The sequence below is a fragment of the Dendrobates tinctorius genome, unplaced genomic scaffold (genome assembly GCF_039654945.1).
Source record: "Dendrobates tinctorius isolate UK_male_01 unplaced genomic scaffold, ASM3965494v1 ptg000022l, whole genome shotgun sequence".
NCBI lineage: Eukaryota > Metazoa > Chordata > Amphibia > Anura > Dendrobatidae > Dendrobates > Dendrobates tinctorius.
Genome location: NW_027361690.1, coordinates 61824013 through 61968191, shown reverse-complemented (window position 1 = coordinate 61968191; position 144179 = coordinate 61824013). Strand labels below are relative to the sequence as shown.

General features: G+C 45.4%; 2 protein-coding genes across 4 annotated transcripts in view; one reads left to right on the top strand and one right to left on the bottom strand.

The window, feature by feature from the left end:
• Positions 1–35473, top strand: part of AKAP13 (A-kinase anchoring protein 13) — a 250169-nt gene extending 214696 nt beyond the window's left edge. For all 3 annotated transcript variants that reach the window (XM_073568737.1, XM_073568735.1, XM_073568736.1), the window contains 20 exons: positions 697–758; positions 5986–6046; positions 7846–7984; positions 8626–8738; positions 10370–10516; positions 14694–14944; positions 16091–16216; positions 16818–16935; positions 19106–19357; positions 20094–20170; positions 20824–21005; positions 21084–21166; positions 25321–25506; positions 25779–25943; positions 26740–26810; positions 27710–27748; positions 27859–27909; positions 27998–28165; positions 29719–30019; positions 30253–35473. In XM_073568737.1, coding sequence (XP_073424838.1) covers positions 697–758; positions 5986–6046; positions 7846–7984; positions 8626–8738; positions 10370–10516; positions 14694–14944; positions 16091–16216; positions 16818–16935; positions 19106–19357; positions 20094–20170; positions 20824–21005; positions 21084–21166; positions 25321–25506; positions 25779–25943; positions 26740–26810; positions 27710–27748; positions 27859–27909; positions 27998–28165; positions 29719–30019; positions 30253–30302 — 2642 coding nt within the window. In that variant the 3' untranslated portion in view covers positions 30303–35473. The remainder of the gene's footprint in view (positions 1–696; positions 759–5985; positions 6047–7845; positions 7985–8625; positions 8739–10369; positions 10517–14693; positions 14945–16090; positions 16217–16817; positions 16936–19105; positions 19358–20093; positions 20171–20823; positions 21006–21083; positions 21167–25320; positions 25507–25778; positions 25944–26739; positions 26811–27709; positions 27749–27858; positions 27910–27997; positions 28166–29718; positions 30020–30252) is intronic.
• A 43382-nt stretch (positions 35474–78855) lies between these two features.
• KLHL25 (kelch like family member 25) lies at positions 78856–140174 on the bottom strand. The gene is made up of 2 exons (XM_073568734.1): positions 140042–140174; positions 78856–88353 (listed from the first exon to the last, which is right to left on the bottom strand). The coding sequence occupies exon 2, from the start codon at positions 88342–88344 to the stop codon at positions 86575–86577; it is 1770 nt and encodes a 589-aa protein (XP_073424835.1). The 5' UTR covers positions 88345–88353; positions 140042–140174; the 3' UTR covers positions 78856–86574.
• Positions 140175–144179: the final 4005 nt, after the last annotated feature.

The following is a 144179-nucleotide window of genomic DNA, read 5'->3' as shown; positions in this document are numbered from 1 at the left end:
TTCCTGCATCACTGCTTTATATTATTAGCACAAGTTTCCACGTTGTTCTAGAAATTGTCAATTTACCTTTGTGATGATGGAGGCTAATAATATCCTAAAGTGTGATAGTATAATCGAGGCTACATGTTCACCCCTGCAGGCTATACATGTGTATTGACCACTTGGACAAAAGAAAAAAATCAGACTCCTCAGTATATAAAGTGCAGAATCCTAATATTGCTTATTCCCATCATTAAATATTATGGTATATCACCAAGATCTGACTTCTATCCATGTAGAGAACAAAAGTGACAAGAACCCTTTGTCTCTTCTCCTGCCTAGCCTGCTCCTAGTCGCTCACAGGGAATGTGATGGTCTCCGTTTCCTATACAAATTTTTGCCTACAGCTATTCTTCCCGGACGCCTTATGCATGTGCAAGCTCAGTTCAGCAGTGCATGCATGTGATTTTTCAAGGGAAAGGGGAGTTAACAAATACCAGACACCTCAGTCTATATCGGTGGAGCGTTGGGAGGTCCCCATACGTATGAAAAGGGCAGTATGCGTTGAAATCTCCAACTTTGGCCATCATTGCTCTGCTGTGTATGGACTCCTTCATTATTGAAGTAGTTTATGCATGAACTGTGACGCCGTATATGTTATCTCGTCTTTGTAGGTTTATTGCAGACACTTATATACTGCCTATTTTCTATTTTCAGAATGTGGCTTGACTGTACATAGAGGCTGCAGAGATATTGTGGATTCCTGTACAAAGATCAAGGTAGGTTTTATTGTCTGTGTACAGTAGTTTTATTATGTCTGATCTGCTAGAATAAATGCCTAGACCTGAATGAGGGTAATCTAATACCAAGACCCTGATCAGACTGTTACTACCTGACTGATGGTATCAAGGCCCTGACCGGACTGTTACTACCGGAATGATGGTGTCAGCGCCCTGACCGGACTCTTACTATCTAAATGATGGTGTTACGGCTCTGATCAGACTATAAATACCTGAATAATGGTGTCAAGGCCCTGACCGGACTGCTACTGCCTGAATGATGGTGATTAGTGTTGATCAAATAGATTTGGATAAGAGCTTATCTGAATAGCTTTAGCTCTTACTGAATACCTGCATTGGGAACCCAGATAACTGGAGCGCTCCTGATGATCATCTGTTTTGCGCCGCAGCTGCATGTGTCGCGGCTGTGTGACAGTCACAACATGTGCATAGAGAGGCTGTTTGTTGGGCTCTCTATGCATGTGTTGTGACTGTCACACAGCCGCGACACGTGCAGCTGCGGCGCTGAACAGCTGATCATCAGGAGCGCTCCAGGTATCCGGGTTCCCGATGAAGCTATTTGGTAAGCATTTATCCAAAGCTATTCGATCAACTCTAATGGTCATCTGATACCAAAGCCCTGATCAGACTGTTACTGCCTGAATGATGATGATCTCATATCAAGGCCCAGATCAGACTATTACTGCCTGAATGATGATGATCTTGTACCAAGGCCCAGATCACACTGTAACTACCTGAAAGATGGTGTCACGGCTCTTATTAGACTGTTACTGCCTGAATGATGGTTTCAAAAATAATAATCTTTATGCAGTTTAATAGTTTCAAACACAGCAGTCATAAGTAACAACGTTAACAATACAAAAATTAAAGCAAAATAAGATGACCCTGCTCGTGAGAGCTTATAATCTACAATGAGGTGGGGGAGATGCAGAGTACAAGTGTGTATTTACAATGATGGTCCAGCCACTTACACCTAAAATGACTTTGATTAGGGAACGTGATAGACAGCTCTGAACAAATGCATTTTGAATTTTGAGGGACCGCCTAATACTGTGCAAGTTGTGGATAGTCCTAATTTCTTGGGGTAGAGCATTCCAGAGGATTGGCGCAGCATGGGAGAAGTCTTGAGTCGGGAGTGGGAGGTACGGATTAGTGCAGAGGTTAGTTGAAAGTCGTTTACAGAGCACAGAGATCGGCTAGCCGGATAGACAGAAATGACGGAGGAGATGTAAGGGGGAGCCGCACTGTGGAGAGCTTTGTGGGTGAGAACAAGTACTTTGAATTGGATCCTGTAGTGAATGGGCAGCTACTGTAATGACTGGCGAAGAGCAGACATGTCTGAGTACCGATTAGCCAGATGGATGACCCTGGCTGCTGTATTAAGGATGGACTGGAGAGGGGAAAGTCGAGTAAGGGGTAGGCCAATTAGTAGTGTTACAGTAGTCCAGATGGGAGTGGATAAAGGCGACTGAGGTTTTTTTATTTCACTGGTGAGAAAAGGGCGGATTCTAGAGATGTTCTTTAGGTGTAAGCGACAAGAGCAGGCACGAGATTGTATATGGGAGGTGATGGAGATATTGGTGTCAAACGTAACCCCAAGACAGCATGCCTGCTGCCGAAGTGTTATTATGGTGCCACCCACGGAGAGGGCAATGTCAGATTTAGGCCCTGATCACACTGTTACTACCTGAATGATGGTGATCTGATACCAAGGCCCTGATCAGACTTATCTACCTGAAAAGTGGTGTCAAGGCTCTGATCAGACTGTTACTAACTGAATGATGTTGATCTGATACAGTGGCATGCAAAGGTTTAGGCACCCCTGGTCAAAATTACTGTTATTGTGAACAGTTAAGCAAGTTGAAGATAAAATGATCTCTAAAAGGCCTAAAGTTAAAGATGACACATTTGTTTTGTATTTTAGGCTAAAAAGTAATACACATTGTAATTTTTTCACATTTTAAAAATTACAAAAAGAAAAATGGTCTGATGCTAAAGTTTGGGCACCTTAGGAGATTTGTGTGCTCAGATAACTTTGACCAAGGTTTCAGACCTTAATTAGCCTGTAAAGGATATGGATTGTTCACCCTCAATGTTAGGAAAGGCCAGCTGATGCAGATTCCACAGGTTTAGAAACACATAGCCTCCTCTAACCTTGTGGGAAAAAACAGCCACCATGGGTTCTTTTAAGCAGCTGCCTAGCACTCTGAAAATGAAAATTGTGGAGGCCCACAAAGCAGGAGAAGGCTATAAGAAGATAGCAAAGCGTTTTCAAGTTGTCCTTTCCTCAGTTCAATATGTAATTCAGAAATAGCAGTTTACAGGAACAGTGGAGGTCAAGATAAGGTCTGGAAGGCCAAGCAAAATTTCAGAGAGAGCTGCTTGTAGGATTGCTAGAAAGGCATATCAGAACCCCCACTTGACTGCAAAAGACCTTCAGAAAGATTTAGCAGATTCTGGAGTTGTGGTAATTGTTCTACTGTTCAGAGACACCTTATCAAATATGGCCTTCATGGAAGAGTCATCAGAAGAAAACCTCTCCTGCACCCTCACCATAAAATTTAGCATCAGAGGTATGCAAAAGAACATCTAAACAAGCCCAGTGCATTTTAGAAACATGTACAGTGGGGAAAAAAAGTATTTAGTCAGTCAGCAATAGTGCAAGTTCCACCACTTAAAAAGATGAGAGGCGTCTGTAATTTACATCATAGGTAGACCTCAACTATGGGAGACAAACTGAGAAAAAAAAATCCAGAAAATCACATTGTCTGTTTTTTTTTCATTTTATTTGCATATTATGGTGGAAAATAAGTATTTGGTCAGAAACAAGCAATCAAGATTTCTGGCTCTCACAGACCTGTAACTTCTACTTTAAGAGTCTCCTCTTTCCTCCACTCATTACCTGTAGTAATGGCACCTGTTTAAACTTGTTATCAGTATAAAAAGACACCTGTGCACACCCTCAAACAGTCTGACTCCAAACTCCACTATGGTGAAGACCAAAGAGCTGTCAAAGGACACCAGAAACAAAATTGTAGCCCTGCACCAGGCTGAGAAGACTGAATCTGCAATAGCCAACCAGCTTGGAGTGAAGAAATCAACTGTGGGAGCAATAATTAGAAAATGGAAGACATACAAGACCACTGATAATCTCTCTCGATCTGGTGCTCCACGCAAAATCCCACCCCGTGGGGTCAGAATGATCACAAGAACGGTGAGCAAAAATCCCAGAACCACGTGGGGGGACCTAGTGAATGAACTGCAGAGAGCTGGGACCAATGTAACAAGGCCTACCATAAGTAACACACTACGCCACCATGGACTCAGATCCTGCAGTGCCAGACGTGTCCCACTGCTTAAGCCTGTACATGTCTGGGCCCGTCTGAAGTTTGCTAGAGAGCATTTGGATGATCCAGAGGAGTTTTGGGAGAATGTCCTATGGTCTGATGAAACCAAACTGGAACTGTTTGGTAGAAACACAACTTGTCGTGTTTGGAGGAAAAAGAATACTGAGTTGCATCCATCAAACACCATACCTACTGTAAAGCATGGTGGTGGAAACATCATGCTTTGGGGCTGTTTCTCTGCAAAGGGGCCAGGACGACTGATCCGGGTACATGAAAGAATGAATAGGGCCATGTATCGTGAGATTTTGAGTGCAAACCTCCTTCCATCAGCAAGGGCATTGAAGATGAAACGTGGCTGGGTCTTTCAACATGACAATGATCCAAAGCACACCACCAGGGCAACGAAGGAGTGGCTTCGTAAGAAGCATTTCAAGGTCCTGGAGTGGCCTAGCCAGTCTCCAGATCTCAACCCTATAGAAAACTTTTGGAGGGAGTTGAAAGTCCGTGTTGCCAAGCGAAAAGCCAAAAACATCACTGCTCTAGAGGAGATCTGCATGGAGGAATGGGCCAACATACCAACAACAGTGTGTGGCAACCTTGTGAAGACTTACAGAAAACGTTTGACCTCTGTCATTGCCAACAAAGGATATATCACAAAGTATTGAGATGAAATTTTGTTTCTGACCAAATACTTATTTTCCACCATAATATGCAAATAAAATGAAAAAAAAACAGACAATGTAATTTTCTGGATTTTTTTTTCTCAGTTTGTCTCCCATAGTTTAGGTCTACCTATGATGTAAATTACAGACGCCTCTCATCTTTTTAAGTGGTGGAACTCGCACTATTGCTGACTGACTAAATACTTTTTTTCCCCACTGTATGTACAGAGAAAAAATTGCATAGAATTTCAGGAAAAGAACATCTCTCCAACCATTAAGCATGGGGATGGATCAATCATGCTTTGGAGTTGTGTTGCAGACAATGGCACAGGGAACATTTCACAGGTAGAGGGAAGAATGGAGTCAATGAAATTTCAACAAATTCTTGATGCAAACATAACACCATGTGTAAAAAAGCTGAATTTGAAAACAGGATGGCTTCTACAAATGGATAATGATCACACACATCAAAATCCACAATAGACTACCTCAAAAGGCGACAGCTAGAGGTTTTTCAATGGTCCTCACAATCCCCCAATTCGATCATCATTGAAAATCTGTGGCTAGTCCTCAAAATAGCAGTGCATGCAAAACGAACCAGGAATCTCACAGAAATGGAAGAATTTTCCAAGGAAGAATGGATGAAAATCCATCAAACAAGAATTGAAAGACTCTTGGCTGGCTACTAAAAGCGTTTACAAGCTGTGATATTTTAAAAGGGAGTGCTACTAGGTACTAACTATGCAGGGTGCCCAAACTTTTGCATTGGCCTATTTTCCTTATTGTAATTTTTAAAATGTAAAAAATGACAATATATAATTTTTTTGGCCTAAAATACAGAGAAAATGTGTCATCTTTAACTTTAGCCCTTTTAGAGATCATTCCATCTTCAACTTGCTTAACTGGTCACAATAACAGTAATTTTGACCAGGGGTGCCCAAACTTTTAAATGCCACTGTACCTATACCCTGATCAGACTGTAACTACCTGAATGATGGTGTCAAGGCCCTGATCAGACTGTTACTACCTGGTGTCTCCACTACATGATAACGAAAACCTATCCATTGTCTTCATAGCCACATATTAGTCCATGCTATTACTTAAACTGAAGAGTTGACTCCTTCTCCTGTGAATCGTGCAAAGGATTTATATGGCTGTCATAGTATTATTACTAACAGAAAATGTCTTTCCTTACAGGAAGAAAAGGTTTTACAATCACAGGGTGCAGTCACTCAGACCGTAGTCATGAGAAATAAAGGTGAGCAGTGTCTAAACATATACATATTATTGTATCTTATAAAGGATGTGATTAATTTTTGTTTGTTCATCTACGTATATGTTTTTTATTCAGAAAACTGCTATTCTGTGCCATGTGCTTAATATAAGCTAAGTGTAGTGGAAAATGTGAGTTTTGGTTGCTTAGGATCTAAAAAAAATAAAATAAAAAGTTTACCAAAAAACTGTGCCCTTTTTATCTGATTGTGTCTGGCATTGAGGATTAGAGCCATTCAGGTAAAGGAAACTGAGCTGTGGTACTAGATACAGTTCATAGACAAGAGTGGTGGGCCACAGTTATTAAGAAATTTACACAAGTTTTTGGTGTCAATTTAACTGCAAAAAGCTGCAATAGTGGTCATAAATTAAACGGAACCTGACAGTGATACATGTTGCCTGCTCCACGGGCAGCATTTATCAGACATTGCTGTATGATCTCAGCCAAGTATGTTTAATTCTAAAATCAAGATTTCAGAAAGCCGTATTTTAAAAGCCGCTGGGGACTGAGATGCACGGGAGAGTCATCGGGCAGGCGAGTGCTTCTCCGTTCCCTCTGCCGGTGACTGACAGGTCTCTTCCTGTGTATCTGTAAGGCTGGGTTCATATTTCGTTATGGCTCTGTGTTTATCGCATTCGTTACATAGCGGCACATCCTAAATTTGGCATGCGTTAGCGATGATGCGCTACTTTGTGACGCACCCTCGAACGCGATCTACAGCGTTCTAGGGTGCGTTAGGTCTAGCGCACAGTGAACGCACGCGTTCGCTGTGCATAGGCCTGTATGGCTAACGTATGGTAGCAAAATGCTACCATGCGTAAGCGCTAGGTGCACAAAGATGTAAAAATAACATCTGCGTTAGCACATCCGTTAAACGGATGCCCCTAACACAATGTGAACCTAGCCTAATGGGATAGACCTGACAATCCAGGGCAGTGGATGGGGAGAAGCTGCCGAGGATCCTCTGAGTCTTCCGTGCGGCTTGGTCACCCAACACATTTTACAGTATGGCATTCTCTGAAACTCCATGTTATTTTAGAGATAAACATATTTGGCAGAAATCATACAGTCAGTACAGTCAGATACATGCTGCCCGTGGATCGGAGAGCATTTATCAGATGTCATATTCCCTTGAGGAGCTTGTCTGAGCACAACATATTGATCTATTCATAGGATCGGAGGGGTTCTGATCACCGGTACCCCAAACATTGAGCTGTTATTTGCTCCAGCAACCTCTGGATGCAAAGCTTTGCTCCATTTACTGTGTAGCAGGCGCTGCCGAGTATTGCATGAGCCCAGACAACCCATTCATTTTGGACGGAGCATGGGCACCAAGTTTTATAAAGTTTTATTAAGCTGGACAATGGTGCAATTTTTTTGCATAAATCTTAATCTTTTAGGATGTGAACATTTGATTTTCTGACTTTAGGTCAGTGTAGGAATGCTCCATATTGGTGTGGATCTTTTATTATTGGCTTAAATAAACCTAATTTGCCCTAATATGCTTTTAACTTTCTAATTCCACTCCAGTTCTTTAAAAGTAAACATTACTAAATACATTGGTTGTATAAGATTGCTTCCTCTTTTGTCACTTTTATGCTTTTATTTCATGCTTTGAGCATCTAAGACCAGTCCAAATTTTCTTATTATCGGTTTTAAGAAAAGTTGTAAATATGTTGCGCATTCACTGCTCCTTTAAAAGTTATGCAATTTATGTCAAAAACTGGAGTGGCCTGATTAATAAATTTGAGTAATTGAATAATAAACATATTAATATTTTTTAGGCTCCCTATCAAAGGAGCGGCCTCGCTCAGCAATTGTGGCAGTAGATGAAAAGTCCTTGATGACGCTTGGCTTCAATGCCAGAAGACCGCAGACAACGTTATCTATATCCAAAAGTATCTCTACACAAAACATTTCAGGGTATAAGGTTTTTATTTTGCTGCTTAAATCCAGTCCAAGGAAAAAACAGAAAAAACTTCTAATCGTTATTCTGGCATCATTAGAGTAAAGGCCCCGTTACACTCTTCGATGTCCCAGCAATCTCACCAACGATCCGACGTGGATGGGATCACTGGGACATAGTTAGCTGATCGCTGGTGAGCTGACACATACACAGACTCACCAGCCATCAGGACCAGCAAGCAAGCTGGTATCCAGGGTAAACAGCGGGTATCTAAGAGCCGCACGGCTCTTAGATACCCGCTGTTTACGTTGGATACCAGCTCCCAGCGTTGCTGATCGTTGGTCTCTCGCTGTCACACGCAGCGATGCGTGCTGGCCAGCGGGAGACCAACGATCAAGAAATGGCCCAGAACGATCCTGCACAATCTGCGACACCCGGCGGGGGGGACCAGTCGCTGATGCATGCGCCACACAGCGATATGGCTGGTGAGATCGCTGATGCGTCACAAAATCAGCGATCTTGCTAGCGATCTCGCTGTGTGTGACGCGGCCTTAAATGTTTTAAAACCCTATTTCATAGCAGATATAAGGAACATTTCTGTATATATAAGAATCTATGAATGAAAACACTAAAACTCTTTGTAATCCTCCTTTTGCAGGCTGGGACGTGATGACAATCTTCTGGGCAGCTTCAGAACTTTGTCGCAATCGACTGACTCTTTGCACAAAGCCTGTAAGGTTAACGAGTCTACGGAATCTCTGAGCGATGAAGGTAATGGACTTGTATTGTAAATTAACAGTATAATCTGGTCTTAAATTTTAGTTATGTTTCTTTATTTTCCAACAAATTACAAGCATATGATTATAGGGTTACAAATTGTAAGCCTGCAGTTTTTACCTTCATTTTAACCTCCCGTTGTACATTTAAAGGGGTTATTCCCAAAGTAAAAATAGGATTTTATAACGTTCATTTGTGACAGCATAATTCATATTTTTAAGGCTGAGTGCACACGTACTTTTTGGCCCTGCGGATTTTTCCGCGCAGAATTGAAGAAATCCGCAAGTCAAATGACCTGCATTTTTCCTGCGGATTTCTTCCATTTTTAATGCGGTTTTTCTGCGGTTTTCCCCCTGCGGATTTGGAGACAGGGGAGGTGGAAAACCGCACAAAACAAGTGACATGCTGCGGATTTTGTACCGCAGGAAAACCGCGCGGAAAAATCTGCAGCGTCTGCACAGCGGGTTTTTTTTCCATTGCTTTAAATGCTACTGTACATCACAATGCGGATATGCAACGTTTCTGCGCTGTAAAATCCGCTGCGGATCCGCTGGATATCCGCATCGTGTGCACACAGCCTAAAGGTGCCTTTTTAGCACATACCAACCCCTAAAGCATACCCCTTCAGGCTTTTTTTTTACCATCCATTTGCCATTGGATCTGTCCTGCTGTAGTTCCACTGATCCTAGTCGATTATATACGGTGCAAACTCTCAACTAGCTTACTGCCAGCATAGTTCTCTGCACTGTATGGTCTTGTACAGCAGTCCGTCTGCTGATTTTATTTTCTGCCATTTACATTAATATAGCTGCTTATGTTTTTTTTACATAAATACTGTTTCCTGCACTTCTCCACAATGGAGCTTCTAATAACTAGGCTCAGAAGAACAGATCTGTTTTTGATGCCTTCAGCAGACAACTCGGTGATGTAAAACTGCAAATGCCGCTCGATTGAGAATGATCTTCTGCTATATGCATCAACAGAGTGGCATTTGCAGTTTTACATCTCTGAGCTCAGTCTGCTGAAGGTATCAAGCACAGCTCAATTTTGTTGAGCCCTAGTTATTACAAGTTCCTTGTGGAGGACTGCAGTACAACTGAGCCCTGCTGAAAACCAGCAAGCCGAGCAGTGATGTAAAAACACACAGGCAGCAGATGAAATCAGGATGGCAGAGTGTGTACAGGAGCTTAGAGTGCATAGAAAAATAGCATGAATTGTACACTTTAGCTCAAGGATGTTCCAGATATCTGTAGTGATGCATCTGAGTCACCATCTCAGAGTGGTGAGGCTAGTCATGGCGCACACGAGACTGAGGGATGGTTCTGCAACACTAATTAGAAGCAGGGGACTGCTGGGAAATATAATTTTAGCAGTGTAATAGGACCGCCAATTCAGCTATGTGAGTATAGATCACAAATAGGGCGATAAAGATGAAGCAAGACATAAAGGCACAAGAAACATTGCATTGTCTGTATGATAAATATCCATTTACTGTGCTTTGTGAACAATAATGTGATTGTGTAAATAACCCTTTAAATAGATGGCCAGCTTCTTTTTCCTTCTGCTATTGTGAATAATTTCCTTTGGAGTTATGACATAACAGTGGACAATACCTTTGCTCCTAGGTACTGACCTGTACGAGGGGCAGCTCTTAGGAGAGTTTGAGATAGATTCAAGGCAACTGGAGAAAGCCTCTTGGAGTGAAGCCGTGGACGGCGTGTTTCTTATGCAACAAATGAAAGAAGTTGTTAAGCGTCAGGATGTTATTTATGGTAAGGAGTAATAGATCTTGTTCCTTGTGTTCATGTACAGAACACAATTACTATATACAGTGGGGCAAAAAAGTATTTAGTCAGTCAGCAATAGTGCAAGTTCCACCACTTAAAAAGATGAGAGGCGTCTGTAATTTACATCATAGGTAGACCTCAACTATGGGAGACAAACTGAGAAAAAAAAATCCAGAAAATCACATTGTCTGTTTTTTTTTTCATTTTATTTGCATATTATGGTGGAAAATAAGTATTTGGTCAGAAACAAAATTTCATCTCAATACTTTGTGATATATCCTTTGTTGGCAATGACAGAGGCCAAACGTTTTCTGTAAGTCTTCACAAGGTTGCCACACACTGTTGTTGGTATGTTGGCCCATTCCTCCATGCAGATCTCCTCTAGAGCAGTGATGTTTTTGGCTTTTCGCTTGGCAACACGGACTTTCAACTCCCTCCAAAGGTTTTCTATAGGGTTGAGATCTGGAGACTGGCTAGGCCACTCCAGGACCTTGAAATGCTTCTTACGAAGCCACTCCTTCGTTGCCCTGGCGGTGTGCTTTGGATCATTGTCATGTTGAAAGACCCAGACACGTTTCATCTTCAATGCCCTTGCTGATGGAAGGAGGTTTGCACTCAAAATCTCACGATACATGGCCCCATTCATTCTTTCATGTACCCGGATCAGTCGTCCTGGCCCCTTTGCAGAGAAACAGCCCCAAAGCATGATGTTTCCACCACCATGCTTTACAGTAGGTATGGTGTTTGATGGATGCAACTCAGTATTCTTTTTCCTCCAAACACGACAAGTTGTGTTTCTACCAAACAGTTCCAGTTTGGTTTCATCAGACCATAGGACATTCTCCCAAAACTCCTCTGGATCATCCAAATGCTCTCTAGCAAACTTCAGACGGGCCCGGACATGTACAGGCTTAAGCAGTGGGACACGTCTGGCACTGCAGGATCTGAGTCCATGGTGGCGTAGTGTTTTACTTATGGTAGGCCTTGTTACATTGGTCCCAGCTCTCTGCAGTTCATTCACTAGGTCCCCCCGCATGGTTCTGTGATTTTTGCTCACCGTTCTTGTGATCATTCTGACCCCACGGGGTGGGATTTTGCGTGGAGCACCAGATCGAGGGAGATTATCAGTGGTCTTGTATGTCTTCCATTTTCTAATTATTGCTCCCACAGTTGATTTCTTCACTCCAAGCTGGTTGGCTATTGCAGATTCAGTCTTCCCAGCCTGGTGCAGGGCTACAATTTTGTTTCTGGTGTCCTTTGACAGCTCTTTGGTCTTTACCATAGTGGAGTTTGGAGTCAGACTGTTTGAGGGTGTGCACAGGTGTCTTTTTATACTGATAACAAGTTTAAACAGGTGCCATTACTACAGGTAATGAGTGGAGGAAAGAGGAGACTCTTAAAGAAGAAGTTACAGGTCTGTGAGAGCCAGAAATCTTGATTGCTTGTTTCTGACCAAATACTTATTTTCCACCATAATATGCAAATAAAATGAAAAAAAAACAGACAATGTGATTTTCTGGATTTTTTTTTCTCAGTTTGTCTCCCATAGTTGAGGTCTAACTATGATGTAAATTACAGACGCCTCTCATCTTTTTAAGTGGTGGAACTTGCACTATTGCTGACTGACTAAATACTTTTTTGCCCCACTGTACATGGTAGTAGATAATCTTGTACTTCCTTGTGGAACACACAACCTCTTGTTAACTTGTTAGAAAGTATAAAATCTACAAAACTGCATGTGTGACTTCAGCCTCAAGATTATCTTGTGTTACGTCAGAAGGGTTATTGAAATTCTATATAAAAACATTGTGGAGATCAGTATTTTTGGTTCTATCTATGGAACTTGGACAGATCTTGGAGAGGATTACAGCAAATACTTTAAATGGGTTTTCCCAGAACAGAGAAAAAATAAAATATAGTTATAATGAATTCCTAAATTCCTTAACAAGGGAGGTTATTACTTTATTATATTCATGATCTTGTTATAGTGACAAAAACATGTCCTAGAGTGTTAATAGTAAAGGTGTCTGTGCACATGTTGAGAGTAAGATGCAGCACTCCTGTAAGTCCAGGGTCACATTTGCGAGTGTGATGCGAGGAACTTGGGCGAGTCTCTTCCATCAGTAACCGGCACTGCCGCCGGCGGTCTGGACCGCAGTGTGCGGCTGCATGTATTTCTATGCAGCCACACACTCCGGTCCGAGTGCCGGCGGCAGTGCCGGGTATTGATGCGAGAGACTCGCGTGAGTTTCTCGCATCACACTCGCAAATGTGACCCTGGTCTAACCTAGAGACTACTTATCCCATGTACTGTCTAGCTATCTGTCACAGCAGCTGCTCAGTATTAAGAAAGACAGTGTGAGTAGCCTCTTTTTACCTCATCAACCGTTTTATATTCAGTATTTGATCAGGCAGGCAATGTAGGCAGCCTCTTCTTACCTCAGCATTCCTGGTATCTCCAGTAATAGATGAGACCGACATGGTGGACAACAGTGTGAGCAACCTCTTCTTCTTACCTCAGCATTCCTGGTATCTCTAGTATTAGATCACAATGACAGAGGGGACAACAGTGTAAGAAACCTTTTCTTCAGTATTCTTGGGATCTCCAGTGTTCGATCAGATCAATATAGTGGACAGCAGTATGAGCAGCCTCTTCTTACTTCAGTACCCCTGGTATCTCCACTATTAGATCAGATAGACAGGATTGAGAGCAGTGTTTAGGAGCTGCTTGTTACTCCAGCACCCTTGTATCTTCAGTATTAGATCAGAAAGACAAGGTGGACAGCAGTGTGAGCAGCCTCCTCCTTCTTCAGCACCCCTGGTATCTTCAGTATCAGATAGACGGGACTGACAGCAGTGTTAGAAGCCTCTTCTTACCTCAGCATACCTGCATATGCTCACAGGCTCCTGTCCAAACATTCTACAACGGGTTTTTATCCGTGTAATAACGAACATTTTAATGTATTGGGAATACCTCGCTGGACCAAACAATCATGTTTTGCTAATAAATGTATTTAGGAATTTATTGCTGCATTCTGCTAACTATCTTTATTGTAATTTCTATGACCTTAGTATCTTGGTATTCTAACAATGCTGTCTATATTTGAATTTTGGAAGTAGAAATTTTTATAGGCTGTAGTGATCTTTTGTCTTTGTAGCAGTCATGTAATGTCTTCAGTGGCTTTTTTTATGGAGACTGTACTCTAGAGAAGGGCGGACACCTGGATGTTCGGGTCCGGTGGGTTCGGCCGAACAGTTACAAAAAATTTGGCTGCCCGAACCCCATTTACTCGAATGGGGGTCCTGAACATCCTGTGTTTGCCACGCTGTTATGTGCATGACAGCGCGGCCAACACCACTTCTGTTCTGCTGTGAAATCATCCCCATCGGTCAGAGAGCTGCGGTTCCCACTCTTTCAAAAGACAGCATGATCTCTCAGCTGTGATTGAAGGTGTAAAGTTTACCTAAGGTCACTGGTGTCAGCTGATGGGACTACTACTCCCATCATCCAACACCTGCTGCCACTAATAACAGCGAGAGCAGGAGCGGCTGATGGGAAGTAATCTCACGGTGCTAGTGGGGATCTTCACCGAGATCACCGCAGTTCAACCCGGCTGGGAACACAGCCTCAGTGACCGGAGGTATCCTCGATGACGTCACTGCTAGTCACTGATGCTGCGCTCGCAGCAGCTCATTCCCCAGTGGTTCTCAGCCTGGACTTTCGCATCTTGGCACCATCCTGGTTAAAAACTGTTTATCCCCCAGTCATGCTCATGACAGCGCGACAACCACCCGGTGTTCGGACAGCCGAACCCGAACAGTAACACAGACTTCCTGGTGAAGTCTTTGTTCAGTGTTCCTGCCCCGAGCAGTAGGTGTTTGGTACGGACGCCGAACTTTACTGTTTGGTTTCACCTATCTCTACTGTACTCAAATTGTTACATACTGTAATGTCTATTTTAGCAGCATTATGTCAGTTATTTGTAAGCAGATTGGACATAATCTCTCCTAGGCTACAAAGCCCTCAAGATTGTATTATTTACCAAAAGTTTCCTTTTAAAAATCTAGTCTCTACAATGGCCTGTCTCTTCATATCATGTGTGTAAGCGGTGTGAATGAGAATTTCTTTACATGCCAGTAACAGTCTGATCTTTATTCACAGAGCTAATGCAGACTGAAATGCACCATTTCCTCAGACTGAAGATCATGAGTGACATCTACTGTCAGGGAATGTCGTCTGAGCTACAGTATGAGCAGCAAGTCATAGAGAAGATCTTTCCATGCATGGACGAGCTGCTGAATATCCACTCTCAGTTCTTCCAGCGAATGTTGGATAGGAAAAGGGAATCGATGGTTGGGAAAAGTGAGAAGAATTATGTCATCAGGAGGATAGGAGATATTTGTACACACCAGGTAACGAGTTCATGTTGTACTTTGTGCATGTTAAGGCCTCATTATCTCCTAACTGTATGGAAGCTTGTTATAGGTACGAGTGCTGTATAATGCTCTGTATTCCCTTGGGGATGTAATGAACACCGTGCTTTTATAAAGTGTTGTGTAGCCTTGTGTGTCTTTTTTGTTATAACCAGTAATAATAGATCTGCAACGACTAATGTAAAAGGCTTAATACTGGGCTGACTGGTAGCCATTGGTACTGCCTATAAATGTGAACCCAGGGCTTTACATCTTCCACAGCCAGGGACTGGTTAGAACCATCTACTGTAATAAATGTAAATTCTTAATTCTCCAAGAAAATGTGGGCACTTAATATGTGGTACCCATTGTATTAGTACCTGTCACTTTGGATATTACCCCGTCAAGGTTTTTCTGATAACGCCATTGCCTTTAAGTATGTATAAATCAGCAGTTAGTATTCATTTTATACTGGTTACTTATTGGAATTTACTATTGTTTGAATACTTTCACTGCCAGAAGTTTTGAGACTGGCTTTTCACAAACTCTGCTGCGTCAGTATTTTTAGATCTTTTAGTCAGATGTTTCTGTTGTTCCTGAAGTACAATTAGAAGCATGTCATGGGTTTTTAAACTTGTGACAAATACACCAAGTTTATGCAGAGACTCCATATTTACAGAGTTCATCCTTATGTTTTAAGACTTCCGCAATTTGCCCTGGCATGTGAATATCAGCCTCTGAGGTCAGGGCTAACGTTTTTGGTTGGGTGGGGGAAATAACCATTTAGCTACGAAAGCAGAGCCTAGACTGGGTCTGTACTGGTCCCCAAACTTCGAGTATAATTCAGAATGTTCTCATTTAAGTACAGTAGACAAATATTTTTAAAATGGTGAGAAATTCAAGCATAAAGTTTACTCAAAAGTTTTCGTACTCTCCATTTATATATGCAAATAATTTCCAAGAGGCGTATGCATGGTCTATAAGCCTCCTCACTTTGGCATGCCAGGCCTGGCATGTCACTCTCCACAAGGTGAAACGTTACCTCTTAGACTACATTTATTTTGTCATTTACGTTTATTTAATAGTGGAAGACCTAACATTTTTAATTTTTATTGTCATTCTATATTTTCTGCTGTCTCTCTTCAGTTTTCCGGAGAAAATGCAGAGCGCATGATTAAAACTTATGGTAAATTCTGTGGCCACCACAAAGAAGCGTTGGACTACTTTAAAGATCTACTGTCTAAAGACAAAAGGTTTCAGGCTTTTGTAAAGGTATAGAAAATATATTCTATTTTAATAGTTTAAAGTGAACAAATCTCCTTAGAATAAATCACTGCTTACCTACAGATTTGATGGTTATCTGCATGTAAATGGGAATTAAATCATGTTAGACAATGTAACTGCAAGAGCAGCCACAGGGAGAAAATGACATTATATTCTCCCTGCAGCTGCTAGCTTCCACTCTACGGGACAGTGGAGGGGATTGTGACAGTCACTGCACGTTGTACAGTGGGCATGCTTTAATCTCATGCCCTTGCACCCTAAGTGACAGCCTGCTTGGCAGTGTATGTCAGCAGAGCAGATTGTCACTAAAGGTTCAGAGGGAGAGGTTAAATCACACACTATATTTTGCGGTGACCATAACAGCTCCCTGAAGACTGGAAATGAGCGGCCGAAGGGAGAATATAACCTCATTTTCTCCCTGTAGCCGCACTTTCAGTTAACCAGCCTCATGTGATTGAAATGCTATTTACCTGCATATCACCATTGTCCCTATAGGTAAATGGTTATTCCAGGTGACAGGTTCCATTTAATATGCAGCTTGTGTTACCCAATATTCATAGGTCACGCTTCATGTTTGTGTCTGTTTCAGAAAAAAAGTAGCAGCCCCCTAGTGAGGCGAATGGGGATTCCAGAATGCCTGTTATTGGTTACACAGAGGATTACCAAGTATCCAATTATTTTGGAGAGAATACTTCATTATACAGATGGTAAGGTCGCCATGCATACATTTGATTGGACTGATATAATCACTACATGGTCATTTCACTGAGAAGTTCTGTTAGCCTTAAAAGGATTGTCCTCTTTTAGTTAATCTTCGTTCCTGGGTGCTGTTTGATATAAAAAGACACCGCTCTACACCCACTATCTCCAGCAATCCTCCGCTGCTGTTCCAGTGTTCTGGCATTGGCTGCAGCACTGACGCCATGTTGACAGCGCAGCAGTCAATCAGTGAGCTTCAGCGGCTCTGACCTTCCATCTACACTGGCAAAGCTGCTGAGCTCAGTGAGTGCTGTAGCCGATGTCATACACAGAGCAGCAAAGTCGTAATGGTGGACTCAAGAATAAGTATGGCACTTTTTTTTTTTTCTTTTTTTTTTAAATACCAAATAGAGCCCAGGAATGAAGATTAACTGAAAGGGAACAACCCCTTAAATCCATCACTCACTAACATCAGCATTTCTCGGACTTGAAATGCAAGCAGACTTTTATTTGTCACTGCTGGATGGCAAATATTCCAGTCTTTAAGCTTTAATTTTGCTGTCCTTTTTTTGTATATGGATTCTTTGCACTAACATATAGGTACTGCCTTTGGGCTGAGGCCACGATATACATTTACTATAATAGAGCTGTAGAAACATCCATTCGTAGTGTGCCCATATGGTTACAATCTAGGTGGGATTTTACAAGAATACAGTTAAAATGATGAGCCCATGTGCTCGTTACGCGAGATATTCGAATCTCCTTGGCCCCATATTTCGCAACTATTAGCCACAAAACTTGCTGGGACTGCCTGACAAACATTGACAAATCGTCGCATGTTTTGTGGCTAACAGCCTCAAAACATGCGATTGCAGGGCCTCGAACATGTCATTCAAGCACTCGCAATACTCGGTGTATACCTGAGCACCCTAGGCAAACTCAAAGTAACAAGCACTTGTGTTCATCACTACTGTTAGAGGCAAATTTTATTGATTAGACTCAACTCATACATTGTAAGTCTAGAAAACTAGTCCTCCCAGATATTATATTGCTTCTCCTACATAATGTCACGACTCGGATGTTGGGTGACCTGGGACCAGAGGCTCCTTCCCTGTCCCTAACGCTAAGAGGCACCCCTAGCTCGCTCTGTTCCCTGTGTTACTTCTGAAAGTGAAGATGCAGGGGACATATACCTTGCGTTATCTTCTCAATCCGCCCTCCATCTGTTCCCTGCCCTCACCCAGGGAAAAGGGGAGCAACTGTGCACCGCAGTACACCAACCAGACAAACAAGACAACACGAACAGGGGCAAAGTAAAAATACCAGGCATACAAATATTCACTCACATCTAACAGAGGAATGTATTGGGGAGTGGAGGATGGGGAAACCAAAGTAGAAGGAAAGGGAATTATCACAGTTTCTAACCCAAGTAACAGTCACTGATAAACCCACCAAATGCCTTCTTATATACCCACCAAACAACTATCCTCCCAGCCATGCAGCATAAGCTAACTCTGAAGGATGTGTGTCAGTCAATACCCAGATTATGTAGGAGATAGGAGTGGCTAACCGTGCTCATCTGAGAGCCAAGACTCCCAGAGCTCCCAATAATCAGACGCTGTGGTCTTCTGGCTCCTCTCTGCTGCGGTAACCCCGTGACACACACAGCTTAAAAATACAGCCCCTCTAGTTTTGCGCTCTAAGAAATATGTATTTTATTATGGCCCCTTCTTTATTAAGGTAATATGCATTATATCTTTGACAATAACTTAAAGAGTTTCCATTTATAATTTGTAAATACCAAATACCAATCAACATGCTTGTGTTAAGTTCCTTATTATTATCAATCCCTTTCCATCACTGCTCCTGGTCTTTATAGACCAGATGCAGCGATGATGTCACAACTACAGGGCACAAGACTGCTGCAGCCAATCATTTTATGTAAGCAGTTATTGATGGGAAACAAACTTATTTTATGAATTTGTGCATGACATAACATCATGACTGGAGGCTAGGATGCAGAGACCAGAGGTTAACGCCGGAAGGAGGCTTATCACATTAGCAGGGAAATCAATAATGAGTATTATTCATTTTATAGCATTGTACGTTTTTAGTAAACTATTCAAAGGGTCTAGACAACCTCCCAAATGTTTTTTTTTTCTGCCTGTGATATTTTAGAAAATGAGGTGGAACATCAGTCTGTCACCTGCGGCCTAAGCTTGGTAAAGGAAGTTCTAAATGAAGTGAATAATAAAGTAAAAAATTATGAGATGAAGAAGCGGCTCCATGAGATCTATAGTAAGACAGACAGCAAGTCTATACAACGGATGAAGAGCGGACAGATGTTTGCCAAGGAGGATCTTAAGAGAAGGAAGTTTGTTCGTGATGGTCCTGTGTTCCTGAGGTCGAACCAAACTAGTAGATCAAAAGGTAACATATTTTACAATGAATTGAGTAAAGTCACTATGTCTATTATAGACTGATATGTAATGATACATTGTATTATCTCTACATCTAGTTACAGGATTAGCAAGTCAATTCTCCTTGTAATTGTCAGACTGGTGAAATGCTAGAATTCCCGTGTGGTGCCTTGAAGGACTGTCCAGTTCAGAGGCCCAGCATTTATATACAGTAACATCTGTACAATTAAGTTGTGTGTTAGTCATTCTCGCCCACGAGCTGTGTTCTGCCAAGAACAACCAGTTCTCCCAGTCTCCACCCTGCTGCAGGAGCATTTTGTTTCCCCTGTTCCATCAGCACCAACTTTACAAGGCTTGGTAACCTGGTTTTCTTGGCTATGAATTGTCTCCTTCAGCGTAGACAGGGAGGGAGCTAAAACTCATAATTTCAGGCTATTTTTACTTTCCATGAACCATATTGCTGAAAACAATCATCCTTTCCAGTTAAATCACCAGTTGTAGGACATAGTACAGTACATTACTAGTCTCCTTGTTGCTGCAAATTGGAACATTTGTCTAATGCAGAATGTGTTAGGAAGAGCAATAAGCCAAGTGTGACTATAACACAGTAGAAGCTATTCATGGCTCCGTCCACAGGGGTAGGCAAAGCAGATGATGGCAGGACTGGCAATGCTGCAGGGGCAGGAAGGTTACAGTCGGTGTGTAGTATTTTACAGTAAACCTTTTTTTTGTGCCATGTTTCACAGAGGCTCTGGCTGTTCTGCTGTCTGATGTCTTAGTCTTCCTCCAAGAAAAGGACCAGAAATATGTCTTTGCATCACTGGTGAGGATCATTCCCATCAATGAAATCTATATACTGTGACAGCTTATTCTAGTTCCTCAGTTGTATTGTAGATACTTTAGTGGCAAAGAGATGTAGATTTGTCCTCCACTTGGATAATTATAGAGTTATTCACATCTTCATACATGGTTATTTGTGGATAGTGCTTACTACGATCTCCAGCTGATCTTGTGATATTAGCTCTTTTTTTTTTTTTTTTACATGTCGATACCTTGGAGACCCACCACTGCAGCTAGACAGGAGGAGAAGTGCAGTGCTTACAAGCTCTTTTGTTTTGAGCTTGTAAGCACTATTTTGAAGCTGGCCAGAATTGCTGGGGAGCATTGTTACCTCCTAATCCTGGCCAGCGTCACTGCAGTGCTTATAAGCTAGACAGCGTTGGTGGTCGGTCTCCAGTGAGCTGTAAACAAAAGAAAGAGTTAATATCTCAAGAACAGCTGTAAATTTTAATAAGCAATGAATTGTAAAAGTTGCAGTCTCCGACAATATCCACCTATGACGATGGGAATAACCCTTTTTAAGTATATTCAGATTTTGGCCCACATTTCTTAATTATTTTACACTTGGTCTGATAGACATTGCGCAGATTACAGGGTTGCATCTAAACTTGCACAACACTTTTTGTATGTCTTCAGGAGCAAAAATCAACAGTGATTTCTTTGAAGAATCTCATCGTGCGGGAGGTGGCGCATGATGAGAAGGGACTGTTTCTGATCAGCACAGTAGGAAAAGACCCTGAACTTGTAGAAGTACTTGCGAGTACAAAAGAAGAGCGGAATAGCTGGATTGGAACCATCAAGCAGACAATGCAGACCATGTAGGTTGCTAAATGTTACTACTGTAGAGAGCCCCACTCTGTATTACCAGTCAGTCACTATCGTGCTCTTAATCATAGGGAAAAAGACGAGGATGAAGGTGTTCAGAGTGAATCCGAGGAAGAAAAAAGAAACTGGGATGCTAAAGCCAAAGAATTAAAAGGTCAGTTTGTTTCATATTGTATCATTTTTTTCTGTGTGCTGGAAACTTTACATTACGTTTTATAACTTTCTCAGGCAAAATAGTATGAGCCTGTGGTGCTCACTATGGCTACGCTCTTCGTATTTGGTCACTACTGGAGATTTGGGCTTTGTGCATAGGACGTTTTACAGTAATGTAAAAACAACGTTTCTGTGCACACGTTCTGTCTCGTCACTTCTTGTAGCCTCGTCAGGGTTCAGAAACTGTGAAGAGGTTAAAAGAAGTGACATGTTCGTTCTTCAGGCAGCTTCATTGGGAAGCCACCTGTGTACTTAGTATGGAACAAAAAACACCAGCATTTTCCTAAAGCATTTGTCTTGGAAAACTCTCCGGTTCTACCAGTGTCCTAAAAACTCCATGTGCCCATAACCCCAGGGTAAGGCCAACAGAGTGCTGTTTCCCTGCAGAATCACTTGTTTGTAATTGGTCTCCTGATTTTCTGGGTGAAATAAATGGTACCGTGCAAAACCAAGTAATTGCTAGTAAATGTCAACAAACTGGCTGCTGTGTCCAGCCTTATTCTTGTGCAGATGCTAAGCTAATGCTGCAGTCAAACTGCTCCTTATTATGGTCCGCAGACAGGACGCGGTGATTGATGTCCACCTTTTTAATGCCTATAAAATACTCTTGGGTACACAAGCTGCTAGCAGTGACATGCAACAGGCAGATCAGTTGATGCAAAAGCAAGTACACAATACCTGAAATCTCTCCTGTAAAGTCACTCTGTAAGAGATGCCTAAAACAGTGTTTGCATGCCTCATCAGCAATACTACCGCCACATTTAACTTTCCGGTGAGGGGATGCATGCCTCATCAGCAATACTGCCCAGTATACTGCCACATTTAGCCATCCACTGGGGGATTCATGCCTCATCAGCAATACTGCCCGGTCTACTGCCACATTTAGCCATCCACTGGGGGATTCATGCCTCATCAGCAATACTGCCCGGTCTACTGCCACATTTAGCCATCCACTGGGGGATTCATGCCTCATCAGCAATACTGCCCAGTCTACCTTTACATTTAACCATCCACTGGGGGATGCATGCCTCATCAGCAATACTGCCCGGTCTACTGCCACATTTAACCATCCACTGGGGGATGCATGCCTCATCAGCAATACTGCCCAGTCTACCTTTACATTTAACCTTCCGTTGGGGGGATGCATGCCTCATCAGCAATACTGCCCAGTCTACTGCCACATTTAACCATCCACTGGGGGATTCATGCCTCATCAGCAATACTGCCCGGTCTACTGCCACATTTAGCCATCCACTGGGGGATGCATGCCTCATCAGCAATACTGCCCGGTCTACTGCCACATTTAACCATCCACTGGGGGATGCATGCCTCATCAGCAATACTGCCCAGTCTACCTTTACATTTAACCTTCCGTTGGGGGGATGCATGCCTCATCAGCAATACTGCCCAGTCTACTGCCACATTTAACCTTCCAGTGGGGGGATGCATGCCTCATCAGCAATACTGCCCAGTCTACCACCACATTTAACCATCCACTGGGGGATTCATGCCTCATCAGCAATACTGCCCGGTCTATTGCCACATTTAACCATCCACTGGGGGATGCATGCCTCATCAGTAATACTGCCCAGTCTACCTTTACATTTAACCTTCCGTTGGGGGGATGCATGCCTCATCAGCAATACTGCCCAGTCTACTGCCACATTTAGCCATCCACTGGGGGATTCATGCCTCATCAGCAATACTGCCCGGTCTACTGCCACATTTAACCATCCACTGGGGGATGCATGCCTCATCAGCAATACTGCCCAGTCTACTGCCACATTTAACCTTCCAGTAGGGGGATGCATGCCTCATCAGCTATACTGCCCGGTCTACTGCCACATTTAACCATCCACTGGGGGATTCATGCCTCATCAGCAATACTGCCCAGTCTACTGCCACATTTAACCATCCAGTGGGGGATGCATGCCTCATCAGCAATACTGCCCAGTCTACAACCACATTTAACCATCCACTGGGGGATGCATGCCTCATCAGCAATACTGCCCAGTCTACTGCCACATTTAGCCATCCACTGGGGGATTCATGCCTCATCAGCAATACTGCCCGGTCTACTGCCACATTTAACCATCCACTGGGGGATGCATGCCTCATCAGCAATACTGCCCAGTCTACTGCCACATTTAACCTTCCAGTAGGGGGATGCATGCCTCATCAGCTATACTGCCCGGTCTACTGCCACATTTAACCATCCACTGGGGGATTCATGCCTCATCAGCAATACTGCCCAGTCTACTGCCACATTTAACCATCCAGTGGGGGATGCATGCCTCATCAGCAATACTGCCCAGTCTACAACCACATTTAACCATCCACTGGGGGATGCATGCCTCATCAGCAATACTGCCCAGTCTACTGCCACATTTAACCTTCCAGTGGGGGGATGCATGCCTCATCAGCAATACTGCCCAGTCTACCACCACATTTAACCATCCACTGGGGGATTCATGCCTCATCAGCAATACTGCCCGGTCTACTGCCACATTTTCCATCCACTGGGGGATGCATGCCTCATCAGCAATACTGCCCAGTCTACCACCACATTTAACCTTCCAGTGGGGGATGCATGCCTCATCAGCAATACTGCCCGCTCTACTGCCACATTTAACCATCCACTGGGGGATTCGTGCCTCATCAGCAATACTGCCCAGTCTAACGCCACATTTAACCTTCCAGTGGGGGGATGCCTGCCTCATCAGCATTACTGCCCAGTCTACCGCCACATTTAACTTTCCGTTGAGGGATGCATGCCTCATCAGCAATACTGCCCAGTCTACTGCCACATTTAACCATCCAGTGGGGGATGCATGCCTCATCAGCAATACTGCCTAGTCTACTGCCACATTTAACCTTCCAGTGGGGGATGCATTCCTCATCAGCAATACAGCCCAGTCTACTGCCACATTTGGCCTTCTGGTGAGGGGATGCATGCCTCATCAGCAATACTGCCCAGTCTACTGCCTCATTTGGCCTTCCGGTGGGGGGATGCATGCCTCATCAGCAATACTGCCCAGTCTACCGCCACATTTAACCTTCCGGTGAGGGGATTCATGCCTCATCAGCAATACTGCCCAGACTACCGCCACATTTAACCTTCCGGTGAGGGGATTCATGCCTCATCAGCAATACTGCCCAGACTACCGCCACATTTAACCTTCCGGTGAGTGGATTCATGCCTCATCAGCAATACTGCCCAGTCTACCGCCACATTTAACCTTCCAGTGAGGGATGCATGCCTCATCAGCAATACTGCCCAGTCTACTGCCACATTTAACCTTCCAGTGAGGGATGCATGCCTCATCAGCAATACTGCCCAGTCTACTGCCACATTTAACCATCCAGTGGGGGATGCATGCCTCATCAGCAATACTGCCTAGTCTACTGCCACATTTAACCTTCCAGTGGGGGATGCATGCCTCAACAGCAATACTGCCAAGTCTACCGCCACATTTAACCAACCAGTGGGGGATGCATGCCTCATCAGCAATACTACCCTGTCTACCGCCACATTTAACCTTCCGGTGGGGGATGTATGCCTCATCAGCAATACTGCCCAGTATACTGCCACATTTAACCAACCAGTGGGGGATGCATTCCTCATCAGCAATACTGCCCAGTCTACTGCCACATTTGGCCTTCCGGTGGGGGGATGCATGCCTCATCAGCAATACTGCCCAGTCTTCCGCCACATTTAACCTTCCGATGGGGGATGTATGCCTCATCAGCAATACTGCCCAGTCTACCGCCACATTTAACCTTCCGGTGGGGGGACTTACTTGGGAATAACACTAGAGTTGGTACATATGGCAAAGTACAGGTCTTCAAAATTTTCCTATTTCACTAGATGCTTCTGTATGGTTATTCAAAAGAGTATTTTGGTACGTACAGCAAATTATTTCCATTTTCTGGGGAGGAGAAATTATTTTTCTGGATAAGTTGTTCCCCCTCATGTCCAGCAGAGGTCAGCAGTACGTGACTAAATAATGGCTGAGTGTAGCTCCAGGACCTGTCACTGCAGGTTGCGCTAATTCAGAAGTAGAGATTTGACTTTTCTTTTTCCTCCAATAACAGAGCAACTTCAGCAAAAAGACGATCAGATTATTGGTCTACTTGAAGAAAAAGAGAAGATATTTCAAACTTTAGTGGACTGCAGTAGCCATGAAAAGAACTTCTGTGTGTCAGGAAGAATTCTTTTTCGCGCTAACACAGAGGAGGCTCCGCGAGGAGAGACTTTAATAAAAAGTGCAATAAAAGAGGGTATGGGTTTATATTTTCATATTTTTGTATCGGTTATGTAAATATATAATATGTATAATCATGTATTACAATTCGCACAACATTGAGCTCTGCATTGGGGATAGGCGGCAGGGGCCACAGAAGTTAGAAAGGGGATGCTTTGTCCTTGCTGAGTCTTGTAGTGATGCCATAATTATGGTAAAAGGGAAGAAAATAACGATAGATGTTATTCATACTAAAAAGAAAACTACTATGGACAGCAATTACCTTTTATTACTATTTTTTCTTTACAGTTGAAACGCTTCAAGTGCTATTAAACCAGAATCTGTGGAGCAGCATAGTGCAGCAGCAGGCTCCCAGCCCTGCAGACCTGGAGGCCGGCGTCGGCTGCGTCTCTCTACCCCGAAGAGCAGAAACTTTTGGAGGATTCGACAGCCACCAACTTAATGCCTGTAAAAGTAAGAATATAGCATGGTGTATTAAAGGGTTATTACCACCTCAGCCTTCCTAGGGAATAACTCCATCCAAACACCGACTAATGGAGGTGGGATATTGATAAAGAGGTTTTAATAACTTCTGTTGAATTTCTGGAGCCTGGATAGAGTTATTCCCAGAAAAGGCTAAGACGGGAATAACACATGAAAGGGAATCTGTCAGCAGGTTTGTGTGCCACCTCATCTGAGAGCAGCAGCATCTATGAAAAGACACCCTGAATCCATCAGTATGTCATTTTGTTGAATGAGGGCAATCAGAATTCTTAAATGTATCATGAAGCAGAGCTGAGAAAGCAGCTCGCTCTGTCCCTGTCACACCAGGCTCTCTGACCCCCCTCCCTGCCCACGTCAGGCCCTCTGATCCTCGCCCCCGTCAGGCCCTCTTTTACCCTGCCCACTTCAGGCCCTCTATGACCCCGCCCACGTCAGGCCCTCCCTGACCCCCCCCCCCCCACACTTCAGGCCCTCTATGACCTCACCCACACCGGGGGCTTTCTACCACCCTGCCCAAACCAGGCTCTGTAGGTACACTGTCTTTTGACAGTGAACTGCTTATCAAAGGAGGGGGTGGAACCAAACTAGCAGTCGCGCATGCATATCAGACCTGGCATTGATAATGTCTTAGCGATAAAGCTTTCATTGTAAGTAAACAGCAAACAGCCTGATAAGTGACACATAATTGAATTCCGTGTTTTAACCCCTACATCATTATGTAAGTTAGAGAATCTTGATGCTACATCTTTACATTTTTCACTTGAAGGTGGAGAGAAAGACGAGGGAGAAGATGCTCAGGATTTACGGAGGACAGAATCGGACAGTGTTCTTAAAAAGGTACAGGCGGCTTGTTTATTTTAGCCCATACAACTTTTTCTTTTAAATTGTATTATGTTTGAAATATAACGTATGGTAATTGCCGAAATCTGTTAATTATAGAGATCTTGTCCCTACAACAGATCCAAATAATGTACGAAGACTTGACACAGCTAGGCTAGGAGCACACATAAATGTTGCCATAGCCCCAATTCAGAAGTGAGTCCTTTTGGCCTCCATCTGGCTGGCAGACATCTGCATGCCACTTATGTGTATAGGAAAGCACAGGGACTGCTCCACTACCTGTGTAGGAGGCCTCCACTAGAAAAACACACTGTGCAGAATACTTTTCCTCACAATCACTGTCATGTGTAGGCATCCATCCAGAGTGTGGGCACTGTCAGGCGTTTCGAGCTGGACAGCAGCTGGTGGACGTTCTACAAAATCTTTGTTTAGCAGATACAAGTGATGACATATGTGAACATTTGATTAGGAATGTTCGTTTTGCTTAATTCTCATTTTCTTCCTCCAAATAGAAGAAATGGGAATTAATCAGCACTAGTGATGAGCGAACGTGCTCGGATAAGGCGAGCTAACAGAGTGTCTTCGGGGTGCTTGAAAAATGTTTGAGTCCCCGCGGCTGGATGTCTTGCGGCTCTTACAGTTGCAACACATGCGGGGGTTGCTTAACAGTCAGACAATGCCTGCATGTGTTGTGGCTGTCGAGCTGCCATGAGACATGCAGCCACAAACATATTTTTCATGCACACCAAAGCCACTTTGTTAGCACCTGAGCATGCTCTGAGAACACCTTACCCGAGCACGTTCGCTCATCACTGTTCAGCATTCATTACGTAATTAGCATTGGTATAAATGAGGCTGGTGCCCGTTCCTAATGTTCCATTTTCTATGTCCTGTAGGGAGTGACTCCCAGTGTTATGCTTAAGAGAAATGGGGAGGTAAGCGTCTGGCCATATTCCTGTCCTACCTGTATATCTCCATTGTACCGAGGACACTGCTAATTGCATGTCACTAATACTTTTACATTCTTCCTTTTGGATCTTGGCAGCACATTCTCCAAACAGTCACCAATCTTCACAAACTTCTCAGCAACTTGCAGGTAATTTGTATCTCCATTGAAAGTTTTCACTGTATTTATTCATTATTTTTTCTTGTATGAAGTGTTTGATCTCTGCCATTCACTATAGGCTGTGGTGCTGCAACAAGACACCTTTATTGAGCACCAGAAGCTGAGGCTAAGTGAGAAGCCCCTCTCCCGGACCTCCTCAAAACCAAAGTCCTTGGCTGAACAAGAATCGGTGGAGCAGCTGCTGCAGGGCATGGTGAATCTGGATAAGCCGCACACCGACCACCAGGTAGTGTAGTCTAGGGCATGAAATATTGGGAGTGATTATTCGGGAGGTGCAACGCTAGTAGCAGAAATTAAAATAAGTGATGCATCCATTCCCCAGTCTGCATCTTCCTGAAGGGGTAGTCCACTAATGGGTGGCCCCAGGGTGCCTTTAAAAAAAAAAAAAGTAACTTTGGCTCCAAGTTATTTCCTGCTCCTCTTTTGAGCCCTGCATCCCCTTCCCTGTCTTCTGATGTTAATAATGTTACTTGACCGCTGCAGTCAATCAGTAGTCATTGATCAGCTGCAACTTCACATTAATGTCCAAACAGAAGAAACACTGTTCTCCCAGTTGGATGTAGTTGTAGAGGATTCAGCCAATCACCAGTAACTTGAAATTATGATGTCAGGAGACAGGTGCGGAACACAGGACTGAGCAGCACTGTTTTGTGTTTTTTAATGTTACGTGGAAGTAGTTAGAAGCCAAGGTGGCACAAGGCAGAGCGGGCACGGGGAGTTCTGCTCAGCAATGTCTTAAGAAGCATAGTGTAGCGTTATCTAGGTAAACCCTGAGTAACAGGAGATTCAGCTATGAAGTAAAGTGCAATCAAGAATGTTTTACACATAGGCCCCGATTCATCAAAGTCTTTACAGCTGAAAACTGGAGTAAAACACTTAGAAAAGTAACAAAAAAAAAATGGGCTACATGAAGTTGTGCAAATTGTTTGTTTCTTTCTGGAGCTGAGATGGAGCCATGATGGACAGGGCCTGGCTACCGCTGCCTGTCAAATTCATCAAGATTGGCAATGTTCCTTATTCCAGAAATGTTACTCCAGTCATTGATTGGAGTCACATTTCTGGCGAGGTGCGCAGTCACATGACACTGATGTGCCGAATTCATTAAGCGGTGTGCGCCTCCTACTGAATTTGGCACATCTTATTCCTGCAAACCTCTCATTAAAACTGACCAATTAAAATGCCAGCCCTAATGAATGGGAGCCAAATTCCCTTGCCCACTTTCCCAGTGCTATCTAAAATTAGTTCTGAGAGCTGTTCGTGGGTCTGCAAAGAACCATTCTGCATTGGCAAATCCTCACCAAATAGTGGTAGAGTAATACCCAGCTGATTTTCCATCTGCACAGTCTGGTATTTTACCCATGTTCATGACCTAATGTGCAGAAGAACTTCAAAGAAAATGATTGATGAGCTTAGGATTCGCATATTTCACACGGTACGGACGATTACTGGCTCGGAATGAGCACAGCATATCAAGTCAGACAAAAACACCTTGTGAGATTGTGAATATGTGGACACCTTAATTTGTGAAAATTGTTCCATGACTGTTGGGTGGTGGTCACTCTCAGGTGATCATGGTCCGTATTTTACCTCAGTATTTGTAAGCTAACATCGGGAGAGGAACAATCAGAGGGAAAGTATAATAGAAACACGTCACCACTTCTGGATTTATCCCCCACTCCTGGTTTTGGCTTCCAGGCACTGAGGTAAAATACTGACCAGATACTGATCGTGTGAACATGGTCTTATTCTAGAAATATCCTTTTTTTCCATTTTGTTTAGGTTACCCTTCAACAAGAAAAACCTACCCGGGTCCCCTCGCAGCCTGACGGCACGGAATCTTTAAAAAGGTATTCCAGCGCACCAAAATCAGAAACTTTGGACTCTAAAACCTCTGCTGTACCCAAAAAGGACACATTGTCACGGACAGAGAGTAAGCAAAAAGGAAAAGGCCACTTCAGTTTGCTTGGCAACCAAACTAACAAACCAGTGGAGGGTCCGACCACCAATCGTCTTTTTAACTTGTCAAAAACGAAGGAAAAAAAGGAGAAAAAGAAGAAATCGAAAGGAAACCATTGTCCTGGTGAGAGAGCACGTTATAATGTTATAATAAGTACTCCCTGCATGGGACCTTTACAGACGGCGGTGGCTTTCTCCCTGTCTGCTCACCTGCCGGTCTCCTCGTAGGCTATTGTCTGTGTTACTCTACGGAAAGCCTGAGAATATTTTTAACAGTGTGTGAAAAATCACTATAAACAGAATATAAAAGATGTTGCTATATGAAACAATCACTTACGTATCCGCCTTTTTTTCTAGATTCTGTTCACGTTGAGGGAGTGTCTCAGGAGGAAGAGATCTTCTGCTGATGGTATCCAATGGAGGACATGTGTGCATGCGGATTACTCTACATTCTTTCTCCGTGCCAGGGACATTGGCCACCACTTAGGAGAGACGTGGACAATCTCCTGCCTCTTTTTCTTACTATACCACTCATTGAACAGGCTGCCATTTATCTGGAGCCTTTTCTATTCGGAACTATAGGAGCAAATCCAAGAAAGGTCCTCAGAAGACACGTGTGAGTTCCAGGTGTATGATGATGCCTGCGGCCATCAGTGTCCATTATACATTCTCTTTCTTCACTAGTATAACCTCATGAATTTTCCTCCCCCACCCGTGGCCATGACGGTATCAGCCGTTCTAGTCTTCTCTCTGGTGCCCATCTTTTTAGCCCTGCATGCTTCCTACCCATACGTTTGTGCTCATTCTTCATAGGATTGTGCATTTGCTTAGGAAGAGAAAGGGTTAAGGAAATCTGCATTTTAATGTTTAAATTAGGAAAAATACCCCCCATGAAATGAGTTGCTTATTAATTAGCTGGCTTGGCAGTACTCTGCTCTCCATGGAGTCATCGGCTTTGTTTTTGTTTTTCTTGTGGTCGGTACAGATGCGCAAGTCACATATTCATGTGTTGTTTCACCAGCAGAGGGCGCTGTAGGCTATAGAAAAACGTAAGCTGTGGGTAGGTCCTCTCAGTAACTTGTGACCGCAGTATAGTTCTAGCCTCGCACGCGTGATGTCGGCTTGTCCTTTCCTGTCCTGTCTTGACTTTGTTTTTTTTATTACATAACAACTGTATTTTTATTGTTCCATGGGAAGTAATCTTGTACAATTATAATCCGCTTCTGTTCTGTCCAGGTACAGATGGGCCGCTCCCAAATCCCACAAGTCATAAGAGCTTCTTCATAGGATTAATTGGTCAGATTTTGAGTGTGCGTGTACTGGAGCTGATACAGGTAGCACAGGAGAAGGCAATAGCAACTAGAAACCTGTCTCCAATATATCATTGTTCTTCTTACTGGAGCAGCCACTGCAGGGACAGGTTACATTCTCTCTGCGACCCCTTGTTCCAGCCATCGGGACGGACTAGGGGCTGCATCAGTCCTCTCACTACACAGTGGCAGCGCTATAACCACTCCCGGGCACACTGATTGGCAGTCTGATCTGCAGTGCGCAGAGCGTGCGCGCAGTGGGCTGTCAATCATTGTGCAGTGAGCAGGGCCCGTTACAGCCCACTTTTATTATTATGCACCCCTTGGCATATAGGTTAGTAGTCACACTCAGCATTGTCAGTCATGGTGATAAACTAGTGCCTGTAGACATGCCAGCTCATCTTCTGCGATGGCTGATGAAGTGGGGAAATGTTCCCTTTAATGTGATTGCTGTGCCGTTAATATGATGATCTCAGTATGAAATATAACTTTTTCTTTTAAGCCCTCCCAAACCCCTTTTTGGCTTTTTTTTTAATAGCACAGAGGTATAATAATGAAATGTCGAAGTAGGTTCCTGGGGCAGAAGTGACCTAAACTCTGCTGTTCAGTTGACGGACGATGGGTCTCTACTACCCCCCAGTGTGGTCCCAATATGCACTTTACATAAGGCATTCACCATAATAGCTGAATTTCTAAGACTGAAGACAATCAATGATGGCCAGCCGGTAATGGTAACCGGGCGGTGTTACTCCTGTGTGCTGTATTTCCCAATGCAGGTGTGAATGCGAGGAGGCACTGAGAAATCTACCAAGTTTCCACACTGTCTGCAGGTCTCCACCGATGGGAGAAAGAATACAATGCTAGTTATGGTTGATTTACAAGGAATATTAGAAAACACACATTACATTGTATTGCATCACAAAAGGTCATCCTTAAAAAAATAAAAGTACACTGTTCTTCACGGCAACCAATCAGATACCTACATCCCCACCCCCTCTTAATTGTAATGTTAGTTTTTATGGATATTTATAAAGGGGTCGTATAAAGTAGGCTTCTGTCTCAAAAGCATCATTGAGATGAGCCAACACCATTCTTTTTCCGAATCCTCCAATGCCCATACACATTCGATAGCTTTTGTTTTTACTGACTTCCCTCATAAAACTGCTTGTTCTGGAAAGCATGGGTTTTTGAAATGTTGAGGAGAGTAAGTCACTATCCTGTCTTCTGTGGGCCCAAAGAATTCGGCTTGGTGGGATCCAACATGCCCTTTCCTCTCTCCTATATAAGGGTTGCGAGGGAACACGGTACTTGGCCGATCCCGATGAAATCTGTGGGTCCAGCTGACTTCGGTCTAATGTGTATGGACTCCTTGAGGACAGGACTTCTTGCTGTCAGCAGAATGGCTGTGCTATACATGTGACTGCTCCTACCATGCAGACTGTGACTTGGATCTGCGGCTCCAGAGTGCATTACGTGTAGGTAGTAGTGCCGACGGGAATCGATTCCACCACTTTCATATACATGTGAACACTACATTCACATTCTGCAGGGACTTTGCCACTGGTTTGTCACTCGATCCACTTACTATATAATACAAGTTTAGGCTAGGCCTATAATGTTTGCTTGCGCCATTGAAAATTATTGTGTTCCAATGGTTTAATTATAATGTAAAAATGCTGTAAATATAAAGGTTACATTAAGAAGCCAAATATCCCGGAACCGCCAGCCTCCCTTCCTGTGTGCTGTATATTGGCGCACGTTGTATTTTCATTTCCAGTATTTTAGTCCTGTGTGTCAGTGCACTCTGGCCATAGACTGCCCGGCGCCAGGCCTCAGCCAGGCAGGTGTGTGCCGTCTATGGGGTATATGTTGGGTATAAAGCACCTTTCTTAAAGCTTTAAATGCATTATTTGACTTTTTTGCTGCTTTTGAGACCTCACCAAAGTTACTTTGTAAGAAATAAGAGCACTTATGTGTGTGCGGAGTGTGGTCTAATATCACAGAAAACTGTATTAGAGGCCCTGTGCAACAAACAGGCAGCACTTGACTAGGAAACAGGCCATGTCCTTGACTGCCAAGGTAACTGCAATGCAAATCAGAAATGTATTAAAGTGTATAATGTTACAATGTATTCTGGGTTGTTACTGTAAGTTTTTGTTTTGAATTTTTTTATATATATATTTTTTTTTTCTTTATATGAATCTATATATCCATGACATTCCTATTCTACCCCTTCTGGACATGCCCCCCTGCAGGACAGGGCAGACATCAATGCCACCCATCTCCATACAATTGTCTCTCTTCTGATTCATGCTTTCTTTTTCGTCTGTAGCTATTGTTTGTACGACTGGATGAAATGGTCGGTCTCCCTTAGCGTTGATCTCTTTGGAAATAATGATATTGAACCAAAGGAAAATGAATTACTTGAAAGTAAATGAGCAAGATCCGGTATCTTGCTTCTAGTAATGGATTCTTCCCGGGCATCACACACATTTGCCAAATATAAGTGCGACGATGGAAACTCTCTGGCTTGCTTCAGCCTATAAAACGAGGCTATGAAGTTACTTAATGGCTCCAAAAAAAAAATCGTAATCACCCCTCACCCAGTACCATCACATAAGTAAAATAATTCACCCATACTGAACACCAGAAATGCTGACATTTCTGCCGTGAGAGGTCCCAGATGTGGCCAGCCTAGCCGTACGCCGCGACGTCTCCGCTTCCACCCCTACCTGTGATTCTGGATGGTTCTTTGTGTAGGATTAGAATATGAGGTTATTGCTTTCTATATTACATGTGTAATAGAGCCGGCAATGGGCTGGGGACACCAGATTCTCCACCAGTTGTTGTGTCTATCTGCAAACTGAAGAAGCTGATCTAATGTGGAGGGGTCCTCCTCCCTCACTCGCAATGGCAGACTGTGGTGGAGAAAAGTGTTGGGTATGTTAAAGATGAACGTGCCCAATCTTTTAGGGAAATGAGCCACCGACTGACATGTCAGGCAGCGGCTTACTCCCCTCCCAAGTGCTTGATTGACCTACTATATCTTATGCGGGAAGGGGAGAACAGCTCTTGGCTCACAACTATCTCTGGACTCGTTCACATGTCTGTGAATTTTCTTGTACACAAAAAACAGAGTTCCATCACAGTTTGGTCAGTGTGACAGTTTTTACCATCAGTTTAACCTGTTTTTCTCAAATAAAAAAAAGAACAAAAACAAACTGATGGAGGTTTCATCCAGTAAAATCGGACAGTCTGTGAAAAGCGGACAGCAGAAGGATGGCATTCAAGTACTGTCCGATTTGTCATGGATCCCAGAGCCTTGCATTGGCGAGGTTGATCCAACACTCTGATCACTACTGGACAAGTCTCCGTGATTTTGTGTGAGTCACGGTCTGAGAAAAAAATCAGACACATGAACAGCCCGATAGACTGTCATTGGAACAAGTGCTATCTGTGAAAACCAAGGATCGGACACGTTTGCGAAGAACAGATGTCTGAATAAGCCCTAAGGTGTATGGCCACCTTTAGGCCTGCGGCCCCTACTACACTCCTGCCTATGATACCTGTGGGATCATATTTTACACATGCATGTACTGAATATTTAGGAGGTTTTCGCTCATCAGACCATATGATGCAAATAAGGGTTCGTAGCAGAACGGCAGAGTATTGGGCTCTCAAAGTTTAGCTTCAGTCACTTCCATCTGTTTTGTTACAAATGAAATGTATAAGAATAATACATTAATACATGAGTATTGGACAGTAAACGACCTTCCATTTCATCCCGTCTGCATGAAAAAATATTAGCCTTGGTGTCATGTATAGTACTAACGATGACTGCACTAGAGGAAAGTCCCGAATACTCGGGAGGCCTAGAGTACCATGTATACCTCTGCTTTGTGTTCTGTAAATGCCTGTACTGAGGTACATGTAGGTGTCATGTGAAGAGCCCAGCACAGGGGGCTCCCAATGTGGGGGGCACTTGGAAAAGTCGGGGAGCTGTGGACTCATCTCTCTGCGGCTTTTCAGTGACACAGAACTCTATGCTAAACGCGATTGTGGTGTTTTTCTAAATACTGTAAAAAATGAAACAAAACAGAAGTTAATTATTTTATGTTGATGTGTAAATAATGTAAAAAGTTATTACTGTACGAGTCTTGGCCGTTTCCTGTAATGAATTTTCTTTGTAACTAGCTTTAATTTATCTGTTATTTCTTAGTTACCTGTAAAGGCAAATTTCTCTAAATAAATTTCATTCTTTATCTAAATGCTGCTTTTGTGGTCTTATTATTATTTGTCAGTGTTACTTGTGTATTCTGGTTACAGAGAATAAACCCTATTCATTCTATAATGAAAACTCGGAACAGTTTTCGTAGTATACCTCATGTATCTTTAAGGTTTGAAGTCAGTGAGTGCGGACCAATGTTAACGTCCAATGAATATAAATGTTTCTGCGTCTGTAGCAGACCTGTGATTGGGCGCGATTGTTAAATTTCAGAAGTTAATAGCCATGTTTCCATTCATTGACTACAACATGAATGTTGAAAAAGGTAAGAAATTATCCAATGGACACATTTACATCACATGTATCTAATATGCACAAAAACCCATCAAAAGGAGGAAAATGCATAAAAAAAGTTTTGAGTAGATTCAAAAATATAAACTATAAAAGGACTTGGGGTGCCAATTATTGGAAACAAGATAATCGGCCAGTGTAAACAGACTGCCGATCACCCGAAGAACAAGAAAAACGCTCTTTCATCTGGTGTGATAATTTTTAAGCTTGCTTAAAAATTATTATTCTTGGCAGCAGGGCTGTGGAGTCGGTAAGCGAAACCTGCGACTCCGACTCCTCAATTTCCCTTCCTCCGACTCCACGACTCCCACATACATATTTAAGTGAAAAATGTATTGTAGTACAATGTGAACATCAGACATTTAATCATTTTTATGATCCAATAATCAAGACATTTAGATAGAACATAATATATATTTATTGGAATACAACTTTAGAACCCAAAAAACTGTAATAAATTGTAAATATGTAATACACTATGTAATATCGATTACATATATATACACAGTATATATATAACACTATGTAATAAACTATGTAAGTGGCAAAAAACAGTTTTCAACAAAAACATACTAAATAACATTTGTGCAGTCTATGAATTTGTTCTAAGAAATAGAATTGCCTCCATCAGATCCTCCTTCATAGATGACCTAAAATTTGACCTAATAATTTTAAGGCCAGAGAGAACAACCTCTCTACACTAACTTGGGTTGGAGGCAAAGCCGTAACCACATGGGCAACATCTCTAACAATTTCCAAGTATAAAGGAATTGCCTCATGCACAGTCAGTTTTGATGAACGGTTGAATTTTTTTCTTTGAGAGCAAGTGAAACATTTTGCTGAAATATGGTCAATCTGCTTGCTATAGGAGAAGGAGTGAAATCTTTTTCCTTGCAGCAACGCTTTGCCTGCTCCATATCATCCAAATACTTGTCAAAGTCAAACTCCTCATCTGATAAGGATGAAGATATGGCAGCAGTAGAACTGTCAGGACCCAAGTCCTCTTGCGCCTGGCAGTCCTCCTGTAGGCCACTCATCCTAACTGCTACCTCAGTCAGAGCTTCTTTTCCTGTAGGTAAGCTGTTGATCATCAAGCAATATACAATGACTTGGGTCCACATAAACAGCTGCCAGAAAAATTTTACTTTCCAATAGCTGTGTGTCTCCATTTCATTGAAGCAGAAATGCCATCTGCGATTAAATCTCCTCTTTGGGACAGTCAAAATAGCAAGTTCTTCCACTCCCTTTTGAAAATGCCAGGAGTTAAATCCTCAGCTTGTAATTTTTTAGTCATAGTAAATAGGTGTTTAAGCAATTCCTTCAATTCAGCCACCTGTGTCCATTGACCTTCATTTAGGGTTACCTGAGGGTTCGCCATATCTATAAGAATCAGTTTTAGCCAGGATCAAAACTAGGGGGGGCAGAACTTCATACTGTTACGCAGAATCTCATACTGCACACCTCAGCTGCTGCAGAACCTTATACTGCACACCGCTACACTTGAAAATAAAGCCTGCACCTTAAGATGTGGTGAATGTAGTCTATTTATTCCTACTATCAATTGATGTTGATGTGTTACTGAAGATGAGCAATGCCTGTCCTCGGTGTCCTTTTGGGCAGCTATGAGGTGTACCTGACTGGTGCTAAAAAAAAAAGGAGTGCTAGTCTGTGTGCTACCCGGCTTTCATTCTTTTTGGTACAGATAAGATATGGATAGACAGATATGGATAAATGGATAGAGCACATTTCTAATCATCTGCTTTTGCTATTGAAAACATTATTTATGAGCTCAAAAACCTTTCAGGTGATGCGGTTTTTTAAAAAGCTGATCTGCTTTTGCAGCTGAAAAACGTATCCTCAAAAAACGCAGCAAAAACGCTATGTGTGAATGTAGCCTTAGATCAGGAATAGAACAGCCATTTATAGGACATTTCATAACTTTCCCAAATTCCTATGAAAAAATATTGAGCACATTCTGCATTGAACTACTGTACCCAATTTATTATATATTTTAGAAGTCTGAGTCGGACCATTTTATACCGACTCCGACTCCACCAAAATGAGCTCCGACTCCATGACTCCGACTCCACAGCCCTGCTTGGCAGCATATCATGGAGTAGTAAACAGAACGTGCTGTCGAGAACGCATTATGCGCATAAACAGTCTATTAGAGATTATTCTGTGCATGTGGGAAGGGAGGTCGGCCTATCTAAGCAAGCTACTAAACGACTGCCATCAGCCTGTGTAAACACAACTTTACACTTTTAAGCCTAAATCTTGAATTGCACATTCAATTTTTTTTATGCGGTTTTGTAAGCCAGACTCGTGGGTGGATAAAAAGAAAGGAGACCTTTATCAGTCTTTCCTTTTTATTCTTTTCCTTCATTTTGGATCTAAAAACTGCATTAGGAGCAGCTATGAAAACTACTATGAAAGACCTGTGCTTTTCCACCCTGAGGTGTGATTTGGTGAGGAGTAAGCTCTCCTTCAGTGATGTGGGGGAGGCAAGTTAGTGGGAAAGGGCAGTAGTCCGGTATTCATAGGACTTGTGGTGGTTGAGTAGTAAAGACGTTCCTGATTTGGTCCATTTAGTTGTATGGCAAAATCTCCAGCAGAGACGAGGGGGGGCAGTGGTGGAAATTAAGTGTTGGATAACTTTGGGGTAAAGAGGATACGATACGAAGGTTGTGAAGTAGGCCTGTTTAGTAAAGATGAGTACCAACTTGAATGTGAAAGTTTCTTGTTTGAATGTGGAGAGGTCTTCCTGTTAACGTATTTTCTTCCAGCTCCGCTCTGCAACCCTGGATACTCGCCAAAGCTTTTTAGTGAAGTTGTTGTGCCACGGCTGTCTATTGATTCGCAATCTGCAGTGGACGAGAGGGGCGACCTGAATCAACAGGTGATGTGTGAATCATTGTAGAAAACAGTGGTACTGCCTGCATCATGGAGTGAAGATATGGAGGACGGTGGTAAAATAGAGATGGAGAGTGTGTGAGTGTCTGCAGGGGTGAGCTAGTTGCTGGACTTGTGTGGCAGATGAAGAGTACATGGAATTTTTCGGACTATAAAACGCACCGGATCATAAGACCCCAAATTTTCAAAAAGAAAATAAGGAAAAAAAAGTAATGTGTCAAATGGGGGTCCGTCTTACAGTCCAAATTCACCTTACCAGGGGGATCGATACAGGTGCAGCAGTGGTCGCAGGGGTTGTTTGGTGGTCCAGGCTGGAGCGGTGGCCTCCGGGAAACCCCATCCTAGGCTGGTGCAGCAGCAGTGCTCTGCGCCGCTGCTGCGGCTCTCTGAGCATTTTGTCAAAGACCGGAGGACCCTACAGCTCCATTGCTATGGTGCGAAGATCTGAATCTGAGCTTGTGCCACCCCCCAGCGGCTATTTTCCCAGAGGCCACCGCATCGCAGCAATGGAGCTGCGGCGGCCTCTGGGCTTTGGAAAAATGCCGGGAAGCCCCCCTAGCAGCACAGAGAGCAGCTTCTGCAGCATTTGTAAGTATATTCCGACTATAAGACGCACCCCCATTTTCCCCAAAAAAATTTTTGGGAAAAAAGTGTCTTACAGTCCAAAAAATATGGTAAGTAGATGGTGGTGAGGTAGGTTAAATTGTTTCATTTGAGTGTAGAAAGCAGGAATAAACTGGAGCCAGCATCCAAAAGTAATTAGTTTCTTCTGGAAGTTATTTCTTCAAGCTAAAAACATTTAACCAGTAAGAAAAAAGGCAAAATTATGCTACCAAGATTTTTTTTTTTAGTGCTGCTAAACGTGCGTGTACATTGAAACCTGAAAATGTGCATGGTACAGGAATGGTGGGAAATGACCCGCTGTTGCAATGGTTAGAGTAGACTTCTGATTAACAACTTTGCAGAAATCTCAAAAAGGCAAAAAAAAAGAAACCGTCTTAACATACATGTATGATGATATACACAGGTGTGATGCATACGTATATATACACACCTTGTTGCAGTGATAATAATTGTCATGATACAAAAAAATTACTGAATGTTCCAGGTAGTATAAAGTGAAGATGGCGGCACTCACCACATAATAAAGATTTTTCTATCTCGTAGAAGATAGATTTTATTATGTCATAACAAGCAATAAAAATCGGGTGCAGAGGATACCGGTAAATAGCGGGCTGCTGTTGTGCTCCTGTACGCTCCCCACCTGATTTACTGCTTGCTATGAAATAATAAAGATCTCTCTATGATGCTGTCAGTGACGTCACCTTCACTTCTACTCCTTGAAAAATCAAAATTAAGCTAAAAAAAATCAGTCAAATATGAGGATGTTGGGGCTCGGCAGGGTTGGAGCCTGAGGCTTAGGAAGTGCTCTGATCATGCCCTTAGCATTTCAGCCTTATTTGCATATGAAATAAAACCACAATTTTTAAGTTGGGGATCAACAGATTTCATCAGTAACTGTGTAGATGACAATGTCTTTAAAAGAACAACATGAGCGTATGAGCTGACTTGCAGATTCCTCTTAAAATTGAAGGTTCACCATGTTTTGACATATAGCAGTAGTTAAATATTAATAAAAACGGTTTCAGAACGGTCCATACTAAAATCATAACATCAGGCACACGAAAAGGCAAACGTGGGAACACTGTGTCTTTTATTAGCTATAATGTGGTTACAGCAGGGGGTTATGTTCTGTCTCAAGCATCCACAGACTGGAACTTGGCGCCAGTTCATAGAACATTGCACTTCACGGGACGTTACACTACTACCCTTGTACTCTGGGTACAGCTGGATCAATGATGACTTATCTGATACGGCTTCCTACCATCACTGGCAATCTTCATATCATTCATATTTAATGTGCCAACGAGACGGATCCAGTTCTTCTAGTCTACCATCTAATTCTAGTTTTCTGCAGCGAGCTCTCCTCCTTTTGTAGGTTTGATACCCGGTGATCACTTTTTTGTGCATCTTGGCAGCAGAAAAAACGCCTGACTGGGTACACACAGTGACCCACATTTACTAAGAAAGGAAACCGTGATGTTTGTAGTAAATATATTGAAATAATTAGCTATATTTGGGGCACATTTATAGGATTGTCCCAGTACAGAATTATTTTTAACGCGTCCAATTGTGGATTTTATTTAAAGTATTGAATTAAATGTACTTTATGTGATGGAAAGCCTCTCTATGGCCCTGTTAATAAGACCACTATGCAGGTTCGCAGCTGGTGGAAACCTATGTATGATGGTGGTAACTCCAGTATCGCTGCCTCGTGTGTTCCCGATGATCCCAGGATCGTCTGCACAGACGATCGTCAAACGGGACTTGACATAGCTCAATTTTAACTAATTGTCACTTTTCAGGGCTGTTTTTCCTTACATACGAGCCAACTCTAAGCACGGTGTAAAATGTTAAAATGCCACTTCAGCAAGTTTATCAAAAGGTATTTATTGTGCATAAAAATACTTAGGCTATTATTTCCCTAACAAAACCCCTTTAATATCTCCGTACTGCAGATTTCTTTACTGTAACTTTACCCTAGTGGTCCATAAAATCATATTCTTTCATTAAAGAGGCTATACAGTACAGTGGCAGCCACTATTCTGATGAACTGGAGACGTGCACGACAGCCGCCGATAGTGGACGCCTCACTGGGGTGCAGGTTGTAATATCGCCATGTTTGTTTTTCGCTCCCCTTCTTCCCAGAGCCACAACTTTTTTTTATTTTTCTGTCTATATGGCTTAGTGAGGGCTTTTTTTTTTTGCGGGATGTATCGTACTTTTGAACGATACCATTGATTTTACCATATAATGTACTAGAAAACAGGAAAAAATGATTCTAAGTGTAGTGAAATTGCAAAAAAAAAAGTACAATTGCACAATTATTTTTTACCATGTCCACCAAATGCTAAAACTGACCTGCCATTATGATTCTCCAGGTCATTATGAGTTTGTAGATATCAAACATGTCTAGGTTCTTTAAGTGGTGGGCAAAAAAACCTCAGTTTTCTAAGAGCTGTAGCGTCTCCATTTTTCATGATCTTGGGTTTGGCGATCGCTTATTTTTGTGTGGCCTGAGCTGACATTTTTATTGATACCATTTTGGGATAGATACGATGTTTTGATCGCCCGTTATTGAATTCTATTGGAATGTTGTGGTGACCAAAAAAACATAATTCTGGCATTGCGATTTTTTTTCTTGTTACGCTGTTTACCGTTCGGATTACATAGTAACATATTCCAAAAAAAGACATTAGTCCATCCAGTTCAGCCTATAAAATTCTGTCAGAATAAATCCCCAGATCCACGTCCTTCTAAAGAACCAAACAATAACTGTAAGATACAATATTGTTACGCTCCAGGAAGACATCCAGGCCTCTCTTGAACCCTTCGACTGAGTTCGCCATCACCACCTCCTCAGGCAGGGAATTCCATATTCTCACTGCCCTAACAGTAAAGAATCCTCTTCTATGTTGGTGGAAAAAACTTTTCTCCAGACGCAGAGAATGCCCCCTTGTGACCGTCACCTTCCTTGGTATAAACAGATCCTCGGAGAGATATTTGTATTGTCCCCTTATATACTTATACATGGTTATTAGATCGCCCCTCAGTCGTCTTTTTTCTAGACTAAATAATCCTAATTTTGCTAATCTCTCTGGGTATTGAAGTTCCCCCATCCCCTTTATTAATTTTGTTGCCCTCCTTTGTACCCGCACTAGTTCCATTATATCCTTCCTGACCACCGGTGCCCAAAACTGTACACAGTACTCCATGTGCGGTCTAACCAGAGATTTGTACAGAGGCAGTATAATGCTCTCATCATGTGTATCCAGACCTCTTTTAATGCACCCCATGATCCTGTTTGCCTTGGCAGCCACTGCCTGGCACTGGCTGCTCCAGGTAAGTGTATCATTAACTAGGATCCCCAAGTCCTTCTCCATGTCAGATTTACCCAGTGGTTTACCGTTCAGTGTGTAATGGTGATATTGATTCCTTCCCATGTGTATAACCTTACATTTATCATTGTTAAACTGTATCTGCCACCTTTCGGCCCAAGTTCCCAACTTATCCAGATCCATCTGTAGCAGAATACTATCTTCTCTTGTATTGACTGCTTTACATAGTTTTGTATCATCTGCAAATATCGATATTTTCTCCCTCACCCATGACAGCACCACGGAGAGAGGGGGTCCGCCCATCAAGGACAGGAACCTACAGACAAAAGAGCGACACCTCTCCTCCGCCCCCAGTTGGGTTCCTGTCCTTGACGGGTGAACCACGGCAGCAGGAGTGCAGCACTTACCGGGGTGAAGATCCGGGACCGTCCCGTCCGCGGTCAGACAGCGTGGAGGCCCCTGTCGCGGCGGGGTCGGTTGCCGAAGCCGCCACCGCTGCAGCTGAGGGGCTGTCCAGGGTGAGCGGGCGGGGAGGACCGGGCCGCCGCTCCGGGAGGAGTAGGGGCCGGGGGACGCCGGTATAGGGGCAGCGCTGGGTACAGAGGTGTACCAAGATGGCGCTGCCCCGGAAATAGAAGGAGGAACTTCCGGGTCCCCGCGGTCGGCGCATGCGCAGTGCGCACTCCCCGGGGAGGCAGCGGTGCAGGCCGGAAAAACAGGTGACGCCAGGGCGGCCTATTCAAATTTGGAACGCTGAAGCAGCCTCAGGGCTGGAAGCGTTCAGGCGTGATGGATAGCGACCAGCATGAGGAGCTACAGCAGCCTAAGCAGCAGCAGCAGCAACATAGGCAGCATCACCAGCACCGCCAAAAGGATAAAGACGGACGGGAGAGCCGGTCCAGTAGTCACTCCACGCAGCAATCAACTGCAAGGAGCAAGTCACCTGCCGTGGATGGCCCAGTGAGGGATTTGGATCCACTTCCAGAACCGGGAAAGAAGAGAGAAAAAACCAAGAACAGGGAATGCCCCACCTGTAGGAAGCCATTACCAACGCCCTGGGAGAAAAAATTACGTGACTCCTGTATACAGGAGGTCCTCGGCGGTGAAACCCTGGATCATGCCGCAGACCTAAGGGCAGTAATCCGCGCAGAAATTCAGAGTGCACTTTCATCCATAAAACGGGAAAGGAAGGAAGGGGGACGTGGTAATAGAGTCCCAATCAGAGAGCTTATCATCAGGGGAAGTCACCTCCCATACTGTAAACACCGACTCGTCATCCTCCGAAGAGGAGACGGAAGGTCGTCATTGTTTCCCCCTGGACAAAGTGGATGCCTTAGTAAAAGCGGTAAGATCCACTATGGGGGTGGAAGACCCCTGGACTGATAGATCAGTCCAGGACATTATGTTCGGAGGACTGGGTCAAAAGAAACGGAGGGTATTTCCGTTAAATAAGAACGTCCAAGGCCTCATAGATAAAGAATGGGAAAAACCTGATAGGAAAAACTCTACGGTTCCTTCCATCAAAAGAAAGTACCCATTTGATGAGGAGGCATCCACATCGTGGGATAAAGCCCCCAAACTAGACGTGGCGGTAGCCAAAGCTTCAAGAAGGTTTGCGCTCCCCTTTGAAGATATGGGTACCCTGAAAGACCCATTAGATAAAAAAAAAGCGGATACCCTACTTAAGGGCACCTGGGAATCAGCAGGGGGAAACATCAGGCCGGCAGTAGCGGCAACCTGTACCTCCAGAGCTCTTATAGTATGGATAGACCAGTTGGAGAGACAGATAAGGGAAGGGGTTCCCAGAGATAAAATCCTGGAATCCATGCCAATGATAAGAGGGGCGGCAGCCTTCCTGGCCGACTCTTCGGCTGATTCGATAAGATTGTCATCCAAAACGGCAGCCTTGTCGAATGCAGCTAGAAGAGCTTTGTGGTTGAAATGTTGGCCTGGGGATCTCCAGACAAAAATGAAGTTATGCGCCATTCCCTGTGAAGGAAAATTCCTCTTCGGGGAAACTTTGGATGACATCCTCGAAAAGGCAGGCGACAAAAAGAAAGGCTTCCCAAACCTAGGACCAGTGAGCGCCACGGACTTTAAACGGTCCTTTCGGAACAAAAAGTTCTTTCAGAGGAGACCCCCGAGAGACCAAAAATGGGAAGACAGAAGAAGGGACAGGGGGTTCATCTTCGGTAACTCGTCCCGGGATAAAAAACCCGCCAAGTGACTGTGGGCCCAGGGTGGGAGGGAGACTAAGTTTTTTCCTCCCAGCCTGGGAGAAAATATCCAACAATCCCTGGCTGATAAATCTTATAAGATCAGGATTAAGGATAAGCTTTTATTCTCTCCCGCCGCAAAAATATATAATTACCCCGATAAGGTCGTCCAAAAACGAACAAGACGCCCTCGAAAAGGAGGTCCTGAGTATGTTGGACAAAAAAGTCCTACAGGAGGTTCCCCCACAGGAGAGAGGCAGGGGGTTCTACTCGCCTCTCTTCCTAGTAACCAAACCAGACGGCACCTTCCGCACCATCATAAATTTAAAAAGACTGAATTGCTATATCAAGAACGAAAAATTCAAGATGGAGTCGATCAAATCGACCATCAAAATTCTCTTTCCGCAATGCTTTATGGTGGTCTTAGACCTCAGCGATGCCTACTACCATGTCCCCATTCACAAAGAATCCAGGCAATACCTCAGGCTAGCGGTCTCGATAGCAGGAGAAATAAGAGAATTCCAATACAGGGCCCTGCCATTTGGGATCTCAGTGGCTCCACGGGTCTTTACGAAATTGGTGGCAGAGATGATGGCTCACATAAGAGAACAGGATGTTCTGATAGTGCCATATTTGGACGACTTTTTAATAGCGAGCAACTCAGGCCAGAAATGCACAGAACAGAAGGACAGAGTGATGAGCACTCTAAAAAACCTCAGGTGGCTTCTGAACCTGAAAAAGTCAAGGCTGGAACCAAGGAGAGTCCAGGAGTTCCTAGGCCTGACACTGGATTCAAACATCCAAGTGTGTGTTACTTGCCAAATCACAAAAGGGACAAAATCATTCATATGGTACAAAAAGCGAGGCAAAACCCTTCTATGACACTAAGACGAGCAATGTCTCTGTTAGGGTCCCTCTCTGCATGCTTGCCGGCGGTCCAGTGGGCACAAATACACATGAGGGATCTGCAGTGGGATGTCCTGACCAACCAGTGGGCTTTAGGAGACCACTTGGAACATCATATTACGCTAGATTCAAAAACTATTCATTCCCTAGCCTGGTGGGAGGACAAAAACAACTTGTCCAAAGGGATTCCCTGGGAGGCCAAGATCACACATGTAATTACCACCGACGCCAGTCCCGTGGGATGGGGAGCACACATGGGCATCAGTGTGGCTCAAGGAGGATGGAGAGGTCAAGAACTAAAAGCCTCCTCGAATCAAAAAGAACTGCTAGCAGTAAATTATGCCTTGAGTCACTTTTTGCCAGCATTAAAGGGCCATCATGTCCGGATATTCTCGGACAACCGAGTAACAGTGGCCTATATAAACCACCAGGGGGGAACCAGGTCCAGAACGCTAATGGAGGCATCCTCTGAGATATTCAGGTTAGCCGAGGAAAACTTACTGTCCCTATCGGTGCTACACATACGGGGAGTAGAGAACCAGACAGCAGACTTTCTGAGCCGTACCCAACTACATCAAGGGGAGTGGGCTCTAAATCAGTCCGTTTTTCAGAAGATTGTGGAAATGTGGGGAACCCCAGACATAGACTTATTTGCAGACCACAAAAACAAAAAAGTGGAAGCATTCTGTTCTCTAAATCCCAAAGGGAATCCTCGGACCCTGGACGCATTTATGCTCCCATGGACACGGGGACTACTGTATGCCTTCCCACCGACCATTCTCCTCCCGGCGGTGATAAGGAAAGTCAGGGAAGAGGGGGCTCGGGTAATACTTATAGCCCCTTTCTGGCCAAAAAGAACATGGTTTTCATGGCTCAGAATAATGTCAGTAACCGACCCCTGGGTTCTACCAGATCTCCCCGACCTTCAATCGCAGGGTCCTGTGTTACACCCCCAAGCAGTGAACCTCCATTTAACAGCATGGAATTTGAAAGGTCACTGCTGAGGGAGAAAGGATTTTCAGAAAATCTAATTTCCACGTTGCAAAAAAGTAGAAAACCAATTACAACCAGAGCCTATGGTAGAACCTGGAGGAAATTCCTATCCAGTTCGGGGGCAAACGTTCAGGATGGAATACAAATGGATAAAATCCTGGAATTCCTCCAAAGGGGGTTAGAACAGGGACTAGCGACTAACACACTGAGGGTACAGGTAGCGGCCCTAGGCGCCCTCTGTAATCAGGAGGTGGCGAGCGACCCTTGGGTATCACGGTTTATGAGGGCCGCAGCCAGGTCTAGACCAATAACTACCCAGAAAGTACCATCATGGGATCTGAACTTAGTGTTGTCAGCCCTAACAGGACCCCCATTCGAGCCTATCCAGTCAGCTCCACTAAAGACCCTATCATTAAAAACGATACTGCTAGTGGCCCTAACATCTGCTAGCAGAGTGAGTGACATTCAAGCCTTATCGGCAATACCCCCATTCATTATGGAGGATAGAATTATATTGAAACCTGACCCTGCATATTTGCCTAAGGTAGCAACACACTTCCATAGATCACAGGAGGTAGTCCTTCCTTCCTTCTGCCCAAACCCTACGAATAGAGAGGAGAAATTTCACACATTAGATGTGAAGAGGTGCTTAGTGCGCTACCTAGAGGCCACCAAGGGATGTAGGAAGGAAGGATCTCTCTTTGTGTGTTTCCAGGGACCTCGGAAGGGGCTCGGGGCGTCCAAAAGTACCCTGGCAAGATGGATAAGGGATGCGATTGCCCTGGCATACTCATGCAGTGGGAATACCATCCCGGAGGGTCTAAAAGCCCACTCTACGAGAGCAATGGCGACCTCATGGGCAGAAAGATCAGAGGTATCAATAGAGCAGATCTGTAAGGCGGCCACCTGGTCAACACCTTCTACCTTTTTCAAACACTATCGCCTAGATCTAGCCTCTGCGTCTGACCTGACCTTCGGGAGAAGGGTCCTTCAGGCGGTGGTCCCTCCCTAAGCTACCAATCTCTGAAATTCTCTCCGTGGTGCTGTCATGGGTGAGGGAGAATAGCTTAGTTACTCACCGATAACGGTGTTTCTCGGAACCCATGACAGCACCCGCTTAATTCCCCCCCTTTTTTCACGTGTGCGGTGAGCACAATTTAATGTGTGTAGAGTGTGTTCTTAGACACGAGGCTTCTCTATAAGTATACAAATTATAATGTTATGTATACACTCACTGGCCACTTTATTAGGTACACCTGTCCAACTGTGTGTTAAGACTTAATTTCTAATCAGCCAATCACATGGCGGCAACTCAGTGCATTTAGGCATGTAGACATGGTCAAGACAATCTCCTGCAGTTCAAACCGAGCATCAGTATGGGGAAGAAAGGTGATTTGAGTGCCTTTGAACGTGGCATGATTGTTGGTGCCAGAAGGGCTGGTCTGAGAATTTCAGAAACTGCTGATCTACTGGGATTTTCACGCACAACCATCTCTAGGGTTTACAGAGAATGGTCCGAAAAAGAAAAAAAATCCAGTGAGCGGCAGTTCTGTGGCCGGAAATGCCATGTTGATGCCAGAGGTCAGAGGAGAATGGGCAGACTGGTTCGAGCTGATAGAAAGGCAACAGTGACTCAAATTGCCACCCGTTACAACCAAGGTAGGCAGAAGAGCATCTCTGAACGCACAGTGCGTCGAACTTTGAGGCAGATGGGCTACAGCAGCAGAAGACCACACTGGGTACCACTCCTCTCAGCTAAGAACAGGAAACTGAGGCTACAATTTGCACAAGCTCATCGAAATTGGACAGTAGATTGGAAAAACGTTGCCTGGTCTGATGAGTCTCGATTTCTGCTGCAACATTCGGATGGTAGGGTCAGAATTTGGCGTAAACAACATGAAAGCATGGATCCATCCTGCCTTGTATCAACGGTTCAGGCTGGTGGTGGTGGTGTCATGGTGTGGGGAATTTTTTCTGGGCACTCTTTGGGCCCCTTGGTACCAATTGAGCATCGTTGCAACGCCACAGCCTACCTGAGTATTGTTGCTGACCATGTCCATCCCTTTATGACCACAATGTACCCAACATCTGATGGCTACTTTCAGCAGGATAATGCGCCATGTCATAAAGCTCGAATCATCTCAGATTGGTTTCTTGAACAAGACAATGAGTTTACTGTACTCAAATGGCCTCCTCAGTCACCAGATCTCAATCCAATAGAGCATCTTTGGGATGTGGTGGAACGGGAGATTCGCATCAGGGATGTGCAGCCGACAAATCTGCGCCAACTGTGTGATGCCATCATGTCAATATGGTCCAAAATCTCTGAGGAATGCTTCCAGCACCTTGTTGAATCTCTGCCACGAAGAATTGAGGCAGTTCTGAAGGCAAAAGGGGGTCCAACCCCTTACTAGCATGGTGTACCTAATAAAGTGGCCAGTGAGTGTATACTTCTGTTGTTAACTAACCGGGAGACCCTCTGATGCTCTGTAACCAACTGGGGGCGGAGGAGAGGTGCCGCTTTTTTGTCTGTAGGTTCCTGTCCTTGATGGGCGGACCCCCTCTCTCCGTGGTGCTGTCATGGGTTCCGAGAAACACCATTATCGGTGAGTAACTAAGCTATTACTGTGCAAACCTACCAGATCGATAATAAATATGTTGAAGAGAATAGGTCCCAACACCGATCCCTGCGGTACCCCACTGGTCACAGCGACCCAGTTAGAGAATATATCATTTATAACCACCCTCTGCATTCTATCACTAAGCCAGTTACTTACCCATTTACACACATTTCTCCTTCGTCTCATTGGGGGACACAGACTGTGGGTGTGTGCTACTGCCATCTGGAGGCCGACACTAAGTATACAAAAACAAGTTAGCTCCTCCTCCGCCGCATACACCCTCGCCCCGATAGCGGGCGGAAACCAGTTTTTGCTTAGTTCTGATGGAGGCACACGCAGTCTGGGTCTCCCCAGACTATTTTTTTTTCTCGCTATGAAGAGGAGACAGGGGCGACAGACCCTATTGAAAGGGTCCGATCTCCCCCAAACATCAACGGGCGAGCACGCGCGAGTATCGCCTCCGCGTATCCTTTCCCGCACCGAGGGACATCTCTGGGATTTTTCCCCAGACACCTGTGGGGCAACGAATCCTATTGAAAGGATCCGATTTCCCCAAACCATCAACGGGCGACCACATGCGAGTGTCCCTCCACGTTTCCTCTCCCGCGATGTGGAACATTATGCCAGACTTACCCCTGTCCACCCCTAGGTAGTGAAACCATGGGCTTGCATAGAGGCACAAGACTAGTCTCTGCGGCCCCACTGCTCCACCAACGCGAGACGGCGGTGCTGCGTGGCGGCGGACGGTCCCTCTCCTCGCCCAGACAAGGTGGATGGAGCTAGGGTCCCTGCACCATCCGAAGATGGATTACCTCATGGCCCCTGGGCAGCGAGACAGCTGAGTGCAAGGAGGTATGGTTGGGCTGGGAGAGCCCCTGGGCAGCGTGAGGATCCAGGCTAGGGAAATCAGCTGCACGACGAACGCTCCAGGTGCTGGAGCCGGCTTCCCCTCTCCTGCCTGCGGTATCAGCAGCAGCTTCAGTTTCCTCCTTCCCTCCCTCCCTCCCTCCTTCCGGGCAGCGCGCCCATACCTGTGACCAGTGGGTTCCCAGACTGGGGAAGGAGCGCGCCTCAGGGGGGTAGGGAGAAGTGCCAGGGTAGCGCGCCCAGCTCCGGCGGGCGGGCAGTGCCTAAATTTAGCCCGCGGCTTCGGCCTAGGCCGCGGTGAGAAGGCCCGCCCCCCGGCGTGAAGTCACATCCGGTGCCGCCCCCATGTTCAGGGCGGGCGCTGGATAAAATTGAGGCCCCGGCTTCGGACCGGGGTAGGCCGCGGTCAGTAAAGCATCGCAGCCTACCCAGAGAGAGCAGGAGCACGAGCATGGGGAGACAGCAGGAGCTGGGTAAGTGCAACCCCGTCTCGGCCACACTAGGGCAGGTTGTCCTTCTCATACCCCTGTATGTTTTAAAAAAAAAAAAAAGAGAGAGAGAGAGAAAATTGGCTGTTTCTGCAGTATGTCTGGAAAAGGGAAAAAGCACACTTTCCTTTATACTGCATGCATTTCCTGTGGGGCTGTGTTCACGCGAGCGCAGAATATTAAGTTATGTGAAGCCTGCAGTTCCGAACGCGCCCAGGAGCCCTCCCCTCCAACGGAGCCCAGAGGGTGGGTTCCCCCGGAATGGGCGTTATCACTTTCTCGGCCTATGGCTTCACTTACGAAGGCGATCGAGACCCTTCAGGCCCCGGATAGGGGTAGAGACAACGGCTCACCGGTTTGGGAAGGTTCATCCACCTCACAGGAGCCGCCGGCCAGCAGGGGCCGCACTCTCTCCAAGCAGACGTACAGGGAAAGATCCCATATGGCGTCTCTGGGCCCCTCCGGAGCTTCGGCATCCGTGAGTGCGGCGTCTCGCTCACCGTCATCATTGTCTGGTAGCGAGCAGAGTTCGGATGAGGACATGCAGGAATCCTTGGACCTGGATACCCCCAGGTGTCGGGAGACGGTAGACAGTCTCATTGAGGCTGTCAATCAGACTCTAGGTATTGAAGAAGATGTCTCCCTAGCCGCAGGGCATAAAATATCTTTTAAAAAGGCCAGGCGACCACATAGGGTGTTTAGCACTTATCCAGAATTCGAGGACATGGTGCAACGGCACAGCGAGCGTCCAGAAAAGCGTTTTTCGGGACAAAAAACGCTAGAGACGAGATACCCATTTGCACCAGAGCTCTGTAAGAGATGGGCGGAATCTCCGATTGTGGATCCCCCAGTGTCACGCCTGGCCTCAAGATCATTGTTGTCAGTGCCTAGTGGTTCTTCCATTAAGGACCCCACGGATCGGCTCATAGAAGGTTTAGCCCGCTCGGTGTATGAGGTATCGGGATCAGCGCTTTTGCCGTCATTTGCGGCAACATGGGTGGACAAGGCAATGGTGTCATGGTCAGTCTTTGAATGGAGTCCTACAAGCTAGAGACTTGCCGATAGAGGTGTCTGAGATAGCAAAGCAGATCGCTATGGCGGGTGACTATCTAATTAATGCATCCTTGGATGCGGCTAATTGCGCGGCGATAGCGGCGGCAAACGCTATCGCCATTAGGAGAGCCTTGTGGCTAAGGCTATGGCGGGCTGATTCAATTTCTAAAAAATCATTAACATCCCTGCCATATCAGGGGAACCGGCTTTTTGGAGAGAAGTTAGACAAACTTTTTTCGGATGCCACAGGGGGAAAGAGCAGCTTTCTCCCACAGCAGAAAAGTAGACCGCCTCTTCGTCAACCGCAGGCGCGCTTTCGAGCATTTCGCGCCCCAGGATGGGCAACAGAGGCCAGTTCTACCGCCCCAGCTCGCTACAACCAAGACAGAGAGTGCCAGGTCACGTATAGAGCCATCCTGCTGGGGAGAGGGCGGGGCCGTCCACCCAGGTCAAGGGGAGCCAGGTCCCAGAGGCCCTCAGCAAAATGACTCGAGGCATCAGGTACCCGAGGACAGCAGAGTAGGCGGTCGTCTGCTCAGGTTCCGCCACGCCTGGGTCAAGGTGGCACACGACGCATGGGTGGCGGAATTAGTGTCATTCGGGTACAAGATAGAGTTTATCGGACACCCTCCAAGGCGATTTTTTTTCGTTCCCGGCTTCCCAAATCGGAATCCCGGGCAGAGGTGTTGCTAGGAGCCATCAGGATTCTTCAGTGCAACGGGGTCATTGTTCTGGTACCAGAGGGCGAAGAGGCTCAAGGATTTTATTCCAACCTGTTTGCGGTCCCCAAGAAGGACGGAACCGTAAGACCGGTTCTGGACCTAAAGCTCTTAAACAGGTTCATCAGAGTCAGGCACTTTCGGATGGATTCCCTCCGGTCAGTGATATCGGCCATGGAGCAGGGAGAATATTTGGCCTCAATCCGATGTTCAGGATGCCTACCTGCACATCCCTATTTTTTCCCCCGCATCAAAAGTTCCTTCATTTTGCGATCAATGGCCGGCATTTCCAGTTTGTGGCTCTGCCGTTCGGGTTGGCCACGGCGCCCAGGGTATTCACGAAGGTAATGGCGGTTGTTATGGCCATTCTTCATTCTTGGGGCATAGTAGTGTTGCCGTACTTAGACGACCTTTTGGTAAAAGGGCCGTCCTTTCAAGCATGCAAGGAGAATGTCAGCATCACGCTGGATACCCTATCTCGCCTGGGATGGTTGGTCAATGGGAAGAAGTCATCTCTTACCCCGGCTCAGAGGATTCCATTCCTAGGGATGATTTTCGACACTTCCCGAGGGTTGGTAATTCTCCCTCAAGACAAGGCTCGGGCGCTCCGGCAGGGAGTTCGGAGTCTTCAGCAGCCAGGCCCTCACACGATTCGATTTGGGATGAGGGTTCTAGGGAGGATGGTAGCGGCAATAGAAGCAATTCCATTTGCGCAATTTCATCTGCGTCCCCTGCAGCACACTCTTTCAGCAGCATGGGACAGGAGTCCGTTCTCCCTAGATCATCAGTGCAGGTTGTCCTTTCAGGTCCGGCAGGCACTTCAATGGTGGACGCACGACTCCTCTCTCCTTCAGGGGAAACCCTTTCCTCCAGAACAATGGTTGGTGGTCACAACCGACGCGAGTCTTCTCGGTTGGGGAGCAGTATTTCGTCATTACACGGCACAGGGGCAGTGGTCCCCCCAGGAGGCTCATCTTCCAATCAACTTGTTGGAGATTCGAGCGGTGCGGTTGGCGTTGCAGCATTTTCAGCACTGGCTAGCGGGTCGCCCAGTCCGGGTCCAGTCAGACAACGCCACGGCAGTGGCGTACGTAAATCACCAGGGAGGCACGCACAGCAAGGCAGCCATGCGCGAGATAGAACATGTACTCCGTTGGGCCGAGAAGCACCACTCAGTAATCTCAGCGGTTCTTATACCAGGTGTGGAAAATTGGGCAGCAGATTTCCTGAGCCGGCAGGGGGTCGTGGCCGGAGAATGGTCCCTACACCCTGAGGTCTTCCAGCAGATATGCCAACGGTGGGGAACTCCGGACATGGATCTGATGGCCTCCAGGGAGAACGCCAAGGTGGGCAGGTTTGTTGCCCGGTCCCAGGACCCGCGAGCAATCGCAGTGGATGCTTTGGTTCTTCCATGGAGCCAGTTTTGGCTCCCATACCTGTTCCCCCCTCTGCCTCTTCTCCCGAGGGTAATCAGAAAGATCAAGATAAGAGAGGGTCCCGGCAATTCTGCTGGCTCCAGACTGGCCCCGTCGAGCTTGGTACGCGGATCTAGTACAGCTCCTCGCAAGACGTGCCATGGCGTCTACCGGAATGGCCAGACTTACTGTCCCAGGGGCCGATCTACCACCCGAACTTAGGGGCCCTGTGTTTGACGGCATGGCCGTTGAATCCTGGGTTCTGACCCAGGCGGGGTTTGGGCGTGAATTGGTGGCTACAGTGGTTAGCGCCCGGAAGCCGGCCTCGGCGAGGGTCTATCATAACACTTGGAAGGTTTTCTTTCTCTGGTGTCGAGAGCACGGGGTTGCGCCTTTGTCCTTCTCGGTTCCCAACATCCTGGCTTTTCTGCAGTCAGGCCTAGACGCAGGTTTGGCCCCGAGTTCCCTGAGGAGACAGATATCGGCCTTGTCTGTCCTTTTCCAGCGAAAGATTGCTACCAATATGCAGGTCAAGACATTCATTCAGGGGGTCTCGCATTTGGTGCCCCCCTTTAGAACTCCCTTAGATGCCTGGGACCTTAATCTGGTTCTGGGTGTCCTGCAGGAAGCTCCTTTTGAGCCATTGCAGAAAGTCGAATTGCCATACCTTACCAGGAAGGTCGTGTTTTTGGTAGCCATAACCTCTATTAGGTGGGTCTCGGAATTGGCAGCCCTATCCTGTAGAGCGCCGTTTCTGACCTTTTTTAAGGATATGGTAGTCCTGAGACCGCCGCCGTTTCTGCCGAAGGTTGTGTCCTCGTTCCATATTAATGAGGACATTGTTTTGCCTTCGTTTTGTCCAGCCCCGGTACACAGAGTGGAGAAGGCGCTCCACACGCTGGACCTAGTAAGGGCCCTCAGAAGGTATGTGTCGAGGACAGCACCTTTTCGCCAGATTCGTTGCTTGTGATCCCCGAAGGGCGCAGGAAGGGGCTCGCAGCCTCACGGTCGACCATAGCCAGATGGATTCGCCTTACTATTCAAGAGGCTTACCGTATTAGAGGCGCGCCGGTTCCAGCTGGAATAAGGGCGCACTCGACTCGGGTAGTGGGCGCCTCTTGGGCGCTTCGGCATCAGGCTTCGGCAGAGCAGGTATGCAAGGCAGCAACTTGGTCAAGCCTGCACACATTCTCTAAGCATTACAATGTGCATACTCAGGCTTCGTCGGATGCGAGCCTGGGTAGGAAAATTCTCCAGGCAGCGGTGGCACACCTTTAAACAGGTGGGCATGCGGTGTGGATTGGTGAGTTGCTCCCACCTAGGGACTGCTTTAGGACGTCCCACAGTCTCTGTGTCCCCCAATGAGACGAAGGAGAAACATGGATTTTTGTGAGTACTCACCGTAAAATCCTTTTCTCCGAGATGCTCATTGGGGGACACAGCACTCACCCTGATAGCCAGTGGGCTCTTGTTTATTTAATTAGTATAATTCCTTATTTAATGTAGGGTGGTCCTTTTTCAGACATAAGATTTTCTGCGTTAAGGCTAATTTATTGTTATGTTCTCCTACTGCTTTTGCACTAAACTGGTTTCCCCCCGCTATCGGGGGGCGAGGGTGTATGCGGCGGAGGAGGAGCTAACTTGTTTTTTGTATACTTAGTGTCGGCCTCCAGACGGCAGTAGCACACACCCACAGTCTCTGTGTCCCCCAATGAGCGTCTCGGAGAAAAGGATTTTACAGTGAGTACTCACAAAAATCCATGTTTTCCCCCAGACCCAGCATTCTCATTTTGTGTACCAATCTCTAGTGTGGCACGGTATCAAACGCTTTGGAAAAATCAAGATATACCACATCCAATGACTCACCTTGGTCCAGTCTATAGCTTACCTCTTCATAAAAACTGATTAGATTGGTTTGACAGGAGCGATTCCTCATAAACCCATGCTGATATGGCGTTAAACAGTTATTCTCATTGAGATAATCCAGAATAACATCCCTCAAAAACCCTTCAAATATTTTACCAACAATAGAGGTTAGACTTACTGGCCTATAATTTCCAGGTTCACTTTTAGAGCCCTTTTTGTATATTTGTACCACATTTGCTATGCGCCAGTCCTGTGGAAGAGACCCTGTCGCTATAGAGTCTCTAAATATAAGAAATAATGATTTTTCTATTACATTACTTAGTTCTCTTAGTACTCGTGGGTGTATGCCATCCGGACCCGGAGATTTATCTATTTTAATCTTATTTAGCCGGTTTTGCACCTCTTCTTGGGTTAGATTGGTGACCCTTAATATAGGGTTTTCTTTGTCTCTCGGCATTTCACCTAGCATTTAATTTTCCACCGTGGAGAAGGTGTTTAATATATTAGCTTTTTCCTCGTCATCTACAACCATTCTTTCCTCACAATTTTTTAAGGGGCCTACACTTTCACTTTTGATTCTTTTACTATAGATATAGTTGAAGAACAGCTTGGGATTAGTTTTACTCTCCTTAGCAGTGTGCTTCTCTGTTTCCTTTTTGGCAGCTTTAATTATTTTTTTAGATAAATAATTTTTCTCCTTATTGTTTTTTAATTCTGTTTATATTTTGATAGATCTGGTGTTTCGGAACTTGGCGATACCAAATGTGTATTTGATTTTTTTTTTATTTTGAATGGGGCAAAAGGGGTGATTTTAAAAATCTAAAAAAATGAAGTTCATACCTTTTTTTTTTTTTCTTCACTTTTTACATGCTTAAATAGCTTCCATAGGACACTTGAAGCTGTGATCTTCTGATCTCTTGTGCTTCACAGAGCAGGTCTTCAGCCCTGCTCTGTGTAGCAAAAATGCTCATCTGCTATGAACGCTGGTCACAGGGTGGCTCTCATAGCATTCTGGCAATTTCATAGGAGTCTCCTGCGGACCATGGGTTGTCATGCCAACCCACTGGCGCGCCCCACAATCATGTGACAGGGGCACCAATGGGCGGCGTTTGTGATGCGCTCTCGGTACGTGCATGTTCAATACTGCTGTCACTCAAACAAAAAAGGAAGCACTCTGTAGCGCTATAACATGCAAACATGAAATATGAATAATTAATTGAATTACTGCATTAGAAATATGAAAAATTGAGAAAGCTTAGCGCATAAAATGGCCAATTTATGTGTACCTGGAAGCCAAGTTAAGGCATTTTTCGTTTTCCAGGGCCCTAACCTAATGCCAATCCTCGCTTAGACTAAAGACTACATCTGTATGGGAGACTATGCAAATCCTCTCCTTAGACTGAAATCTATATCTCTGTGGAGGTGTGGTGGTCCTGCTGTGATTAAAAATGCCTGCGGCTAAGAGGTGGAGTGCTCAGTCAGAAGGTTAATGAATACAAATTTCAAAAACCCGACCGTCACATCCAAGCATAAACTAAGTGTGAACAGGTGCTTAACCTAGAGTCAACCTAGAAAAGGGGTTGTCGGAGTAGTATACAATCCTTTTAAAAGAACACATTGAACCGGTACAATGAACCGGTAATGTTATAGTGTACTATTGTAATTGACACAAGACTATATGTCTGATGAAGGTGTGAAAAGAGCCCCACAGATGGCAGTTATGGTGCAAAAATGGGAAGAGTACCATGTTTCCAAAGCATCAGCTCAGTACTGTGTGGCTGGTTCTTTAGTCTGGGGTGTCTGTCCAATATTGTCTTGGGTTTCCTCCAGAAGTCTCAACAGCCGAGCACAACACACACAGAGCCGCTCTTATGGGGCAGGGTCATGAAATGTCTGTGTTCCTACAGTAACCAATCGGAGCACTGTTTATATTTTTTAAACAGCTCTAGTAAATGAAAGCTGCTGTCTCATTGGTTGCTATGGACAACAGGTTTTTTTTCTTTAAGACTGTGTCATTAATCTGCCCCTGTCTGTTTGCTGTGGGGTAATGAACTCTTGCACACAGTGACAGAACTCCAGCTCTGCTGCCCTCAAATGCTAATAATGCAACTACTCTGTGTATACACACTGTGGAGACTCTCCCTGCAGATTGGTGCTGTGTACAGCGCAGGTCACACTGCACCACACCACAGCCATGTCCGACAGTGAAGAAACTGAGCACTGCCCTCTCCCGTGCACCCCTGGGGCCACACAACAGGGCGGGATTTAGGTAAAGTGGGGCCGAGGCAAAGTTTAAAATGGGGCCCCATATGCTAACATATTGCACACTACACAGAAGCATTTCGGTTGTAGTTACATGCGCTGAGTTCAGGCCGCTAAACGAGTGTGATCGACAATATCGAAATCGTTCAACACTTGATTCCCGGCCTCTTTCCACCATCTGAGAAAGAATGATGGGGACAGAACGATCAATCTGTCCCTATAATAGTATCATGTTATCAGCAGCACATCTACAGTTTACACCCCATAGTCCTCCATATAATATAATGTGCCCCATAGTCCACCAAATAGTACGATACCATCCCCATAGTCCTCCATATAGTATAATACACTCCTCATAGTCCTCCATATAGTATAATACACTGCTCAGTCCTCCATATAGTATAATACACTCCTCATAGTGCTCCATATAGTATAATACTCTGCCAGTCGTCCATGTAGTACAATTCACTTCCCATAGTATAGTGCACCCCATAGTTCTTCATATAGTATAATGTATTCCCCATAGTCCTCGATACAGTATAATGCAGCCCCACATACGGTATGATGCAGCCACCATAGAGTATAATGCAGCCCCGCCATACAATAAAATGTAACCCCCATAGAATATAATGCAGCTCCTCCATAGAATATATGGCAGCCCGCTCAGAGTATAATGCAGCCCCACCCATAGAATATAATGCAGCCCCTTATATAGTATAATGTAGCCCCTCCATAGAATACAATGTAGCCCTCATATAGTATAATGCAGCCCCAATAGAATATAGTGTAGCCCCCTCAAAGTATAATGAAGCCCCCATACAATATAATCTAGCCCCCCATAGAATACAATGTAGCCTCCTCATATAGTATAATGTAGCCCCCTCATAGAGTATGATGCAATCACCCCCATAGAATATAATAAATATAATACAGCCCCGATAGAATATAATGTAGCCCCGAATAGAGCCCACCTCCCCATAGAATATGGCGCCCCCATAATATATCATATAATGTCGCCTCCCCCATAGAATGATGTATAATGTACCCACCATGGTATATAACACAACCTCCAGTATACAGCACATCCCCACATGGTATATAGCCCTGCCAGTGCCACACAGCCGTACACTACCTCACTGCAGCATCAGGCACTGGTGGGGAAAGGACCTTCGCTGACGTCATGCCCATGTGAGTAGTCACATGTGTGGGCGGAGTCGGGCTGCAGCAGAGCTGAGGAGCAGAGCAGTTTCCTGCTGCACTGACCGCTGACATGGTGCCCCTCTGACCCCCCCTCCCCGCCCAGCCTGCCCCGCCGCTGGGGCCCGATGCAGGCAGGGCTGTGGAGTCGGTAAGCCAAACCTGCGACTCCGACACCTCAATTTCCCTTCCTCCGACTCCGACTCCAACATATATTGCGTATATTTAAGTGAAAAATTTATTGTAGTACAATGTGAACATCAGACATTTAATCATTTTTATGATACAATAATCAAGACATTTAGATAGAACATAATATATATTTATTGGAATACAACTTTAGAACACAAAAAACTGTAATAAATTGTAAATATGTAATACACTATGTAATATCGATTACATATATATATATACACTGTGTGTATATATATATATATATATATAAAACACTATGTAATAAACTATGTAAGTGGCAAAAACAGTTTTCAACAAAAACATACTAAATAACATTTGTGCAGTCTATGAATTTGTTCTAAGAAATAGAATTGCCTCCATCAGATCCTCCTTCATAGATGACCTAAAATCTGACCTAATAATTTTAAGGCCAGAGAACAACCTCTCTACACTACCTTGGGTTGGAGGCAAAGCCGTAACTACATGGGCAACATCTCTAACAATTTCCAAGTATAAAGGAATTGCCTCATGCACAGTCAGTTTTGATGAACGATTGAATTTTTCTTTGAGCGCAAGTGAAACATTTTGCTGAAATATGGTCAATCTGCTTGCTATAGGAGATGGAGTGAAATCTTTTTCCTTGCGGCAACGCTTTGCCTGCTCCATATCATCCAAATACTTGGCAAAGTCAAACTCCTCATCTGATGAGGATGAACATATGGCAGCAGTAGCACTGTCAGGACCCAAGTCCTCTTGCGCCTGGCAGTCCACCTGTAGGCCACTCATCCTAACTGCTACCTCAGTCAGAGTTTATTTTCCTTTAGTAAGCTGTTGATCATCAAGCAATATACGATGACTTGGGTCCACATAAACAGCTGCCAGAAAAATTTTATTTTCCAATAGCTGTGTCTCTCTCCGTTTCATTGAAGCAGAAATGCCATCTGCGATTAAATCTCCTCTTTGGGACAGTCAAAATAGCAAGTTTTTCCACTCCCTTATGAAAATGCCAGGAGTTAAATCAGCTTGTAATTTTTTAGTCACGGTAAATAGGTGATTAATAAAGCTCAACAAAAGATGATACATAGGCAATAATAATATATAACAAAATAATTTATTTTATTAGAAAACGATTAAAAACATATACCAAGATATGGGGAAAGAAGGGGGTGGGCTAGCGGCTCACCGCCACGATCAAAAATCGACATGCATGTCCAGGCAACGGACAGTACCATATAGAGGGAATAATATGTCTGCTATGAATATCAATAACATATCATTAAGGAGCAAAAATTCTTCCACAGACAAGACCCTCATCTACACCTAATAACAATAATAATAGTACCTGTGTACCCTGGATAAACATATAACATTAAAGAGTTTTTTCTTCCAATGGTAAAATTACCTCCAAGGGATAGCACAGAGGTACCGCTGTTAGCTGGAGCATGCACGTCTACCCCGACGCGCGTTTCGGTCTCCTTCCTCAGGGGGCCTGTGACTGGTAATGTGATCGGCATCTTTATAAAGCCCGCGAGCGGCAAAAATTAGCCGCAAACCGGAACTGATACTCCTAACCCGGAAATGACGGGCCGCGTTGTCAAGCCAACCGGAACGCCAGTCAGCGGCGGCGTCAGGCGGGGGAGGAGCCGGGACAAACCCAGACAACCCGCCCACCGCTGAGTGACGCCGCAAAGCCGGAAATGATGCTCCTAACCCGGAAATGACGGGCCGCGTTGTCAAGCCAACCGGGACGCCAGTCAGCGGCGGCGTCAGGCGGGGGGAGGAGCCGGGGCAAACCCAGACAACCCACCCACCGCCATGTGACGCCGCAAGCCGACAGACGCAGCGGTGGAAGACAACACGCTCGTACAGGGCAGGAGCACAATTGGCCGACACAAATACCAATACATAGAACCAGCTACAACAATGGTAGATGGAATGCGGATTGCCCACAAAATACAAACTATTAACATGACGGACAAATATTATGTATATACACACTATAACCCATAAGGATAACATAAAGCCCATCAAAAAACATCATCAATTCGGACGCATAACCAATATCAAAATTACAGGTTATATACATATACATAACAAAATATTAAATGTCACCATAGTTACATATGTACAATCATTTTTTAATAACATAACCACATAGTGTACATAATAAATCTGTCAACATAACCCACAAAATTCATTCTTGCATATAGTTTAAAGATGATTCCAAGGATGCCGTCACGAATATGTAAACAACTGGGAACCGAATACACCACCATTAAAGTAGCGATCTCGAAATATCAATGGCATAAGAGCTAAAAACAAAAATAAAAAATACAAGGGTTAAAATACAGATCAATAGCGAAAGGCCACGCCCACAATGACGGGAACAGGGAATTTATATAAATGAAGAATAACTGATATTCTCATTGAGTCCAGATGGATAGACCGTGCCAAGGGTCCATATCCACCTGGACTCTAGTTGGGCCAATTTAACAGTTAAACCCCCACCACGAATATCAATATCAAGCATATCAATGCCACGTACTCTCAAAAGATTACTGTTACAATTATGATATTTCTTAAAGTGGCGGGGGATCGTCTTAAGTAATGTTGTATCCTCAGTGGCCGCTGCTGCCTCTATACCTAGTACATGCTCCCGTACCCGAATTTTTAAAAATCTAGATGTCATGCCCACGTAGATTTTATCACATGGGCACACCGCATAATAGATCACGTACCTACTTGTACATGTGATCCGTTTCTTGATCTTATATTCACGAGAGCCGTCTTGATTGACAAACATGTCAATACGATCAATATTGGTACAGGCAACACAGCGGCCACAGGGGAAACAACCATTTATCTGCACAATCCTATCCAAAAAAGTACCTCCAGATTCAGCAGTATAATGACTGCGGACCAACCGATCTCGTAAATTTTTAGATCGTCTAACAGCAATTGCGGCCCTTTCTGGAAGTATTTTCGAAATAACTGGATCGGCCCTCAAAAGAAACCATGACTTATCAAGAATTTTCCTCATAAGTCCAAACTGAGAGTGGAAATTCGTCACAAATCTCGTAGTATTCTTACTCCTTATTGGTTTATTGCCATAAAGGAGATTATTTCTTGTTGAATATCTAGCCCTATTAAAGGCTTTTTTAATCATACGGTTACTATACCCGCGTTCTTTTAGTCTCACACCCAGGTCACCAGCTTGTTTATAAAATTCCTCATCAGTCGAACATAGTCTACGCAGTCTAAGGTATTGTCCAATAGGGACAGACTGGATCATATGTCCAGGGTGGGAGGATTGAGCATGGAGCAACATGTTGGTAGCGGTTGGTTTACGGTAAATATTAGTTTGCACTTCACCATTGACATCCTTCTGGAGAAGTACATCCAAAAATTCAATACTATTCACGTCATATTTGTAAGTAATAAAGATATTTAATTCATTGTCATTAAGAGATGACATGAATGTTTGAAGGTCATCATTAGATCCCTGCCAGATCAACAAAATGTCGTCGATGTACCGCGTCCACGAAACATTCATGTCATCTCTTAATGACAATGAATTAAATATCTTTATTATCGACTGATGAGGAATTTTATAAACAAGCTGGTGACCTGGGTGTGAGACTAAAAGAACGTGGGTATAGTAACCGTATGATTAAAAAAGCCTTTAATAGGGCTAGATATTCAACAAGAAATAATCTCCTTTATGGCAATAAACCAATAAGGAGTAAGAATACTACGAGATTTGTGACGAATTTCCACTCTCAGTTTGGACTTATGAGGAAAATTCTTGATAAGTCATGGTTTCTTTTGAGGGCCGATCCAGTTATTTCGAAAATACTTCCAGAAAGGGCCGCAATTGCTGTTAGACGATCTAAAAATTTACGAGATCGGTTGGTCCGCAGTCATTATACTGCTGAATCTGGAGGTACTTTTTTGGATAGGATTGTGCAGATAAATGGTTGTTTCCCCTGTGGCCGCTGTGTTGCCTGTACCAATATTGATCGTATTGACATGTTTGTCAATCAAGACGGCTCTCGTGAATATAAGATCAAGAAACGGATCACATGTACAAGTAGGTACGTGATCTATTATGCGGTGTGCCCATGTGATAAAATCTACGTGGGCATGACATCTAGATTTTTAAAAATTCGGGTACGGGAGCATGTACTAGGTATAGAGGCAGCAGCGGCCACTGAGGATACAACATTACTTAAGACGATCCCCCGCCACTTTAAGAAATATCATAATTGTAACAGTAATCTTTTGAGAGTACGTGGCATTGATATGCTTGATATTGATATTCGTGGTGGGGGTTTAACTGTTAAATTGGCCCAACTAGAGTCCAGGTGGATATGGACCCTTGGCACGGTCTATCCATCTGGACTCAATGAGAATATCAGTTATTCTTCATTTATATAAATTCCCTGTTCCCGTCATTGTGGGCGTGGCCTTTCGCTATTGATCTGTATTTTAACCCTTGTATTTTTTATTTTTGTTTTTAGCTCTTATGCCATTGATATTTCGAGATCGCTACTTTAATGGTGGTGTATTCGGTTCCCAGTTGTTTACATATTCGTGACGGCATCCTTGGAATCATCTTTAAACTATATGCAAGAATGAATTTTGTGGGTTATGTTGACAGATTTATTATGTACACTATGTGGTTATGTTATTAAAAAATGATTGTACATATGTAACTATGGTGACATTTAATATTTTGTTATGTATATGTATATAACCTGTAATTTTGATATTGGTTATGCGTCCGAATTGATGATGTTTTTTGATGGGCTTTATGTTATCCTTATGGGTTATAGTGTGTATATACATAATATTTGTCCGTCATGTTAATAGTTTGTATTTTGTGGGCAATCCGCATTCCATCTACCATTGTTGTAGCTGGTTCTATGTATTGGTATTTGTGTCGGCCAATTGTGCTCCTGCCCTGTACGAGCGTGTTGTCTTCCACCGCTGCATCTGTCGGCTTGCGGCGTCACATGGCGGTGGGTGGGTTGTCTGGGTTTGCCCCGGCTCCTCCCCCCGCCTGACGCCGCCGCTGACTGGCGTCCCGGTTGGCTTGACAACGCGGCCCGTCATTTCCGGGTTAGGAGCATCATTTCCGGCTTTGCGGCGTCACTCAGCGGTGGGCTGGTTGTCTGGGTTTGTCCCGGCTCCTCCCCCCGCCTGACGCCGCCGCTGACTGGCGTTCCGGTTGGCTTGACAACGCGGCCCGTCATTTCCGGGTTAGGAGTATCAGTTCCGGTTTGCGGCTAATTTTTGCCGCTCGCGGGCTTTATAAAGATGCCGATCACATTACCAGTCACAGGCCCCCTGAGGAAGGAGACCGAAACGCGCGTCGGGGTAGACGTGCATGCTCCAGCTAACAGCGGTACCTCTGTGCTATCCCTTGGAGGTAATTTTACCATTGGAAGAAAAAACTCTTTAATGTTATATGTTTATCCAGGGTACACAGGTACTATTATTATTGTTATTAGGTGTAGATGAGGGTCTTGTCTGTGGAAGAATTTTTGCTCCTTAATGATATGTTATTGATATTCATAGCAGACATATTATTCCCTCTATATGGTACTGTCCGTTGCCTGGACATGCATGTCGATTTTTGATCGTGGCGGTGAGCCGCTAGCCCACCCCCTTCTTTCCCCATATCTTGGTATATGTTTTTAATCGTTTTCTAATAAAATAAATTATTTTGTTATATATTATTATTGCCAATGTATCATCTTTTGTTGAGCTTTATCTGTATTTCGATGATAGGCGTATTTAATCCATATGCACATGACCTATGAGAATTATTGGTAAATATCATGTGTATTTGTCTGATTTGTTGGTTATTAAATAGGTGATTAAGCAATTCCTTCAATTCAGCCACCTGTGTCCATTGACCTTCATTTAGGGTTACCTGAGGGTTCGCCATATCTATAAGAAACGGTTTTAGCCAGGATCAAAACTAGGGGGGGGGGCAGAACCTCATACTGTTCCGCAAAATCTCATACTGCACACCTCAGCTGCTGCAGAACCTTATTCTGCACACCCCTACACTTGAAAATAAAGGCTGCACCTTAAGATGTGGTGAATGCAGTCTATTTATTCCAACTATCAATTGATGTTGATGTGTTACTGAAGACGAGCAATGCCTGTCCTGGGCGTCCTTTTGGGCAGTTATGAGGTGTACCTGACTGGTGCTAAAAAAAAAAAGTGTTAGTCTGTGTGCTACCCGGCTTTCATTCTTTTTGGCAAAGATAAGATATGGATAGACAGATATGGATAGATAGAGCAGATTTCTAATCTGCTTTTGCTATTGAAAACATTATGAGCTCAAAAACCTTTTAGGTGATGCGGTTTTTTAAAAAGCTGATGCTTTTGCAGCTGAAAAACGTATCCTCAAAAAACGCAGCAAAAATGCTGTGTGTGAATGTAGCCTTAGATCAGGAATAGAACAGCCATTTATAGGACATTTCATAACTTTCCCAAATGCCTATGAAAAAATATTCAGCACATTCTGCATTGAACTACTGTACCCAATTTATTATATATTTAAGGAGTCGGACCATTTAATACCGACTCCACCAAAATGAGCTCCGACTCCACAGCCCTGGATGCAGGCCTCCTCTGCTCATCAGGCTTCATACACCAGTCAGGGCATTAATGCCCTAACTGGTGGGTGGCCCTGGGGCCCTGGCGCTGGGGGCCCCGTCGCAGCTGCGACCCCTACAACTGCGAATGTTACGCCCCTGATCGTGTGTATACTTGGAGCAACATCAAGGCAGGAGATAATACTCCAAAATCCACATTAAAGAGGAGAAAACATTACGGGTGGTTTGACACCTAATCCGAGTGGTTGGGCAACCCCAATGCAACTGGCAAAAAGGAATGTTCGCTTTTCTTCCCCCGAATATGTTATGCCAGAAAAAAACACTGAAATGTCAAGCAAGGAATCATTGGAGCCGGATGAGTATGAACAGCATAGCAGATTTTCAAAAAACGGTCGTGGACCGGGAGGCAGGAAACAGAGAGGTTTTCCAGGACGTCCACCTGACAGCACCATGGAGGATGTCCTCCTCCTCCTTACAGGGACAGGAAAAGCACACGAGAGGTTAAAAGGTCATGTCCCACCCCCTCTCCCTCAGTGTTTTTCCTGTCCCTGCATGAAGGGACACACGAGACTTACCGGAGAGGCTCAGGGGATCGTGCGGCCAGTCCAATCCTTCCCCTGTCAAGAGGTTCTGGGGCCGAAACTCTCCAAGAGGGGAGGCCCTCTGCTCCAAAGACCAGGAGCAGGATGACGCTCCTGGAGGGAGCCGTTCCTCCCCAGGGGAGGCTCTCGGCTCCAGGATTAACCACCATGCAGGCGATGGTCGGCTCCCCGTACGCGGCTGGCCGAGCGGGCACCGGCAGGAGGATGGCGTGGTCGGCGTCGGGAGGAAGGAGCGGCGGCTCCAGCAGGCCGCAATAACAGGCGGAGATCGGCTCCCCGCAGGCAGCAGGCCGGGCGGCCACCGGCAGGAGGTCGGCGCCGGGAGGAAGGAGCTGCGGCTCCAGCAGACCGCCATAACAGGCGGAAGTCAGCTCCCCGCAGGCGGCAGGCCGAGCGGGCATCGGCAGGGGGACGGCGTGGTCGGCGCCAGGAGGAAGGAGTGGCGGCTCCAACAGACCGCCACAGCAGACGAGGGTCGGCCCCCGCAGGCGACAGGCCAAGCGGGCACCGGCGGCAGGAGCAGAGCGCGGTCGCGCTCAGGTGCAGCCTGGGCAGGAAGTGGAGGAGGCGGCCTATCACGAGAGTTCGCGCGTCATGTCCGATGACGTCACACGCCAGCCTTGAATCCCAGCGCGCGCTCCTGAGGTCCAGATCGCTCTGCAGAATCGTGCAGGATGGAAGGAAACGCTCCAGCAGGTGGAGGGGTAAGTGCGCAGGGCGCAGACCACCCTCCCCAACAGCCCAGTTCTGAGTAGGTGCCCCATTCTGTATTATTAGGAGAAGGGAACCCCGGCTGAATCCCCCTCTGGGGTGAAGGACCCGGCAAAAGCCACCTCCAAATCGGTCCGATGCCCTGTATGTAGGATAAAGCTGCCAGACACCTATAACAAGACCCTATGCAGACCCTGTTCCTCTAGGGTCATAGGCGAGGAACAGCCATCCCTCCTTGCTGAAATGAGATCGCTGATAAGGGAGGAAGTTCAGGCCTCTACAGCCAGCCTCGCACGGCGTCAGTCCCCCAGCCCAGGGCCGAGTCACAAGCGTCCAAGTGGGAAGCAGACCCAGTTTCGGAAGCAAGCCCTAGTGAGGAGTCTGACTTCCGGGAGTCCGATCAGGAGGAAGAAGACGAGATCCTGGGGGATAGACAGGATCAGAGCAGGAAGTACCTGTTCAGACTGGAGGACACGGATGAGTTGGTCCAGGCAGTCAGAAATACTGTGCAGATAGAGGAAGTCCCTAGACCACAGTCCAGACAGGACTTAATGTTTGGAGGACTGGTGGCCCGGAAACATGTAGTGTTCCCCGTAAGTGAACACATCAAGACAATGGTCCAGGAGGAGTGGAAAGAGGCAGAGCGTCAGTTGATACTCTCCCGAGACTTTAAAAATAGACTGCCTTTTGATCCCAAGGAAACACGGGCATGGGAGGAAGTCCCTAAAATAGATGTTCCTGTCGCCAAGGTTACCAAGAAGACGGCCATCCCATTTGAGGACTCATCAGGTCTCCGAGACCCGATGGATAGGAAGGCGGACGTCTTGTTAAAGAGAACATGGGAGACGTCGGCGGCTCTTATTAGGGCCAACATAGCAGCCACCTCGGTGGCCAGGTCTATGTTCTTGTGGATGGGGCAGTTGGAAGAACACCTAACCAACAAGACCCCTAGATCAGAGATCCTAGCATCACTTCCTCTCATGAAATCGGCCACGGCGTTCCTGTCGGATACGTCGGCTGAGTCAGTGAGGTTTGCAGCCAGAAACAGCTCCCTCTCTAATGCGGCCTGAAGAGCAGTCTCGCTTAAATCCTGGTCGGGGGATAACGCTTCTAAAACAAAGCTATGCGCCATCCCCTTCTCGGGTCTGAGGGTATTTGGTCCAGCCCTAGATAACATTCTAGAGCTAGAGTCCGAAAAAAATAAGGGATTCCCAGAGGAAAAACCCAGACGGCCCCAGCCCTTTCGGAGAGGCTCCTTCTCTAGGAGACAGACTGACTTCAGGGGTCGGGCAAGGTCCAATAGAATCTCCTATAGGAGCTCCTTCAACCAAGGGGGAGGAACAAGGGTCCCCTCTTCAAATCTAGATCGAGGAGGCAATGACGCCATAGGTATTGGGGGGAGACTTCGCCACTTTGCAGCAAATTGGTCCCGAGTCACCCACAATCAGTGGGTCCTCAGAACCATCGCGGAAGGCTACAGTATAGAGCTTTATTCGCCTCCCCCCGACAGATATATTGCCCCCACTGTCATCCCGGAGGACTCCGCAATGTGGATGGACCTACAGGACATGGTCAACTCAAAAGTCATAGTACCAGTTCCCCTGTCGGAAAGAGGAAGAGGGGCACTACTCTTCCCTGTTTTCGATCACAAAACCATCCGGCAAGGCCCGCACTATCATAAACTTGAAACCACTGAACGCCTGGGTCAGGTACAAGAGATTCCGAATGGAATCGATCCGATCCGCAATCCTCCTAATAGACAGGGACACCGTCATGTGCACCCTAGACCTGAAAAAGGCATTCTAGGTCCCTATCCATCCATCATCCCAGAGGCTACTAAGGTTTGCGGTCAGTTTACCAGCCCGGACCTGCCACTTTCAGTTCCAGTGTCTTCCATTTGGGTTGGCTTCAGCTCCCAGAAACTTTACAAAGCTGGTGGTGGAGGTGGTAGCCTACCTGAGATCAGGGTATCGTGATCATTCCATATCTAGACGACTTCCTACTGGTGGCAAGATCCGAAGAAGCGCTCATTCGAGACAGAAACCGAGCAACTACCGTAATGGAGTTCCTTGGCTGGGTGATCAATTGGGAGAAGTCGGACCTCAGGCCAGAGACCAGGAAAGTATTTCTCGGAGTCCTTCTAGAATCAGCCGACAGAATATCCTGGCTACCCGAGCGGAAGCAGAGGACTATTCAGGCCAGAACCAGAGACCTGTTGAGGCGTCAATGCTCCGTAAGCGAGGCAATGGAGGTCTTGGGCCTCATGTCGGCCTGCATCCCATGTGTCCGATGGGCCAAATTCCACTCGAGATCATTACAGAGAGAGATCCTCGCAAAGTGGGACAGAAGTCAGACGTCGCTAGACAAACCCCTAAGGTTGACAGAACGAGTAAAGGAGTACCTTCGGTGGTGGACACAGTCCAGAAACCTTCAAGTGGGCGTACTATGGACAACCTCTCCATACGTGGTAGTCACCACAGATGCCAGTGCGTGGGGATGGGGAGTCCACATAGAAGGGAAGATCTTCCAAGGAAAATGGCCAGTAGACATCAGGACCAGATCCTCCAATTTCAGGGAGCTCTTCGCGATCTGGGAAGCGTTGCGGCGAAACCAGTCGGTACTAAAGAATCGTCACGTTCGCATACTATCCGACAATACAACGGCAGTGGCATTCCTGAAGCACCAGGGAGGGCCCAGACATCAACCACTACAGGCCCTGGCGGGAAAAATATTCACATGGGCAGAACGAACAGTCCGATCAGTGACCGCAGTACACTTAGAAGGTTCCCAGAACCAAGTAGCAGACTACTTGAGCAGACAACAGATCCACCTGACAGAGTGGGAACTGAACGTGGAAATCTTCAACCATCTTTGTCAGCGTTAGGGGACCCCCAGTATAGATCTTTTCGCAAGCCGGAAGAACTCGAAGGTCCCCAGATTCAACTCTCTGAATCTGACGGACCACCCGGAAGGCATAGACGCCCTGAGTCAGACTTGGGGAGAATCCCTCTCTTATGCGTTCCCACCACTGGCCCTCTTACCGGCAGTGCTCAGGAAGATACGCGAGGACCACGCAACAGTGATGTTAATCATGCCATACTGGCCGAAGAGAAGCTGGTTTTCCCTTCTAGGAGCCATGACAGTAGGGAATCCAGTCGAGCTACCCCCGTAGAAGGACATCATCCACCAGGGCCCGATCCACCACCTGAACCCAGCAAGACTCCACCTATCAGCTTGGATCCTGAGAGAGACATCCTGAAGGCAAAGGGGTTGTTGGATCAGGTCATATCCTCCCTACAGGCCAGTAGGAAACCGGTGACATCCGCAATCTATCGAAAGATATGGAAAAGATTCTGTCTGGAGGGTGGCAGGTCCGATCTCGTGGCAGGCACCCCTGACCTCCCTAACATACTAAGCTTTTTGCAGGCAGGGTTTAACAAAGGCCTTAAGCCCAGCACTCTAAAAGTCCAAATTTTTTCCTTGAGCGCCTTCTTCGATTACCAGTTAGCTTCCCATCCCTGTGTAATAAGATTTATAAGAGCCACGCAGCACCTGCGCCCCACGATTAGGCAGCTCACCCCGCCTTGGGACCTGGGCCTGGTAATCAGGTTTCTCTGTACAGACCCCTACGCTCTCGGCGAGAAAATAACCATCTCTGCTCTCACTCGTAAAACGGCCTTCCTGGTAGCCATTACCACGGCCAAAAGAATAGGGGAGATCCAGGCCCTGTCCACTAAGGACCCATATCTCCAGATAAGAGATGACCGTATAATCTTAAGGTTAGACCCGACATTTACCCCAAAGGTAGCCTCTTCTAAAAAGTTAAACCAGGAGATAGTGGTACCATCTTTCTGTGATAATCCCCGTAATAAAAACGAGCAGCGTCTTCACTCACTGGATGTGAGGCGGGCAGTTCTAGACTATCTAGAGGCCACAAATAGCTGGCGCATCGACCCAAACCTGTTCATCCTCTTTGGGGGGAAAAATAAGGGGAAGAAATCCTCTAAGGCGTCCTTCGCGCGCTGGATTACCTCAGTAATCTCTGACGCCTACCAAGCCGAAGGCGCCAACCCGCCAGATTCCATAAAGGCCCACTCTACGAGGGTGGTATCGGCCTCATGGGCCGAACGGGCGGGGGCCTCGGTTGATCAAATATGTAGAGCAGCAACCTGGGCCAATCTTAATACATTCTGCAAGCACTACAAGCTTGATGTGTTAGCTGGTCAGCAGACCGCATTCGGGAGTTCTCCAGGCGGTAATCCCACCCTGAGGAGGTGCTTTGGTACTCTCCATGGTGCTGTCAGGTGGACGTCCTGGAAAATAGGTATTGGACCTACCGGTAATGTTTCCAGGAGTCCATCCTGACAGCACGGGTAGTTCCCTCCCTGTTATGTTATACTATGTTGTATTATGTTATATCATATGCTGTAATATGATTGTTTCATTAAACTGTTACTAGCATCATCCACCTTGTGGTACTTGTTAAATCACTGAGGGAGAGGGGGTGGGACATGACCTTTTAACCTCGTGTCTGCTTTTCATTACCGGTAGGTCTAATACCTATTTTCCAACAACCTTACTTCGCCCGGAGCCACAAAAGACGCAATCAGTAATTGATTTGTCTGCTGGTTTCCTTCCCTTCGATCATATCCGTGTTCTAAATAAAGATTTATCTATTGCACCTGCAAAACGTGCAGATCTTTCAGCTACACTGAGGGATGAGAATAAATTTGTCAGAAATATGACGGTCAAAAGACATTTTTATACCGACAATATGCCTAGTACATCATTTGGCAATTTTGAGGATCTAATATAGAAGCCTGTTCCTTGTAAAGTCTTTTCATTTCAGGAGCAATGTGCTGACTTGGCACTGGATCACCTGCAGTCAGATGCTGGTATGCTCACCCCTCTAGAAAATTCAGTGGAGGAATTTAATATTTCTGAAATTCATCAACGAAGTGCATCTAATCCATCATTCTATCCCATTCAATCTAGGTGTGATAATATGGATCTTTTTCAGAAATCAGTACATCAAGAGGTAAAAGCCTGTTTAACCAATGTGTCTGTGATTACTGCTATTGATAACCTGACTAGTAGACAATGCGTAGCCAGGAGAAATTTGCAGAAAAATGACAACATAATTATCCGTCTATCGGACAAAGGTGGGTCGATTGTGATCCTAGACAAGGGTCTGTACGAAAAAGAAATAAATGTGATGCTTTCCGATTCTGATACCTACCGTACACTAAATAGTGATCCTACTAAAAAGTTCCAATTGGAACTAAAAAGCTTATTAAATGAAGCTGCGGCATTGAATATCATGTCAGTTAAAGAGTCAGAATACATCTTCATACAGGACCCTGTTACCAATTTTTCACAGCTTACCAAAACTTTATAAAGGGGGATTTTTCACCTACATTCCGCCCTATAGTGTCCGGTATAGGTTCACTTTGTGAACATCTTTCAGCAGGGGTCGACAGGTTTTTTTCTCCAGCCTCTTATGAATTTCACTCCATCTTATATAAAAGATTCAAAGTTTTCTGTGCGTAATTGATGGTTTGAAATGGTCTGATGACTATGAATGTATAACCAGCGATGTAAAATCTCTGTATTCGTGTGTGCCGCATGAACGGACTGTTCAGGCGACCATAAGATATCTGAGAATGTATAGAGAATTGCCATGTATGGTGACTGAATTTATTACTTCTACTATTTCAGTCTTACTATCCCACAACTATTTTTGTTCAATGGGCAATTTCTTTCTACAGATCCAAGGTTGCCCTACGGGAGGTAAATGTTCACCTGCACTGGCAAACATCTATATGGCATCATGGGAGAAGGATTTTCTTTTTTTCAGTGGAAAATCCTTTCTCAGAGGCTAGAATTTGGACAGGTCGTAACATTGAGGATCTGATAGATTTAGATGAAGGAATTGAGGGTAAACTGATTAAATTTGCTGATGACACAAAGCTAGGAGGGATAGCTATTACTAGAGAAGAGAGAGAGAGGATTCAAAAAGATATAAATAAACTGGAGAAGTGGGCAGGAACTAACTTAATGGTTTTTAACAGGGAGAAATGCAAAGTACTACATCTGGGCAATAAAAATGAAAAAAGCATATACAGAATGGGAGGAATAGGGCTAAGTGACAGCACATGTGAAAAAGACTTGGGTATACTAATAGATCACAGACTGAATATGAGTCAACAGTGTGATGCAGCAGCAAAAAAGGCAAATGCAATTCTAGGCTGTATTAACAGAAGCACAGTCTAGATCACATGAAGTCATTATTTCCCTCTACTCCTCTTTGGTCAGACCTCATCTGGAATATTGTGTCCAGTTTTGGGCACTACATTTTAAAAAAGACCAACAAACTGGAGCAAGTTCAGAAAAGAGCGACCAGAATGGTTACCGGTCTGCAAACCCTATCTTATGAGGAAAGGTTGCAGGATTTGGGAATGTTTAGTTTGCAAAAGAGAAGACTGAGAGGAGACTTATTAGCTGTCTACAAATATCTAAAGGGCTGTCACATTGTAGAAGGATCAACTTTATTCTCATTTGCACAAGGAAAGACTAGAAGTAATGGGATGAAACTGGATGGGAGGAGACACAGATTAGATATTAGAAAAAACTTTTTGACAGAGTGATCAATGAGTGGAACAGGCTGCCACGAGAAGTGGTGAGTTCTCCTTTAATGGAAGTCTTCAAACAGAGGCTGGACAGACATCTGACTGGGATGATTTAGCGAATCCTACTTTCAGCAGGGGGTTGGACCAGATGGCCCAGGAGGTCCCTTCCAACTCTGATTCTATGATCTTTATTGTGCGAAAAACTAAAATAAACTGTGATGCTTTTTTTTTTTACGTACTTGAATAATAATGATCGCAATTTAATGTTTATTTCAGAGAAAAAATAACACTACTTCTTTCTTGGATATTCATTTTGTGGGTAATAAAACCACTGGAAGAACTGACACCAAACTCTATTGGAAACCGGGTGCAGGTAACACTCTTCTGCATGCGTCAAGTTCACACACAACACATTTAATTAAAAATCTTCCAATAGGGGAATTTTTTAGAGCAAAAAGAGCTTGCTGTACAGAGGAATCTTTCAAATCTGAATGTGATCAATCTCTAAACGATTCAAACAAAGGGGTTATTCAAAAAATGTGATAAAGTGTGCCGAATCCATTTGTAATGAGAAGTCCTGCAATGATTGCCTTTTTAGGGCTGGGATCACACATGTGAGAAACTTGGACATGCAGCCGCACACTCCACTCCCGAGTGCCAGGTATGCGAGACTCGTCCGAGTTTCTCGCATGTGTGATCCCGGCCTAAGGTAACCACTGGCCGTATACCAATTGTTTTTTCTACCCCTTGCTCTACAGATTGTAATGACATTGTGGCCATAGTAAAACAAAATCTTCCATTATTACAACAGGATAAAAAATTTGGTGTCTGTGTTAAGTGGAGGAGTTAGATTTGTAGCTAATAAATTTTCCCCCAGTACATTTAATACAGTAAACCAGACCTGGGCAAAGTGCGGCCTGTGGGCCACATCTGGCATTCTGGTTGTCTCAGTCCGGCCTGCGGACTTAGACAGCCGTGGGGCTGAAGACCAGAGGCCCACGGGCTGCACTGTATCCGCTCGCTGTCTCCATCTGCGCTGATTTCTTTGGTGGGGAGGGGCCTCCAGCCACTTCCTCCACCAATCAGCACGTGAAACAGCTGACGCGATGATGTCATTTCAATGCGTCAGCTATGTACTGTGGAGAGTCAGCGCACCGAAGGCAAGGAGAGAACCAAGCACTGGGAAACGGGACCGAGGTATGTTTTTTTTTCATGTGTACGGGATGTTTGGATGGTCATGGTGGTGACATGCTGTACATGGGGAGGTTGTGTGGGCCTCATGCAGTGTATAAAGGGAGGCAGTGTGGGGCTCATACAATATACAGAAGGGCCTGTACGTGAGTTCGAACGATATACAGGGGGATGTCAGCATGCTTAATTCTGCTCAATATCAAGTGATATATTTTAATTACATTAATTGTATTGATATTAATGTTGGCCTATTGGTTCGGCCTCCACAACAGTCACGGTCTCTCATGTGGCCCCTCGGGAAAATGAATTGCCCACCCCTGCTGTAAACAAACATACTTGGTTGGATGTACAAGGCTGTTATAAAAGAGGCTTACCTAGATGTAATGCCTGCAAATTTGTCATGAAGTCACAGGTTTTTTTCTTCAATGCATGCAGTCAAAAAGTATGACAGTCTCACATTTTTAATATCATAGCCGAATTTTCCTCTATCTAATAGTTGCTGGTGACTGGACTTTCCTCTGCTTGTGTATGTTCAGTCCCTAGCTACCTGGTGCTATCATCGCTGGAACACCACCAGCATAAGAGGCAAGTACAACTGGTATTTTACATGGGGGAATATAGCGATAGAGAAGGGGTTGTCGGAGTAGTATACAATCCCTTTAAAAGAACACATTGGCCCCTATTAGTATCGGTGGATTATGTGCCAATATTTTAGGTGAAGGAAGATGGTGAGAATCATATTTGGAAGTGTCGGTGTGCCGACACTAGAAAGGTACAACTGAGTCACACAGGTGTTGGGGAGCCATACTGAGAAATGCACATGATCAAGAACAAGACAAGTCAGGGTTTGGTAACAGGTTTGCTTTTTATTAGTGCGTGACATAGCATCATTCACATTGCAGTAAATTACAACAGAAATGATCCTAATGTTTATTAAAACCTCAGTGGTTCCTACTCTATATCTAATGTAAACTGTCAGAAGAGTCAGACTCGGGTGCGAGCAATGACCTGTGCTGTCTCTGGTACTCCCCATCTAAATGGGGATCGTCAGCTGGGGATATTACAAGAGAGAAAAAGATTCAAAAGTCATTGAAAACAAATCTATAGATTTCCAAAATTCTAAATAAAACGAACAAGACAGAGGTTTCAGATTTGTGAGACTTTTGCCAGTTACAAAGTATCAGCGTCATGTGGAATGTCGGACATTCTGGGTAATCGCTTGTCCGTAGCTGGAGATCATTTGTGTTTCCTCTTTGCTCCTCCGTTTCACTGCTCTCTCCATAGTATGGTAACTATAAGAAGACACTTAATGGTAACGTGTGCTTATATCAAGATAACAGTGCGACTCGCCCATTCAGGAGACGGTCCAGTAGAAAAGAGATCTTATAAAAAAAGGTACATGGAAAAGAAGGATAACACTGGCTTCATAAGAGGATATTAAAAAACATAGAAAATGTTACTTGTAAAAAGAGAGGCTTTCTTCACCGAGACCTGGAAAAAAAAATAGTTCTCACCATGTTACCTTAGAACTACAAAACAGAATCCCCTTTACAAAGGTTCAGTATATACAGTGGCATGAAAAAGTTTGGGCACCCTTGGTTAAAATTTAAACATGCCTAAAGAACAAAGGAAATGTCATCTCTATCTTTAGGCCTTTTAGAGATCATTTCGTGTTCAACTTGCTTAACTGTTCACCATAACAGTAATTTTGAGCAGGGGTGCCCAAACTTTTACATGGCACTGTATGTAGCTGGTAACAGATTCTGGGCCCCATTTAACTTTGAACGAAAAACACAACTTGAGTAAGACCAGACTCTCATAAAGTGTGTCAGATTGACTAAAGTGGCCCACTCTGTTTAATAGATGGTGTAAACCTTACCTACCGGCTCCAGATTTACCAGTTGGCCTACTCTGGTTTACTAACTTACACCAAATTCTGGCCCAATGACTGAAAGCCCTCCTGTCATGCTCATGCAGGTGGATGAAAGCCAAGACCGGCTCCAGATTTTCTACTATTCTGATATACTTAACTACGAATAAGATTTCCCAATAGGGAAAGACTGGCTGAACCCTATAAAAAAAAAAAAAAAAAAAAAAAAAAGTACACATACAGTGACCAGGAAAATAAAGGTTTTCAGGCCCACTGCAGAAATGATCCTGAAGAATTTTAAATTCCAGAAAGCAAGTCCACCCCTCTAGTCTATAGGATGTGGTTGGGAGCACAACTAAGCTCTGTTCTAGAGGTTAGGGGCAGAGAATAACGCTAGAGCTGTGGCTAAGAGCAGTTCTCCTGGTGGAAAGCGCCATGTTCTCTGGCGCACACAACCCTTCAACCCATTTGTTTGCGCTTCCTATTTGTCCACATTTTCTAGTCCCCACCAAGGTCGCCCTTCACAAGTAATCACCGGCAGATACATCACTGCCTCCAACAAAAAGTATTCACATTTCCTGAAATTATGCAGGTGCGAACAGTGTAAAAAGGGGCAACCTTGTGACCGTAGACATCAGAGAGAAATCTTCTGTCAATTTATCAGCTTAGTTACTGCTAGCTGATTAATTAGCTGCATTTGTAAGTCTAGGATCACACATTCTTTCCCACAAGGATTTTGAAGGGGATCTGCTCCAAAGTCTTCATCAAATAGCGCTCAAAGAGTACTGCAGGGGGTTTCTGATGCGGATTCCATTTCAATAGTCTTATAACCTAACTTGCCCTTGCCCATACATCTTGTACTGTAAAACTTCACGAAGTAAGCTCAGGTTTCATTGGCCAAGAGCCGGAAGAACTAAACCATAAAGGAACTCATGCAGGCATCGAATTTACTTAACGGATCCTCTAGATTAAAGGCTCAATGATGCAAACAAATCCTTCAGCGCTCTGGACACACTGGCTATTAAAAGACAAATCTTTGAAAGGTCTAAAGTCCGCACTTCATGTTTTTGGTAAGGCTAGTTTCACACTAGCGTTTATTTCCTACGGCGCCGCTAAGCCCCGCCCCCTCCGGCTCCCTGCCCGCCCCATCCGGTCATCGCCGCCTACTAGCGCACATGGGCGCTTGCGATCTGCGCACCCTATCTTTAGCATCGGGTGCGCAGATCGTGCGCTGGCCGTGCACTAGCAGGATTTTGCCGTGCGCTGCGCACTTTTGAAGGTGCGCCGAGTGCGCTGAAATGCAACATGCTGCGTTCGGCGCACCTTTAAAAGTGCGCAGAGCAAAATCCTGCTAGCGCACGGCCAGCGCACAATCTGCGCACCCTATGCTAAAGATAGGGTGCGCAGATCGCAAGCGCCCATGTGCGCTAGTAGGCGGCGATTACCGGATGGGGGCGGGGCTTAGCGGCACCGTGCGCTGCAGGAAATAAACGCTAGTGTGAAACTAGCCTAAATCTGCTCTACAGATGTGAAGAACATCCATTCATCTATTGCCAAGACCAATGCAAGATGTCGTCCCCTGGCACTACTAGAAAATATTGATGGCCAACAGCCGTCATAATATTTCTCTTGTAATTGATCTCAGAGTCTAATATGGCCTGTGATTAGCAACTGAACCTTTTTACGAGTCTCTACCAACATCTACTGCAACCAGCTGATGTGATTGCTAGATCTCCTCCGACAGTCTGTGACCTCTGCCAGTCAGTGACCAAAGATTAAAGGAGTACATGACACAAGGTGGTAATATAAACAAAGATTAATGTATACATTACTTCTTCTAGACAAATTACATTTGCCTGGGTGTGCATTATGTAGGGGCAGAGACCGTGATTCCAGTGCTGTATCACATACTATCTGCAGTTTTGATAAAATTGCTTATCTGCTGTAGATCTTCTACCAGTTCTATGAATGCTGAGCTCTGTATAACCCCACACGCACCATTGTTTGGCAGCTTTCTGCCTATGCACAGAGTACACAGAAAGCTATTAATCAGTGGAGGTGGCAGTGTTATACAGTGCTCATGTGTATGGAGGACTATACAGGCAGAACTATAAACTGATCTGTTCTGTAGGTTTGTTCATAAAATTAAATATGTATTTAAAGAATAACTATCATTGTAAATACGTCCGCTTCTTTCTCCACCCGGACTGATTATTCATTTTCAAAATTCTCAATTCCCTGAAATAGGAGGAGAGGACAGTGGCTACCGATAATATTCTATGTAGACGGGAGGGTCTATCCCGCTGGGTCCAGGCCTTGGAGGTGACTGCCCGTCAATGTCACGACCTTATGATGCACACTCCCTGGATGCGGCCAGAATTCTTAGAAATGTGGTGTGCAACAGTGGGGGAAGACAAAATAAATAAGGGACTGGATGACGAACAGCGGGGCGAGTACTGGTTTGTCTAAAAAGAAAAATAAAAAAAGACCTTCTGACATGCAGTGCAGAGGCCGAAGATGCCACTTGCGACTGTGGAAAAGACCCGATGAGTCCGAAGAGCTCAGCGCTCAGGTATTAGCATTTTTTGTAGTGATGAGGGTGAATATCGAACATTCATAACTATGGGGTTGTTCACAAGGTGAATGTTTGTAGGTTATAAGTCATATATACAGCATAAAAGAAGGTCTTTATTCTAATCTGCTGTCACTTACTAGGACAGGAAAACTTACAAACGTTTGTTGACTGATCCTAAAAAATGAAACAATTGGTAAAAGAGACAATATTCAGGATGCTACACTCCACAACATTGAAATTGCAAGAAAATAAAGTCATGAAATTATGGAGATCACAGGATGATTGACATGGTAATGATATGCAAATACCACACAAAATGGAAGTAACATTTACAAAACATCTTCATTTGGTAACAAAATGAGAAACCACTTGCAGAAACACACCTCAGTATCCTATCAAGGTTATTATTGCTTGTCTGAGGAATATTCTGCCATGCTGAATGCATGTGAGCAAATCATCAAGATCCTCTGCTGGCAGTTCCCTTTGCAATTGCCGACCAATGCCAATCCAGTCGTGCACATGTCCAAAGATGTTGCAGGCCAAGGTAGCACATTTAGGCCACACAGGCTGCTCATCAACAACATGCGACATAGTGTTTTGTTGATAACGGCTCATGGGACACTTTGGAGAAATGGCAGTACCACTGGTGCCACTAACAAATCAATCTAACACTGACCTACTAGTATACCAGACATGAAGACTAAAGGAGTCAGGCTACCAAACCTCACCCTATAATCCCATGAGTAGGATCGGGATGACCTTTCCTTGCGAAAGCTTCTTTATGGTGTTGTCCACAGTCTTCAGAACAATCTCCGGCTATCATTGAATCCAAGATAAAAGTCGGAATCATTGCTGAAGAAGACAGCTCTCCATTCCGGCCTCCATTGCTGTGTTGCTCTTCCCTATGATAGCCTTCAAGAACAGGGGTGTGCAGCCAATGGAATTTGTGGTTGGATGTCTGGCTCTTAGTCCAATGTTGTGCAATGTTCTGATAATTTGTGCTAATGTGATGTCCAATTTCACTTGGTGTACCAAATAGATCAATTGTGGAACAGTAGTACAGCCAGTGTGTCCTAGGTGCCATTTTACAACATGACAACGCTAGGTTGCAAGTTGCTCATGTTCATGTGGGCAGGCTGCAGGCCATGGAAGCACATATAGGTCCATTCAGGGTGTTCTGGGCAGGTCTCCCATCGAGCACATTTGGGACATCATTGGTTGGCAATTACTAAGGGTGCTTCCAGCAGTGGATCTTGAAGATTTCTGTGCTTAAGTGGATTTAGTGTAGCAGAGAATTCATCAGACAATTAGTGACCTCATTTAGTGCATGCTAAGGTGTAAGTGCAGGGATTTCTGCATGTGGCGCTCATAGTTGGTAATACAAATGTGTGTTTTCCATAATTCCACATAATTTCCCTCTTTGTGCTTCAACTTCAATGTTGCTGAGTAGTATGTGACCTGTATTATAACTCGTTTAGACACCAAAAACTAAACCGGCAGATCCCATAGACCAGCATTTTTCAGTAGCCGTAAGCCCAGTACCCCCACTCAAACTAATGGCACCATAGCACTTCCAAAACTATAATCAAATTCTACGCACAGAACGAGTATGTACCAGTCAACATTTCTGTGGCTTCAAAACTACAACGCACAGGATTACTTGCTACCGGTAGAAACACGTATGCCATTCTCTGGCATAAAACTCATAATTCTGACCAAACGTTGACTGTGCCCCATTCTCATATTGTATTGTCACAGAATTTTGCACTGGTTGACTAATTTATTTGGACATTTTTACTGATTGAGGCTTCGCTTACTCCAAAAATTGGCATAAATTGCTTGTTAAATGAGGACTTCCATCGATATATATTCCCAATATTACCACTACAGGTGCGGAGTACAAGCTACGGCACCTTTCTCTTGCCAAGAAATCTCAGCTTTCAGGGAATGTGCGGCTGTGATTTGTGAGTTTCTTTCTAACAGGATTAATGAAGTCATGAAGCAGCCAACTGATTACCATTATAGCGGCTAAAAATGTCAGAACCCTGGAAATGATCACGACGGAGCCAATGCCAGGAGCAGCCCCGTAATGGCCTCCAGTCCTGGATTACCAGTAGGAGAATCCACAACGCTGGCTCAGCTAAGAGGTCACTTTTCCTACACATCATCTGTATCTGCATCATTTCCAATTCAACTAATTGGGGCAACGGTAAGATCAGTTCCCTTCAAATAATCAGTTTTGCTTTCCGCAGCCATTTTGGCAGACAGCCCTTATAATGATGAAAACCACAATCTGTTCAGGCCTTGTGATTTATCTCCGATTTTTATTATTCCACATTTTCAATAGGTGAAACATGATATAACTACTAACCCGCAGTCTGCTGGTCTAAGAGATTAGGAAAGATCGCACAGTGATGGTTTGCTGAAAATGAGATTTAAAAGAAAAGGATGTTCTACCAGCTGAAGCACAGACCAGATACTGCCAGGTTGTGGACCGACAGCCGATACCTCATAATGCGCAGCATTCAGGTAGAAAGGGCGGTGAACCAGCCGTTACTTAGATTCGTAAATCAAAACCCCTGGCCAAATTCCACTTTAGAGACCCCCTTTATGAGCTAGAATGGCACCCCCCGTTCCTGGCCGACAAAAGGTCAAAAAAAAAATAAATAAAATAAAGACCGAGCGTTGTGCTGGCTTCTGAACAAAAACTTATTTAAAAAAAAAAAGTGGATGTGGATCCAGATGTTATTTTAATGCAAGCCATTGACATTATGAAATACATCTTATAAAGACCTGATATAGTTGGTGTACTTCTGAAAATCCATGTATATAATCACAGAATCACTGTGTATAATCTTTTATTAAAGGGAATCTGTCACCCCATTTTTCGAGTATCAGCTGCCGGCACAGCCATCCCGGCGGCTGCGCACTGCAGGACTCTGCTCTGCCCTCAACAGGGCAGAGCAGTGCGCCTGCGCAGGAGCCGCAACAGGCAGCAAAGAAGAGGACATCACCGTTAGAAGATGGGAGGCACCAGACCGCAACACCCATTGGACCAAAACCGGACCCCGACCACCCCGGGGTGAGTATAATCTAACTCATTTTTCAGGTTACATCAGGGGCTTATCTACAGCATTACAGAATGCTGTAGATAAGCCCCTGATGGCGGTGCGGGCAGCTGATACTCGAAAAATGGGGTGAGATTCCCTTTAATGTATGCCTCCCTGACATCAAACTGATCATTTTTTATTCCATCTAAATAGAATAACTATAATCTGGTTAGTACAACATTGATTTTCAAAATTAGTACACCAGCGTCATTAGGTTTAAAATCGAAATATTCAAGTGAGGAACGTGATTCTTTGCACTTTCCCCACCTTCCAGAACAATGATTTACAGTGACCACGTAGCTGAAAAGCTGCTCACCATTGCATGTGGAGAGGGATGGGGAAAGGCGCATGGAAAAACCACTTTCCTTCCGAGTATACCAAACTATGTCCGGGGTATTATCTCATCCTAGCAGCCAGATGGCACAAGGCTTTATGTTATAGCGTTTAGGCTACTAGGAGCACGGAGCCCACATAGCACAGCAGATAACCCCGCTACTCCATTTATCAATCTATAGACCACCCCATGCTGTAGTGTTGAATTTCTCACATATACAACTAAATAATAAAGCTGGAAAACTGCGCACGAAAAATCCTGTTCTATTGGTTTAGAAAAGAATTCACTTGACAGTGCTGCAGTTTGTGCTTCAGAGCTGATGTTCTTTCTAAAGCTGCAGTCTGGGCATTTCCCAGATACAGCCCCAGTCTTGGCTATAGGTGGTGCCGTAGTATTGCAGCTCAGTCTTATACCTGAATGGTGCCGAGCTGCATTACTCAACGCTGATCCCAAGACCATTTTTCTGATGTCCGACAATGCTTTAAGGTTGTTACTCACTGGAGGGCACATGGGGTCTGTAGCTTCTGCCACGGCGCAGCACTCCCATAGTACATTGCATTTATCTGGCCATGAACAGAAATCTGCATGCGGACAATAAGTCAGCAGCCACGTCTTCCCTCATCCTTGTGCAGATGTTCTCCATCCGCGATCACTTCTATCAGGGTACATGTATTGCTTCTAGACTCTGCCATATATCCAGAAGTCTCTATAACTTGGTGCCTGCTCATAAAGTGACATTTATCACCTGCCGAGTCAGTGAAGCCAGGGGACGCAGCATCGGATCAGCTTTGCTACATGGAGCTGTAAGGATCGTTACATTCTAAAATGGACAGCGATTCATCGCACACTCTTTTAGATATGCAAATTTATTTTACGTGAAAAAAAAAAATCAGACGTAAAAAGGTGCAGGAATAAGCGGCAAATTGTTATAACGATTTGTCCCCTCCTGGGTCTTATTCATAATGCCGCTGAATACAGGATGTAAATAGGCGGTCCCGCGCATTAAGCGGCGCAATGAAGACCCATGAGGGGTTGTAACATAATTTGGCACTTATTCCTGCGCCTTTTCATGTCTGAGCATACTCCTGATTTTTCACATGGGAAATAAATTATTTCGTATCTAAAAGGAGTGTGCAGTGAATCTATCTGTAGACTTCAGGGATTATACATCCCACTTCACCAGTACCGCAAACTACTCAATAGAGCATACGCCGATTTATCTTCAGAGATTCTAAATGGAGTCAGTTCGGACAAAATAACGGTTCAAACCGGCACCTGATGCACGTTTGGAGTGGCCAACAGCTCACTGCACCTTCCCATCTCCTCGTTTTAAATCCATCTCTACCCTCCTGCCACATGTAATCCCAGAGCTGTCAATCAAGGAAAAGTTGGGCAGAAATAGATGGGAAAACAAGTACGTGGGAAATTGCACTGCCCCGTTTGTCCAAACCAACCATGGGCCCATGGTGCACCCTTAGGGTATGTGCACACAGTGCAGATTTTGGTGCAGTTCTGCAGCAGATTTGGCCCTGCAGAACTGCAAGTGATGTACAGTACCATTTAAGGCTATGTAAAACAAAAACCGCTGTGCACATGCTGCAGATTTTTCCACGCAGAGTTAAAACTGCAGGATGTCACTTGTTGTGCAGTTTTTCATCTGCTCCATTATAGAAATCTGCAGGTGAAAACTGCACTAAAACTGCAGGTAAAACGCAGGTCATTTTACACGCAGATTTAGCAAAATCTGCGTGGAAAATTCCATGGCAGAATCCGCCCCGTGTGCACATAGCCTTTGGCTATGTGCACACGTAGTTTTCGGTGGTGCGGATTTTGGAAAAACCGCAGGACAAAAAGACCTGCGGTTTCACATCTCTACAATGGAGGTGTGAAACCGCAGCGGATTCCACACAAACAATTGACATGCTGCGGATTGTAACCCGCGGAAAAATCTGCAGCATGTGCACAGCGTTTTTGGTTTTACCATTGGAAACAATGGTACTGTAGAATCCGCACCGTGTGCACATAGCACAAAATGATTGGCCACACTCAGGCTAACAGATTTGTTTCAAAGGGGCTTTTGTCACTTGACACATTTATAGGAATCCGCTAAAGGGGATATAGTGGGTACACCTGCACCCCACAAGCAATATATTCTGTACACTGTAGGCAAGTTATACCCCTCATGGCTCAGGCTCATCAACGTGCAGAGAGATCCATCTGATTGCTCCTTCTGCCTTTAATACATTTATTCCTGTCTTGATAAACTACTTAAATTTCACAATATTTCAGCTAATGAAAAGATCTTCACCCCGATACGTATTATAAACCTCAGACTAATTACTGTCTTTTCATTGATACTTGATTAACTTGCACTGGTGACATTCCTAGAGGTGGTATCACCGGTTATGTATTCTATTTGGACAAACATTCTATTAAAGAAGCTCTCCCATGTAGATATATGTGCAAGTAGTGTATTAATTCACTCCCCTTCTGCTGCTCTGCCCGGTGTCCAACGCCATTCTGCTTCGCTTCTCAGGGACACCACCATAATTCCGACTAGTCGGCTCACTATATGCTTTATACATGAGCTGTAAGGCTTTTTTTTTTTTTTTTTTTTTACAATGAAAGCCTGAGCAGCCTTGTTCTGATGTGCCACTTACATCCCAGGTCCTGCAGAGCGGTGACGTCAATAAGAGGAGAAAAACGGGTGCTGAATACCGGCAGAGACGGCGGTAAGTAGGTGTATATGCGTGCATCCATACACATGGAAGTGCTTCTTTAAAAAGCTGGGTACGGTCAGGGTGTGTGCACACGCTACGGATTTTGCTGCGGTGTACAGTACCATGATTCCCTATGGAAATCAAAAACCGCAGTGCAGACGGTGCAGAATTTTCCGCGCGGATTATCTGCGGTTTTCAATCCGCAGAAGGAATTGACATGTCAATTCTTTCTGCGGATTCCCCTGCGGTTTGCCATCTCCTCCATTGAGATGAAAAACCGCAGAGCAATCCGCAGGTCTTTTGACCTGCGGTTTCACCTGCGGATTTTACAGAATCCGCACCTAATCCGCAGCGTGTGCACACAGCCTCATATGGACAGATAGCTGAGCCATGACAGTTACTTCACCACATTGGTTATTTTGTCCATCACTACGAGACCTGAAGAGCTGCTAAAAATGGCCTATAATGCTCTCTGCCAGTATTCTCTCTTTTTTAGTATGTCATTCTATGTGCACAAAGTCAAGAAAGCACATGTAGAATTATTTACATTCAATTCCTTCACCTGGAAGAACAGGACTTAAGGGGAATCCCAAATCCCCTTTAACAAGATGGCTGCCGCACGGTCAAGTGGCTGATGCTTTTACCACAGTAACTTGGCATTTTGTATAACCACATAACAGACAAATCATTGACTATATGGTCGAATGCCACTGCTGCACTCGTTTACCTCTGTGTGACACAAGTAATAGTCCTTCATCAAGTCCATCATCTTATACAGGTAAGTGTTTCCAAGTGCTCACAAAAGCTGTAGGTATAAGTGAGTAAGGCACCGTAGTGATGCTATTCCACGAGTCGGAGATTGGATCATAACAGTCCAGGGTCTTGCACCTTTGAGTACCAAAATAGCCCCCAACCACATAGAGTTTATTTCCCGAGGCTACAGCATGGCAAGACATTCTTTTGGCTGTCATGTCGCCAATTCTTGTCCACTGATCTGTTTCACTGTCAAAGCGATAGGCAGAGGCCGCTGTAAATTCTGTGTCTCCTCCCATTATAAAAATGTGACTGCCCATTACTGCAGCAGCAGTATAGCGCCATGGTTGGGGGCATTCAGCCTTTATATTCCACCTGTTTTCAAAGGGGTCATAACACTGCACTTTAGAGACCCGATCTCTGTGTATACTCGTCCCTCCAAAAACAAAGAGCTTCAATTTGGCACTGACCACAGCGGCGTTGCTTACACCATCCCGCAGTGGTGCCACCATTGTCCATTTATTTGACAGAGGATCATACCTTTCTACTTGCTTTAGAGAAACTGAAGGTGATGCAGGGAACACTCCGGCCACTGCTGTATGTCCACCAACTACATAAAGGCAGTTTTGTAACTCCGCTGAGCCATGCCCAAACCGGGCGATGAGCATTGGTGCAGCTTTTGACCACTCCTCATGTACTGTATCATAAACCCACACATCTTTAGATACCCCATTCTCAGAGCCCCGTCCACCAGTCACGTACACCTTACAGCCAATGGCACAAGCACTAAATTCTTTTCGTGGGCTTGGCAAGTCAGCTTTAGGAATGATTTCTTTAGCCTTGTGGTCTACTTGGAAAATTTTGTCACACATAAATGTTTGGCCCCCTAGAATAAGTAAGGTATGCCCTGCTTTTCGAGGCTTGGCGCATAGACTAGTCACCACTCCATCATTCTGCAGTATCTTTCTCTTGCATTGAACAGCCTCCTCCATGATTACTTTGCTCCTCTCATCAGCCATTACCAAGTCTTCACAAGCAATGGCTTCCTTCAGGGATTCAGAGGGAAGCAATGCCAACCTGAGGTTCTTTAATAATTCTGGAAAATAATCTTTTCGTTTGTCCAAGTCATACTTAGCCCATTGAAGAACAGCATTGAAGACCACCTGCTCATCTTCAATCTCAAGTTCATCACTGGAAACCAAGTTCAGCAAGAGGTCTTTGGAAAGATTATTAAAGTCTTCCATCTTATGAACTATTTCAAAGTTGACCAAGCACATTCGAAAAGACAACTCAAACAATCTACGGCATTGGTGGGCATCAGACAGCAGTAACATTCCCAAACAATTTGAGGGATAAAGGTTTTTCTCTAAAAACTCTGAGGCAGCATCTCGTACATCATGAAACTGAAGCATGTCTCCAGCTTCTAGCAGAGACTCTGCATTTTCTTCATTAATTATTATTTTAGATGAGTAAGCAAAATCAAGTAAGAGTTCCAGGACTTCAGGATGAAGACTGTCATGAAAATTCACAGTGTTATCAAGGCTTTCCCTCAATCCATGGCTGAACATAGCCTCAAAGTACTGGCTGCATGCTGCCAGTACTGCACGATGGCATGGGAATGCCCGGTCACCTGCCCATAGTGTGACATCTGTAAAAAGTTCCTGCTTTCGCATTGAATTGAGATGGGTTAGAACACAGTCTGGGTGACCAAGTTTGTGATACAATGAAATATTCATAGACCCTGTACTGGACCGTGACTTGCGGTTTTCATGGACGCTGACTGACATGATCCAAAGCTGAAAAAGAAAAAAAAACAGTTCATAAATTTTTTGCTAAAATACCAACATATGTAGATACTTCTATGGCTCCAGGTTGTAACCTATATTAGTAGCCATTATTTTTGCTCATTAAAAAGGATTTATTTGCATAGTTTTTCTTGCATCTGTCCATTTACTGCAAATGAACAAAGACTAAAAGTAACAGCACAAAATTTTATGCAAGCTCATAATTGTTTTAAGAAAACCAGAACGAGATATAAAAGCAGCATACATTCTGAAGGAAACTGACTTTTATAGCAAAAACATATGTTCTAACAATCCCAGGCAGTCACCCTTATGTAATTCAGGATGAAGGCGGAAAGTAGAAGACCAATTTACTATAGGAGTAGATAATTATTTTGTCCCCCTCACTTAAAAAAAAAAAAAAAAAAAAAAAAAGAAGACAGACCCTGGTTCTCAATACTCAACCTCCAGGACTGTGGACCAGTTTCATCAGGACTTGCCTTAGATTGTAGGGGGCAAAATAACAGGTTCTAAAACTACTCAACAATTACTACCTAAGGCTAGTTTCATACTAGCGTTAGGAGGCACAGCGCAGGTCCGCCGCTAAGCTCCACCCCAGCCTCCTCTGGTCAGCTCCTCCTATGGGCGCATGATGCTGCATGTGACCAGCGTACCATATATTTAGCGTTGGGTACGCTGGCCGTGCGCCGATATGGTTTTGCCGGCGCATGCGCCCTTTTTGTGCTGCGCCGACGTGCACCATGTTGCATTTTTGTGCGCTCGGCCCAGCGCAAAAAGCGCGCGTGCGCCGGCAAAACCATACCAGCGCACATCCAGCGTACCCAACACTAAATATGGGGTACGCTGGTTGCATGCAGCATCATGCGCCCATAGGACGAGCTGACTGGAGGAGGCGGAGCTTAGCGGCGGCCCTGCGCCTCCCAACGCTAGTGTGAAACTAGCCTAAATTCATATCAGAGGTTCCAAGTCTGTGATATGTCCTTAAAGAAGAGTAGCAGATCGTACACCTCAAAGTGGGGCCCCGAGCTCCATTATCCAAAAAAGTCTAATGCCAAATTGCTAAAGCATTAGTCCACGCTGCAGGTCCGGCCTAAACTACAGGTCAATTGGCTGGCATATATGACTAGATAGATCAACTTTCAGGTTGCCCTAAAATTTAGGAACATGACAGGTAGTCTTGGTCAGAACATTCATGTCAACAGCAAATCTAACTACAAGAATTGCTCCACACCTGACCTGGGCTTTCAAACAAGGGAATGTGTTATTTTGGGAGGGTTATTATGGTGGTTACTGTGATTTGGGAATCATTGCTGTAAGGCATTTTCTCACCTAACTTGACACTTCATTAATAGGAGTGGAAATAAATCTAGAGAGACATTTCGGGAGGGGGAATATAAAGAGATCATTGCACTGTGGTTCCTTCAGACAATAAGATGGAAAGCAATAGCTTCCCCACGTGGTCTCCGATCTGCCTTCTTCTGACCATTTTCCAGTTAGGATACATAATCCGCCATTACGCATTTGCAAATATAAGCAACAGATATGCATTTCAGCATTTACCAGCGGCATCAGTCCAAATGATTAGCAAGACATCTCCCGGGGCCTGACATGACATCATCTGTCAAGTGGTTGCTCTGTGAAACATTTTCTATCCTGCTGAGGGACTTACATTACCACAATAGTATTTGCTTAGTGAAGTCATCGAACATATAAATTAAAAGAAGCTCAGAAATTGTGCATACCTTGCACAAAACACAATGGCGAGTGACTCATTGCAATTCATGGGCAGATCAATGTGCTGCCATATCCCAATGTAATGATTTGGGATGGAACCTGCAGAGCATTATGTGAACAATATATACAGCTCATCTCCTGCAATTACACATATAATGACAGCATATACTTACATGAAAGCAAAGAAAAAAAAAATGCGACCAGGCGCATTAAGCTGTAAAAGCCAAATATTAGAAATGTATAGGGAAAAAAAAATACAGTTCACATTTCCCTGCCACCACTTTCCCATAACTCACTGTTGGATGTCTAGGCTCCCCAGTAGGGTGCCTGGCGCTCCCACAGGCGTCTGAGCAGGGTGCCCCAGCGCTCCCACCAAGGTAAACATAAGTTACACTACCCTTCCTGTTCATTTATACAGGGAGAAAAAACCCTTGTTTGTAGCCTTAAGTTCTTTGATTTACAAAAAGATTTCAGTTGACCTAATGATCAAGCAATTGAGAATTAAGCGAGAACCAAACTACCCTACTTGTACCTACACATGCTCATTCAGCCATTTCTCCCATATCCAACCTTGAAGCCTTCTCCTTTCTACTCTGAATAATGGAAATATAGGATCCATGTTCTCATGATCTTGGAAAGCTGGGGCCCCCAGTGATAGGCTATTAATGGCACATCCCAACACATGAGTTTCCAGTGCAGGTATTAATACTCAAGTACAAGGAAGGCACTTCATATACAGTGCCTACAAGTAGTATTCAACCCCCTGCAGATTTAGCAGGTTTGATAAGATGCAAATAAGTTAGAGCCTTCAAACTTCACACAAGAGCAGGATTTATTAACAGATGCATGAATCTTACAAACCAAAAAATTATGTTGCTCAGTTAAATTTTAATAAATTTTAAACATACAAGTGTGGGTCAATTATTATTCAACCCCTAGGTTTAATATTTTGTGGAATAACCCTTGTTTGCAATTACAGCTAATAATCGTCTTTTATAAGACCTGATCAGGCCGGCACAAGTCTCTGGAGTTATCTTGGCCCACTCCTCCATGCAGATCTTCTCCAAGTTATCTAGGTTCTTTGGGTGTCTCATGTGGACTTTAATCTTGAGCTCCTTCCACAATTTTCAATTGGGTTAAGGTCAGGAGACTGACTAGGCCACTCCAACACCTTGATTTTTTGCCTCTTGAACCAGGCCTTGGTTTTCTTGGCTGTGTGCTTTTGGTCGTTGTCTTGTTGAAAGATGAAATGACGACCGATCTTAAGATCCTTGATGGAGGAGCGGAGGTTCTTGGCCAAAATCTCCAGGTAGGCCGTGCTATCCATCTTCCCATGGATGCAGGCCAGATGGCCAGGCCCCTTGGCTAAGAAACAGCCCCACAGCATGATGCTGCCACCACCATGCTTGACTGTAGGGATGGTATTCTTGGGGTCGTATGCAGTGCCATCCAGTCTCCAAACATCACGTGTGGTTGGCACCAAAGATCTCAATCTTGGTCTCATCAGACCAGAGAACCTTGAACCAGTCTGTCTCAGAGTCCTCCAAGTGATCATGAGCAAACTGTAGACGAGCCTTGACACGACGCTTTGAAAGTAAAGGTACCTTACGGGCTCGTCTGGAACGGAGACCATTGCGGTGTAGTACGTTACTTATGGTATTGACTGAAACCAATGTCCCCACTGCCATGAGATCTTCCCGGAGCTCCTTCCTTGTTGTCCTTGGGTTAGCCTTGACTCTTCGGACAAGCCTGGCCTCGGCATGGGAGGAAACTTTCAAAGGCTGTCCAGGCCGTGGAAGGCTAACAGTAGTTCCATAAGCCTTCCACTTCCGGATGATGCTCCCAACAGTGGAGACAGGTAGGCCCAACTCCTTGGAAAGGGTTTTGTACCCCTTGCCAGCCTTGTGACCCTCCACGATCTTGTCTCTGATGGCCTTGGAATGCTCCTTTGTCTTTCCCATGTTGACCATGTATGAGTGCTGTTCACAAGTTTGGGGAGGGTCTTAAATAGTCAGAAAAGGCTCGAAAAAGAGATAATTAATCCAAACATGTGAAGCTCATTGTTCTTTGTGCCTGAAATACTTCTTAATACTTTAGGGCAGGGGTCCCCAACCGCCGGTCCGCGGCCCAGCACCGGGCCGTTGCAGTGCCCTTGCCGGTCCGCGGACACAAGGGGAGCCGGGGGGCGGTGCAGCAGCTGATACTCACCCTGCATCCCGCGGCGGCTTCATCCAGCGCTGAGCGGTCACGTGCTACCGCTCATTTAAGGTCATGAATATGGACGCCACTCCTCTCCTATAGGCGTGGCATCTATATTCATGGTCCTTAATGAGCGGTAGCACGTGACCGCTCCGCACAGGAAGAAGCTGAAGCGCCGCGAGATGCAGGGACGTGCAGCGACGGGAAGGAAGTTCAGCGACGTGAGGGTAAGTATGATGGGGAGGATGGGGGAGCCAAGCGGAGCCATAAATATAAGGGAGAGAGAGTGGGAGCGGAGCCATATACACAGGGGAGGGAGAATGGGAGCGGAGCCATATACACAGGGGAGGGAGAATGGGAGCGGAGCCATATACACAGGGGAGGGAGAATGGGAGCGGAGCCATATACACAGGGGAGGGAGAATGGGAGCGGAGCCATATACACAGGGGAGGGAGAATGGGAGCGGAGCCATATATACAAGGGAGGGAGAATGGGAGCGGAGCCATATACACAGGGGAGGGAGAATGGGAGCGGAGCCATATATACAAGGGAGGGAGAATGGGAGCGGAGCCATATACACAGGAGGGAGAATGGGAGCGGCGCTATATATACAAGGGAGGGAGAGTGGGAGCGGAGCCATATACACAGGGGAGGGAGAATGGGAGCGGAGCCATATACACAGGAGGGAGAATGGGAGCGGCGCTATATATACAAGGGAGGGAGAGTGGGAGCGGAGCCATATACACAGGGGAGGGAGAATGGGAGCGGAGCCATATATACAAGGGAGGGAGAGTGGGAGCGGAGCCATAAATACAAGGGAGGGAGAGTGGGAGCGGAGCCATAAATACAAGGGAGGGAGAGTAGGAGCGGAGCCATATACACAGGGGAGGGAGAATGGGAGCGGAGCCATATACACAGGAGGGAGAATGGGAGCGGAGCCATATACACAGGGGAGGGAGAATGGGAGCGGAGCCATATACACAGGGGAGGGAGAATGGGAGCGGAGCCATATACACAGGGGAGGGAGAATGGGAGCGGAGCCATATACACAGGGGAGGGAGAATGGAAGCGGAGCCATATACACAGGAGGGAGAATGGGAGCGGAGCCATATACACAGGGGAGGGAGAATGGAAGCGGAGCCATATATACAAGGGAGGGAGAGTGGGAGCAGAGCCATATATACAAGGGAGGGAGAGTGGGAGCGGAGCCATATATACAAGGGAGGGAGAGTGGGAGCAGAGCCATATATACAAGGGAGGGAGAGTGGGAGCAGAGCCATATATACAAGGGAGGGAGACTGGGAGCGGAGCCATATATACAAGGGAGGGAGAGTGGGAGCGGAGCCATATATACAGGGGAGGGAGAGTGGGAGCGGAGCCATATATACAAGGGAGGCCGGGAGAGTGGAAGCAGAGCCATATATACAAGGGAGGGAGAGTGGGAGCGGAGCCATATATACAAGGGAGGGAGAGTGGGAGCAGAGCCATATATACAAAGGAGGGAGAGTGGAAGCAGAGCCATATATACAAAGGAGGGAGAATGGGAGCGGAGCCATATATACAGGGGAGGCCGGGAGACTGGGAGCGGAGCCATATACTGTATACAAGGGAGGGAGAGTGGGAGCAGAGCCATATATACAAGGGAGGGAGAGTGGGAGCAGAGCCATATATACAAGGGAGGGAGACTGGGAGCGGAGCCATATATACTAGGGAGGCCGGGAGAGTGGGAGCAGAGCCATATATACAAGGGAGGGAGAGTGGGAGCGGAGCCATATATACAGGGGAGGGAGAGTGGGAGCGGAGCCATATATACAAGGGAGGCCGGGAGAGTGGGAGCAGAGCCATATATACAAGGGAGGGAGAGTGGGAGCAGAGCCATATATACTAGGGAGGCCGGGAGAGTGGGAGCAGAGCCATATATACAAGGGAGGGAGAGTGGGAGCGGAGCCATATATACAAGGGAGGGAGAGTGGGAGCGGAGCCATATATACAAGGGAGGCCGGGAGAGTGGGAGCAGAGCCATGTATACAAGGGAGGGAGAGTGGGAGCGGAGCCATGCATACAGGATGGGACGGGGAGCCATGTATACAGGATAGAAGAGTGGGAGCAGAGCCATGCATACAGGATGGGAGGATGGGAGCGGAGCCATGTATACAGGATGGGAGAGTGGGAGCAGAGCCATGTATACAGGATGGGACAGGGGAGCCATGCATACAACAGGGGGAGCCACACAGAGCTGGACGGGGGGGACCACACATACATTTTCTGATGATTAGAAAATAATCAGCATGTACAGTACTCCAGTACAATTGTTCTTAAGTGCTCAATGCTCCATTTCCTTGTAGGTTCCAATCATCATTAGCAGTGACGGTCATCAGTAGAAGTAGCCCAGTGCTCCCACTGAAACAGAAACAAGCCAGGTGCTCCCACTCATTCAAAACCTATGGTGAGTTGAGTCACATTAAAAATGTTATAATTAAATGATAAATATGCACTGCTAAACTACAACCGCGTCCATAGCCCCGCCCCTTATGACCAAAGCCCCGCCCCTGTCACACCTCCATCCCCGCCCTGCCGGGCCATGGAAGAATGGTCTTGGTTCAAGGCGGTCCCTGGTGCAAAAAAGGTTAGGGACCACTGCTTTAGGGGAACCAAACAGAATTCTGGTGGTTTGAGGGGTTGAATAATAAATGACCCTCTGAATAAACTTTTCACAATTTAAAAAAAAAATTAAACAAAGAAATAACATTCTTTTTTGCTGCAGTGCATTTCACACTTCCAGGCTGATCTACAGTCCAAATGTCACAATGCCAAGTTAATTCCGAATGTGTAAACCTGCTAAATCTGCAGGGGGTTGAATACTACTTGTAGGCACTGTATTGCATCTTATTACACGTCTCCGCAGGAATCAGATAGAGAAACGTATGACGATACGGTATATAAAGGTACAGCAGAGATTATTGCATAAGTAGAGTATCGTGCTTGCAGACAATTCGGAGCTTGCATGAAGCCTTAGCCATGGATTTCTGAGCAAGTAGATAGGATGCATCAAAGAAGACTTCGGAATCTGTCTTCCCAGCATCTTTCCTGCCATTTAGCTACTTACAACACTGGCAAAAAAACATCATTTGTGTCTTGTATAGCTATTACCAAGTAATTAGCTCTGAGGCGATGCACCAGTGATCCTATTCTAACAAAGGAGTCCTTCACGTTCCAGCTGTCAGTCATGTCGTACAAGCCTCCACATTGTAGTATTAGAAGATGCTGCACACAAAGTGTGAATGGCAACAAATCACTAACGGACAATGACTACTACACCATCTTCAGGTGACACACCAAGTTGACAATTATCCACAGATCCTGGCGCCACTTACACCTCAGGTACACAAAGAGCTGCCATATGATACCAAGAAACTTTCCTTGACCCTTTTAATGCTGCAGCAAATATTGCCAATCTGTCATCCCTATAACATCCAGTACATCTACAACCAGTATCTTACACGTCGCTATTAGTTGCTAGTGTGATTTGGATTTTGCTGTTCTTAAGAAAGCTGAACGTTTTGGCGGTCATCATTGCAACAGACTCTGAACTGAGTGGCAGTGCACATGTGCAACTATCCGCTCCATTCAGCACCTTCTAAATGCAGTTATGCCCTTAGAGGAGAATAGAGACCACAATTTCATTGTCCTGGAGAAAAAAAAAAAATCTTAGTTACTTAGGCCTGTTTCACACTTCCGTTTTTTGATATTAGTCAAAATCCACTAGTTTTCGAAAAAAACGGATCCGCCAAAAAAGGGGCGGATCCGTTTTTCTCCCCCACAGACTTACATTAGCGGCGGATCTTGACTTACGGTCGTCCGTCCCACCCTTTTTTTGACGGATCCGTCAAAATTTAAGCGTCTCCCGTGCGGATGGGACGGACTCTGCAACGTTTTTTCCGAGCAACGGTCCACTAATTTATATTGCGCATGCCCGGCAGATTCGCTGGAGCAGGGCTTTTAACCCGAGTAGCGTTCCGGAACAGCCGTGCAAAGAAAAAAAAAAGAAAGTCTCTCTCGTTTTCCTTTAAATTTCGGTCACTACCTGCTAAAGCGGATCCGTCCAAGAACGGATCCGGTGGCATCCGTTTGCGACACAAAGCTGACGGATCCATTTTTTTAACAACATGGCGGATTTGGACTGACGTCAAATACCTGAAATGTGAAACAAGCCTTCCCGGTAACAAGATTTTACAGAGCCCATGACAGCTCCACCTGAGAGAGAGGGTATCCGCCCACCAGGACAGGAAACCCACTGAATAAAAAGGCGGTACCTCTCCGCCGCATCAGTTTGCGTTTCAGAGCATGAGAGGACCTCCAGACAGTATCATAACGGTCAGCAAATACATTTTCCTTAACATTCTTAAAAGTGAACACCACAAGTGATAAAGCGAGTGAGGGAATATAAGGGTGCTGTCATGGGCTCTGTAAAATCCCGTTACTGGTAAGTAACTAAGGTTTTTTTTCTCTTCTCGCATGACAGCATCACCTGAGAATTAAATAGATCGAAAGCACCCTAGGGAGGGATCACATCTTGCAATAACTTCATCCCAAAGGACAGGTCAACAGAGGAGGACAGTTTGAGGCGATTGTCTTACCCTTCCACCTTATGTAGAGACTATGTGGCTGCCTTACATATTTTGTTGAACGACACCTCAACTCTATCAGCCCAGGAGGTCGCCATGGCCCTGGTGGAATGGGCTTTCAGGAACCAGCCTATTACTAGAGGTGTATGCTAAGCTAATGGCATCCCTTAATTATCTAGCTATTGTCCCCCTTGTAACACCAAGCCCCTTCCTGATTCCCTGGAATGACACAAATAAGGCCTCAAGCTTTCTTCATTGCCTAGTTCTAAAGGTACTGTCACACTTAGCGATGCACCAGCGATCCCGACCAGCGATATGACGCGGTCAGAATCGCTGGTGCATCGCCAAGTGGTCGCAAGTGAGCTGCCACACAGGCAGATCTCACCAGCGACATAGCAGGGGTCGGAGGTTGCTACTTACATGTCACACTAGGCGATCCTGACGTCCTCCCGCCCGGCTCCACATTCGTCGCTCGTCTCTCCACAGGAAGCGCCGCAGGAAGCCGACGATGAGAAACAGTCCTGGACGTTCTCCCGCGATCAGCGATAACCAACGGGGGAGCGGGTCGTAGGCAAGTATCACACACAGTGATATCGCTATAACGTCACAAGTTATAGCGATATTGCTAGCGATATCGCTAAGTGTGACAGTACCTTAAGTACTGCAAATCAAGGCCCTCCTGACGTCTAGTGTGTGAAGTCTGTGTTCCTCTGCAGTCTTTGGCCTTCTACAGCAGGAGGGAAGAACTACCTCCTGACTCCTATGAAACTTTGAGGCCAGTTTGGGGAGATATGCTGGATCTGGCCTCAAAACCACTCAATCATCTGATACCTGCATAAATGTATGATTAATGGATAGAGCCTGCAAATCACTAACCCTGCGGGCTGACGTCAGGGCCACTAGTATCAATGTTTTAGTGCAGTTTATCTGACACTTCATGTCACGGCTCAAAGGGCGATCTTGTTAAGGCTTCCAGGACTAGATTTAAGTCCCTTGGGGACACCTTTAGAGCTGGCATAGGTCTTGACCTCTGGCATGCTTTAATGAACCTAGCCACCCACTTATCCGCCACCAGGTTATAGTTGTATAGGGCCGCTAAGGTGGATACCTGCACCTTAAGGGTGCTGGTGGTAGGCCCATCTCCATACTCCTCTGAAGGAACTCTAATATAGCTCTGATTGGGATTCTAACCCCCAACAGACTGCCCCGAAAAAGGTAAGAACTTGGCCCATATCCTGCCATATATTTTAGTTGTTATAGGCTTTCTAATCTGCATCAGGGTAGCGACTAAGGCCAGGGGAACCATTTTTGTGCCATCAGGGCCCGCTCAAATCCAGGCCATCAAATGTAGACCTGAGTTCTGAGGATGCGACACCGGGCCCAGCCTGAGGAGACCCCGAACGTCTGGGAGAATCCAGGAATCCAACAAGGACATCCTCCTCATCCATGAGAACCAGTGTCTCTTGCGCCAGAACAGAGCAAAGAGGATGACATCCACTCCTTCCTCCCAAATCTTCCTCAGAACTGGCGGGATCTACATTAATAGAGAAAATGCATAAGCCAGTTGGAAACTCAAAGGAATCTGTAGTGCGTCCACTGCATATGTTTTTTCTTTTGAGTTTAAAGAGCAGTAGACTTCACCAACAGAAAGACAATTTCTGGCTGCCCCCAAAGATCCACGATCTGCTGAAAAATTGACGGATCCAGTTCCCATTCTCCCTGTTTTAAGGTTCTCCGGTTGAGGAAATCTGCTTCCTCGTTTTCCTTTACCTTAATGTGTAGGGCCGATAGTTGTAGCTGATGTTACTCCATAACATGGAGAATCTCTCGAGCTAACCGCATTAGGGACCCGGACCTTTTACCCCCCCTGGTGATTGATATAGGCAACTGAAGTTCGGTTGTCTAACATTATTCAAACAGGTTTTCCTTCTCAATGGGGGAAGAAACTCTATTGCTGCCTTCTTGCCAGCAGCTCGTTGTAATTTGAGGAAAGACCAGCTTCTGCCTCTGACCAAATCCACTGGACTATATGGTCCCTGAGATGTGCTCCCCATCCTTCTGCGCTTGCATCAGTGAAGATCACGTCCGATATCTGGTGGGACCATGGAATTCTCCGCGACAGATTTCTTGGATCCTGCCACCAGGTCATGGAGTCTATCACTTCCTGGGAGAGAATACTCTTCCCCTCTAGGCATCCAGCAAGCTTCCTTTCTTCCTCTAGGACATCTTGCTGCAAGGCCCTGGAATGACGCGGAGCCAACTGTACTGCTGGAATGCATAACATCACTGATCCTAGTAGGGACATAGCTTTCCTAAGGGACATGATCGGATTGGTCAATGCTGCTGATACCGGGGCTAGAATTCTGTCTTGCTTCTCCTCTGGTAGAAGACAGACCTCTGTTGTGAATTCGCCTTCTGGCCTCCCTCTGGTTATTACTGAAGGTAGTGGAGCTGGTCAGATCGACAGAAGGGTTGCGAGTTCTCTTTCTGGGCTCACTCTTGTGGTTACTGGAGGTAATGGAGCTGATCTGATTGACAGAGGCTTGCCACCGGATAATGATGATGACGATTGGAGATCTGGTTTTTCAGATTGGGATTTAAGACAGCTGACTCCCTCTATCCCTGCTGGTGATTTGCTTCCTGTTCCTCCTGAGGTCTGATGAACAGCTCTGTCCCTGCATGTTTAGCTAACTGGTTTATTTGCCATTCTGTTTGCATTTGATCTGGGTTTTGTCTATCTCTTCTTGGTGCGGGTCAGCCAGCTCCGGCTGGGGCTGTGCTGAATCACCTCCCATATGTTACCGCTGGTACCAGTTTGTTTTATCCCCTGTTAGATTGGTATATTCTGAAAGCAGAGAAAAAAAGAGACCAGAGTGCTGATATAGTGGGGGGCGAAGTAGTGCGACTTCAGTGTTTTTTTTGCATCAGACGTGTTGGACTTTTTGCAGGGTTTTTTGCGTGATTGCAGACAGTGTCTTTCCTTTCCTGTCTAGTCAGTGTGGGCCCCATCATTTGCTCAGTCTATTTTCCTGCCTATGTTTGTGTTTTCAACTTGTCTCACTGACAATATATGTTTGGGGGCCATATATTCCTTTGGGGTCTGTTCTGGGGCAGTTTAGATTTCCCCTTCTTGGTTTAGGCTTAGTTAGCTCTCCGGCTGTGCCGAGGCGTCTAGGATCATCGTAGGTACGCTCCACGGCTACTGCTAGTTGTGTGGATAGGATCAGGGGTCTGCAATCCGCTTAGGTACCAACCTCTCTGGTTTTCTGTGGCTTAGCCTGGACCTGCTCTCCTCCTCGGTGACCCATTCATAACAGACCTCCTTCTCTGAGTCCAAAATAAGCCCTAAGAAGGCCCTTCGTCAGAGGAGGATGAATTTGTCAGGTCCAAATCCTCCCCCTTAAACTCTACTGATCTTTCAGATTGCTGACAGTAGTTCTGGCTTCCCCTCTACTCCTTGCCAAATCAGGTATTTTAAGGACTCCTGGCCTTCAGGTCCATAGCGAACCCAGGGGTAGTCTGCTTCATACACCTAGGGCAGAGTCTCTTTCTATAAGTACACAGTAAATCCCTCTTGCACAGGGCAAAATCACTATTCTGCTTTTCAGCGGCCTTCCCTAATAAAGGAATGAATACACAATGAAAGAGGACCTGTTTTAATACAGTACACTTTCAAGTAGATCACTCACCATTTAGCTGATTAATCTATGGTACCTGAGCTGGTTCCGAAGAACGTTTCCCCCCGGAAGGTGGGCTCATGTCCTGCCTTGCTTTTCAGGCTGGCCTTGCTGCTTGTACGACTGCCATCGTTGTGTCCTTGCCAACGCTGCTTGCGGCGCTGAAATGGTTCCTGTGTCGACTGCAGCTTAGATGATCATGGTGGTGGCAGCTGCCGTGGTAGCATCGGGCGACGCAGCTGTAGTTCATCCATGATCCGGGTTGCTGCAGGAAATGCCACCATCTTTCTGGGCACCTTCCCTTATATATCGGATCCAGCGCGCTGTATGCAGGGATCCTCATAGCCCTGAGCATGCGCAGTCCTGGATGGCTGCTGTAGTTCCAGGTGCGCTATGTCATCGGGATGCACCGGATATCATCCTGCGTTCCACGCAGACCCAGGCGGTCTCGCTTTCCGGCGCACTCAGCCCCAGGAGACGCCAACCTCATCCAGCGTCCCCAGCACGTGTGCAGACCTGGAAGCGAGTCCTGGAGCACATCGCTGGGGCGTTCCGGCAACCACTGGTGCACGCAGCCCGGGACCTTGTGGCGGCTAAGAGACATTTACCCAAGAGGTCTCAGCCTACATGGCGCTGCACCAACCTGCCGGTTGGTGTTACCTCATATCCAGACGTCATCCCTCGTTCCTGGACACCCCCCGGGTAAGTGTACGTTTCCTTCTGCAGGTTCCCACGACGCCATGAAACTGAACTGATGCGGAGGTTTCCTGTCCATGTGGGCGGATACCCTCTCAGGTGGTGCGGTCATACCTTAATGGTATGTGCCCACGAACTGGTTTTGCTGTGGGTTTGACATTGCATACTTATGCAGAGTAAAACATGCAGCGGAAAGCTGTTACAGCATAGATGGGATTTCAAGAAATCCCACGTCCACTACGCGTCCACAGACGCCTGTGTGTTATGAATGAGTCACCGTAGGAGGCAAAAACAGAAATACTAGCTAAGTCCAAAAAACCAGAGAAGTTGGCAGCTATCGGATTGCAGACCCCTGAACCTAACAACTAGCAGTAGCCGTGGGGGGTTCCTACGGTGCCCCAGACCGCTCGATCACAGCCGGAGAACTACATAGCCTAAAGACAGAAAGGGAAATCTAAACTGTCCCAGAGCAGACCCCAAAGCAATAGGCAGCCCCCAACATATAATGACGGTGAAGCAAGACGAAAAAACACTCACACAGATAGAAAGATAGGCTGAGCAAATGATGGGGCCCAAGCTAACTAAATAGGACAGAATAGAAAAGCTGCTGTCTGCAATCCGCCAAAACCCTCTCAAAAACAAGAGCCAACAGACTGATAGGGAAAAAAGCCCTGAAGACGCTAGGCTTCAAAAAGACTATATCAGTACTCAGGTATTATCTGAAGACAGAGCAAAAAGGAATTCAGCTCACCCAGCAGGGAAAGGCAGAAATCCAGAAAAACAAGGCAAAACAAAACCAAAACAGAGCAGGAATCAGGAGCAGGAATCAGACTGGACTCCAAGAATCCCTCAGAGTAATCACCCGCAAGGCAGAAGGGCGTCGGCTGCCTTATATCCAGTCAGCAATCCCAGTCATCATCATTCTGCTCAGGCGCTTTGTAATCAGCCTCACTACCTTCCTTCACCAGAAGAGGGAGTTCATCAGACCTCAATGGTGAAGGGGAAAATGAACTCACAACATCTGCGGATCACCCGGGGGAAACTGACATGTGGCACGTCTCTCCAGACCGCAGCACGTTAATTACACGAATAGAATGTATGGCATGTGGTGAATCTGCACGGTTCAGTAAATACATGTGGATTCACCTGCGTTCAATAGATGTTAGCACTTTGAACGCAGAGAACATACGCTGCGTCCAAAGCGCTCCTACTTACAGATCATGGGAACTTGGCCTAAAAGGAGTATGCCAGCCCAAATTACCTACCCAGTGGAAGAATATGATCGCGAGAGCGTGACACCCCAGCAATAAACCACCTATCACGGACCAAAAAAAAAAAAAAAACACCCTAAACCTGCCTAATAAACATAGTTATTCAAATAGTGTAAAAGCAATAGTGGGACCAAAACAAAGACCACCCAAAGAATGGAAGGTGTGTTCCCTTATAAAGGCTATGGGAAAGATTTCACTGAGGGACACAGAAACCATGTGATGCCCTTAAGCACTCCTTGAGATGGGAAAACTAATAAGAGTATTTCAGAAAGAAGAATTGCGATTCCTCAGGTTACGACCAGAACAACTGCTGCCTGCAGTAATGGAATATTCAGCCACAATTACTTTCTATTTGACCGGAAATACCACCAGCTCAGGAGCACAGCTATGGGGCATCCCTGTGCCCCATCTTAAGCTAACCTGTTCCTGGGCCGGTGAGAGGATTGTCTTCCAAGAATCGTTATCTAAATGGGGCTCCGATATTGCCTTTTGGGGACGTTTTATAGATTACATTTTCATTCTGTGAACAGGCACTGAAAATGGTTTGGGGCAATTTGTTGTTAAATTTAATGATAATTCTATTGATCATTTCTTTACGCATGAAATCTAATGTAATGAGTCTTCTCGATGTAGTTATTGGGAGGTATAATCAGGCTAAAGTACACAAAAAAAAAACAAAAAAACACAACAACAATGAGAAGCCTACCTCCAATAACCTCCTACACTGGAATAGTTATCACCTGGTATCCTTTAACAGAGGTATAGCTAGACGGCAGTATCTCAGACTCAGAAGAAAATGTTCAACAGATGCTTTATTCCACATCCAAGCTAGGGACCTCAAAGAGGATATACGGGATATTAGAAAAACAGTTTAATCTGTTTGCAACTACATGCCTGTCTGTTGTACCCGGCACTAGTCACTGACTGCTCCTGCCAAAGATTCAGCTACTTCCTGCCATCAGGGACAGGACAAGACTGCTGGTATCATGCTGATTGGGGATAGCCATCTGTCAATTAGGCAGCGGTAGCCAGCTGTCAATCAACATGACGCCAGTAGTGTCCTGCCAGAGAAACTGCTGCTCTGATGACAGGGATTGGCTGAATCTCTGGCAGGAGTTGTGAATTAACGGCCCCCAGGTACAACAGGCAGGTAGTTTCTTTTTTCTTTGTTCCCGGATTTCAAAATAGAGACTATCCCTTCTAGGCCTTGAATAATGCCTACAAGTACACTTCCCAAAAGGATAAACATTCACTTCTCATGCCCAAATTGAAACTAGATGCTTTATCAATTAATCGGATCATTGGAACACTTAACCCCTTTCTGACATCTGACGTACTATCCCGTCCACACCACCCGGGCCCCTATGAATGTGGACGGGATAGTACGTTGAGCCCTTTAATGAGATACCGCGGTGCTTAAGTTGCAGTGATCGCATTAAAATTCCGACGCCATCTCACCTTAGGTAAGATGGCGTCGGCCTCCCGGGCTGCGATCCCACCCCCCGGCCTCCAGAGCGCTGTGATTGGCTGTTCAATTTTCACCAGCCAATTGCAGCGTTCATTGGCTGAAACAATGAGGTCCTAGGCTAGGATCTGAGTACCCGGATTGGCGCGATCGCCAATCTAATCGATTACGCCAATCGCAGGGCACAGCGGTGGTATATTGCTGCTGTGCCCTGCCAGTAGCGGCCCGGATCGGTGCTGTATTAGCACCGATTCTGGGCCGGAGCCTGATACAGGCCCAGCAGGAGCTGGTTGGCGCGATCAACTAGATCGGTGATCGCACCAACCACAGGGCACAGCTGCTGTCACGCTGTGACCGCTCTGTGCCCTGCTGGTGACCTGGCCATGACCTGCTGTGAGCTCCGATCCTAGGCAGTTGCCATGGTCACCAGACAGAGCAGGGATTGGTGGATCGATGTCATCATTCGATCCCACCAATGACAGGTCACAGCAGCGATGTGACCGCTCTGTGACCTGTCCCTGACCTGCAGGTGACCTGTCTGACGTCTCTGCAGGGGTCTTCAATCTAGCTGAGGATTCCTGCAGAGGTCAGACGCAGCAAGAGCTGTTGCGCTGGGTATTGTGGTGCCACAGCAACCTGTAGCATCACAATCCCTGCAGAAAAAAAAGAGAAAAGAAGAAAAAAAAAAAAAAAAAAAAATTTTTACCCCCCTCCTCCTCTTTTGTGCCGCCGAGCATTGATCGGTGACAGTTCACCGATCAACACTCGTGCTTACTTTTTTTCCTTAGCCCCCTTTGCGCCACCTCCGTACACACATCCCGCAGCTGCAAAACTTTGATAAGTGACGCACATCACTTATCAAAGCTTGTGCCTGCCGTTTTTCATCTTCCTTTGTGCCACCTAACTACAACCCTAACTGCTGATTATTGCCCAATCTCTCTTCATCAGCAATATTAGAGTGTTGATATTTTACATAAATTCCAGTGTTCCGAATGGTCATGGCCCGGACGCGTTTTGAGACTATTCACAAATTTCTGCATTATACTGATAATGCACGGTGTCCCGCACGAGATGACCCCAACTTTGACCGTCTTTTCAAACGTTCAGCCGGTCATCGAACACTTCAACAAAAAGATTGCTGAAGTGTACGTGCCCAAAAGGGATATCTGCGTGGATGAGTCCTTGGTTCATTTCAAGGGAAGGCTGCGATTCCGTCAATACCTGCCCCGTAAGAGGGCCAGGTACGGAATCAAACCTGTCTGTGTACTGGGGTACAATAAAAACATGGGGGACGTTGATCTCTTCGATCAACTTCTTCAACTGTACAATGCTTTGAGGAAGGCCAAGTTATGGTATAAAAGCTGGCCATGCACGCCACAATGATACATCATACCTTCAGTTCCAGGAGGTAGTGGTTAAGGCCCTCCCTGATGTTTGGCACTCAGGAAGGAGCGGGCCCCAGTACTTCTGGAACTGAAGGTGCTCCTATTGTACCAGGTCAGCATTTTCCGGGGGTGGTCCAACCCAAAGAAAAGTTAAGCCGCAAAAAAGGAATACGCAGGGACACCATTTATCAATGCGACACCTGCCCCGAAAAACATGTCCTGTGTATGAAGGATTGCTTCAAATTGTACCACACCTCCATGCACTACAAATTTACATTAGATTAGTTTGGGGCACATCTAGATTTGTTGTTTGGGGGTCTATTATCCAAAATTATGTCACATGTGGGTTTTTTTTCCTGTTTAGGCACATCAGGGGCTCTGCAAACGGAACATAACGCTAGCAGACCATCAAAGTCCGCATTCCAAAACGTCACTACTTCCCTTTCAAGCCCCGACGTGTGCCTAAACAGTTTTTTTTCCACGTGTGGGGTACCAGCGCGCTCAGGACAAATTGGACAATTACTTTTGGGGTCCAATTTCTCCTGTTACTCTTGGGAAAATTAAAAATTGGAGACTAAAAGTTCATTTTTGTGGGAACAAAATAGGATTTTATATTTTCACGCCCAGGCATTATAATCTTTAGTGAAACACTTGGGGGTTCAAAGTTCTCACCACACGTCTAGATAAGTTCCTTAGGGGGTCTAGTTTCCAAAATAGGGTCACTTGTGGGGGGTTTCTGCTGTTTGGGCACATCAAGGGCTCTGCAAACGGAACATGACGCCCGCAGACCATTCCATCAAAGTCTGCATTCCAAAACGTTATTACTTCCCTTTCGAGCCCCGACGTGTGCCCAAACAGTAGATTTCTCCCACATGTGGGGTACCAGCGTACTCAGGACAAATTGGACAACAACTTTTGGGGTCCAATTTCTCCTGTTACCCTTGGGAAAACAATATTGGGGACTAAATGATCAGGTTTGTGGAAAAAATATATGATTTTTTAATTTCACGCCCGGGCGTTATAAACTTCTGTGAAGCCCTTGGGGGTTCAAAGTGCTCACCACACATCTAGATAAGTTCCTTAGGGGGTCTAGTTTCCAAAATGGGGTCACTTGTGGGAGGTTTCCACTGTTTAGGCACATCAGACGCTCGTCAAACGCGACATGGTGTCCGATCTCCATTCCAGCCAATTTTAGGTTGGAAAAGACAAACGGCGCTTCTTCCCTTCTGAGCCCTGCCATGTGCCCAAACTGTGGTTACCCCCCAACATATTGGGTATCAGCGTACTCAGGACAAATTGGACAACTTTTGGGGTCCAATTTCTCCTGTTACCCTTGGGAAAAGAAAAAAAATTGTTGCTAAAAGATCATTTTTGTGACTAAAAAGTTAAATGTTCATTTTTTTCCTTCCACATTGCTTCTGCTCCTGTGAAGCACCTGAAGGGTTAATCTTCTTGAATATATAATTTTGAGTAGCTTGAGGGATGCAGCTTTTAGAATGGTGTCACTTTTGGGTATTTTCTGCCATATAGACCCCTCAAAGTGACTTCAAATGTGAGGTGGTCCCTAAAAAAAAAATTTATTTTTTTTAATTTTGTTGTAAAAATGAGAAATCGCTGGTCAACTTTTAACCCTTCTAACTTCCTAACAAAAGAAAAAAAATTTGTTTCCAAAATTGTGCTGATGTAAAATAGACATGTGGGAAATGTTATTTAGTAACTATTTTGTGTCACATATTTCTCTGTTTTAAGGGCATAAAAAGTCAAAGTTTGAAAATTGCAAAATTTTAAAAATTTGCCATATTTCTGTTTTTTTTCATAAATGAACGCAAGTTATAGCAAATACGTTTTACCACTAAAGTGACGTACAATATGTCACGAGAAAACATTCTCAGAATCGCCTAGATCCGTTGAAGCGTTCCAGAGTTATAACCTCATAAAGGGACAGTGGTCAGAATTGTAAAAATTGGCCCGGTCATTAACGTGCAAACCACCCTTGGGTGTAAAGGGGCTAAGGCTAAGTGCACACGTTGCAGAAAATTTCTGCTCAAAAACCTGAATCCCTTCCCAGAAACCGCACCTATTTTTCCGCTGCTTTTTTTGCGCGTTTTTGATGCGTTTTTTTCCGCAGCGGTTTCTAAAAGCATGGGAGAAGCCTAAACCGCGGAAAAATCCGCAAAATTAATGTGCATGCTGCATTTTTTACCGTGATGCGTTTTTTTCGCGGTAAAAAACGCATCAATGTGCACAAAAAGTGAAAAATGCATAGAAATGACTGCAGCTTATTTTTAGCGGTTTTATAGTGAAAACCGCGGTAAAAACCGCTAAAAAAAAACGCTGTGTGTGAACACAGCCTAATAGTCACAATAGACAAGTACTATCAGTACTTATTAGACATTTGGACACCTTAAAGGCAGATCCTGACTTGGAAGACGTTATTCAAGACTACCTGCAAATTACATATATAGGAGCAGCTTGTTCACAGTTTTTACCAACCCCATGAACAGGCAGACATAGCTAGAGAAAAGAAACCTGGGTATTGTAAATTCTGCAAATGGGCATGTCCATCTAAAAATGATCAAAAGTGCCTCTCCCGGTAGATCATAAACTGTTAGGGATTTTGCCAACTGTGGTACCAGGGAAGTCATTTATGTGGCTACCTCTAAATGCGCACTTAACTATCTTAGCAAGAACAAAAAGATGGAGGGGGGGTGGGGACATCTGGGAGAAATCCGGAATGCGAGAGACACTTCCCATTTATCCAGACATCTCGGATTTTCCCATAAAGGAAATTCTATTCAGATTTCTTCTAAGTCATAGAGGTAGTGACCCCATCCCCCAGGAGTGGTGGTGGTGACCCATATTGTTCTGCAAAAAGACCCAGATTTTCCAATTCCGTCCAGTCCAAAATGCCTTAATGAGCAGCTTATTACCCTATGGCTGTTTTATTATTGCTTTTTCCATTCCAAAATACACCATTCCTGTGTATAAGAGCTCTTGGTGCCCGATTTGGGACCCCAGGATACCATTATTCTTTATGCCATGGGTGACTCAGCCCTCAATGGCATCTTTGTCTCCTGATGAACCCCATCCCCTGCAGGGGGAAACATGTCGAGACTCAGACCTTTTCTGTGGGATTCTCTCTCTTCCAAGAACATCAGGGGATTCATCTGTATACACAAGCTAAGTATTTCCTGCCTTTCTTATGTATGTACCAAACTGAAAGTATTGTGTTGGGTGTTAAATATTCTGTGTTTTTTTATGTATTTAATATATGGAAAATGCTTACAGATGTCTATAGGGGCAACCATCATTGAGTGGGGGCGCCATATCTTTATACCCAAGCAGCCAGGCAAAGTAAGCCTGTAGGGCTCAGGTCTTTAGATTACTTCCCTTTTTTTCACATGGTTCATTTCTCTCCTCACTATAATATGTATACCCTTTGCATGGGGAGAAAGATTAGAATAATTGAAGAGTTCTTGACACCTCCCTCTTTCAGTCCCTTATGTAATTATTGTGTATTTATTGGGGTTTTATTTTAAAATTTAAATAAAGATTTGATATTTTCATATTAATGGGTTCTTTCTGAACAAATGCTTTGGCATTGGATATTCTACTACTAGTTATCCCACTTGCAGTAAGTACCCTTCTGCTAAGACTTGAAGCAAAGGTAAGTGCTCTGCAAAGCTGTAGACTGAAGATTACAGTGTCCCAATGCGATGGAAGTACGGAGGGAAGTGGGGCTATTGACAAAATTCTGGGAGCACTGAGCACAGAAAGATTCCAAGAAGATAGTGTTGCACAGGGGAAGGAAATTGGGGGGGGGGGGGGGGGGGGGGTTTAGGGGAGAGAAAGAGGCAGGGCCTACCCAGTGGGCAAGCCGGCACAAGCCTGAATGGCCCATGTAGAAGTGTGGACAGGAACTGGCTAGGCCACAAGAAAGACCTGAACTAAATAGAGTTCCTGTCCTACCAAAGACTCAGGAAGGAAGCGGAGCACCCCCCAAGCCATGGGGCTCACAGTGACACCAAGTCGGAAGTAGGGAATGTCCAAGAGATGCGTGAATGTTGGCATTAGAAGGATAAGGCCAAAGACAATGACCAGACCTACTGCTGGACGGCTGAGAAAAAGCCACAGATCCGTGAGAAAGAAGGCACCAAAGCAGAAGGGAAAACCAGAACAACGCAAGACCAAAGCAAGGGACTTAACCCCTTAGTGACTGAGCCATTTTGCAGATAATGACCATGCAAATTTTTACAATTCTGACCACTGTCACTTTATGAGGCTACAACTCTGGAACGCTTTAACGGATCCCGCTGATTCTGAGACTGTTTTTTCGTGACATATTGTACTTCATGTTAGTGGTAAAATGTCTTCTATATGACTTGTTTATTTATTAAATAAACGGAAATATGGTGAAAATTTTGCAATTTTCAAACCTTACACTTTTATGGCCTTAAATCAGAGAGATGTGTCACACAAATTTCTTAATAAATAACATTTCCCACATGTCTACTTTACACATGTTAGGAAGTTATAAGGGTCCAAATTTGACCAGTGATTTCTCATTTTTACAACACTTTTTTTTTTTTTTTTTTTTTTTTTAGAGACCACATCATATTTAAAGTCATTGTGAGGGGTGTACATGACAGAAAATACCCAAATGTGACATTCTAAAAACTGGACCCCTCAAGGTGCTCAAAACCACATTCAAGAAGTTTATTACCCCTTTACGTGCTTCACAGGAACTGTGAAGGAAAAAATTAACATTTACCGTATATACTCGCCGACCCGTGTATAAGCCGACCCCCCTAATTGTGCCACAAAAAAACTGGGAAAACGTATTGACTCACATATAAGCCTACTGTGGAAAATGCAGTAGCTACTGGTAAATTTCAAAAATAAAAATAAATACCAATAAAAGTAAAATTAATTGAGACATCAGTAGATTAAATATTTTTGAATATCCATATTGAATCAGTAGCCCAATATAATGTTTCATACAGTTCATGATGGCCCCATAAGATGCTCCAAACAAAATACACCCCATATAATGCTGCACAAAGGTTAATAATGGCCCCATAAGATGCTCCATAGAATATGGCCCATATGCTGCTCCATAAAGGTTGATGGCCCCATAAGATGTTCCATAGATTATGCCCCATAGATTATGCCCCATAGATTATGCCCCATTATACATTATAGATTATACATTATGCCCCATAAGATGCTCCATAGAATAGGCCCCCATATGCTACCCCATAAGATGCTCCATAGATTATACCCCATAAAATGCCCCATATGCTGCTCCATAGATTTTTCCCCCATATGCTACCCCATAAGATGCTCCATAGATTATACCCCATAAAATGCCCCATATTCTGCTCCATAGATTATGCCCCCATATGCTGCCCCATAAGATGTTCTATAGATTAAGCCCCCATATGCTGCCCCATAAAATTCTCCATAGAATATGCCCCATATGCTGCTCCATAGATTATGCCCCCAACTGGCAACTGGCCGCTGGGGGCCAGTTGCCGGGGCCCTGAGCAGGCGGGGGACAGGTGCCGGTGTTACCGCTGGCTCAGGGCCCCGGCACCTGCGATATTCACCTGTCCCTGCTTCACCGCTGCGTGCCGCTCTGTCTCTTCGGGGTCTTCTGTCAGTGACTTTTCAGGCAGGGGGCGCGCACTAACTATGTCACCTCGCCCTCTGAACTGAACATCACAGCCAGAGGACGAGGAGGACGGAGTAGCGCGCAGTGATGTACCGGGGGACAGGTTCATATTGCATATACTTACCCCCTCCTGGGCACGGTCTCTGCAGCCCCGCTTCTCCCGGTCTCAGGCTCGTTCCATCAGCGGTCACGTGGTACCGCTCATTAAAGACATAAATATGCACATATTCATGACTTTAATGAGCGATACCATGTGACCGCTGAGGGAAGGAGCCTGAAACCGGGAGAAGCGGGGGGGGGTAAGTATGATCTGACACCCCCGCCGACCACCTGGCATATATGACTCGTATATAAGCCGAGAGTGCTTTCAGCCCCCCAAAAATGGGCTGAAAATCTCGGCTTACACGCGAGTATATACGGTAACTTTTTTTGCAAAAAATTTACCTCAGAAGCTTTTTTTTATTTTCACAAGAGAAAATGAACCACAAAATTTGTTGTGCAATTTCTCCTGAACACGCCGATACCCCATATGTGGGGGTAAACCACTTTTTGGGAGCACGGCAGAGCTCGCAAGGGAAGGAGCGCAGTTTGACTTTTTCAACGCAGAATTGGCTGGAATTGAGATTGGACGCCATGTTGCGTTTGGAAAGCCCCTGATGTGCCTAAACAGTGGAAACCCCCAACAAGTGACCCCATTTTGGAAACCAGACCCCTTAAGGAACTTATCTAGATGTGTGGTGAGCACTTTGAACCTTCAAGTGCTTCACAGAAGTTCATAGAGCCGTGAAAATAAATCATTTTTTTCAACAAAAATGATCTTTTTGCCCCCAAATTTTTAATTTTACAAGGGTAACAGGAGAAATTAGACCCCCAAAGTTGTTGTGCAATTTGTCCTGAGTACGCCAATACCCCATATGTGGGGGTAAACCACTGTTTGGGCGCATGGCAGAGCTCAGAAGGGAAGGAGCACCATTTGACTTTTTGAATGCAAAATTGGCTGGATTCAATGGTGGTGCCATGTCGCGCCTGACCGGAGATGAACTAATGAGCGTGGGAAAGTTTCTAGATTTTTTCCCACGCTCACCAGTTCACGTCAGGTCAGCCAGGGGACTCTGCCCAGCCTCAGTGACGTCCCTGGCTGACCTGAGGTGAACTGATGAGCGTGGGGAAAATTTCAGAAACTTTCCCATGCTCATTAGTTAATCTTCGGTCAGCCGGGGAGGCTGCGCAGAGATGAAATAATTCATTCTGGCAATGATTTACAGTAGGCTGGTCGCTTTAGCACCGGTCCCGTTGTAAACCACTTAACCCCTTCTGATTGCAGCGGGGGACCTGACTGACCAGCAGAGTAGTATATTGTTGGTTTTTTGTTTTTTTACAGGTCCATGGTTTATTTATGGATTGGCAGAGGAATAAATTTGGTCAAAAACTTGGTGTCTTTATTTAATTAATTAAAAATTCGTTTAATGTCTGTTTTTTAACCCTTTGCTAGTCTAGGGTTAATTATGGAGAGGTGTCTTATTGCCACTACAGGGCAATGGGAATAGAGAAGATAAGTGCCAGTAAAGGCGCATCTTATGGAATCTGCCGGCATCTATTCATTCAATGTACAATGTGCAGGTTAATAGCTCCCTGAAACTGCAGCGTTGGTACATAAACCCCCACTACTGCGAGGAAATGAACTTTAGTCATGGGGTGGCCCCAGCGCGGGTCACCAATCTGTGTATAGAGTGCAGCGGCTGTAACTGCACCCCTGGCTCTGACTGACAGCAGTTCAGCATAAGGCCCGGCTGTCAGTCAGAGCCATGGGTGCGATTACAGCTGCAGCTCACTATGCAGAGATGTGACTGAAACCTGAATGCTACTGGGAGGAATAAAGAGGGGTTCAAGTGTGGGTGCCGAGCAGGCTCAAAATACTACTAAACTGAAGATTAAACCCCATACCTGCAGGTTAAGTGTTTTTTTTTTTTCCAGGTACTTTCATCTATGTACTGGACACAGAAACACCTTGCAGGTAGATCTGTCCCGAAACCCAAACCGAACATTCAAAACAGTTGCTTCCAAATCAATGGACATCATGTAGGAGCAGAGCCCTCCAGTCTGAGGTCGCAGAGCGGTGACTAGGCTCAATAGAAAGCCAAAAGCCTGTACACAGGTTCTTCTTCTCATCCATCCTACCAGTGGATGGACATGCAACAAGGAGATTGAACAGAATTCTACAGGTGAACAATTGGCTACGTCGATGGTGCCGTCAGCAATTTTTGGGTTCTTAACCATGGAGTGTATTACTTGATGGACTACTTGCTAGAGTTGGGTTGCATTTAAGAAAAAAAATTTGGTAGATGCCTTGCTACACTGATTAGAAGAGTGCTAGGCTGTGTGCGTTTTTTCAGCGTTTTCTTCCACATGGAATTGGCTAAAACGCCAAGGAATCCTTGTCAGCAAAGTCAATGAGAATCCTGAAGTGCTGTGAACATGATCAGTAATTTCTGTTCCAGAGTGGTGCTGCATGTCAATTCATTGCGTGATTTTGCCATGCTTTTCACCCATTGACTTCAATTGAGTAAGTCAAATACGCAGCAAAAACACGGATATAAAAATGTTTGCGTATTTGCAGAGTTTTACTTGCATTTTTAGGAACTTTCTATGGCGTTTCCCACGCTGTCATCTATGTGACAACGCGAGAAACACTGATGCGGCAGTTCTGATTAGCGGTAGTGTTACCACTGGTCGATAGTTACCGTTGGTCAGAGCGCTGCAGGGTCATGCTATCAGCGTGACCCCGCAGAGATACTGTGACCAGTGGTAATAAGCTTACTGCAGCTCACCGGCGTCCGCTGATGAGAGGCTAGTGCTCCCATCAGCCAACGCCTGCTGTCACTGATTACAGTGGGAGCAGGTGGCAGCTGATGGCTGTAGTCATCAGCTGAGCCTGTGTACAAAGTGTGAAAAGAAAAAAAAAAAAAAAAAAAAACACCATATACTCACCTTAATGCCTAATCCCTGATGCTCATGTCACCTGGAACAGAGAAAAAAAAAATATAATACACCACAATATACTTCACCTACCTGCCATAATCCATAATGTCCCGCTTTGATCCGGATCACTTGTAGAGAAGTGACATCAGCTGATGAGACTGCTCTACCCCGCAGCTGGCAGAACACTGGTAGGAGCGTGTAATCACTCCTGCAGTGTGTGCGCTGGGCAGCGGTGAGAAAGTTTGCCAGCGGATCTCACTTATGGCACCTCTGCTGCGCGAGAACTTTCTCACGCAGCGAGTAACTTCTGTGTCAGTGTGTAGCCTGCTGTCCATGAGAGAGGTCAAATCAGTGACAGCTCTCAAAGTCTTCAGGATTGTCATGACACATTATGGATTATTATCTTCTCAGTGAACAGGTGATACATTTATTTCCCTACGCGTTTCAAAGTTAAAAACTTCTTCCTCAGGGGATGATAGGTACATATCATCCCCTGAGGAAGAAGTTTTTAACTTTGAAACGCGTAGGGAAATAAATGTATTAACTATACAACTGAGGAGTGATGGTCTGGTAGCGCACGTTTAATCCATAAAAATTCCTTCCTTGAATCTGAAGATTTATGGCCACGGCGTGGTCATTTGGATGTGCAGCAAGCTGACCTTGTTCCTTTATGCCTGTTACTCTCCTGCAGAGGGTGAGTATAAACCATTGACTTATATCTGTGTTTTCTCGGGTAAGACCCTATTGCGCTCTTTTTCTTTCAGTTTCTACTACAGTGAACAGGTGAGGAATATTGTTATTATTTTAGCTCATTTACAAGAGACATTGGCTTCAGTGGATTGGAGGTTGACATGAGTATTGTTTAATTTAGATTCAATAAAGGAGTGTCATTATTTCAATTAAAAGGACTTCATTCTGGGTGTGTGATTTTTTTTTTTTAATAATATCACTATGGGGTTAGTAAAGGGGGCATCATTTAGACACCTCTCCATTACTAATCCTCTGGGCTTGATGTCACCTGACAATACAAGGTGACACAAACCCCCCTCCCCCCCACCGCACCAGGGAAGAGCGAAGCCAAGTGCCAGATTTGGCGCATTTTATGGATGCCCCATTTCTGGGGTGGCTGAGAGGTGATGTTTTTAGTCTGGGATGGGGCCAATATCCATGGCCCCTTCCCAGGCTATTAATATCAGCTCGCAGCCGACTGCCTATCCTTTGCCGGTTGTTAATATAGGGAGACACGTCTTTTTTGGAGGGTACCTGATTGGCTATGTATACAGATGTGAACTGATAATAGACTAGGAAGCTCCATGGATATTACCCTATATAAAACATCAGCCTCCAGCTTTCCCTCTGCTGGTTATGAAAATTACAATGGAGTTCACGCCAAGGGAACAAAATCAGTAACAAAAAGAAAAAAAAAAAAAAAATGAATTAGAAGCATTTAATGAGACAAGGATGGATGAACACAAAACTTAAAAGACATGTGAAAAAGGAAATGTATATCAAATGAAAAAAGAGGGGTGTGGGAGGGGGGGGAATCTAAAGAAGAATATAATGCTGTCTGCAGGGAATGCAGGGTAAGTGTTGGAAGAGCTAAAGCCAGTAATGAAGTGAGGCTTGCAAGGGAGAACAAAAGCAATAAAACAAAACATTATTGGGGTATGTCAAAACCAAAGGAAAAAAAAGTCTAAGAGGCTATAGGACTTTTAAAGGATCAAATGGGTGAAGTGGTAAAAAAATGATGCCGAGATGGCTGAACTTTTAAATTTCTATTTTGCATATGTGTTTTCTAAGACAGCAAAATGAAACATCAACTCATTTCACTGTGCCATTGAGAGAATAAAAGAATCCACACAAAGAGAGAGATGGTGAGGGAACACTTAGCTAATTTAAAAAGTCCCAGAAGATTGGAGAAGGGTAAATGCTGTCCCTGTCTTCAAAAAAAGGAAAAAAAAGGAAAGACGATGGAGCAAGGAAATTACAGGTTAGTGAGCCTTTTTTCTATACCAGGAAAGATCTTTCAAACAATTATTAACCCCTTCCTGCCATCCGACATACTATCCCGTCCACGGTACCCGGGCCCGTATGACCGGGGACGGGATAGTACGTCGGCGCGATCAGCGGCGCCCACGTGGTGAGCGCCGCTGATCGCGGCCGGGTGTCAGCTGATTATCACAGCTGACACCCGGCACAATGCGTCAGGGGCGGTCACGGACCGCCCCCGACACGTTAACCCCTTGCACACCGCGATCAAACACGATCGCGGTGTACCGGGGGTTAAAGGGAAGCATCGGCAGGGAGGGGGCTCCCTCCGTGCTTCCCTGAGCCCCCCACGGCAGCGCAATGTGCAGGGCTGCTGCGGGGGACTCCCTTCTTCCAGGCCCCCGAATCCAAGATGGCGACGGGGGCCTTCGGGGGCCTGAGGAAGCTGGCTTCCTCAGTGCCTGCAAAGCGCAGGCATGAGGAAGCCTTCTGCAGTGCCTGTGTCAGATCGCTGATCTGTCACAGTGATCTGTGATGTGACAGATCAGCGATCTGTCACAGGACAGTGATGTCCCACCTGGGACTATTTAATAAAGTAAAAAAAAAAAAAAAAAAAAAAAAATGTAAAAAAAAAAAAAAAAATATTCCCCCAATAAATCCATTTTTTGGAAATAATAATAAAAAAAAAAAAAACACAATAAAAGTACACATATTAGGTATCGCCGCGTCCGTAACGACCCGCCCTATAAAACTGTCCCATTAGTTAACCCCTTTAGCGAACCCCTTAAAAAATAAAAATAAAAAAACGAAGCAAAAAATAATGATTTATTATCATACTGCCAAACAAAGTGTAATAACGCGCGATCAAAAAGACGCATATAAATAGCCATGGTGCCGCTGAAAACGTCATCTTGTCCCGCAAAAAACGAGCCGCCACACAGCATCATCAGCGAAAAAATAAAAAAGTTATAGCTCGCTGAATAAAGCGATGCAAAAATAATTATTTTTTATATAAAATAGTTTTCATTGCATAAAACCGACAAAAACATAAAAAACGACCTAAATGAGGTATCGCTGTAACCGTACTGACCCGAAGAATAAAACTGCTTTATTAATTTTTACCGCACGCGGAACGGTGTAAACGCACCCCCCCAAAAGAAATTCATGAAACGCTGGTTTTTGTTCATTCTGCGTCCCAAAAATCGGAATAAAAAGCGATCAAAAAATTTCACGTGCCCGAAAATGGTACCAATAAAAACGTCAACTTGTCCTGCAAAAAATAAGACCTCACATGACTCGGTGGGTCAAAATACAGAAAAATTATAGCTCTCAATATGTGGTGATGCAAAAACTATTTTTACAATAAAAAGCGTCTTTTAGCGTGCGACAGCCGCCAAACATAAAAACCGCCATAAATAGTAAATCAAACCCCCCGTTATCACCCCCTTAGTTAGGGAAAAATAATAAAATTAAAAAAAATGTATTTATTTCCATTAGGGTTAGGGCAGGGTTAGGGTGGTTAGGGCTAGGGTTAGGGCTAGGGGCGTGTTGGAGTTCGGGTTGGAGTTAGAATTGGGGGTTTCCACTGTTTGGGCACATCAGGGGCTCTCCAAATGCAACATGGCGTCTGATCTCAATTCCAGCCAATTCTGAGTTGAAAAAGTCAAATGGTGCTCCTTCCCTTCCAAGCTCTGCCATGCGCCCAAACAGTGTTTTACCCCCACATGTAGGGTATCAGCCTACTCAGGACAAATTGCAAAAATTTTGGGGTCCAATTTCTCCTGTTACCCTTAGGAAAATAAAAAATTGGGGGCAAAAATATCATTTTTGTGGAAAAAAATGATTTTTTTATTTTCACGCCCGGGCGTTGTAAACTTCTGTGAAGCACTGGGGGGTTCAAAGTGCTCACCACACATCTAGATAAGTTCCTTGGGGGGGTCTAGTATACAAAATGGTGTCATTTGTGGGGGGTTTCCACTGCTTAGGTACATTAGGGGCTCTCCAAAGGCAACATGACACCCGCAGACCATTCCATTAAAGTCTGCATTCCAAAACGTCACTACTTCCCTTCCGAGCCCCGACGTGTGCCCATACAGTAGTTTTCTCCCACATATGGGGTATCAGCATACTCAGGACAAATTGGACAACAACTTTTGGGGTCCAATTTCTCCTGGTACCCTTGGGAAAATAAAAAAATGGTGATTAAAAGATCATGTTTGTGGAAAAAATACGAATTTTTTATTTTCACGCCCGGGTGTTATAAACTTCTGTGAAGCACTGGGGGGGGGTCAAAGTGCTCACCACACATCTAGATAAGTTCCTTAGGGGGTCTAGTTTCCAAAATGGTGTCATTTGTGGGGGGTTTCCACTGTTTTGGTACATCAGGGGTTTTCCAAACGCGACATCGTGTCCGATCTCAATTCCAGCCAAAAACGTCAAATGGCGCTGCTTCCCTTCCGAGCTCTGCCATGCGCCCAAATAGTGGTTTACCCCCACATGTGGGGTATCAGCGTACTCAGGACAAATTGCACAATAACTTTTAGGGTCCTGTTACCCTTGGGAAAATAAAAGTTGGGGTGAAAAGATCATTTTTGTGGAAAAAATATGATTTTTTAATTGTATCGCTGTACGTTATAAACTTCTGTAAAACCCTTGTGGGTTCAAAGTTCTCACCACATATCTAGATAAGTTCCTTGGGGGATCTAGTTTCCAAAATGGGGTCACTTGTAGGGGGTTTCCACTGTTTAGGTACATCAGGGACTCTCCAAACGTGACATGGTGTCCAATCTGAATGCCAGCCAATTTTGCATTGAAAAAGTCAAACGGCGCTCCTTCCATTCTGAGCTCTGCCATGCGCCGAAACAGTCGTTCCCCCCCACATATCAGGTATCTGCGTACTCAGGACAAATTGCACAATAACTTTTGCAGTTCAATTTCTCCTGTTACCCTTGGTAAAATAAAAAAAATTGAACCTGAAGTATTTTTTTTATGAAAAAAAGTTAGATGTTCATTTTTTTTTTTAAATATTCAAAAAAATTCCTGTGACGCACCTAAAGGGTTAATAAACTTCTTGAATGTGGTTTTGAGCATCTTAAGGGGTGCAGTTTTTAGAATGGTGTCACTTTTGGGTATTTTCTATCATATAGACCCCTCAAAGTGGCTTCAAATGTGATGTGGTCCTAAAAATAAAATGGTGTTGTAAAAATGAGAAATCGCTGGTCAACTTTTAACCCTTATAACTTCCTAACAAAAAAAAATTTTGGTTCCAAAATTGTGCTGATGTAAAGTAAACATGTGGGAAAAGTTAGTTATCAAGTTTTTTGTGTGCCGTATCTCTGTGATTTAAGGGCATAAAAATTCAAAGTTGGAAAATCGCGAAATTTTCAAAATTTTCGCCAAATTTCCGTTTTTCTCACAAATAAACGCAAGTTATTTGAATGAAATTTTACCACTAACATGAAGTACAATATGTCACGAGAAAACAATGTCAGAATCACCGGGATCCATGGAAGCGTTCCAGAGTTATGACCTCATAAAGATACAGTGGTCAGAATTGTAAAAATTGGCCCGGTCATGAACGTGCAAACCACCCTTGGGGGTGAAGGGGTTAAACAGCATGTATGCAAGTACAACATGGGTTTGCAGCAAACAAGTCATAACTTCATGGAAAAATTACCAAAAGATGCAATAATATATTGGTGAACATTGTCATGCAATTTTAAAGAATGAGTTTGTAATTACTGACATAACAGGACAATCGCTGTCAATAATTCATACACATGGGAAAAATATGCTATCAAAGAAATCCCAAAACATTAAATTCAAAGTGCAAGACATTTTATTGAAGCCATCAGGATATTTGGTAAATAGTGGGACAGAGGTCAAGGGACCAAATTGCACATGGGAAAGACACAAAAGACACAGGGCACACTTAAGGTGGAAAGCACACTGTAAAATATATATAGTGATTGTATTTCGTCATTGGCTAAAACAAAATAGCTCTAGAATATATTGCACTATCCAAAATAGCCATTATAGACTAGGGAACAGGCATTATAACAGAAAAAAATTAGTCAATCAAAAGTGATACATTTATAAATATTACCTGTTCACACTAGTGTAGAAGTCCACCCAGGTGCGCCCACCCCTGAAAAAAGTAGTTGTGCGGTCAATATTGGGACAGGCGACACCGGCCACAAGTAACACAACCACACTTCGGACGACCACCACCCAGGAAATTAGCCTTGGATTCTGGTTGGTAATGACTCTGGACAAGGTAGTCCCTGAGATTCCTAGAACATCTAATAGTAATGCTTGGTGTCTTAGGAAGTAATTGATTTAAGATGGAGTCAGTCTGGAGGATTGGCCAAGCCTTTTGGAGACATCCTTTCATCCAAGCAAATTGGGCATGGTAATTTGTGATAAATCTCACATCGTGAGTTGATTTTTTTCTCCTTGTTTTTATATAGCAGGGATTGATGCTTTGACCATTTTGCCCTATTATATGCTCTTTTTATGGCCCGCCTGCTATAACCTCTTTCACGGAATCTTTCCGAGAGGTCTTGTGCTTGAATTTTAAAATCCTGATAATTGGAACAAATCCTGCTTAAACGTAGAAATTGTCCAATGGGTATGGAGTTGATTAGAAGTTTGGGATGGGCAGAGGAGGCTTGTAGTAGCATATTTGTAGATGCTTCCTTCCTAAAGATACTGGTATACTATGATGGAATCACTGACTGGGTGATCAGAGAAATATGGTAGATATAGTATGTCTCGACTTCAGCAAAGCATTTGATAAAGTATCTCACACAATCCTTATTGAAAAAATGACCAAGTATAGGATTAACAAGGCTACAGTTAGGTGGATTCATAACTGACTCACTGATCGTACTCAAAGAGAGGTAATAAAATGTTCAAGTGGGGTATCACAAGGCCCTGTCTTAGCCCTAATGATGTTCAACATTTCTATAAGTGATCTATAAAAGGTAACTGAAGGTGAACTACTGTAATAAAATTTGCAGAAGATGCAAAGCAAGGAGGGATAGCTAACACTAGAGAAGACAATGGATTCATAAGGCTCTAGATAATCTTAAACAATGGGCTTTAACAGGAAGAAATGAAAGATTCTATATCTTGTTAAGGAAAACAAAAATTACATCTACAGAATGGAGGAATAGAAATAAGGAACAGCACGTGTGAAAAGGACTTGTGCATACTAATATATCATAGAATGCACATGAATCAACAGTGTGATGCAGCAGCAAAAAGGCAGACAGTCCTGGGATGTATTGAGAAGCACAGCGTCTACATCATGTGATATAATTATCCCTCTCCTTGGTCAGGTCTCATCTGGAATACTTTGTCAAGTTATGGGCACATTTATTTAAAAAAAAAAAAAAAAAAGACAAAACTGGAGCAAGTTCACAGAAGAGCTAATAGGATGGTGAGCAGACTGCAAACTATGTCCTACGAGGAACGATTAAAGGATCGGGGAATGTTTAACTTGCAAAAAAGAATTCTAAAAGGAGACTTAATAAATGTCTACAATATCTGAACGGATGTCAGTGTAGCGTGATCATCCTTATTCTCATTTCCACATGGAAACACGAGAAGCATTGGAATGAAACTGAAAAGGAGAAGATACAGATTAAATATTAGAAAAAAAACTTTGACAGTGAGGGTGATCAATGAGTGGAATAGGCTGCCATGAGAGGCGGCGAGTTCTCCTTCAATGGAAGTCTTCAAACAGAGGCTGGACAGACATCTGTCTGGGATGATTTAGTGAATCCTGCACCGAGCAGGGGGTTGGACACGATGACCTTGGATGTCCATTCCAAATCTACCACATTCTACGATTCTAAACAAAGGAGTATGGACCCATACACTGTATACGGAGAAAACATGCCAGTCAATTTATATATTCTCCACAGTTGTGCACAAGATTCCTTGCAGTCTTATATAAAGCAGAGTTACTGTAAAACACAGTGGATCTGTATTTTTTTTTTTTTTTATCAAAAATACAGTTGTGGCCAAAAGTATTGACACCCCTGCAATATTGTCAGATAATACACAGCTTCTTCCTGAAAATTATTGCATACACAAATTCTTTGTTATTATTACCTTCATTGAATTTGTCTTAAATGAAAAAACACAAAAAGAATTGTCCTAAAGCCAAACTGGATATAATTCCACACCAAACATAAAAAAAGAGGGTGGACAAAAGTATTGGCACTGTTCGAAAAATCATGTGATGCTTCTCTAATTTGTGTAATTAACAGCACCTGTAACTTACCTGTGGCACCTAACAGGTGTTGGCAATAACTAAATCACACTTGCAGCCAGTTGACATGGATTAAAGTTGAATCAACCTCTGTCCTGTGTCCTTGTGTGTACCACATTGAGCATGGAGAAAAGAAAGAAGACCAAAGAACTGTCTGAGGACTTGAGAAACCAAATTGTGAGGAAGCATGAGCAATCTCAAGGATACAAGTCCATCTCCAAAGACCTGAATGTTCCTGTGTCTACCGTGCGCAGTGTCATCAAGAAGTTTAAAGCCCATGGCACTGTGGCTAACCTCCCTAGATGTGGACGGAAAAGAAAAATTGACAAGAGATTTCAACGCAAGATTGTGCGGATGTTGAATAAAGAACCTCGACTAACATCCAAACAAGTTAAAGCTGCCCTGCAGTCCGAGGGTACAACAGTGTCAACCCGTGCTATCCATCGGCGTCTGAATGAAAAGGGACTGAATGGTAGGAGACCCAGGAAGACCCCACTTCTTACCCAAAGACATAAAAAAGCCAGGCTGGAGTTTGCCAAAACTTACCTGAAAAAGCCTAAAATGTTTTGGAAGAATGTTCTCTGGTCAGATGAAACAAAAGTAGAGCTTTTTGGGCCAAGGCATCAACAGAGTTTACAGGAGAAAAAAAAGAGGCAAAGAAAAAAAACACGGTCCCTACAGTCAAACATGGCGGAGGTTCCCTGATGTTTTAGGGTTGCTTTGCTGCCTCTGGTACTGGACTGCTTGACCGTGTGCATGGCATTATGAAGTCTGAAGACTACCAACAAATTTTGCAGCATAATGTAGGGCCCAGTGTGAGAAAGCTGGGTCTCTCTCAGAGGTCATGGGTCTTCCAGCAGGACAATGACCCAAAACACACTTCAAAAAGCCCTAGAAAATGGTTTGAGAGAAAGCACTGGAGACTTCTAAGGTGGCCAGCAATGAGTCCAGACCTGAATCTCATAGAACACCTGTGGAGATATCTAAAAATGGCAGTTTGGAGAAGGCACCCTTCTAATATCAGGGACCTCGAGCAGTTTGCCAAAGAAGAATGGTCTAAAATTCCAGCAGAGCATTGTAAGAAACTCATTGATGGTTACCGGAAGCGGTTGGTTGCAGTTATTTTGGCTAAAGGTTGTGCAACCAAGTATTAGGCTGAGGGTGCCAATACTTTTGTCTGGCCCATTTTTGGATTTGTGTGTGAAATGATCAATGTTTTGCTTTTTGCTTCATTCTCTTTTGTGTTTTTTCATTTAAGACAAATTAAATGAAGATAATACCAAAGAATGTGTTTGCAATCATTTTCAGGAAGAAACTGAGTATTATCTGACAGAATGGCAGGGGTGTCAATACTTTTGGCCACAACTGTAAATGTATTTACCACCCTGCATTTATAAGTTGTGGATGAACGAATTAAGGCAAAACTTATTTTTCACAACTTTGAAGATTTGAATGCATTCATCTGAAGCTGTGCCTAGAAAACAATGAATTCATTAAAATTGGGCAAGACAACATACAAGTCACTAAGAACCAATTGAAGGCCCAGAGGCATCTTGTGATCTAGTACAGATTTTCCCACAGCCTCATAAGACTTACTTCTGTTACCAAGAAGATCAGTGTTAAACAACAACAGATGATGAATGGTTTACTTTATCTACAAGCTCTATATTCCAGAATGTTGATGTTGGGCACTGGGTGGGACGGCACAATGCCATCTGTTAGCATAGCAGACATGTAGCCAGGGTAGATAAAAATCAATGTTTTTTAAAAAAAAAAATAAAAATAATCGGATTTTTTTTTATTTAAATCGGATTTTTTTCAATAAACTGCTTTTTGAGGAAAATATTTTACCATCCAAAGGTTCTTCCATCATGAGATAAAGCTGAGTTGTTTAACTCAGTAGAATAAAGGCTGTATATGTGTAACATTCACAATGCCATGCTCTTCCAGAGGTTTCTGTAGGATTAGTGGGCAGTTTCTCTCCTATATTATCACAGACGCTCGCTTTACTTTCGCAGTTCTCAAAACTGAATTTGACTCCGCAGAGGTCCCAGCCTCTTCTTCACGGCAAAAATGTTACAACATGAACAGAGTTGAGAAAAAGACCTTAATCCTATTGTTCTACAAACCTATGAATACAGAATCAACCCCTTCAGTGCCAAGTCCAAGAAGTTAGACAATATGTTTCTGATTGTTTGGAGTGGAATAGATCTGCACAACACAAGAAGAATGTGAATCTAAGTGTGAGGAGGAGGAAGGGCAAGCAGACAAGAAAATGAAAGTGAAACTTTGAGCACAATACTGCAGCAAAGCCACAGACAGACAAGTCTGGATCTGTTTGTGTGTACGATCTGAGGTTTATTACATTCTTTCCTTATAATGGCAGCAGGCCGTAAAAGAGACCCAGTTTGGGAATATTTTAATGAAGCTCCTTCGCCTATCGGTAAGGCAGGCATGCGTGCAAAATGCAAACGATGCAACAAAGAGATGCAAGGCCTGGTGGCGCGAATGAGGCAACATCATGAGAAGTGCGGTGATGAAGATGACCAAAGAAACACTTCTGAACAGGCAGGATCTTCAGGTTGGTAAACATTTTTATTGAATCCTATTTCTAAAGACTGAACTGTCATGTGTGAGAAAAATTATATTTCTTATTATTACTGCATGTTACTGTCATTTGGTACAGTTATGAAGAAAAACAAATATTCCCTTTGGGGCAGGGGCAGTGATGTGTTGTGTACAATAAGCAGACATTGTATAAACAATAAAATAACAGCATTGACTTTTTTTGTTTAGGGGAATTCATGGATTCTGGAAACTATCCACCTCCAAGATCACCATCATCCTGTTCTACAGTTTCAGAGTTATCCATCCAGGATAGTGCTTCATTAGCAGCAGCAGCATCATCATCATCAGACACCCACAGCCACATATCACCATCACCCAAAAGGAAGAAAAAAACCTTTACCTCCTGGAACCACCATAGATAGGTTTGTGATAAGAACTAGCAGATTAGAAAAAGAGTTGATTGATGAAAAAATTGCCCAGTTTATTTATGCAACGAACTCTTCTTTCCGTCTGACTGAGAACCCACATTTCATTAATATGGTTCAGTCACGGAGACCAGGATACAGTCCACCCAGCAGAGCTGATGTTGCAGGGAAACTGCTGGATCAAGTGTATGACAGAGAAATGGAGCAATGTGCAACAGCTCTGGAGGGTAAAATTGTTAACCTAAGTATTGTTGGGTGGAGTAATGTCCACAATGATCCTATTGTATGTGCTTGTATAACAACAGAAGAAGGTAAAGTCTTCCTTGCACAAACAACTGATACGTCAGGAAATGCACACACAGCAGAATACTTACAAGAAGTGGCAGTAAAAGCTATAACGACATGTGAACAAAAATTCAAATGTCTAGTACGCAGTTTGGTCACTGACAATGCTGCAAACGTATCCAAGATGAGAAGAGATTTAGAAGAGCAGGGAGGGAATACAAAGCTGCTAATAACATATGGTTGCAGTGCTCATTTGCTGCACCTCTTAGCCAAAGACTTAAGTGTTCCAGAAATAAAGGCTAATGTTGTTGAAATTGCTAAATACTTCCGTAATAATCATTTTGCTGCAGCAGCTCTGAAAAGGATGGGTGGAACCAAGCTAACGCTCCCACAAGATGTTAGATGGAACTCTGTGGTGGACTGTTTTGAGCAGTATATCAAAAACTGGCCTATTCTGATGACACTTTGTGAAGAAAATCGAGATAAAATAGATGGCACTGTCACGGCCAAAATCCTCAACATTGGGCTTAAGAGAAATGTTGAACATATACTAAGCTTCCTGAAACCCATCTCAAGCTTTAAACAAAATACAGAAAAATAGCTGTTTTATTGCGGATGCTGTTGAAATTTGGAAGGAACTGAGTGAACACTTAAAAACAGAACTACACATGGACAGAATTAAATTACAAGCAGTAAACAAACGAATGGGACAAGCACTGACTCCAGCTCATTTTTTGGCAAATATTGTCAATATCCAATATCAGGGTCAAAACCTAAGTGCTGAGGAAGAGGAGTTAGCTATGACATGGGTATCCAGCAATCATCCATCTTTAATGCCAACTATAATAAACTTCAGAGCTAAGGGGGAACCATTCAAGAAATATATGTTTGCTGAAGATATTTTAAGGAAGGTCACACCAGTAAACTGGTGGAAGTCACTTAAGCGCTTGGATTTAGAGACTGTTCAAGTAATGATTTCACTTTTAACAGCAGTAGCTTCTTCTGCAGGCGTTGAAAGAATATTCTCTTCCTTTGGACTCATTCATTCTAAATTGAGAAATCGGTTGGGACCCAATAAAGCAGGAAAGCTTGTTTTTCTTTTCCAGATTATGAATAGGAACAAAGAAGAAGATGATGATGAAGAGGACGACAAGTGAGCTACAGAGGACAGCAGGGACAGTAGTATTTAAGTTTTTCATGTGTCGGCTGGGCTGACAGTCTAAGTTTCTTAAAATATATATATATATATTTTGTTTAGCCAAATTAGTTAACAAACATGGATGTTTGTTTAAGCAAATAACTTATGCTGTAATGTTGTTATTGTTTCAGTTGAATAAATCTATTTAAATTGTTATTAAGGTCAGGATTATTTTTCTCCTTCCTAAGTACAACAGAACAGTGGTGTCCAAATATGAATGATTAACCCATTAAACTGGGGAGAAAAAAGTAATATAAAAAGTGATTCTAAAAATCTTCATCTACTTGCATGTTAAAGTAGCAAGAACTAGTTTAGGTAGAAACTTTGATTTAAATCAAGCCTTACTGACTAGTGATTTAAATCGTGATTTAAATCAGTTAGATTTAAATCAAATCCACCCTGCATGTAGCACAGGCACAATGGCTTCAAATTTGATCAGAGTGCTCAGCACGAACTTTACACCATTACTCCATGTCCCCAAAGACTTGGACTGGACTGCAATCTACCCATAGTGCATCTAGGAGAAATTTCACTTGTATTCAATCTCTTCAGGGAATGTAACTGCATACATCTCTGCTCTATGCAATAAGGAGGTATCCTACAAATAATGTCATACTGTTCACATGTTTTCATAGAGGTATATATCACCAACAGGCTTCATTTGAAAGAAAAAATAAATTACTACGTGGTACACATTTAACTCAGAAAAAAATAAAAATACTGACAGATGGAGGACATAATGACTTTTTTGGCTTTCTTCAAGTGACTGGAGCCACATGGATACATTTGGTAAATAAATATGGAGCGTTTCGGGCATATATGGCAAGCTTATGGTGCATTTAGAGTAGATAAGGCCTGTTTCACACATCCGTTTTTTCCCCTTCAGTCAAAATCCGCCAAATTTTTAAAAAACGGATCCACCAAAAAAGGGGCAGATCCGTTTTTTCCCCCATAGACTAACATTATTGGCGGATCTTGACTGACAGTTGTCCGTCTCACCTGTTTTGTTTTTTTACGGATCCGCCAAGATTTTAGCGGCTCCCGGGCGGATGAAACGGACCCTGCAACATTTTTTTTGCTTTGACGGTCCGCTAATTTCAGCATTAACCCATAAATGCCGCTCCGAGAGCCGATAAGATCTCTCTCCCCCCTCACCCGTCCCGCGATATCCCTCCCCTCACCCGTCCCGCGATATCCCTCTCCCGATCGCGCTCCACCTCCGGCGATATCCCTCTCCCGATCGCCCTCCACCTCTCGTGATATCGCCCTCCACCTCCCGCGATTTCGCCCTCCACCACCCGCGATTTACATGCAATTCGCGACCGCCGCGGTCGCTTTAAATTTGGCCGCATCACTTCTCCCACGGATCCTTCATCCTACGTGCTCCGCTGACATCCGTCCGTCACGGATCAGCTGGTTTCAACCTTTGGCGGATTTCAACTGACCGCCGATGACGGAGGTATGAAACAGGCCTTATTGGAAATTGAGAGGTGGTAGGAACCTTCTGCCTGTGTAAATATGTCAGCCATCACCCATCGGGCAAAGAACTTGTTCATTGGGCAAACGTATTGTTTATGTTGGCATAGAAAATATCAGCAGCACATGTTGGCGGGAAACCACTGTTGATAATTATGGTATTAGCCTAGAACAATACAATTTGGGATGGTTCTGCCCCTAATTTGAATAGTCATTTGGTGCCGAAAGTCTATGTAATGATGCACTGACAGACAAACGTCAGCACAGGTAAATGAACCATTAGGCTACAATAACGCCTTACATCCTCTATGGCAGCATCATATGGGAGCAGTCACACCCAACACTATAGCATTGCTTCTTTTCCATCAGGATTGTCCACATGCTGAGTTTTACAGGATCAGTAAAGCGTGCTGGGTCCAAAACGCTGCTATTCCAGATTGTGGGCACGTACCCTTAAAAGGGGGGGGGGGTTCTCCAAAATGTCCACTTGTCACATCTACAGCAGAGAAGAATACAAGACAACTATAAAAATGCTGGAATAACTCATCCAGTCTCATTTTGCTAAAGGCCATTGTTTTATCCCGTGTGCTAGAAAAAGGGACCGGAAGCAAGCGAACAATACATAAAAAGAAGCATGCTAAAGGCTGGAGGCAGCGACATAAAGGCTGAGTAACAGGCAGGCGAGGAACATTCCTCCGCAGTCCCAAACAGCAGCACATTCCGGACGTGCCAGCGAGGCCTGGACCATAGAGAATGTGCTGGGTGCTACAAGCTATACCTCATGTAAACAGCCCTGGGGAAAAAGACCCGACAAGATCCCATTGCAGATCCAAGGTATGCACCGAGGGTCTAAACAATCATCATAGCAGATACCACAGGAGAATTATACAGTGGCTTGCAAGAGTATTCACCCCCATTGGCTCTTTACCCATTTTGTTACATTACAACCTGTGTTTAAATATTTTTCTAATTCTATTTGTGTGTGATCAGTACTAAATACTCTAAGCTGGAGAAATGTAGGCATAAATTATATTTATGGGACCAAATAACTAAAAATTGTCATGTACATAAGTATTCACCCCTTTTACTATGAAGACCCTAAACATTTCTGGTGCAAGCAATTCCCTTTACAAGTCCCATGCCTAGTGAAAGGAAGTCCACCAGTGTCTGATCTATGTGTCACATATCTGCCAGTATATACACACCTTTTCTGAAAGGCCACAGAGGCTGCAGCACCATTAATCTGCACCACGAACCAAACAACACGATGAAGACCAAGGAAGAGTTGGGTAATAAAGAAAAAAAAAAGATCCCAAGCTGATGACCTCCCAGAGCAGCATCTAATCCATTATCATCAAATAGAAAGAGCATGGTACCACAACAAACCTGCCAAGAGAGGGCCGCCCACCAAAACTCTCAGCCTGGGCAAGGAGGGCATCAGAGAGGAAGCAGAGAGACCAAAAGTAACCCTGAAGGAGCTACACAGTTCCCAGGCAGAGACTGGACTATCTGTCCATATGACCACGATAAGCCGTACACTCCATAGAGATGGCAGAAAAAAGCTTTTAGGCTGTGTGCACACGTTACAATTATTAAGCGCTTTCACCGTGATTTTCGCCACGAAAACACATACAGAACGCACTCATTTCTATGGCATTCCGCACATGCTGTGCTAATGGTGCGATTTTTTTCGCAGCGGAATCGCATCGTGGAAAAAAACGCAGCATACTCATTCTTTTTGCGGAATCGCCGCAATTCCAAAAAGAACTGCCGCAATTCCGCACCCATAGGAATGCATGAGATCTGCTTGCTTCCCGCATGTGGCTATGCCCACCATGCGCAAAGTGAGCGGCTCATGTGCGGATGGTACCCACGGTGTGGAGGAGAGGAGACTGTCCCTCCAGGCCCTGGGTACCATATCCCTGATAAAAAAAAAAAAGAATTAAAATCGGGTTATATTCACCTTCCGGCGTCCCGGGCAGCCTTCCCAGGTCTCAGCGATGCTTCCGTTCCCAGTAATGCCTTGCGAGACCTTTGATGACGTCGCGGTCTCGCGATACTGTAGCGGTCCCTATTCCGCGCAAGACAGCTACAGCATCACGACGTCATCAAAGGACTTGCAAGGCATTACTGGGAACGGGAGCATCGCTGAGGCCAGGGAAGGCTGCGCGGGACGGCAGAAGGTGAATATAACCCGATTTTTTTTTTTTTTTTTTTAACATTCTATCTCTTACTATAGATGCCGCATAGGCAGCCTCAATAGTAAAAAGTTGGCCACACTAGTCAAACACTATGCTTGACGAGTGTGACCAACCTTTCAATCACATTCCAAGCGATGCTTCAAATCGTTTGGAAAGTGCTTGAATTTCACACGCGAAAATCGTGGGAAAAACGAGAAAAAAAAACGTGCAAAAACCCCGCACGTTTTTCCTGGGAAGAAGTGCGGGTTTTTTCTGCATACATGGGCACATAGCCATACCGACACAAAAATTTTAAGACTCATTTTGAGTTTGCTAAAAGACATGTGGCAGACTCCACAAATGTATGGAGGAAGATGCTGTGGTCAGATGAGACCAAATTTGAACTTTCTGGCCACCAAGGTAAATGCTAAGTCTGGAACTAAACCAACACAGATCACCCCAAGAACACCCTCCCTACAGTGAAACCTGGTGATACTGGTAGGAGGTTCACCTTCCAACAAGACAATGACCCAAAGCATACTGTGAAAGCAACACTTGTGTGGTTTAAGGAAAAACGTGTAAATGTTTTGGAATGGCCTTGTCAAAACCCAGATCTTAATCCATTTGAGAATCTGTAGTCAGACTTCAAGATTGCTGTTCACCAGAGGAAACCATCTAACTTGGAGGAGCTGGAGAAGTTTTGTCTTGAGAAATGGGGAAAAATGCCAGTGGTAAGATGTGCAAAGCTCAGAGAGACTTATTCAAAATTACTTGCAGCTGTAATTACTGCAAAAGGAGGCTCTACAAAGTGCTGACTTTAGTGGGGTCAACAGTTATGCACAGTGAAATTTTCAATAATTTTGTCTTGTTTGCTTCACAATTAAAAAAACAATGAAATGTTCCCAGTTGTAGGCATGTTCTTTACATGAACTGATGCAAACTCCAAAAAAAGCATTTCTGTAGATTACTTCCCAATGGATTTTTCATCCCTTTCATAAAATTCTATTCACCCAAATATAACACCGAGCAAATAAGACATGTGAATAACAACAGTTTTGGTTCTTTAGAAAGTGGTATTCCCAAGTTAAGAAATGGATATAAGTAGACAGGAAAGAGCTATAATCAATAGTTTTTACACCGTCTAAAGCTACAGCTAGGTCCAGAGATATACGAGTCGGGACCAGAGGGTCTGTGCGAGTTATACATACTCCCGGCCAGCCACAAGACGGATTTCATCACCTCAGGTGTCATTTTAATCAGTATAGCAGCGACAATCTCACACTGTCTGTAGGTTACTGTGCACAATGCTGCAGAGTATCACATTTTTAATTGATCCATATCTATAGTCCATATTTCTGATATACAGATATCAGCTGCATTCACTGTAAAATGAGAAAGGTCCTACAATGCATGAACCTGAGGAAAGAGCCATAGCGAATCAGAAAAACTATACTAAGTGTCTATTACACCTACTATACATTGGGATAGGATCCTGAAGAAATATGCCTTTAATGGTCACAAGTACTCAATGCGAGCCTATGAGAGACAGAATGAGGCTCTCATAGAAGAAAGTTGACCTCCGACGCACTCCAGCAAACACTAACGATCCGGCAGGTCGCAACCTGCAGCAGACTGACTGGAGCAGCGCTGATAAAATGTGAAGACAGTGGTTGTTAAGTATAAGTCATGGGTCTGGGACCTTAGATTAGCGGCGCCATTCCAGTGCTGCAATAAAAACAAAACACTGAAGTGGTGCTTTAAGGCGCCTTCCCCCATTGGCACTAAACTGTAATACCTGGGATAGCGCATGGATGACAGCAGGGAAAATAAAAATCACGGTGGCTCAGTGGTTAGCACTGCAGCCTTGGAGCACTGGGATCTTGGGTTCAAATCCCACCAAAGGACAACATCTGCAAGGAGTTTGTATGTTCTCCCCGTGTTTGCGTGGATTTCCCCCCGATACTCCGGTTTCCTTCCACATTCCAAAGACATACTAGTATGGAATCTAGATTGTGAGCTCCAGTGCGGACAGCGATGATAATGTATGTAAAGTGCTTTGGAATATGATAGTGATATATAAACAAAGCATAATAAATAAAAATCAGAAAGGAACCAAGTTATAGCAGAGGGGCTGCCACTTCAGATGACGGCAAAGATCTACCTGACCACCCATAAATGACAGCAATATATAAACTGCAAAACATCTATTAGGAATAGAAATGCAACATAAGAAGCCATTCAAGGAACTCTCCAAGGAATCTACCAGGGCATAAATATTAAATCTCTCCAATTATTCCCATCTAGATCATGTTCATATTTAGAAGAAATCAATGTGTCTGTCTGCTTGGAGCACATCGCACAAACAGGCAAATGACAAGCATTTATTTCGGGGAGAGCTCTGCCGACATGCAAGGATTTGTAGTTCAGAGACCCAACAACTAAGGGTATGTACACACACTGCGGATTCTGCTGCGTTGTACAGTACCTTTATTTCCTATGGAAATAAAAAAAACGCTGTGCACATGCTGCGGATTTCTCCGCGCAGTTTTGCTGCGGGTTACAATCTGCAGCATGTCAATTCTTTGTGCGGATTCCGCTGCGGTTTCACACCTATCCATTATGAGGTGTGAGACCGCAGGGCAAAACCGCAGACTAATCCGCAGGCCTTTTGTCCTGTGGATTTACCTGCAGATTTTTCATCAAAATCCGCACAACCTAAAAACTACGTGTGCACTTACCCTACCTGCCCAGTTTCTGCCACTAATCAAAATGCTTCTTTTACCAATAGATGAACTCATATCATTATTGAAATTTTATTAAATGGAGTTTTACCAAGAGCAAGGATTTAGGAACAACTCTGTGATAGCTGGGGCTCCCAGCAATCCCAGGAAAGGGGCTCAGCCTCAGCTCCATTCGTGGTGTATGGGACTGTCGGAGAATGCCGAGTACAGAAGAACTGCAGGGAGGAGGGGTCCAACCTTGTGGATAAATTGTGATTTTGGGTAAAACCTTTTTTTTTTTTTTTTCAATAAAAAAAATAGCAAATGGATAAAGAAAAAAAAGATAAAATATTTTAATTACGACGTTCTCATAGTACAGTATCTAACTTCAGTGCTTGGAGCACATTCCCTGCCTGACAGTAATTCACACAGGGCAGGCGTCTTCCCATTGTCTTGATGTATGGCACACGTATAAGCCACTGATCTTCTTACATGGCCAGAGGGTGGCTCACAACCGCCTGCCTGCTCTTGCCTGCGTTTATTGTCTTGGTGGGAAGCATTTGGTAAGAGGAGCGATCTCATACGATCAGCCAGGACATAATTCTCCCTAGAACAGTATGGTGGGAGAGGAGGGGGATACATAAAGATTCTTCCAACTTCTCAGTGACCTTTGCATCCATTGAGTTATTTATCCAGGATCCAAAAAGTTTTGCATTTAGCCAATACCCAATATGTAAAGGGGAGCAGCTGACTACTTGGTGATGAAATAACTAATATTTGGGGTGTAAATCCTTGAGTATTTCCATCAGCGCCCATTCACATGAACCATTAGGGAGCATTCAGTGTTTGTTCAGCGTGGCTGTGGTATCTTAAGCTGCACCAGCCTCATATACAGTATGTGTACAAGGCTGTGATCTCCGGTCAGGACATGTGCGGTCAGCTATTGTTAACTAGTCAAGGCCAATATGGTTGTGTAAATGCTCCCTAAGGGATCACTGCATCAGCTTTCCATTGCTTCATAATGGCCTAGTGCAGATGTTCTCATCTATACTATTCTCTATTATGCCCCAGATGTTTCTCAATATCACCAGGCTTTGCAAACACAAATTCACAGCCACATTGATAGACTACAAATCTGCACCAGCAGCTGGTCTAAACTGTACACTTTGCCGTGTGTCTAGCAGAGTCAGAGGGCAGGGGTAATGAAGCTAGCTGGATACCCCACAAGCTTCAGAGCTTAAAAGAGTGCACTCCTTTCTTAGGAAACCAGCCACCAATGATAGATCACAGGGGTGTCTGGTAACCTAGGCAACAAGCTGTAAACAAGGGAATCGAAAAACCCTCTGTACTTGAGAGCTGATTTTTTTCAAGAGGTAAAAATCACAAAAATTGCTCATCTTTGCAAGAATTTTACCAAGACAACCCCTTTAATTGTACATGGTTCTGGATAAGCTGAGTGTCAGTAAAGCACCGATTCAAAGCATTGACAAAATTTACACATTTTTTGCACAATGTCAAATTGCGCTTATAATTTGTGACTTGGCATCTTCAGTTTGTGCAGCGCCGCCAAAATGGATGAAGCTGGGAAAGGATCAAGGCATGGCTATGCAAATTTATTAATAGTGGGAGGGGGATTTGTAAGCAAGAAAGCTTACCCTAGTACTTGACTAAAACAGCATTTCTGGTGAGGTGCACGCCGCAGAGAAGATGTGCAAGATAGTGCACCTCGTAATGATTCTGGCACATCCTAATCCAAAAAGCCCCTTCATTACGGAGTGTACAATGCCAGTGCTAATGAATTGGGCCCTAAGTGCACGGCAATACCGATCCAAGTGGTGGAACAAAACTAGCAATGGAATCTGCGGAAAAATCTAAACTGTATGGGGGCATCAGCCGACTGCTGGTGGGGACAAGTGACAGACGCTTCCAATTTCAGACTGCTGACCACACAGTTTTCCCTGAGAAAAGTCGCCGGGCGACATTTCAGTCAGCGGCTTTCTCAAAAAGAGTACAGGAGCACTGAGCTGATCGAGCACGCCTGTGTATGTGAGAGTCGGCTGAGACGGCTGTTCGCAATGCAATCGTCCAAAGCACCTGTCAACAGCAATCTAATGTGTACGGCCAGACCAACGCGTCCCAAGTGTACGGCCAGACCAACGCGTCCCAAGTGTACGGCCAGACCAACGCGTCCCAAGTGTACGGCCAGACCAACGCGTCCCAAGTGTACGGCCAGACCAACGCGTCCCAAGTGTACGGCCAGACCAACGCGTCCCAAGTGTACGGCCAGACCAACGCTTCGCCTGCGTCGCAAGTGTACGGCCAGACCAAGGTGCTTTCTCATTGTGTTCTATGTCCTCTCAGGACATATGTCCAAAATCCTCGGCACATAGGGTCCGGATGCATGCGCTAACAGGGCCAATAGACTGCAATGGTGACGTCAGAATGAGCGTGCTCTCCGCCATGCGCTTTTTTTGGTTGGAAGTGTACACATGCAGGACTCCGACACCCATAGGTAGTAGACAACAAAAACTAGTGGACTGATTCATCTTAATCAGCGCTTTGCATACAGTAAGAGCTGACACAAGGTGCTCCAAATTCACCAAGAGGCTTACAGTACAAATAGAAATATACTTTAATCACGGACTGGACTTTATTCTGGCCTCAACTAGTGGCATATAGTTACCAAGAATGTCTCGGATGGTGCTCAACCACACCCACTCCTGCTCAACTCCACCCACTTTCCAAAGACCATGAACTTGCCCTCATAAGGGTTCGTTCTTACACATTTATGGTTGATCCACCATGGAACAGAAAGGTAATTTTCATCTTTTGTGAAACTTCTTGCACGTGGTGTACGTGTGTGAATTGAACCTAAATATTGACTGGATCTGAATTCTGACAACTCGATAGGAAATATTCTGCAGTCACAAAATATTAAAAGGTTAATCCAAAGATAGCAAGTTGTCGTTTAACAGTAAGACAGGGGAGAAGTTACGGATTGCCTCGGTCTGAAAACAGCACCTTAAGCTTTGCCAAGAATTTGGCTCTGAAAGGCGGGAATTGTGCGCTAAACACCCCAATCTGGGATAGAGAGGAGGTGCACAGGACATGGTCTGTACTCCACCTTCTCCAGCGGTCCCACAGAAAATGAGTGCAGCAGAGGTCGGGCATGTACCCCTCTACTCCATTCAAGACGAGGCTCAGTAACCCTTGGTCCTCACGTTCCAGAGTCCTAGTCTCAGGCTGATTGGAGGTCCTGGCAGTTGGACCCCAGTGATCAGTAAGTTGTTATCTCACAGATCAGGTACAAACTTACTATCTTAGGACTAAACCATTAACCCTATAGCTACTGTCCAATATAATGAAAAGGCTGCAGACGTCTCATCACGATGTCTGTAGCCAATCACTGGCCTCAATGGTATATGGTCATAAATCACTGAGGTCAGCGATTGACTGCAGTGATCCCAGCACGTATACGTGGGCCGTTACTTCTGCAGCCAAAGAAATGAGCGGGGGGAGTTGGAACAGTCGGGGAGTGTACATCGTTTTTTCTGTTGCCTATGTGCAGCTTTTCGCTATCTTGGACATCCACTTTAAGGCCAGGACTACACAGAGCTTTTGTAGTGATGGAGTAATGTTATCTGGAGTGACAGCTGCTGTCCATAGGATGACAATGACTATAATCGGTGCATTGATTCTGACCGCAGCGGTCATCAAAAAGTTGAGATGACTTCGCAGACCAGCAAATGCTCAACGTAACCACGGACTAACACGGCATCTTCTCCGATACACACTGCTGTGTGCAGGCGAGTAGCCATGAAGCAGTGTACCCGCAGTATACAGTACAGGTGCAGCCCCCCAGCATTATACCCATCATAGGTGATGTGCTTCTCTCCGGGGGGCTGCACAGTAAATCCACAGATCACACAGTGCTTCACTATCACTTGGGAGCGTGGAAACCTAGAGAACACACCACAGGTGAAGAAGCATTTAGTTCCAGGTCTTCACAGGTTAAATTCTCCATACTTTACCAAGGGGCCGATCTCTCTACACTATCTGCCAGGGGATTTTAAGATGGCAGTGCCAGGCATGACACGGGGGGGGCACACCCCAAGACCCAGGAAACCCCTCCAGTGCCAGGCAGGACACGAGGAGGGCACCAAGACCCAGGAAACCCCTCCAGTGCCAGGCATGACACGGGGAGGGCACCACGACCCAGGAAACCCCTCCAGTGCCAGGCACAAAGACCCAGGAAACCCCTCCAGTGCCAGGCATGACAAAGGGAGGGCACAAAGACCCAGGAAACCCCTCCAGTGCCAGGCACAAAGACCCAGGAAACCCCTCCAGTGCCAGGCATGACACGGGGAGGGCACAAAGACCCAGGAAACCCCTCAAGTGCCAGGCATGACACGGGGAGGGCACAAAGACCCAGGAAACCCCTCAAGTGCCAGGCAGGACACGGGGAGGGCACCACGACCCAGGAAACCCCTCCAGTGCCAGGCAGGACACGGGGAGGGCACCACGACCCAGGAAACCCCTCCAGTGCCAGGCAGGACACGGGGAGGGCACCACGACCCAGGAAACCCCTCCAGTGCCAGGCAGGACACGGGGGAGGAAACCCCTCCAGTGCCAGGCAGGACACGGGGGAGGAAACCCCTCCAGTGCCAGGCAGGACACGGGGGAGGAAACCCCTCCAGTGCCAGGCAGGACACGGGGGAGGAAACCCCTCCAGTGCCAGGCAGGACACGGGGGAGGAAACCCCTCCAGTGCCAGGCAGGACACGGGGGAGGAAACCCCTCCAGTGCCAGGCAGGACACGGGGGAGGAAACCCCTCCAGTGCCAGGCAGGACACGGGGGAGGAAACCCCTCCAGTGCCAGGCAGGACACGGGGGAGGAAACCCCTCCAGTGCCAGGCAGGACACGGGGGAGGAAACCCCTCCAGTGCCAGGCAGGACACGGGGGAGGAAACCCCTCCAGTGCCAGGCAGGACACGGGGGAGGAAACCCCTCCAGTGCCAGGCAGGACACGGGGGAGGAAACCCCTCCAGTGCCAGGCAGGACACGGGGGAGGAAACCCCTCCAGTGCCAGGCAGGACACGGGGGAGGAAACCCCTCCAGTGCCAGGCAGGACACGGGGGAGGAAACCCCTCCAGTGCCAGGCAGGACACGGGGGAGGAAACCCCTCCAGTGCCAGGCAGGACACGGGGGAGGAAACCCCTCCAGTGCCAGGCAGGACACGGGGGAGGAAACCCCTCCAGTGCCAGGCAGGACACGGGGGAGGAAACCCCTCCAGTGCCAGGCAGGACACGGGGGAGGAAACCCCTCCAGTGCCAGGCAGGACACGGGGAGGAAACCCCTCCAGTGCCAGGCAGGACACGGGGAGGAAACCCCTCCAGTGCCAGGCAGGACACGGGGAGGGCACCACGACCCAGGAAACCCCTCCAGTGCCAGGCAGGACACGGGGAGGGCACCACGACCCAGGAAACCCCTCCAGTGCCAGGCAGGACACGGGGAGGGCACCACGACCCAGGAAACCCCTCCAGTGCCAGGCAGGACACGGGGAGGGCACCACGACCCAGGAAACCCCTCCAGTGCCAGGCAGGACACGGGGAGGGCACCACGACCCAGGAAACCCCTCCAGTGCCAGGCAGGACACGGGGAGGGCACCACGACCCAGGAAACCCCTCCAGTGCCAGGCAGGACACGGGGAGGGCACCACGACCCAGGAAACCCCTCCAGTGCCAGGCAGGACACGGGGAGGGCACCACGACCCAGGAAACCCCTCCAGTGCCAGGCAGGACACGGGGAGGGCACCACGACCCAGGAAACCCCTCCAGTGCCAGGCAGGACACGAGGAGGGCACCAAGACCCAGGAAACCCCTCCAGTGCCAGGCAGGACACGGGGAGGGCACCAAGACCCAGGAAACCCCTCCAGTGCCAGGCATGACACGGGGAGGGCACCACAACCCAGGAAACCCCTCCAGTGCCAGGCATGACACGGGGAGGGCACCACGACCCAGGAAACCCCTCCAGTGCCAGGCATGACACGGGGAGGGCACCACGACCCAGGAAACCCCTCCAGTGCCAGGCATGACACGGGGAGGGCACAAAGACCCAGGAAACCCCTCCAGTGTCAGGCACAAAGACCCAGGAAACCCCTCCAGTGCCAGGCATGACACGGGGAGGGCACAAAGACCCAGGAAACCCCTCCAGTGCCAGGCACAAAGACCCAGGAAACCCCTCCAGTGCCAGGCATGACACGGGGAGGGCACCACGACCCAGGAAACCCCTCCAGTGCCAGGCAGGACACGGGGAAGGCACCACGACCCAGGAAACCCCTCCAGTGCCAGGCAGGACACGGGGAAGGCACCACGACCCAGGAAACCCCTCCAGTGCCAGGCAGGACAGGGGGAGGGCACCATGACCCAGGAAACCCCTCCAGTGCCAGGCAGGACACGGGGAGGGCACAAAGACCCAGGAAACCCCTCCAGTGCCAGGCAGGACACGGGGAGGGCACAAAGACCCAGGAAACCCCTCCAGTGCCAGGCAGGACAGGGGGAGGGCACCATGACCCAGGAAACCCCTCCAGTGCCAGGCACACATATCCAGACATACAACACTCCTACCCCAGTGCGCCCACCCCGCGCCACACACATGTAACCCTTCTGCTGCCAGACGTCTCCCACAACGGTTAACCCATGCCCCGTCAGACGTCTCCCCCAGTCCTGAGCCAGTCACATCCTGTATAAAGTACATGGACTGTCAGTGAGCGCAGTCCTCTCGTGTCTGACGCCTTCTCCTGATGCTGCATTCATATCAATGAGAGCGCACAGACAGCACATCCCGGGGCTGCTCACCTGCCTCCTCCGGCTGGCGGTGCCCGCGGCATAAAGCTGCAGCCAGGTAACGCACGGCACAGTGCAGCCAGCCAGCCTGCAAACAAACTAGATCTCACAGCGGGGAGAGAGTGACAGAACGAATGGGCCAATCAACACAGAGCATGTAGGCTGGGGGCGGTGCCGCATCTTCACTAGCCAATCAGAGTAGTGAGTTTTCCTCGCCGTGGGCGGCTGCTCTCAGAGTTCGGACCCAGAGCACAGAGATGGAGGGGGGACCCCGGGGAATGCTGGGAGATGATAGTAATGCTGTCACTCCTTGGCAGACTCGGTTTTTACCTCCAGTATTTGTAAGCCAAAACCAGAAGAACCGTCAGAGGAAACGAATAATAGAAACTCGTCATTTATCACCCACTCTTAGCTTTGACTCACAAATACTGAGGTAAAAAAAACTGACCTGATACTGAAAGTGTGAACGTGGCGTGGCCTGATAATTTATTAGTCCTTGTGGCGCCATAATCCTCCATGTATCTGTATAATGTACAGGCTGACGATAGTATAGAAAAAGTGCGAACTGAAAATGACCTTTCATCAGTGGTGGGATTCACATTTTTAACAACAGGTTCTGTGTTTGTTTGTAGGAAAACCACACCCATTTACACGCACCTTTTCCTCAAACATATACAAGTAGGGGCGCAGTCAAGGAGCTGTTCCCTATAGGCAGCACAGGTCCCCAATAGGCAGCATTGTTCCCTAATAGGCAGCACAGGTCCCCAATACACAGCACAGGTCCCCAATACACAGCACAGGTCCCCAATAGGAAGCACAGGTCCCCAAAAGGCAGCATTGTTCCCTAATAGGAAGCACAGGTCCCCAATACACAGCACATGTCCCCAATACACAGCACAGGTCCCCAATACACAGCACAGGTCCCCAATAGGAAGCACAGGTCCCCAAAAGGCAGCATTGTTCCCTAATAGGCAGCACAGGTCCCCAATACACAGCACAGGTCCCCAATACACAGCACAGGTCCCCAATACACAGCACATGTCCCCAATACACAGCACAGGTCCCCAATATACAGCACAGGTCCCCAATAGGAAGCACAGGTCCCCAAAGGCAGCATTGTTCCCTAATAGGCAGCACAGGTCCCCAATACACAGCACAGGTCCCCAATACACAGCACAGGTCCCCAATACACAGCACAGGTCCCCAATATACAGCACAGGTCCCCAATAGGAAGCACAGGTCCCCAAAAGGCAGCATTGTTCCCTAATAGGCAGCACAGGTCCCCAATACACAGCACAGGTCCCAATAGGCAGCACAGGTCCCCAAAAGGCAGCACTGTTCCCTATAGGCAGCACAGGTCCCCAATACGCAGCACAGGTCCCCAATAGGAAGCACAGGTCCCCAAAAGGCAGCATTGTTCCCTAATAGGCAGCACAGGTCCCCAATAGGCAGCACGGATACCCAATAGGCAGCACAGGTCCCCAAAAGGCAGCACTGTTCCCTATAGGCAGCACAGGTCCCCAATACACAGCACAGGTCCCCAATAGACAGCACAGGTCCCCAATACACAGCACAGGTCCCCAATAGACAGCACAGGTTCCTAATAGGCAGCATTGTTCCCAAATAGGCAGCACAGGTCCCCAATACGCAGCACAGGTCCCCAATACACAGCACAGGTCCCCAATACACAGCACAGGTCCCCAGTAGACAGCACAGGTCCCTAATAGGCAGCATTGTTCCCAAATAGGCAGCACAGGTCCCCAATACACAGCACAGGTCCCTAATAGGCAGCATTGTTCCCAAATAGGCAGCACAGGTCCCCAATAGACAGCACAGGTCCCCAATAGACAGCACAGGTCCCCAATACACAGCACAGGTCCCCAATAGGCAGGCACAGGTCCCTAATAGGCAGCATTGTTCCCAAATAGGCAGCACACGTCCCCAATAGGCAGGCACAGGTCCTCAAAAGGCAGGCACAGGTCCCCAAAAGGCAGGCACAGTGCTGCACAGGTCCTCTGTCCCTTCTGTCCACCCCAGACTCCTCTGTCCCCTCTAGTCCTCTCTGGACTCCTTTCTCTCCCTCAGACTCCTCAGTCCCCTCTGGACTCATCTGACCCCTCTAGTCCTCTGTCCCCTCCGGACTTCTCTCTCCCCCCAGACTCCACTGTCCCCTCCGGACTCCTATCTCCCTCAGACTCCACTGTCCCCTCCAGACCTCTCTGTCCCCGAGACTCCATTGTCACCCCCAGACTCAGCGTGTTCCGTGTACCTGAGTGTTGTGAGTTCATTCTCCCCTTCACCTTTGATGTCTGGTGAACTCCCTCTGCTGGTGAAGAGAGGTAGTGAAATTGATTGGGATGGGAAGAACCTGTCATCTGAACAGGCAGAGTGTGATTGGACATCTGGAATTTCTGAGTGGATATAAGGCAGCCGACGCCCTGCAGGGCCGCTGGTGATCCTTTCTGCTCTGAGCTCTTGCATCCAGCTTGGTTCCTGTCTACTAAAAGCTAAGTTTTTGCCCTGCTGTTGTTCCATGAGATTTTGTCTGGTTTGCTTAGTGTTTGTGTTCAGCCAGTCCTGGTTGGGACTGGCTGAATTCCATTTTTGTCTCTGATCAGTTGATCTCTTTGCTCTGTTTTCAGAATATACCTGAGTGCTGATATAGTGATTTTGAAGTCTAGCGACTTCAGAGCCTTTTTCCCTATCAGACAGTTGGGACATTTTTGGTAGGGTTTTTTTGCGGATTGCAGCCAGCATCTTTTCTGTCCTGTGCTATCTAGTTAGTTGGGCCCCATCGTTTGCTCAGCCTGTCTTTCTGTCTGTGTTTCTGTTTTCATCTGTTTTTCACCGACAATACATGTTGGGGGCTGTCTATTGCTTTGGGGTCTGCTCTGGGGCAGTTTAGATTCCCCCTTTCCTTCTTTAGGCTTATGTAGTTCTCCGGCTGTGACGAGGGGTCTAGGGCACCGTAGGAACCCCCCACGGCTACTGTTAGTTGTGGTGTATAGGATCAGGGGTCTGCAATCCGATAGCTACCAACGGTTTTCTGGACTTAACTTGTATTTTTGTTTTCTCCTCCTCCGGTGACTCATTCATAACACCTGAGCGCCTGCGCCTGACCGTGTCCTCACAGCACCACAGCGTCCTCACAGCTCTCTGGGCACTTGCTGCAGGACGGGGGCGCGTCTCCTTGGTGATATACGGTAGCTGTAGTTTCGGGTTCTTGCTTCCTGGGGCTGGGCTGGAGGTGAGCTCTGTGCTCCCTGTGGATGTGACACGGCGATCCCCGCACTGCGCTGGCTGCAGCTCCGGCCCCTGTATAGTCCTCAGAACCGGATCGCGGCTCTGAATCTCCCCGGTTCGGGGAACCGGCTGCTTTTTTAACAACCGTTTCCACCGAATCGGGGAGAGCCTGCTGAATCCCACCCCTGTCTTTCATGTCCCAAGACTTGTTATTACAGCCCACTGCAGCGGGGGTTTTATATCAGTGCTGGAGTGGGTTCCCTGCCCCAGTATAAGGGTGTGTGCACATGCTGCGGATTCTGCTGCGGATCCACAGCGGTTTTGGCCCTGCGGACTGCTGCGGTGTACAGTAGCATTATAACCTATGGAAAACGAAAACCGCAGTGCAGACGTTGCGGATTATTCCACGCGGTTTTGCTGCGGTTTTCAATCCGCCGAAAGAAATGACATGTCAATTCTTTCTGCGGATTCCGCTGCGGTTTACCATCTGCTCCATTGTAGAGATGATAAACCGCAGGCTAATCCGCAGATAAACCGCGGGTCTTCTGACCTGCGGATTTACCTGCGGATTTTACTAAATCCGCGCGGACAAATCTGCAGAGCAATCCGCAGCGTGTGCACATGGCCTAACACTGAGCAGCCTCCATCTTCAGCTGTTCCCAGTGCCGCTCAGGTCCCGCGCCGCTGTGGCTCCCTGCGTCTTTACCGCCACAAAAGGGTCAAATATGTACTGTTTTGCATGTGTTTTGTAAGCAATGGGAGTTATGCTTTCTCTGCTAGAGACCACAACACACACAAAGTTCACCTCACTCCCTTTGGCTAGTTTCACACTAGCGTTTTTTAGCGATGCGCTTCGTGCGCAATAGAAACGCATGCAAAAACGCATCATGCGTTTTGTACGCATTTG

Coding starts and splice junctions, on each gene's coding strand:
- KLHL25 (XM_073568734.1), bottom strand. CDS start 88,344: ATGTCAGTCAGCGTCCATGAAAACCGCAAGTCACGGTCCAGTACAGGG.